Below are 144,179 nucleotides of genomic sequence, written 5' to 3'. Positions count from 1 at the left end.
TTATCAACCTTCTGCTTTTCCTTTTCCCAAGATAAAGAATCCCATAGGCCCTCCAGTGGATGAACATGTGTCTACCATTCGGGAAGGCCATAAATCTGCTCTTGTACAGCTTCAGAGAACACAGGAACAAGTCAAATGCTATGAATACCAACATCGTTCTCAACAACCTTCCTATGCCAATCGGAGACAAAGTGTTGTTGTCAACAAAATACCTTCCACGAAGGCTGAAACCTTCCAAATTCTCCTCACTATATGTGGGGCCATTCTGCCTTGTCAAGGTCATTAACCCTTCGCCTATAAGTTTCTTCCACAGTCATGGCAAATAATTCATCCTGTTTTCCACTCTTCACTTCTGAAACCATATCTCCCCACCAAGACGGATCAAGGTAGAGCCAAACTACCACCTGTCTTGTTCGGAGGTGCGCCTGAATACGTGGACCGCAGGATCTGCGATTTCCAATATTTCAGAAGAAAACTCCAATACTTGGTCGATTGGGAAGGTTACGATTCATCAACATTTTCATGGGAACCAGCCGGCCACACACATGCACCCAGACTGGTGAAAAGGTTCCATCTGTCACACAAAATTCAGGTGGGACTCTGCCCAGTTTTTTCTTTTTTGTAGGCAGGAGGGTTTAGGACCTATACAACTTAGAGTCCCAATGTGTAGAGACATATAACAAATACCAACGCCTAATAGTATTTAGAAATATTTAACAATTCAAATTTTACTAAACAAAATACACAAGATGATTCAAAATCCAATTCAGTAAATATCCGTAGTGTAATCCCAATTCATTATACATAATTCATAAAAACAGTGCTTTAACATGCAATATAAAACACCTTAAAAACATATAAAAGTGACTCCACACTTTTATCTAGGTCAAAAGATATGGCGGGGGGAAGGTTAAATCAATAAGTTGTCCTTCCTCTTTTCATGCTCAACATATTTCAGTTCTTAAATTCTTTGTGATGAACTTTCTTCAAGAGCTTTTCATGTTGTCACTTCTCAACAAGCTATATTGACTTGTGTTCATTTGGAGCCTCCTCCTCATTTACTACATAAGAAGAAACGAGATACTCATTAGCATTGAATGCTAGTCTCATTTTAAGCAGTGGCTGCACTTTACCCTGCCACTCACTTCCCTCCCCTTACTGGTGTAATTACCTGTGGGGGGTCTCTGGCAAACACTGGTGGGGTGGGCATCCACAACTATGTATGGGCTCTCACTGCTAGTCCACCTACAATAAAAACCATAAGTAATTGTATGGTCTGTAAATAGGGGTAACATCATATCAATATGTCTACTCTTTACTCTCTCTTTATTCATAAAAGCACCCTGCCCGCCTCCAGCGATGTACCTCTATAGTTAGACAGAGTGCGGACACTCTTCAGCTCATTCTGATTTTCATAAATGTCTGGTGTAGTTCTTACGTGTGGCGTGCCCCTTCCTCTGTTGTCCGTGGTCCTCCTTTTTTCATCTAGAAGCGGAGGATGCGTGTAAATATTTACACTGCTGTAGGTATGTCTAAGCCGCACATTAGTGTTACCCTCTAAGACTCTGATACTTGCCTTGATATTTTATTGGAGTGTTATTCCGCTGACTTTCCGCTCTATCAGACGCACCCCATGATGGTGCTCCTCGCGTTCTCTTGTCCCCGGGGTTGCAGTTTAAACAACACAATGGGCCTCATTACATGGTAGGTGGGAAGGGTGAACGGTCACCGGTAAGGGTACCGGTGACCGTTAACCCTTACCGCCTTATTACGAGGTCCCTTTGCGGGTTCGTACTTTAACGCCTGCTTTTAGCAATTTGCGGTACCGTAATTAGCACCTTCCCCATTCCCATTATGCCCTATGGGGAAGGGCCTTGGTGAATGGGGAATTACCGCCCCCGCTCACCTTGGAGTAGGGCGGTAATTCCGCCATCCACCAAGGCGGACACGGTAAAATACCGGCGGCAACCATGGCGCTAATAGCGCATGGTTACCGCCTAGCGTGTAATGAGGCCCAATGTGTGTCTATACATGTAACTTCTCTATGGTCTTGCAGCTTTCTGACACGGCCATCTTAGTAGCGGTAAAAGGGCGTGCTACGAATGGAGGAACACTCTATGGTATGGTTTGTTGCTGTTTATCGGGCCAGTTGGGAGTGTTAGATAACAATGTTTTTCGCTCCCAAGTGGCTCTCTTATTCTCTACGACCTTTTGGTCTTGCAACCTTCTGACGCAGCGATCTTATCAGGGGTAAAATAGCGTGCCACGCACTGAGGTACACACAATGGTCTGGTTTGTTGCTCTTTATTGTGGCCATATTGGGAGGGCAAGATAACAATGTATTTCTCTATCAAGTGGCCTCAAGTTTAATCTCTGCAACCTACAGTCTGTTATCTCTTAAATTATGTTTAGCCTTACATTTGTCCTTCAAATTGGGGCACAAAAAGCATTGTAAGATTTGATTTAGATTTTTATAGACTGAAAAAACATATTTCAGCTGTCTTGTGGATCACACCTATTGGTTTGGCACATTATGACATATCTCATAGTGGTATTCCCAAATACCACCTATTCAGGGCAATCTCCATCCACCTTGCTGACCTATTGTGTAGACCTAGTGAGGCTTGCTCCTTGTTAGCTAATATGGTTCCCAAAAGCGCCCCTCTTTTTCAGAAGCTGAATTTAGATTTTATGCCACTCAACCTCCTCATTGAGGCCTTTGCTGTCAGTTTTTGTCATAAAGATTCATTCTTGTTCCCTGCGGATCAAGATCTTTTCTTTTGCTCTTACATTTGATCAATGAAACACCGAAGTTGTACGAAAAATAAAATGGAGGTGGCACTTATGATCAAATACTTCATGATGAAAAAGCATAACTGGGATGATTTTTCATGGACCATCTTGCAACAAATTCATGGATCAAATGTAATAGAAAAAGAAAAGATTTTGTAATACATCGTACACTACAAGCGGAGACAGTAGTGAGACAAGATCCAGGTGAGGGGACATCCAATGTCCGAACTCCTTTGAATACAGGTTGGGGACACTAGAACACACAAAGAGGTGGTGGAAATAGGAGGAATGGGAATCGCTCTTTTTTTCAACTGGGCCCCAAACGAGACCAATGGACGGACAAGAGGGTGACCCGAAGCGGGGCACTCTCGTAGTCAATATATCATAGTATGTCCTAGATAGTACAGAACAAGAAGTACTAAATAAAGGTTTAGGATTTGTCCTTACTAAAGTACATGACCCTTTTGAATTCTGGTATGAATTCATGAAATTCATGAGAAAATACACCTCAGGGAGTTTTTAGCCAGGAATGAATGCAAATTAGCAGACAACGGGACTGGACTAAAAAATCCCTCGATTTTCACGCCTCCTGTACACACTCACTCCCCTGAATCCAAAGTTTTTGAAAAGAAGGTGCTTGCAGAGATAGAAAAACTAGAAATGAAGGCCATTTGGTTGTTCCATGATCACAGCACACAAGAACTAAAAGCAGCAAAGTCCCTGGAGAAAAAAATGAATCCATTATAATAAAAAGGGCAGATAAAGGGGGAGGCATCGTCATATAAAACAAGTGTGACTATGTCAATGAATGCCATAGACAATTGGTAGATACTAATAGTTACCAAGAGCTAGCTAGTGACCTCACAGGGGGCTTGAAGAGAAATATAGAAATGAAAGTAATCAGAGCATTAGAATGCAGATGGATTGGAAAACAAGAGCCAGCATTCCTATGTAAAAAAGAGCCAGGGGTCCCGACTTTTTATTGCCTCCCTAAAATTAATAAAACATTAAGTAATCCACCTGGATGTCCCATTGTCTCAGGGATAGATCTGGTCCTAGAACCTTTATCACTATTTGTGGACCATTACCTTAAAGGCTTTGTGATTCAAATGAGATCGTACTTAGGGGACACAACCAGTGCAATTAAAAGATTTGAACATTTGAATTTGACTCCATCAAACATTTGTTGATTGGACTGGATATGGTGTCACTATATACTAACATTCCTCAAAGAGCAACTCTAGAGGTTATAGAGGAGGTCCTGTGGCGCAGGACAGACCAAGATCCAGTACCTAACTCGTTTTTGGTGTGGTGTGCTGAACCAGCACTAACCAAAAATTATTTTGAGTTTGAAGACAGAATGTTCCAGCAAATCGAGGGGACAGCGATGGGAGCCACAATGGCACCCAGCCGTGCCAATTTATATGTGGATAGTTTTGAGAAAGCAATTATCTACGCAGATACCAACACATTTAGGGATCACATAAGAGAATGGGCCAGATACATTGATGACATAATGATGGTATGGGAAGGGTCCTCAAAAAAAGCAAATTTATTTTTTGAATGATTAAACGCGAAAAACCCTCATTTGAAATTCACCATGGCACCGAGCAACAAGGAGATCAACATTTTGGATGTTACGATCTATCAAGAAGAAGGGGGACTATTGATCAACTCGTACCATAAACCGATTGATAAAAACTCCTTGTTACAGTACACAAGCCATCAAATAAAACATCTACGTGACAATATGCCTTTTCGCCAGTTTCTGCATCTAAAATGTAATAGCAGCATGAAGGCATTCTCTGAACAGGAGGCGGGGACTCTTTCAAATAAATTAAGAGAGAGAGGATGCTGTCATGATCCCTGCTTCCAAGGGGTCAGGACTTGCCCCACGACCTTGGAAGCAGGCCCGTAACTCTGATCCCAGGAACCAGCCAGTCCCTATTGGGACCTTTTGGACCTTGTCCTGGCGCCAGTGGCGCCAGGCTCATGAAGGTGACTGGTTCCGGCACAGGAAGCGCCGGGCTCATATTAGATAAGAGTGCTTGGTGGACCTACCTGTAGCAGACCATGCTGCTTACTTACCAGCTAGCTGGTCTCCTGATCCTTCTCTGCCTGGGACTACTTTTTCTGTCTGGGTGGAGCAGGAGCCACTCCCTGGAAGCAGAACACAGGAACTCCTCTAGAAATCTGGAACTCTTTTTCTTACCTGGGTGAGGCCGTGGAAGAAGACGCCTAAGCACTACAGAAGGCTATTTAAACCACACCCGATTGGTTTCACGTGCTTCGCGTTATTCTGCATCTGCAGCAGGACGCTCACCGTGTCAGCTCCAGGAAACCTCCAGCTCCAGATCCTGTGAACACGAAATCACCTGCTGGGATCCAACCTTCAGTCTTCAGCAGCTCCTGCAAAACAAAGGCACAGGTTAGGCTAAAGCAAAGGCAGCGCATCTACTTACCTAATCCAACGGCAGCATCCAAGGCGCTTTTTTCAGTCTTTCTCTTCCGGCATCCGACATCTGCAAAGAGAAAGAACATCGGTCAGTAATATTTAACTACAAAGTCTGCTTACCTGTGTTACGCCTCTTCCAACTCAGCTCGCGCTGCATTCCGGCACCTGCAAGACAAGATACATCGGTTAGTAACGCTTAGTTACAAGACTGCTTACCTGTGTTACGTTCGCTTCCAATCTGTTCGCGCTGCACCTCGGCACCTGCAAAGACAAAAGAGACATTACGGTGCATTCTACAGCGCTAGTGCAGTCTTTCTACTTACGTGCCATTAGAAGGATAATCTTCACCGCCACAGCATCTGAAAAGGAAAAGACATAGACTTTAAAGACTTAAGACTTTTGAAAGAGAAGAGGTTCCGGAAGCACCTCAAAACCTTCCTCTTCGCTTCTGCCTTCTCTCTCCCTCTCCCCTGCTAAACCTGCTTAACTCCCCACTGAATTCTGCACTAAACCTGCATCTGAGCCACTCTCAGCGACCTCGGTCCAGGTCCCAGCCACTCTCCACTTGCACTGCCTCCCTGGCTCCCCCTGCACTGTGGGACTGTCACTGCATCCCTACAGCCCCCTTCCCAGCACTTGCTCTGCACTTACCTCGCACTTGCCACCAGCTGGCCCTTTTATTTATTACTTATTATTTATTTATTTTTTACGCTACTTACCTTGTACCGCACTTCCCCCCCACCTCCTCCCCCTGCACTTTCTCCTTTTCCCCTTACCTCTGCACTTGCGCGATCTGAATGACACCTGGCCTAGTAGGATCGTTTGTCTGTCTTCCCCTTGTTTCCCTCCCTCCCTGCCTCGTCGCGCCTTGAAACACTTGTGTATAGGCGCGTTACAAATATCATATCATATCATATCATAACAATCTAAAAGGAACTTAAATACTTACAAGGCACGCTTGTGCACTAACGGCGTCTTCGCTCTCAGCTAACCCTCTGCTATCAAGAGGCAGAGCTCGCATCCAGTGAAGCAACTGGACCCAGCGCCCCTGCACAAGACGCAGGATGGAGAGCCCGGCATTTACCTATCTAAGGTAAGTGCAATTATCAACCCAGTTCCACGGGGAAAGAAAGGGCGAGAGGGGCTAGGAACTTTTCCAACCTTCCAATCACTAATACCTTGGTTTACCCTTGCAGACACCTCACTCTTCAGCTTGAAGGTGGCCCTGTCCGGGAGCAAAACAAACCCTGCGCCTAACACTGAAGACGGTATCCCCACCAGATCAAGGCCTGCGCCTCCGAGGGAACCAGGTGAGCGTTACAGAACGTGAAGCCTTACCACATAATTCCCGCCCAGGCGCAATGGAAACCTCAGACACAGACCAATTGGCCCATTTACTCGGGGAGTTGAGGGCGGAAGTACACGCCGCACGTCAGGAAACAAATGCCCTAAGGAGGGAGTTAGTGGTCTCCAAGGAGCGAACAGACGATTTGGCTAGGCAATTGCTGCAAGCCCAAGCTGGACAAACCCCTCTACCCACCCCTAGTGGGGGCCACGCTCCTACAGCTTCCTCAAATCCGGTGCAAATCAATCTACCAGGAAATATACCTTTGGCTCCGCCCGAACGCTTTTCAGGTGATCCGAAAAGGTTTGCTGTGTTCATCAATCAATGTCGCTTGCACTTTTTATGCAGACCCGCCGCTTTTCCAACGGACCAGGCTAAAGTGGCCTTCGTGCTCTCTTATCTCAGTGGCAGTGCCGCAGATTGGTCTGTTCCTTTAGTGTCTCAAGATGACCCCATTCTCCATAACTTCCAGGACTTCCAAGCCAGTATGGAGAAACTGTTCAGGGACAGGCCTTGGACAATGAACTTCTTTCACTACGACAGGGCAATCAAGATCTTCTGACTTATATTGCATCATTTAACAGACTAGTGGTGGAAACCGGATGGCCGCAGGATAAGAGGATCACACTGTTTTACAGAGGTCTGCGTGGGGAATTAAAAGACGTTCTGGCTCAAGTGGTAAATCCTCCACAAGACTGTTCCGAATATATCGATCTGGTAGTGCAATTGGATCATCGACTACAGGATCGGAAAGCCGATCGATCCAGATTTGAAACCCGACTTTTTCCAAGGCCACAAAGTTCCACGAAAGGAACTGATTCTGTGGAACCCATGCAAATAGGGGTTGTTAAAGGGCCTTTAACCCAAAAGGAGAGGGAAAGGAGGAGACAACTGCAATTATGCCTCTATTGCGTAAACTCGGGGCACTTTCTTCGAGATTGTCCAGTGAAGCCCAAGAAGAAGATAGTAGGGGCGTCTGATAAAGGTACCGAGAATTCTGAGCCGGGAAACGACCTCGCCCGGCAAGTGTAGAGGTCCGCTTGCCGAGCGTTAAAACCAGTTCTTTGACCTCGCATTTCATCATGCCCATGGTCCTCGTGAGTCCAGAGCAACCTAATCGTATGCATGCCATTAAAGCATACATTGATATTGGCGCAATCGGGAATTACTTGGACTGTGAACTGGCCGCCAGGATGAATCTATCTCTTTGTCCAAAGACGGTGAAAGACGTCATCACCACCGTGGATGGGACGGAAATAGCTTCCGGACCCGTAACTCACACCACCATGGAAGTAACGTTAGTAAGCCAAGATGGGCATCAAGAGAAGATCGTGTTTGATGTGATCAAGGCCCCGCAGTTTCAAGTCATCTTGGGAGTTCCTTGGTTGGAGAAACACAATCCTCAAATTGATTGGCGAGCAAAGACAATCCGGTTTCCAGAATGCGCTTCTACCTTTTACCCTCAGCCCTCCACCAAACTAGCTGCAACTGTTTCTGAGAGTCCACAACTGCCTCCTGAATACCAGGAATTCCAAGATGTCTTTCGGAAAGACCAAGCTAATTCTTTGCCTCCCCACACATCATACAACTGTCAGATAGACCTGATTCCCGGATCCACTCCTCCGTGCAGTCGGATTTATGCCCTCACTGAACCTGAAAATCTCCACCTAAGGCAATATTTGGACCAGTACCTGGCTAATGGATTCATCCGTCCTTCGAAGTCCCCGGCCTCCTCCGCTCTGTTCTTTGTGCCAAAAAAGGAGGGAGACTTAAGAACGTGTATAGACTACCGTGCCCTGAACCAGATTACAATTAAGAACAGGTATCCATTGCCATTGATCCCAGAACTACTTGACCAAGTCAAAAACGCCTGTATATACACTAAGTTGGACCTCAGAGGAGCCTACCATTTGGTGTGAATAAAGGAGGGCGATGAATGGAAGACGGCCTTTCGTACCAAGTATGGACTGTTCGAGTATCAAGTGATGCCCTTCGGGTTGTGTAACGCACCGGCCGCGTTCCAGTTCTTTATGAATGACGTGCTCCGTGAACTCATTGATGTGTGTGTAGTTGTTTATATTGACGATATTCTGGTTTATTCGTCCTCTGAGGCAGAACACCGAAAACACGTCACCGCGGTACTGGAGAGGCTCCGAAAACACAAACTTTTTGCAAAATTAGAGAAGTGCGTCTTTCATGTCACTGAGGTCGAATTTTTGGGATTTATTTTGTCGCCTGACGGAGTTCACATGGACTCGAGGAAAGTAGACGCAATCATCAAGTGGCCCTCACCAACGTCTGTAAAAGGGGTTCAAAGTATGTTGGGCTTCGCCAACTTCTATCGTAGGTTTATTCCAGACTTCTCTCGGGTAGTCCAACCCATTACAGCTCTCCTCAGAAAAAACAAACGTTTTGAATGGTCTACCGAGGCAGAACAAGCCTTTGAGGAGCTAAAGACTAAATTTACCTCAGCCCCGATTTTAAAACATCCCCGCCCGGAACTACCTTACATCGTCGAGACCGATGCCTCCAGCCTCGCTATGGGAGCAGTGCTTTCACAAAGAGATCCAGAAACCAACCAGTTACACCCCGTGGCGTTTTGGTCTCGCAAATTCTCGGCCCCAGAAATCAACTACACCATTACTGATAAGGAACTTTTGGCTATTAAGTCCGCCTTTAAGGCCTGGCGGCATTATCTCCTAGGAGCCCGACACACTGTCACCGTCATTACTGACCATCGTAACCTACAGTATCTTAAATCAGCCAAAGCCCAATCCTCCAGACAACTTCGCTGGGCATTATTTTTTGCCGAATTTGATTTTATAATCACCTACCGACCAGGCAATAAGAATGGTAAAGCGGATGCCCTCTCTCGAATTGGAGTAGATGAACACATGGTTAACCCTGAGCCCGTACCTATTATTCCTGAACAAAGAATCCTGGGTCTGATCGGCATGCAATCCATTGAAGAAATTGAAGCCCAGGTTAAACAACTTGTAACTCCAGCAGACATACAAAAATGGCATCTTCAGGGGGAAGACTTCACAGTAAAGAACGACTTATTGTACTTCAAGGAATGACTTTATCTACCCTGTACTAGCTTACAAAATCAAGTCATCTCTTGTTATCACGACTCCTTAATGGAAGGACACCCGGGTATGGCCAAGACCTCGGAAAAGGTCAAGCGTCACTTCTGGTGGCCATCTTGGAGAAAGGACATCAGAAACTTTGTCATGTCCTGTGGAGTGTGCGCCCAAAACAAGAGTCCTAAGGAGAAACCAGCAGGCCTCTTACAACCAATTGACATCCCACCTCGTCCCTGGCATACCCTCTCCATGGACTTTATCACCGACTTACCTCCCTGTTCCGGATACAATACAATCCTGGTAATCGTAGACTTATTCTCAAAAATGGCACATTTCATCCCACTAAAGGGTTTACCGTCAGCAGCAATCCTGGCTCGAGAATTTCTTGAAAACATCGTTCGGTTGCACGGCTTTCCTTCAATTTTAATCTCGGACAGAGGAAGTCAATTCATCTCCCACTTCTGGCGGAGTTGCTGTCGGTTGGCTCAAATTGATGTGAGACTTTCAACCAGTCACCACCCACAAACCGACGGTCAGACCGAAAGGACCAATCAGACTTTGGAACAGTACCTACGCTGCATGCTGCAACAGACAGAAGGAACTTGGAAGGACATCCTTTGGATAGCCGAGTACGCTTACAATAACTCAGTCCACTCTGGAACCGGAAAGACCCCGTTTTTTCTTTTGTATGGTAACCATCCTCGAACCTCTAACCTGGATCCACCTCAGGATCTTGGAACACCAGCAGTTGACCACCTACATTCAACCATCACCCAAGCCTTCAAGGAAGCTACTACCCACCTTCAAAGGGCCAAGGAACAATACAAGAAAGGAGCAGATCAACATCGGAAGGAAGCCCCTCAATACCAAATAGGAGATCAAGTCTGGTTATCCACCAAACATTTACCCTTAAAGGGATCACGCACCTTTAACCCAAGATACCTGGGACCATACTCTATCACTGCCATAATAAATTCAGTAGCGGTCAAGTTGGATTTACCCCCTCGTATGAAAATGCACCCAGTCTTTCATGTTTCACTACTAAAACCTGTTCAACCAGAAACCCGATTGACTAAATCTCCTGAACCTATCCTAGTTGACGGAGAACTCGAGTTTGAAATCAAAAATATCCTGGATTCCAAGATCTCCAAATCAAAACTACACTACCTGATTGACTGGAAAGGCCCCCAAGAAAGATCTTGGGAACCTGCAGAACATGTACACGCACCTCGACTAATCAAGAAATTTCATCGGACATTTCCTAACAAACCAAGACCTCCGGAGAAGTCAACCTTGGGAGGGGCCTTAAGGGGGGGTGCTGTCATGATCCCTGCTTCCAAGGGGTCAGGACTTGCCCCACGACCTTGGAAGCAGGCCCGTAACTCTGATCCCAGGAACCAGCCAGTCCCTATTGGGACCTTTTGGACCTTGTCCTGGCGCCAGTGGCGCCAGGCTCATGAAGGTGACTGGTCCCGGCACAGGAAGCGCCGGGCTCATATTAGATAAGAGTGCTTGGTGGACCTACCTGTAGCAGACCATGCTGCTTACTTACCAGCTAGCTGGTCTCCTGATCCTTCTCTGCCTGGGACTACTTTTTCTGTCTGGGTGGAGCAGGAGCCACTCCCTGGAAGCAGAACACAGGAACTCTTCTAGAAATCTGGAACTCTTTTTCTTACCTGGGTGAGGCCGTGGAAGAAGACGCCTAAGCACTAGAGAAGGCTATTTAAACCACACCCGATTGGTTTCACGTGCTTCGCGTTATTCTGCATCTGCAGCAGGACGCTCACCGTGTCAGCTCCAGGAAACCTCCAGCTCCAGATCCTGTGAACACGAAATCACCTGCTGGGATCCAACCTTCAGTCTTCTTCAGTCTTCAGCAGCTCCTGCAAAACAAAGGCACAGGTTAGGCTAAAGCAAAGGCAGCGCATCTACTTACCTAATCCAACAGCAGCATCCAAGGCGCCTTTTTCAGCCTTTCTCTTCCGGCATCCGACATCTGCAATGAGGAAGAACATCGGTCAGTAATATTTGACTACAAAGTCTGCTTACCTGTGTTACGCCCGTTCCAACTCAGCTCGCGCTGCATTCCGGCACCTGCAAGACAAGATGCATCGGTTAGTAACGCTTAGTTACAAGACTGCTTACCTGTGTTACGTTCGCTTCCAATCTGTTCGCGCTGCACCTCGGCACCTGCAAAGACAAAAGAGACATTACGGTGCATTCTACAGCGCTAGTGCAGTCTTTCTACTTACGTGCCATTAGAAGGATAATCTTCACCGCCACAGCATCTGAAAAGGAAAAGACATAGACTTTAAAGACTTAAGACTTTTGAAAGAGAAGAGAACAATCTAAAAGGAACTTAAATACTTACAAGGCACGCTTGTGCACTAACGGCGTCTTCGCTCTCAGCTAACCCTCTGCTATCAAGAGGCAGAGCTTGCATCCAGTGAAGCAACTGGACCCAGCGCCCCTGCACAAGACGCAGGATGGAGAGCCCGGCATTTACCTATCTAAGGTAAGCGCAATTATCAACCCTTGCAGACACCTCACTCTTCAGCTTAAACTTTCGGTGAGAAGGTGGCCCTGTCCGGGAGCAAAACAAACCCTGCGCCTAACACTGAAGACGGTATCCCCTCCAGATCAAGGCCTGCGCCTCCGAGGGAACCAGGTGAGCGTTACAAATACCCCAAGAAGCTAGTGAAAAAGGCAGCGAAGCGGGACTATAACAACCATTGCGAGGCCCTATTGGAAAAACTGAAAGACTTCCCATGGAGAATAAATTGATATATGTTTCTACATACACTAACTTAAGTTTTAAGATACAGAACATAATGCATAAACACTGCGAGTGTTTGACAAAAAGGGAATGAAAGAAGAACAACCTCTCTTCCCCTATCGAAAAAGTACCTCAATTGGAAACCTAGTGAGCAAAAGCAGGTTAGGAAATGCAGAAGAAAATGGTAACACCATACAGAGGGCCTGGGGGATGGACCCAATTAAAGGTAATTTCCCATGTGGGATGTTTGGCACATGCAAACATACAAAATAATCCAAAACAGTGGAGATTGGATTGACCCAACCCTGGGTACAAAATGGTTTTACAAATTGTAACTTTGACTATGTGGTCTATATGATCATCTGCCCATGTGGACTCCATTAAATAGGGAAGACCAATAGACATGTAAAAGTAAGAATTATGGAACACAAAAGTTGTTTGAAAAATATAGTGGTGGCACCTATGGTCAAACACTTCATGATGAAAAAACACAACTGGGATGATTTTTTCGTGGACCAACTTGCAACAAATTCATGGATCAAATATAAGAGCAAAATAAAAGATCTTGATCCGCAGGGAACAAGAATTAATCTTTATGACAAAAAGTGACAGCAGAGGCCTCAATGAGGAGGTTGAGTGGCATACAATCTAAATTCACCTTCTGAAAAAGAGGGGAGCTTTTGGGACCCACATTAGCTATCAAGGAGTGAGCCTCATAAGGGTCTACACAATCGATCAACAGCGTGGATGGAGATTGCCCTGAATAGGTGGTACTAGGGAATATCACTATGAGACGTGCCATAATCTGCCAAACCAATAGGTTTGATCCATGAGACCGCTGAAATATGGTTTTTCAGTCTATAAAAATCTTAATCAAATCTTACATTGCTTATTGTGCCCCAATTTGAAGGACAAATGTAAGGCTAAGCATAACTTAAGAGATGACAGACGGTAGGTCGCAGAGATTAACCTTGTGGCCACTTGATACTGAAATACATTGTGATCTTGCCCCCCCAGTATAGCCGCGATAAAGAGTAACAAACCATACCATAGAGTGTACCTTTGTGCATGGCACGCTATTTTACCCCTACTAAGATGGCCCCGTCAGAAGGCTGCAAGACCAAATAGTCATAGAGAATAAACACTCGGGCCACCTGGGAGCGAAAGACATTGTTATCTAGCCCTCCCAACTGGCCATGATAAACAGCAACAAACCATACCATAGAGCGTTCCTCCATGCGTGGCATGCCCTTTTACCCCGACTAAGATGACCGCGTCAGAAGGCTGCAAGACCATAGAGCAGTTACACTTATAGACACACATCGTGTTGTTTAAACTGCAACCCCGGGGACCAGGGAACGCGAGGAGGATCATCACGGGGGGCGTCTGATAGAGCGGAAAGTCAGCGGAATAACACACCAATAAAATATCAAGGCAAGTATCAGAGCCTTAGAGGGTAACACTAATGTGCGCTCTAGACGTAACTACGGCATTGTAAATATTGACATGTGTCCTCCGCTTCTAGATGAAAAAAAGAGGACCAGGGACAACAGAGGAAGGGGCATGCCACATGTAAGAACTATGCCAGACGTTTATGAAAATCAGAATAAGCTGAAGAGTATCCGCACTCCGTCTAACTATAGAGTTACTTCCCTGAAGCGGGCAGGGAGCTTTTGTGAATAAAGAGAGAGTAAAGAGTGGACATATTGATATGATGTTACCCCTATTTACAGACCATACAATTAATTATGGTTTTTATTGTAGGTGGACTAGCAGTGAGAGCCCATACAGAGTTGTGGATGCCCAACCCACCAGTGTTTGCCAGAGACCCCCCACGGGTAATTACACCAATGAAGGGAGTGAAGTGAGTGGCAGGATAAGGTCCAGCCACTCCTAAAAATTAGACTAGCATTTAGTGCTAATGGGTATCCCATTTCTTGTTTTGTAGCAAATGAGGAGGAGGCTCCAAATGAACACAAGTCAATTTAGCTTGTTGATAAGTGCAAAAATGTTTTTTTTATGAATTAGGTATAATGAATTGGAATTACACTAGGGGTATTTACTGAATTGGATTTTGAATACTAGTAGGCGTTGGTAGTTGTTATATGTATCTACACATTGGCACTTTAAGTTGTATAGGTCCTAAACCCTCCTGTCTACAAAAAAGAAAAAATGGAGTAGAGTTCTACCTGAGTTTTTGTGTAACAGACAGAACCTCTTCACCAGTCTGGGTGCATGTACGTAGCTGGCTGGTTCGCATGAAAGTTCTGACAAATTGTAATCTTCCCAATCAACCAAGTATTGGAGTCTTCCTCTGAAATATCAGGAATCGCAGATCCTGCGGACCACATATTCGGGCAGACCGCCGACCAAGACAGGTGGTGGTTTGGCTTTACATTGATCCGTCTTGGGAAGAACATATGGTTTCAGAAGTGAAGAGTGGAAAACAGGTGAATTCTTTGCCTTGACTGTGGTAGAAGCAACTTATAGGCAGCAGGATTAATTACCTTGATAATCCGGAATGGCCCCACATATAGTGAGAAGAATTTGGAAGATTTCAGCCTTTGTGGAAGGTATTTTGTTGACAACCACACTTTGTCTCCGATGACGTAGGGAGGTTGTTGAGAACAATGTTGGTCTGCATAGCGTTTGACTTGTTCTTTTGTTCTCTGAAGTTGTACAAGAGCGGATTTATGGGCTTCCTTAATGGTAGAAACATGTTGATCCACTGAGGGCAGATGAGAAACTGTTATCTTGGGAAGTGGAAAAGTGGAAGGGCGATAACCTTAGGCACAAAAAAAGGTGAGGTGCATAGAGACGTATGGAGCAAGTTATTATATGCAAATTCTGTAGTGGGTAACAGGGAAACCCAATTGTCCTGGAATGAGGCAGAGAAACAACGGAAATACTGCTCCATAGTCTGATTTGTCCTTTTAGTAGATCCGTTTCTTTGAGGGTGAAAACCTGAAGACGGAGCTCTATGAATTCCAAGACCAGAACAAACAAGGGACCAAAAACGTGAAGTGTGTGCTGTTCCTCTGTTGGATATTATGGTGGTAGGTAATCCATGCAGACGAAATATATCTTGAAGAAATACACGTGCCATTTCACACGCGTTAGATAGTTTGGTTAGAGGAGCAAAGTGAGTTTGTTTAATGAATGTGTCTACCTTAACCATAATGGCAGTGTCTCCTTGAGAAACAGGAAGGTCTATCACAAAATCTGTGGAGATGATTTCCGAGGGTCTAGTTGGAAGCGGTGGTTGTTGTAGTTTACTGACCAGAGCCTTTGTTAGTAGTTTGTTTTGAGCACAAATGGGGTAAGTGGATATGTAATGGTTGATGTCAGACCGCACGGTAGGCCACCAAAAGTACTGTAGAACTAGAGCTTGAATAGTTTTTACACCTCGATGTCCAGCACTTTTGGTGTTGTGGCAGAGACCTATGACCTGTTGTAGCGTGGCTGGCAGCAGGCACAAATAACCGGTGCTCCTTCATAATTAGGCCATCGGATAGATGACATGATGCATCCATAGTGTGCAATCCTTGATGTCCTGGAGAAAGGGGTTTACATGAATAATAACAGTACTGGGATCAAACATGGTATCTCTAGAGCAGACTCGATGTTCAGTATTCCTGCGAGACAAAGCATCAGCTAGAATATTCATGGATCCCGGGAGGTAGGTGATAAAAAAAACAATATTGTGCAAAAAAGTATGCCCAATGTGTCTGTCGGCTGATTTTACACTCCATGTTTTGCAGGACCTTTAGGTTTTTGTGGTCTGTTGTCACTTCCACCGGGTGTTGTGCTCCAAGTAAGAGAAGTCTCCATTCTTCGAATGCCGTTTTGGTGTCAAATAACTCTTTTCCAAGTACAGTTTAATTCCTCTCACTGTCTGATAGAGTATGTTAAAGATAAGCAACGGGCTGATCGAGTTGATCCGTTTGTTTTTGTAACAGTACTGAACTCAAGGCTTCATCCGAGGCGTCAGCCTCCACAAGAAAAGGCTTTTGGACGTCAGGTTGGCATAAGATGGGAGCTGAAGTAAAGGACTGCTTCAGAGTCCGAAAGCTGTGTTTTGTTGATCTTCCCATTGAAAATTAATATCTTTTTTTCAGGAGGCGAGTGGTACGGAAGACCAAAGTAGCATAATGAGCAATGAATCTTCTGTAGAAATTGCACAGACCAAGAAACCATTGTACTTCTTTAATGCACTGAGGAATAAGCCACTCGAGAATAGCCTTAATTTTCTTTTGTTCCATTTGTATCCCACTTGAGGATAAAACATAACCCATGAGATCCACCAGGGGGCGCTGAGATGTTCTAAAGCATCTCCGCTCGTCTCCCCAGCAGGGCGCTAATCGAGGGACCTGAGCCCCCCCGACACCCCCGGAGCGGGACATACACCCCCCCCCAGTACGAAGGTGCAGAGCACCCCCAGCGCAAGCCCGAGCCTCGGGGGTGCAACGGAGCCGGAGTTACAGCCCCGCAAATCTAGAGGGCGCGAAGCCTCTCCCCCCTGCGGCTCTGTGGCTCGCGGTTCGCAGCGTCGAGCCCGGGCCCAGGGAAGGCCTACAGAGACCCAGGCGACCGAGGCCGCGGACACCCGCCTCGGCCTGACGACTGTCGGCGGAGGCGCAACGGCCCGAGAGGAGGTCCCAGGAGCCGGAGAAGGAGGCACTGCAGCAGATCTTGGAGCACTCCCAACGGGGAGGCAAGAACGAAACAGCACCCCAGGAGTGCGCGGACTCCTACGAGCCAGTGCGGGGCGCACAAACAAGACCCTACCCCAGGTCGATTGACGCGGGAGAGGCCCCCAGAGGTAAGGAGGCCCAACCCGGGGCTGGGCACCCGCCGGTGGAAACAAGACTCACTGGGGGGAAGAAGGAGAGAAACCAGGTGTAGCCCACACAAGCCCCGGAAGCACCCCGAGTCGGAGTGGTGCGCTGGGCCCAACTGAGAGCACCTACCCCCCGCAAGCGCTGCATAAAGACGGTCCGAGGGGCCCGGGATCCCTTCCCCGCCCCCTCCCCGGCTAGCTACACCACCCCAGGCCACGGCCCCAACTGCAGTGAACTACAAGGGGAAAATCTGAGAAGGGGAGACTCCCACCCACACTAAGGGACTTGATAGCGGCGCTGATCCCCCCATAACCGAACCCCCGCCCTCGGCCCCAGGCCAACCAGGGGCCCCCGCCTCCCCCAGGATGCAAAGGGGCTAACCAGGCCCCGCTGGCCACGAACTCCCGGTGGCGGCCCCCGGGGAGCAAGTGGGCCCAAAGAAGGCCTATGAACTGGAGGGAATCGCTACAGAGGTTCCGGCGCCCGCTCCCAGAGTCCCCCACAGCCCCTGGAATGGCGGCCCAAACGCAACAAGAAGCAACAGATGCAAACATGGTCTCCAGGGGAATGGCGGCCCTTCTTGATGAAATTAGAGGATTCCGCGCAGATATTACCCATAGGCTGGCCACCCTAGACAAAAAGGTGGACAATCTAGATGACAGGGTGCAGGCATTGGAGAATAATAATACCTCGAATGGCATCTTCGAGACGCAATTTGACATGCGCCTATCGGAACTGGAGAGAAGAGAAGAGAAATGTTCTCTAAAAATGGATGATTTGAAAAATAGGGAACGGCGCTGCAACCTACGCTTCTTAGGCTTCCCAGAACAAGATGGCGAAACCCAGGCAGACATTGTCAAGGCCGTTAACGCGGTTGTGAGAGTGCTCTTTGACGGGGCTAATACCAACGAGCCCACTATTGACAGGGCCCACAGAGCGGGGGCAGCCTCCAGAGGCCCCAGGTCCGTCTTAGTCCGCTTCCACTACTTCTCAGAGAAAAGCAGGATCCTCGAGCTTGCTCGCAAGAAGGGCCCGGTGGAATGGGAGGGGGCCCAGATCTCGGTATATCAAGACTTATCGGCCTTCACCCTGATGAGACGCCGCCTTTGTTCCCCTCTGACAAAAATGCTCCAAGCCAAGGGAGTTCGATACAGGTGGGATATCCTTTTTCACTTTCTTTTGAGTTCGAGGGATATAAATATGCCCTGGTCACCGAGGATGACATCCATAGAGTGAAGGGTGAACTCCTAGATGGCTCGGGTTTGGAACCAGGGGACCACGATCGGGAGCGCACCCCGAAGGGCCCAAAAGGGAACAAGGCTCCGAAGGAGAGGCGCAGAGTACGAGGCCAAAGGAAATTCAGGAGAGTGGCCCCAACGTCGCCGGACCTTCAGAATGGCTGAAACGAACCATTGGTGTCCGACGAATAATTCATTCAAGAACGTTGCAAGGGGGGGCGTTGTTATGATTCACATTTTGTATTGTTCCCGAAGAAGGGGGGGGCTCATAAGGGTGTTTATGAAGAGGTAACGAGCCCGGAGGAGGGAGACATGGTTGGCCGGTTGTGTGACTTTGGGACGATGCCTCGACACAACCAGGCGATCTGGGGGGAGGGGGGTGGGGGGAGAGAAGAGGGGAAGTTGGGTAGTTGGGGAAATAGCTATAGTACGCCAAGGCTCGGGGACTTGACCACTCAATTTGAGAACTACGACACTTGCGTCCTTGAAATTGGAGCTATGAGCTTCAAAACGCGTCCCAATGGATGATTCACTCCAATCCTTGTCAGTGGGGTCTTTAAATGTATGGGGGCTCAACTCACCCACCAAGAGGTCGCTACTTATGCGTGAATTCAAGAGGATGAGTCTACAATTCCTCTTTGTGCAGGAGACCCACTGGGTTCGGGGGAAGGAGCCCAAACTCAAGGCCAAAAACATAGAACAGGTGTTCTCTGCCTCTACCCAGACTAAGAAGAGGGGAGTGGCTCTACTGGTGTCCCCCGGGGCTCACTTTGGGTTTAAAGCGTCTAAGGCTGACCCTGAGGGCCGGTACCTCATGTTAAAGGGGGACGTGCGGGGACGTTTGTTCACCTTGGTCTGCATATACGCCCCAAACGAGTCGCAGGACACTTTCTGGGAAAGTATGAAGGCGACAATAGTGGCTTTTGCGGAAGGCACCCTCCTGGTGGGTGGGGATTTTAATATGGTGCTGTGCCCCGAGAGGGATAGGAAATCCGTGCACCCTTGCCCTAACTCCCGTCTTCACAAAAAAATGGCATCAACCTTTCAGAAAGTGAATGAGGAATTGGGGTTGTGCGACACGAGTATACCCAAGGAAGGTCTAAATTCCGGCTTCACTTTTTACTCAAAGCCCCACGATGTTTTCTCGCGAATAGATTACATTCTGGTGGACTCATCCATGCAGGGGGAGGTCGCCGGTGCAGGGGTGGAAACCGTCCCCTGGACGGACCATGATATGGTTAAGATTAGGATTGGACTCCCCCCTGCCCCCGCGGTCGGTTCCCGTTGGAGTTGTAACGACCTCCTCCTGCATGACAAGGAGACACGCCGAACCCTCCTGACAGCCATAGAAGACTATTTCTCCCTCAACGACAACGGGGAGGTGGGCACCATGGGAGTGTGGGAGGCGTTTAAGGCAACTATCAGAGGTACCCTGATTGGCATTGGTGCGGGAAAAAAAAGGGAGAGGGAACGGGAAGAGAAAGATCTGAAAACCAAGATAGAGGCCATACAACCGGGTGGTAAACTGAAAACAAAGATGTTTCCCGGGCAGTGGGAGGAACTGCAGAGGCTGCGCACCAGGCTGGCCGACCTGCAAGTAGGGCAAATGGAAAGGAAGCTCTCCTTTTTGAAACAAAAATATATGGAAAAAGGGGAAAAGGCCGATAAGATTCTGGCCTGGAGACTCCGCGAACTTAGGAATAGCAGGAGAGTGAACTCAATCCGCTCCGCGGATGGTAATTCTACTGCAAGGGATTCCAAGATAGCGGAACAATTTAGGCTTTATTATGAAAAATTATATTGCTCAGAATACAAGGGAGATGGGTTGGACATTGATAGGTTTCTAGATTCCCTCCCTGTCCCGGGCCTGCTACCAGACACAGCCGACACCCTGGAAACCCCCATTACCCCGGAAGAAGTAATCGACGCAATCACCTCCTTAAAGAGTGGCACTGCCCCTGGAGATGACGGCTTCTCAGTTAAATTTTATAAGACCTGTAGATCCACGCTCGCCCCCTTTCTGGCCAAGATGTTCAACTTTGCACTTAGCCACGGGTCTCTCCCACCCACGATGATGTCGGCCCTAATAGTGGTCTTACCTAAAGAGGGCAAAGACCCAGCCCTATGCCAATCATATCGCCCCATTTCGCTCCTAAACACTGATGTTAAAATACTGGCCAAACGTCTGGCGAACAGATTGGCAAAACTCCTTCCTACCCTGGTACAAGGGGATCAAGTGGGTTTCATCCCGGGGCGTCAAGGGTCAGATAACATAAGAAAAACCCTCGACCTTATGCACGAGGCATCCGAACAGGGAGTGGAGGGATACCTCCTCTCACTCGACTCAGAAAAAGCCTTCGACCGCGTCGAATGGCCTTACATGATCAAGGTTCTTCGGAAGATGGGATTGGGAGTTAATTTTTGCGGGTGGGTCGCAGCACTGTACAACTCGCCCTCGGCGAGAGTACTGGTTAACGGGGGTACATCTGAGCCTTTTTCCCTTTCCAGGGGCACCCGGCAAGGATGTCCCCTGTCGCCCCTCTTATATGCCCTGGCCATGGAACCCCTCGCCATTGCGGTTAGGAACGACCCGGAAGTCATGGGAATACGGTGTGGTGAGTGTGAATTTAAGCTCTCCCTATTCGCAGACGACATACTTGGTTACCTGACCAACATTCAACAATCCCTACCGAGACTGGTTGATCTCATACACTCTTTTGGCTCCTTTTCGGGGCTGAGAATAAACACATCCAAATCGAGCATCATGCCCATGGGCCCGGGGGAACAAGATATCGGGAACAACTCCGACCTTCAGGGGGTTAGAATCGAGCGAGAATCCACAAGATATTTGGGCACCACCATCCCCAGAGACCTGTCAAAACTATACCAGTGCAATTTCCCTGGAATCCTCGCCCAGGTCAGTAGCGATCTCAAAAGATGGGCTCCCCTTACACTCTCCTGGCTCGGACGCATGGTTACGGTTAAGATGAATATCCTACCACACCTCCTTTATCTCTTTTCTGCACTCCCCATTGTGGTTCCCAAGGCCTTTTTTGAGGTGCTCCAATCCCGTGTCCTACACTTCATCTGGAATGGCAAAAGACCCAGGATCAAAGCGTCCACCCTGACTCTCCCAAAATCCCATGGTGGCTTTGGACTCCCCGATTTTAGGCTTTACTACAAAGCAGCCCAGCTTAGGGTGTTGATGGAGCACATGCGGGACGACATGCGTACGTACTGGGCGTATGTCGAAGATACCCACGCTCACCCAAAAAAGGTCAGAGACTACCTCTGGGCCTCCCCCAGGTCTCTCCCCCTACAGCTCAGAACACATCCCACTTTAGCTCTCCTTTGGGCGCTGTGGAAACCCAGTAAAGCCAACAAAATGTTATCTACATGGCCTTCTCCGCTGTCATCGCTCTGGGGCCCGCCCATCGACTTGGACATGAGGGGCTTCCGGGACACCCAGGCCTGGTCCGACATGGGCCTGGAAATAGTCTCCCAGCTTTTACGAGAAGAGGGCTTCATTGAACACGCCAACCTAGCGGAGGCTCTGGTGGATAGGCCCCCCTCAGTTTTCGAATTCCTGCGGTTGAAAGGGATACTTACCCAACCACTGTGGTCCGGGCTGCTCAGTCGCCCCCTTACCCCATTCGAACTTACTTTGGCCAAAAGTACATCACGTAAGGGCTCGCTGTCTAGGTTCTACAATGTACTAATTACATTGGACCTGGAGGGCAGACAACCCTTCAAGCACATATGGGAAGAGAGGATGGGAATGTCACTGGATGATCACACCTGGAGGGCGGTCTTTGGGTGCATCTTCACGGGCTCCCTATACACAGCAGCTATGGAACATAACTTTAAAATCCTTCACTCATGGCATCGCCCCCCGGCTTTGTTGTCTAAAATGTTCCGCGACGTCTCCCCTTTCTGCCCTAGAGGGTGCCCCCAACGGGGAACTTGGTTTCATATGTGGTGGAGCTGCCCGCCCATACAAGTTTACTGGACGGAACTACTTAGCTGGATCAAAGATATAGAGGGTTATGGTCCATCATTGCACCCGCTGGAAATTCTATTGGGCTCCCCCTTGCCCGAGTCTGAGGCGAATGCCTTCCCCAAGGTCATTGGCGCCATGTTGCGGGCAGGAAGGTCGGCGCTCGCGCAAAAATGGAAGAGTGCCCTGGCTCCCTATAAAGAGGAATGGCTCTGCAAACTCAGGGTGGTTTTCAGCTACGATAAACTCACCGCAATGGCAAATGATACTATGTCTGATTTTATCCAAGATTGGACAGCAGTGCTGCTGCACGATGACTGTATTTCAATGCGATTATAATGGGGCAATTGAATAAATGTTTGCATTGCATAGGCCCCCACACTCCTCAGAGGTTTGGTCTTACCTTGGCCTAACCGCTCCGTGGTTTTACCCCACTGTTTCAAGGATCACTTTATACTAATGTGTGCTATGCAGGTGCTTCTCCCTTAAGCTTAAAGTATTAGCATCGTCTCTGAACCTGGCAGGTTAATTGTTGGGGGGGAGGGGTCGGGAAGGGGTAAGAGGGGTTGGGAGTTTGGGTAGCGGGGGGGGAAAACTTTTCAGAAAATGTTACTGACAATATGATTTTCATCTTGTTCTACTTCTTTTTGCTACTTGGATAGGCCATATGGCCCTCCCTGTTGTGTATGTTGTCAATAAACAAAAAGTTCAAAAAAAAAAAAAAAACATAACCCATGTAGGAAATCTCGGATCCAGAGAAAAGGCATTTTTCTGGCTTGACCAATAGGCTATGTTTCCGTAGCTGATAGAGGACGTCCTTGACATGATGCGTATGTTGGTCGGAGGAAGATGAATAAATGAGAATGTCATCCAAATAGATGATAACGGTCCGAAAAAGGAGATCAGCAAAGATGTGATCAATGAATCGTTGAAACACTGATGGAGCGTTTATTAGGCCAAATGGCGTGACAGTATATTCATAATGAACAAAAAGAGTCCTGAATGCGGTTTTCCACTCATTACCGCTGCGTATTCTTATCAAGTGATAGGCTTCACGAAGATCCAATTTTGTGATAACAACCACGTTCCACGCTGCCTCAAGAATGTCATAGATTAGATGTAAGGAGTATTTATCTTTAATAGTAACTGCATTCAGTCCCCTGTATTCAAGACATGGGTGTAACTCTTTACAGTCCTTCTTTGGGACGAAGAACAGGGAGGCCCTGCAAGGTGCCTTGGATTCCCGTATAAGGCCGCTGTGTACGTTCTTTTGAAGGTAATCTTTTAAGGAATCTTTCTAAGTCTCAGACAAAACAAACATTCTGCAGAAAGGGATCGTGGCTTCAGGTAGGAGGTCAATAGCACATTCGTAGGCCCAATGAGGTGGAAGTGTCTGTACGGCTTATTTGCTAAAGATATCGGCAAATTCATGGTATTCGGGCGGTACCAAGGCAATGTTTCCAATAGTGAAGGTGGGCAATTCTTTCATAATGGGGCATTTTTCCCCTGCAGCGTTGTCTGGGATGGTTTGGTACTAATGTTTAGAGCAGTAAGTAGAACTTAAGTGAACTATTTGGGCAGTCCAGTCTATAGCTGGATTGTCATTGAAGCCATGGAATATCCAAAACCAGAGGAAAGTGAATTGCCTTTATGACACCAAATGCAACTGTTTCTGTGTGGTTGTTGATCTTCATAGTCAAGGTTTTAGTCTGGGTCGTAATGGGACCAGAGGCAAACGGTTTACCGTCAATGCCTTGAATGGGTGGTACCACAGTCTTTGTTTTCCAGCGAATGGAATGTTTCTGTACCCATTCTTTGTCCATGAACACCCCTGCTGCCCCAAAATCAATGAGGGCGGCTGTTTTGATGGAGGTAGAGGGAAGTTCAATACAGACACGTAGAACCAGAAAAAGAAGCATTGGTGTCATGAGTAATGCAAAGGGGTTTGTAGGGATGTTGGAGAGGTATTTACTGACCCAAGTCCCTATCTTGCGTGGGACCTCTTGTTTCCCTGATGCCTGGGGGTTACAATTGGGCATTCTCTAAGATGTGTAGCTGAAGCACAATATAGACATAAAACCTTGTCCCTTCTTCATTTTCGTTCTTCATCTGAAAGGGGACACCGCGCGGTTCCGAGTTGCATAGGTTCAGGCTCCTGGCTTCAACTTTCCCCACTGGGAGAACGAGGGCCCGCTCCCCGTGTTTTTCTTCTCTCTGTTCTTGTTTCCATTAAATGATAATCCATCTGGAGAACCAAAGCTATGAATTCAGATAAGGTATCAGGGCGTGGAACTCTCACCAGTTCATCCTTTAGGTTGTCATTTATGCCCCTCTGCAATAGTGTGAATTGTGCCGACACTGGCCATCCGGATTCATTGGCTAGCTGTTTAAACTAAGTCACATATGACATGATGTCTGAAGAACCTTGTGCAGTATAAATTAGTTCAGGCCTTCCAGACATATTTCGGAAAGAATGAAGAAAGGAATTATAATCCTGCAGTATGGGATTATCCATAGTGACAAGGTTAAAGGTCCAAGCTAGAGCCCCTTTAGACAAATTGGATACCAGAAACCGAATCTTTGCTCTTTCCAAAGAAAAGGACAAAGGACGAAAAGAGATATGAACACTGAACAGGCATTTAGAAAGTCTTGCATGTTCTTTGGATTGCCATCAAATGTTTCCATGTTTATAGTTGCTGTGGGCTGCTTGAACCCTAGCGTTTCCTGGACTACCATTATTTGGCGTAAGGTGGCATTCTCCGCCTTTACCTCCTGTACTTCTTAAGATAAAGGCTTCATGGCATTAACAAGGTCTTACATTTGGGCCATGATAGATTTATGTCTTTTTTAAGGCGTCTCAAAATGTGAGATCTTACCGCCTGTTTCACGTCTTGAGTAGCTGTTGAGTGGAATTTGGAATGCAGCGCCTCACGCCTGATGTGCAGCGGGAGGGTAACTCGCCAGACCTCAGAACGATCGGCACTGCAACCAGAGGGAAAAAGGCTGAGCCGGAAAAACCCCTCGGTAGATGAGGTGTGCAGATTCCAGAAGTAGCAGCAATAGTTGAAGAAGGAAATCAGAAGCCAGATCCAGGAGGCACAGCCAGTGCATGAAACTCCGGGCAAGGATGGAACGACCCAAGAGTGGCGCCGAAGCGAGAGAGAACACCAATGATTCAGCATTGAAAAACACAGAAGAGGGAATGGAATTAGTGGAAGGGGCAAAGCAAACAGGAACAGTTAGGAATTAAGGGTGAGGGACGAAGGGAGGAAGCAAGGATGGAGCAAAAGGAGGAAAACTAGCATTGGTACTCACTGGAGATGAGTCGCAAGGTCTCTGCGTTCCTCTGCCCGTATTGTAGGAGGCGCGATTGGTTGCGGGCACCATTTTGAAAATAAGCTGGATCGCTGAAGAAACAGCGCAATGGAACGACGCGTCGGGGTAAAGACCTGCGTCGCCATAGCAACCAATGTTGCGATCTAACACACATATAGTGCGCGAGTCGTACTGCCAGGCTCTTACCAAGTAGGTCCAGGAGATCACCAGCACTTCAATGCTGAGTGCCGGTTGCAGCTTTGCTGGTATTCTAGAAGACCGGTCGCCCCACTGTTGAGCCAGTGTGAGCGGGAGGCCTGCCTCCTGCGGAAGTGCCACACAGCCGGCCTAGTCCTCATGAGAGGAACCACTGAGCGCAACGGAGATCCCGCTCCCCACAGCACCAGGCTGGTCCAGGTGCGTCAGCCCTCAGGGGAACCCAGTGCTCTCGCCATATCCAGCAAATTTCTCCAGGCATGCGCCCAGCTCAATGCAGTATAGTCCCTGCTGCCTCACTGCAACATCCACCAGCGGTCGCTAGGTGTCCCCCCTGCCAAGCTTGTCAATCCTGTTCCTGCAGTTATGTGGGGCAGGTCCAGTAGGATCACCCTTCCAGGTCCCTCCACGTGTCCCGCTATGTGTTTGGCATGTCAGCCAGCGCAGCCACCATCTTGAGACTCGCAAGGGTGCCGGGGAAACCTTGGTCTTTCTTTGCCCTCTGTGCAGTGATCCATTTCAGACAAACATTGCCAGGGTGGCTGGAGTTGATAGTTAGCTCGTAGCCAGGAATTCAGATCAAATATAGGACGATCAGTGAGAGGATCAAGGGGAGAACTCATGCCAGACACGCCCAGATTGCATGGACTCTGGCCACACCCCCTATTAGGCCTCTAGTGTGCTTCAATGCCACTGCGCTGGCCACACTGCTCCCCCCACGAGCCACCGCTTTTAGCACATCCTGCTCAATAGCCTCTGCGACAATCTTGGTGTTACTGATCAGGCCCTGGCCTGGTGGACCTCCTTTCTCACCGACCGACCCTCTCGGGTCCAACTAGGGTCTTTCCTCTCTTCTCTCTCTCTCTACTTGTGGTGTTCCCCAGGGGTCTAACCTCTCTCCCTGGCTCTTCAACCTCTACCTGGCACCTCTTGCCCACCGCATCGATATTTTGTGCTCCAATTTTCAATGTTATGCGGATGACACTCAGCTCTCTTTCAGGCTCCCATCAGCCACCTCTGTTTCTTCTCGCATACCAAAAAGGCTGCAATTGAGGAATGGTGTGTTGCCAATGATCTCTGCCTTAATGCCAGTAAGACTGAGAACACATCATATCATATCCCACCTCTTGCTGTCACTGGTGTCCCCCTTATGGTTATCTCTCAGGAAGTCCTGTATGGTACCCTTCAGTTCCTCCAAACAAGTTGGATCCCGCAGGACACCCGGGGGCATCCTCCACTGACTTATCCACCAAAACCTTCCCCAGTCCTATAAATGTATCACTGCCATGTCATGGGTTCAACATTCAAGGCTGCAGCCGAGCGTGCCAGCCCTGTGGAAATAAACATATCATCTTTACGTGATGCAGAGGTGTGTACGTGGGATTTATAGGTAAAGGGCGTGTCAGTGGGCTGGTGGGTGCACCATATATCGATGAGGTCACAGGCAGCTATGCAGGCCCGTAGCAATTTTAAGGCCTCTCCAGTGAAGGCATGGGTAAAGCGACCCAACCTATACAAGGCCAATTTCATGTCCGGAGCCACTATCAGTTCGCCCCTATCCCTAAATTCTAGTTTATCCAGGACTTTCTGCATACAAAAACTCTTGGCCTGTGTTAGGTGTGTAAAGGATGGCAGGGGCACTCTTAGCAGCTACCCCGATTACTAACAAGAGGGTACTTGGGCCCCATCAAAATCCCTGCCGCAAGAACAGAAGACTCAACCATAGGGCAAAGTTTACTGTCTTTATTATCAATCAGAATGACAGGGATCACACTAGAACAGCATCTCGTTCCAGAGGTTATCGTCCTCCAAACGCTAGTGATGTCATAAAACAAGTTACGTCCCAAAAAACCTACCAGGGCAGGGAATTGGTCAGTTTAGGAAAACTATATATGTAATACACGGGGGTTAGTCTGGTTATTGGATCGTCATATCTGGTGGCTCCTCCTAGGACCACCCCTAAATTTTGCAATTACAAAGTTGCAGGTTTACAGGGAAATGATTGGCCCTGCAACATAGTGTGCTTAACGTGAAAGGTAGCTAAGGATTGGACAGAATGGGTCTTCTCAGCCTTGGGATCTTGGACAACTACCAGGCTGAGTGAAACTGTTCAAGGCAATGGGAATGATCACAAAGGTGCTATGTGTTCGCAATAAGTTGCCATCTCTGATCGCCTAAACCCTGAGAGCGTACATCCAGCTTTGAACCTGTGTAGCAATTGTATCTTGCCACCTCTGGTTCGATGGGAACAGCTTTCCTCCATCTGCCTCGAATGAATAGGCACTGTCCTAGTCTTCCAGGTCACGTGTGTGTGGACCACGAAATGGAGTTCTCCTGCTTGTTATTATGAGGATTTTCGGCTATATTCCTTGCAGGTGTCTTATCACATTGGTAAACTACAAACCTTCCGTCTCTGCTCATCCTTGGCTAGGATGTGCCCTGTGTCTGTGCTGGATGCGCTGTCTGTCTGCCTTTCGATGAATCAGGATGTCAGTCCCTCCATGTAGTCGAAGTCTGTCTTGCTTTCCCCATTTACTTAAACGCACCTATGGCTTCCATCTTTGTTCGTATGGTCGTCAATGTTAGTCGCAAATAAGCATGTGCAAGCTAAATGTACGTATTCCTGGTGCCTCATTAAGAGTTTGGAGGCAGCCATGCCCTTAACAAGGGCATGGCTGCCTCCAAACTCGGGTCGGGGTCCAGGTTGCCTGAATGGGGAAATACCGGGCCCTCCAAGGTCGGAATGGCCCGGACCATCCCATTCCCATTCGAGCCCCCATAGGGCTCAATGGGAGTGGGGAGGGAGTTAACAACGTTTGTTAGCTCCCTGGTCCCCTCGCGGGACCCGCAAAGGATGTCTAGTCTGACCAGACGTCCAGAGCGGGTCCCGCAAGGGAACCTCGTAATAAATCGGTATGGGTTTAACAGCGCCAGCACCTTTAACGATGCCGATAAACCCATACCGCCAGGGTCCTAATGAAGCCCTTGGTGTCTTGCTGTTTCCGCTTAGCAAGGAATATATATGCAGGTGTGAGTCATAAGCATTTGTTTTGTGTCTAGCAGCAATAAACTAGAATGTCTTTGTAGCTTCATGCATGGGTGCCTATATGCTTCATGTCTAATGCATCTATGTCGTGATGTCAGTAGTGATGTCATCAGCTTTCCGAGGTTATAGTCAGTCAACTTGTTCAATCAATGACAACTGTATCTCTTCCATATTGTCAGTCGGGCCCGGTTTGAATGGCTGTCTGAGCGAATAGCATTTCTCACATCTGCAATACATCACCGAGGCGATGAAGGGCCCAGGAGTGATGTACATCTCTCATTTCTCTGCCTTTGGGCTGCAAGTCGAGTGGGGGTCACAAGGGCCAATTTTGGATCTTCTACTTCAATCCCCCCTCTGGTCGACAAGTCGACCACACTCCCCCAAGCAACCTTCTCGATTCACATACAGTTTCTGGATCCAGACCTTTGTTACTCCTCTTAGATGTCCATGATACTTTGCATGGTCGTCCAAACTCCAGGTCATATAGCTGCAGGCTCCACCAGGGTTGCACCATATCCATTTTCCCCAACAGTCGCATGAGTAGAAAGGAAAGTCGAACACTGTGCCTGGTGGGAACAGAGGACACTGCGTCAGTTGGGACTTCAGCGCATTATGAGTCTTTGTTTCTTCTTCCTCTTCTGTCTCTACATCCAGTAATACCTTCATCCCTATAGTCTTCTCAGTAGTCTTCCTGCATTGTAATATTGCTACTCTGATGACATAAAAGGCCAATAAAACTAGTATCAATGCTGCTATCAGTACTTTCAGTCCATTTGCCATCCATTCTGGTATCCATGAAAAGATGTATGACAACCAGTCATCGTCTGGCCCTATAGCATTAGTCTCTGCCTTCATTTTAGCATGCAGGTCTGATAATTGAGCGATATCCTCTGTTAGGGTCCAAAAAAAGGGGGTAAAGGTGGGCACTACCAATTTATTGGATAATTGTATTCAATATATGCCGTGATTTTTAAAGTAAAATCAATCAAAATTTCTGGAGCAAACAGGTGAAAATCCCTAGCACCAGGGCAAAACAATACAAAAAGAGGATCAGTGAACAACCTTGGTCCGGCCTGTTGCTCACAGTATGTAAGTCGTTAAACTGTCATCATATGTGAGACGCTTTGGTCCATTAGTCAGTCTAACAACATGTTCCTTTACAAGATAACAATAGGTAAAAGCTCAGTAGGTATTTATTTCATCTTTACAAAAAATGCAGTATTCAGTGCAGAAGCCAATGCATTTCGGAGTGGTCTCCGTCTTCAGGGCTAACAACTGATGGTATAGCCAGTGTTCAAACAATACATCAAATAAAACATCAAACCAATATAGTGTGTCACAGATAATTTCTAGCCCCCCAAGAAATTAAATACAATACATGGGCATGAACAATTGATAAATGCAAACACAGAAATAAAGTAAAAAAGAGATGAAAAAAAGGATTGTAATTAGCATCTTTGTTGGTTGGGCCCAATGCATAAAAATGAGTGATATATATAGCGCTTGTTTACCTGCAGTTAAAGAATATTATCACGTGATACTACAAGAATAAAGAAATGACACAAAAGCACATGAAATATCTGTTGTTGCCTAAACCCTCATTTTGATAATTGAAAAAAATATAGTTGCAAACAAACTGTTAGGAATTTTAATTTACCTCAGTCTTGTCATTCCACATAGTGGTGGTTGTTAAAAAGCGCTGTGTTAAATAACCAAAAGAAAGGTGGAAAAAGGGAAGAAGTGACCCAATATGAAACTGGTGCATATAGAGTGTATCTCTGAATAGTCTATCTATAGCTGGTCCATAAGCGAAATAAATTACCTGCCGCTTAGGCTCAATCCTGCCTCTGTGAGGAGTCAGTAAGTAAATGGTACAAACCGTGCACCAGCATAGGCCATATCTTCTTGTCAAATCAAGCGCCGTAAGCCACGTGACGTCACTGGATTGGCGGCATGACGTCATCATGTTGGCATCACTTAATTGCGTGATGTCACTATCCCGGCCCGCCATAGAGTAGCGGCCACAGGAGTAAATATTGCTGGGAATTGTAGTCTTGCCTAAGCAGTGCTGGCACATTGTCCCTAAGGTAGGGAAGATGTTCTGAATGAATTAGTACGATACAAACAAAATGCAATGATAAAAGAACTCTCAACTTCACAACCTAGAAATGCCTAACGAAAATCTTTAAGCAATAGGTTTAAAGAAATAATGGTATTAGAAAAAGAATCATGAATGATAGTTGAAAAGAAATGAATATGAACTGTGGATGTAAATCACAACAGTCCCCCAGGAGCATTTAAACTTTATGAGTGACATCTGGTCTTCACACAAACAATATAATTTGCTTTGGAAATCTGATATGTGATAGGACATACTTACAATACACTAATTGTATTGTAAGTATGTCCTATCACATATCAGATTTCCAAAGCGAATTATATTGTTCATATGAAGACCAGATGTCACTCATAATAGAATTTAAATGCTCCTGGAGGACTGCTCCTGGTGGACTGTTGTGATTTACATCCACAGTTCATATTAATTTCTTTTCATCTCTCATTCATAATTCTTTTGCTAATACTAATATTTCTTTAAAATTATTTTAGGAGCGTATGTGCTTTGCTCCCTACCATTCCCTCTTTCCATCTTTCAGTTGTATATACTTGTCCATATACTAGTAACTGCGGTCTTTCCCAGCATCCTGGCATTCCTCCTATCTCTTTCTGTCCTGCCTTTGGGCATTGTAATTCTCTTTGTGTCACTATTTTGGCCTCTCCTTTGTGTGGGCCATTAGTGATGTACTCTATTGTCGTGTCAGTACTCGTCTATGATCTCTTGAGCCTTGATATAGATGTCTTCCTACAGGAACGTCTTCCGCGACATCCATCTTAATGTAGCCGATCTACCCTGAAATCGGCCTCTGGTCATGCAGAGCGACAAGTGCATGAGGCATTGTGCTTTGGCGGTTGGAATTTCAGTTGCTACGAATGTTCTGGATTTACTCATGGCATAGGGGATGAGAGAGCATACATAACAGCTCTCCTTCATAGATTCTGTCCTCACCTTGGTCATGTGTTTATACCACATGTTTTTGGAAATATGAGCCGAATATGTTATACATGAATTTACCTGTTTAAGGTGTACATCTGCACTACGTTGAAATATTTTTACTTCTTTAGCAGCATTTGTCTTCCGCCCAGATATGGCTTCCGTAAGAACATGGATGGGGGTTGCGTTAGTAGGAGTCAAAGCATGTGCATGCAAAAATAGAATCCTTCGTAGTGCAAAGAGGGTAAAGAGGTAGAGACAACAGAAGGTACAAAACATCAACACAGCAGTTAAAATTACAGTTTCCATTGTTGTGGTACCGAATGTCCTTTGTGTTGTTCTGAAAGTCCATAAGAATCACCTGAAATGCCTCAAAAATGCCTTATTATTGTTTTGAGTGTGTAAATCAAGCTCTCTGTCTGTATTATTGGGCAAGAACTGCAAAATACAACAGCTCCCACACGAAACAGATTCTGGAACTGCTTAATAACGTGATGACAGATGGATCTCCGTGGCTCAGAAGTGGACACGTTTGAGCCACATAAAGAAGAAAGGCATGAAAGAATAATCTAGGCGGTATCATCCGCTCTGTCTCAATTACAAATCTAATAAACTGCTCCTCAAAGGATGTGTGCAGGTACGGTATCATATATTTAAAGCAGGAGAAAAGAGGAAGGGTGGGCTCTAGAATTGAACACTCCTGTGCTGAGCTCGGTATTTAGTTTGTTGGTTGTGGTAGTTCTGTGCAAGGTCACAGGTTGAAAGAGGTGAACCCAACACCTCTAATAAGGGAATAGTGGAAAAGTCCTGGTTACCTTGCAAAAGAGTGGTGAAAGCATACCCGACGGACAGCTGAAGCAGCCATGAATCATAACCAGACCAGACCCTTACTAAACTCGCCAAACAGCGTTTATTGAACATTCTGGGGCAACAAACCATACAGCATCGATATCTAACCAGCTTTGAGAAGGACCCTGCGGGGTCGAAAACACGTGTCTTCTGACCACCTTTTAGACTATCGGCCTCATCACGAGTTTGGTGGTAACCCTTAAATCCGGCGGTCACGCTATAACCGCCGGATTTAAGGGTCCGCCAAATCAGGGCTATGGCGGATTTCTCACCAGCTCTGAGCTGGGGGGAAATCCGCCGAAAATTCACGCTCATACCGCCGGCGGGAAATCCGCCGGCGGTAGGAGCGTGAAAATTTCCCATTGAGCCCAATGGGGAATGGGGCATTTCCGAATGGGCTCAGTGGGGAATGGGGAATTCCATTACCGCAAAACCCGTGATCCGGTGCTAATAGCGCCGGGGGTTTGGTGGTAGGGCAGATAGCGCCAGCGCTATTAGCGCTGGCGTTACCGCCCAACTGGTGATGAGGCCCTATGTGTTTACACTATGGGCAATAAAGAAACACATTTTGAAACACTGCATCCAGCGTGAGAATCTTTTATTTATAAGATTCAACAAAAAAAACTCTCTTTTGCAAGGTAACCAGGACTTTTCCAATATATTTAAAGCAACCCTCCTACTTTCACGATGAACACTTAGTGTAAGGAAAAGATAGTGTGCCTAATCTAGCTCTGCGTTTGATCTTCCCTAACTCCAGCTATCGATCTGGTCAATCTTTCTTGTGGTGCTTCTCCTTTGTCTTGTTCTTCTTCTTGGAGCAAATTGTCTTCGTACTGGTGGAAAGAGGTCTCACCTCTGCAGGGTTTGACATCTCCAATGTAATTCCAGGCTTTCATGCCACTCAATTTCACAGCGCTGTTAGTGGCATGCTCTACAGCAAAGGGTCCCTCAAATCTAGGTGTGTACCAAGGTCTGAGGAGAGTTTGCAGATATACCAAATCCCCTTGATAAAGTGGTGGTTGTTTGAGCAGTTTAAAATTTGTTTCCAATGTGTTACCTTCCTCATTCTTCTTCAACCTCTCCCGCCAGGATTGAATCTGTCAATAGATAAAAGTGGCAATCATGCATTTCATTACCTAAGACAACAGAAGAACTGTGGGTGTCTGTCAGCGCTCTAGTCGGAGGAGCAAGTGTCACCCTGTCACCAACTCATGAGGGGTTAAATGGTGGTCAGATCCAGGTTGATTGTGCAATGCGAACAAAGCTAAGGGCAGGCACTGAAGCTATCCCTTTTCCAATCTGTCTTTGATTTTGACTATTTTCTCTGTCAGTTGGCTATTGAGGCGCTGGTATATTCAATTTGCTTGCAGGTGATAAGCACAGGAAAACTTGTGCTTGATCCCCAGTAAGGCTATTGTGTGGTCAAAAGTCTTGTTTACAAAATGAGGCCCATTGTCAGACCGCAGGACCTCGCACACTCCACATCGTGGGAACATCTCTCTAACAAGGAAATTGGCCTCCCTGAGGGCATCACGGTGTGAACACGGACCAGCTTTGATCCATCGGTAAAAGGGCATACAACTACTGTCATGTAGCCGAAGCCTTGGCAGACTTGGATCATGTCTAAATAATCTACACAGAGATGCTGAAAAGGCTCAATTGGGTGGGCTACTTCTCCTTGCACTAATTGCAAACCGAGGGCCCGCATTATACTTTTTGCAAACACTACAATTTTCCATAAATACCACTCTTCCCCAATGTGTGCGGTAAGTACGTCGCTACTTAAGTGGGTGGGATGATGCAATTGCGTGAGTGCAATTTGCAACAGCGCTAGTGGAATCACTAGCTTGCCTGTGCTCTTCTGTCGCCATAATGTGTCTGTAGGGGATATTGAACAACCCCTCTATACCCATAATTCCTTTACCTCTAATGGTACCTTTCCTTGAAAACTCCATTATTTGTGTGGCAAGTAGTGAGCTATACTCTTCCTTCAATCTTAAGTTGCATACTCGTATGAGTGTGTTAGATGGAGTGTCAAACTCCTTTATTTCTGTGAAATAGGCTGCGTGGTTCGCTTCTGTGTCTGCGGCTTTGTTGCCACAGGAGTGTCATGATCACTGCTTCCAAGGAGCCAGGACCAGCCCAACGTCCTTGGAAGCAGGCCCCTAACCCTAATCCTAGGCACCAGCCGGTCCCCACTGGGACCTTTTGGACCTTGTCCTGGCGCCGGTGGCACCAGGCTCATCAAAACCATCGGTCCCGGCACTGGAAGCGCCGGGCTCATAATATGTGTGAAGATGCTTGGGTGGACTTACCTGCAGCAGACCATGCTGCTTACTTACCAGCCACTTAGAAGTCCTCTGTGAACAGGAACTACTTTCTTACCTGGGTGGGGCAAGCTCCATTCCCTGGATACAGCACTGGAACTCTTCTGGAACTGGAACTCTTTTCTTACCTAGGCGGGGCCGTGGAGGAAAACGCCTCATCACTCCAAGGCTATTTAAACCACACCCGATAGATGAAACGTGCTTCGCGTTATTCTGCATCTGCAGCAGAACGCTCACCGAGTCTGTTCCAGCCTTTCTTCTTTCGATCCTGAACCTGCAAGAATTATACTTACCATTCCTGTATCCAGTCAACAGCAGCACCTGCAAAGACAAGAAACAACAGGTTAGCAAGGCAACCTTTACTCGCAGTGCTTACTCACCTGATCCATCGGCTGCGGCCTTTTCTTCACGCTGCACCTCCGCCTGTGAAGACAAAAGCATTGTTATTACTTACCGGCACTCCGCGAATTCCGGAATTCTTCACGCTGCATCGCCGCCTGTGAAGACAAAAGCATTGTTATTACTTACGGGCATTCCGCGGACTCCGGCGCTGCAAACTCCGGCGCTGCAACCCAACTTCTGAAAGACAAAAGAAGAGACATTAAACAGGTATTTACTTACGCCCATCGCGCTCGTCGCAATAGAACGCCTGCAAATAGTCCGGCGTCTCTTCAGCACGAATTAAGCTGCAAGGGAAAAAGACAGTTAGAGCGCTTGCATTTACTTACGCATTTCCAGGTGCTCACTCCATCTTCCATCTCAAGAGTCCTGCAAGACAAAAGGGAAAAGCATTATACAGAGTCCTGTTCAATATTAACGTGGCACGCACCTAAAGACTATATAGACTAAAAAGGTGTCTGGAAACTCACCGCTCGTGCAGTTAACGACGGTAACGATCCTCTGAGTTCAAGAGGAGTATGTTTCACCAGTGAAGGAACTGGCAACGGCACCCTGCACCAGACGCAGATGGAGAGTCCAGCATTCACCTATCTAAGAAACCTCACCCTACGAGTTCGACACACAGTGCGAAGAGGTTCGACCCCAGAAGCCAATTGAGTCCTGCACATCACTTTCGAGTCACAGACACCTTCCTGTCAAGACCAGCGCCTCCGTGGGAATCAGGTGAGCGTTATAGAACGCGAAGCCCACCGCAAAACTCCTACCCAGGCGCAATGGAAACCTCAGACACTGATCAATTAGCCCAGTTGCTCGGGGAATTAAGAGCATGCAGCTCGTCAGGAAACAAACTCTCTAAGAAGAGAACTGATAATTTCCAAGGAGCGAACAGAGGACCTCGCTAGGCAATTGCTACAAACGCAGGCAGGACAGACACCTCTGCCCGCTCCAGGAGGAAGTTATCCTTCTGCATCATCTTTAAATCCAGTGCAAATCAATCTACCCGGTAATGTGCCCTTGGCTCCGCCCGAACGCTTTTCTGGTGACCCAAAGAAATTTGCAGTGTTCATCAACCAGTGCCGCCTACACTTCTTATGTCGACCAGCTGCATTCCCAACAGACCAGACCAAGGTGGCTTTCGTGCTTTCTTATCTCAGTGGCAGCGCCGCAGATTGGTCGATCCCTTTAGTCACCCAGGATGATCCGGTTTTACATGATTTCCAGGCCTTCCAGTCCAGCATGGAGAAACTGTTCGCAAGACATGCACAAGGGCAGGCCTTGGACAATGAACTTCTTTCATTACGACAGGGTAATCAAGACCTCTTGACTTATATAGCCTCATTCAACAGACTTATAGTGGAAACTCAATGGCCCGAGGATAAGAGAATAACGCTTTTCTACAGAGGCCTGCGTGGAGAGCTCAAGGATGTGTTAGCTCAAGTTGTGAACCCTCCACAAGAATGCTCCGACTATATTGACTTAGTTGTCCAATTGGACCACAGATTACAGAACAGGAAGGCTGATCGTTCTAAATTTGATACCCGAGTGTTTTCTAAACCACAGACCTCTACTAAGGGAGCTGACACTGTGGAACCCATGTAAATAGGGGGCATGAAAGGTCCTTTAACCCAAAAGGAGCGGGAAAGAAGAAGACAGCTGCAATTATGCCTCTATTGCAGGAACTCAGGGCACTTTCTTCAAGACTGTCCAGTGAAACCAGCTAAGAAGGCTGTAGGAGCCGCAGATACCTGTACCACAAGTTCTGAGCAGGGAAACGACCTAGCCCGGCAAGTATAGAGGTCCTCTTGCCGAGCATTACGATCTGTCCCGTGACCTCGCATTTCGTGGTGCCCATGGTCCTCATTAGTCCTGAACGTCCGGATCGTTTGCATGCAATTGAAGCTTACATCGACAGCGGAGCAATCGGTAATTATGTGGACCGTGAAATGGTATCAAGGATGAATCTACCCCTTGTCCCTAAGGCAGTAAAAGACGTCATTACTACAATGGATGGCACAGAGATAGCCTCCGGACAGTAAAGCACGCCACCCAAGAAGTGACGCTAGTGAGCCAAGATGGACACCGGGAGAAAATCGTGTTCGATGTGATCAAGGCTCCTCAGTTCCAGATCATTCTGGGAATCCCTTGGTTAGAGAAGCACAATCCTCAGATCGATTGGCGAGCAAAGACGGTTCAGTTTCCAGAATGTTTTACCACTTGTTATCCTCGGCCTGATGTTTCACTGGCTGCAATCTCTTCTGAGGTTCCCAAATTACCTCCCGAATACCAGGAATTCCAAGATGTCTTTCGGAAGGATCAAGCTAACACCCTGCCTCCTCATAGGTCTTACGACTGTCAAATAGATCTGATACCCGGAACAACTCCTCCTTGCAGTAGGATTTATGCCCTCACCGAGCCAGAGAATCTTCACCTCAGACAATATCTGGACCAATACCTAGCTAACGGGTTTATCCGTCCTTCAAAATCTCCAGCTTCATCGGCTTTGTTCTTCGTTCCGAAAAAGGAAGGAGACCTTAGGACTTGTATAGATTACCGCGCCCTGAATCAAATCACCGTTAAAAACAGATACCCGTTACCTTTGATCCCTGAACTCCTGGACCAAGTCAAAGACGCATGTATATATACAAAGTTGGATCTCAGAGGAGCCTACCACTTGGTACGAATAAAAGAGGGCGATGAATGGAAGACGGCCTTCCGCACCAAGTATGGGCTATTCGAATATCAAGTGATGCCCTTTGGACTTTGTAACGCTCCTGCCGCTTTCCAGTATTTTATGAACGATGTCCTTAGAGAACTCATAGATGTGTGTGTTGTTGTCTACATTGATGACATCCTTGTCTATTCATCATCTGAAGAGGAACATCAGAGACACGTTAAAAAGGTTCTCGAGAGATTGCGTCAACATAACCTTTTTGCTAAGCTTGAAAAAAGCTCTTTCAACGTAACTGAAGTTGAGTTCCTGGGATTCATATTGTCACCTAACGGAGTCCATATGGATTCAAAGAAAGTCGATGCAATCATCAAGTGGCCATCACCAACCTCGGTAAAAGGAGTTCAAAGCATGTTAGGCTTCTCTAACTTTTACCGCAGATTCATTCCTGAATTCTCTCGGATAGTCCAGCCCATCACCGCTCTGTTAAAGAAGAACAAACGTTTTGAGTGGTCTACTGAAGCAGAACAAGCTTTTCAGAACTTAAAAGCTAAATTCATTTCTGCACCTTTTCTAAAACATCCTCGCCCAGAACTCCCCTACATCGTGGAAACGGATGCTTCTAGTCTTGCTATGGGGGCTGTTTTATCACAAAGAGATCCGGTCACACACCAATTACATCCTGTAGCCTTTTTGTCCCGCAAATTCTCGGCTCCCAAGATCAACTATTCAATTATAGACAAGGAACTTTTAGCTATCAGATCGGCCTTTAAAGCCTGGCGGCATTATCTTTTGGGAGCCAGACACACAGTCACCGTAATGACTGATCACCGCAATTTACAATATCTGAAGACGGCCAAAGCTCAGTCTTCCAGACAGCTTCGCTGGGCTCTGTTTCTGGCTGAGTTTGACTTTATAAGTACTTATCGACCAGGCAGTAAAAACGGAAAAGCAGATGCCCTCTCCCGGATGGGAGTAGATGAACATTTGACCAATCCAGAACCAATACCCATAATCCCAGAACAAAGGATTTTGGGTTTGGTCAGCGCTCAATCCTTTGAAGACATCAAGACTACAGTCAAATCACTCCTATCTCCGGCCGATTTGCAGGACTGGCAATTAAAGGGAAAAGAATTCTCAGTGGATCAAGACCTACCAAATTTCCAAGGACGATTGTACTTGCCCTGTGAGAAAATACAAAAACAAGTAATCTCCTGTTATCACGACTCTCTAATGGAGGGTCACCCTGGCATTACCAAAACCATGGAAAAGATCAAAAGACATTTCTGGTGGCCATTATGGAAGAAGGATATTAGAGACTTTGTAATCTCCTGCGGTGTGTGTGCCCAGAATAAAAGTCAGAAGGAGAAACCAGCCGGCCTATTACACCCTCTAGACATTCCTCCCTGTCCATGGCATACCCTGTCCATGGATTTCATCACGGACTTACCTCCATGCTCAGGGTATAATACCATTCTAGTAGTCGTGGATCTATTCTCCAAGATGGCTCACTTCATTCCCCTGGAGGGCCTTCCTTCAGCTTCAGTATTGGCCCGAGAATTCTTAGAAAACATCGTTCGGTTACACGGTTTTCCCTCGGTTTTAGTCTCCGATAGGGGAAGTCAATTCATCTCCCACTTTTGGCGAAGTTGCTGTCGTCTAGCCCAAATTGATGTAAGACTTTCAACCATTCACCATCCCCAAACTGACGGACAAACCGAGAGGACAAATCAGACTCTAGAGCAATATCTATATTGCATGCTCCAACAAACTGAAAACCCTTGGAAGGATATTCTTTGGATCGCTGAATACGCTTACAACAATTCGACTCATTCTGGAACCGGGAAGACTCCCTTCTTCCTATTATACGGACACCATCCTAGAACCTCTAACCTGGATCCTCCCCAAGAATTCGAAACACCTGCTGTGGATCACTTGCACTCGGAGATCACCCGTGCTTTTAAGGAAGCCACTGTCCATCTGCAAAGAGCTAAAGCTCAATTCAAAAAAGGAGCAGATCGACACCGTAAAGAGGCCCCTCACTACGCAGTAGGAGATCAGGTTTGGTTATCCACTAAGTACCTGCCTCTAAAAGGACCCCGCACCTTCATCCAGAGATACCTTGGACCCTATCTCATCTCTACCATAGTTAATCCGGTGGCTGTCAAATTGGAATTACCTGCGCATATGAAAATACATCCAGTATTCCATGTCTCCTTATTAAAACCAGTACAACCAGAAACCCGATTGACTGAACTCCCAGAACCTGTTTTGGTAGATGGAGAACTTGAATTCGAAGTAAAGAACATCCTAGACTCCAAAATCTCCAAATCTATGTTATATTATCTGGTTGATTGGTAAGGATACGGCCCCCAGGAAAGGTCTTGGGAGCCCTCAGAATATGTCCACGCACCTCGTCTGGTCAAGAAATTCCATCTGAATCAACCCGACAAGCCAAAACCCCCGGAGAAGACACTCTTAGGAGGGGCCTTGAGGGGGGGTGCTGTCATGATCACTGCTTCCAAGGAGCCAGGACCAGCCCAACGTCCTTGGAAGCAGGCCCCTAACCCTAATCCTAGGCACCAGCCGGTCCCCACTGGGACCTTTTGGACCCTGTCCTGGCGCCGGTGGCACCAGGCTCATCAAAACCATCGGTCCCGGCACTGGAGGCGCGGGCTCATAATATGTGTGAAGATGCTTGGGTGGACTTACCTGCAGCAGACCATGCTGCTTACTTACCAGCCACTTAGAAGTCCTCTGTGAACAGGAACTACTTTCTTACCTGGGTGGGGCAAGCTCCACTCCCTGGATACAGCACTGGAACTCTTCTGGAACTGGAACTCTTTTCTTACCTAGGCGGGGCAGTGGAGGAAGACGCCTCATCACTCCAAAGCTATTTAAACCACACCCGATAGATGAAACATGCTTCGCGTTATTCTGCATCTGCAGCAGAACGCTCACCGAGTCTGTTCCAGCCTTTCTTCTTTCGATCCTGAACCTGCAAGAATTATACTTACCATTCCTGTATCCAGTCAAAACAGCAGCACCTGCAAAGACAAGAAAAAACAGGTTAGCAAGGCAACCTTTACTCGCAGTGCTTACTCACCTGATCCATCGGCTGCGGCCTTTTCTTCACGCTGCACCTCCGCCTGTGAAGACAAAAGCATTGTTATTACTTACCGGCACTCCGCGAATTCCGGAATTCTTCACGCTGCATCGCCGCCTGTGAGGACAAAAGCATTGTTATTACTTACGGGCATTCCGCGGACTCCGGCGCTGCAAACTCCGGCGCTGCAACCCAACTTCTGAAAGACAAGAGAAGAGACATTAAACAGGTATTTACTTACGCCCATCGCGCTCGTCGCAATAGAACGCCTGCAAATACTCCGGCGTCTCTTCAGCACGAATTAAGCTGCAAGGGAAAAAGACAGTTAGAGCGCTTGCATTTACTTATGCATTTCCAGTTGCTCACTCCATCTTCCATCTCAAGAGTCCTGCAAGACAAAAGGGAAAAGCATTATACAGAGTCCTGTTCAATATTAACGTGCCACGCACCTAAAGACTATAAAGACTAAAAAGGTGTCTAGAAACTCACCGCTCGTGCAGTTAACGACGGTAAAGATCCTCTGAGTTCAAGAGGCGTATGTTTCACCAGTGAAGGAACTGGCAACGGCACCCTGCACCAGACGCAGATGGAGAGTCCAGCATTCACCTATCTAAGAAACCTCACCCTACGAGTTCGACACACAGTGCGAAGAGGTTCGACCCCAGAAGCCAATCGAGTCCTGCACATCACTTTCGAGTCACAGACACCTTCCTGCCAAGACCAGCGCCTCCGTGGGAATCAGGTGAGCGTTACAAGGAGACTAGGTCCTCCCCCTTCGTGTGTGCTTGGCACTTCACGACTGCTATGGCTGATGGGAGTTGTAGCGCGTTATGAGTCTGCCCAATAGGGGCGCGGGCTGCACTGGTGTGCCGTGAGCATGTTGAAAGCCCCTCCTCTGCCATTGTGACAGTCTAGCATGTACTCTAGACGTCGCGTAGGCCGAATCAGAATACACTGTAACCTCCTTGTCTTTGCGCGCTTCTAAAGCCATTATGAGTGCCACTAATTCTGCTACCTGCGCTGAAAAATGTAAAGGCAATCTCGCGCTTGCTACTACTTTGGGTGTCCCGTCTAATTTAATTTTCACCACTGCTGTCCCAGTATGTCTTTCTCCCGTCATTTGGTCTATAGTGGATGACCCGTAAATAAAAAGTATTTATCCCCCCTCAAGGGCATTCTCCCCAACTTTAGGGATGTCGTTATATTGTTCCATGTACATAGTACAATCATGCATATAGTCTCCCTCTTCCATTGGTTCAGCTATAAATGTTGCTGAGTTTACAATTCTGTATCACACTGCCTTTATCGCTGAATTTGAAATTATTACTTCGTATCCATATGCTCTCTGGGCAGCCAGTGTGCTTTTGGGCTTTTCGAGGATCACAAAGAGGGCATGCTCCATGTAAAGTTTGGTGATGCACCCCATTGTGATACTCGCTGACTTTTCTACTGCGAACCTAGCAGCAGCCAAAGCTAGTTTGCATTGGTTTGTGTCTTATGATTGTCTTCTGAGTGAGTACTGCAGTTATCACGACTCCTTTAGAGTGGGAGAACAAGTAGCATTTGTCATTGTAATTGGGAATCCCTAGCACTGGAGCTTAGCATATTGCCTTCTTCAGCACCTCAAATGCTTCAGTCATTTTGTGCGTCCATGATAGGTTGCAGTCACCTCTCTGTGCCTTATGAAACCCGTTTAATAGGGGTCTCGCAAATGTGCTGCAATGGAATACCCAGGCTCTGCAATTATTACAGACGCCCAAGAATTGTTTCATCCCCCTCAACGTTTGTGGCAGTGGCGTTCTAAAGATCGCCTCAGCTCTCTCTGGCGTTACCTTTCGGCCTTCCTGCGATATCAACTGTCCAATGTACAACACTTCTTCTTGGCAATATTGTAGTTTTGACTTGTCTACCTTGTAACCCTTTTCTGCTAGTACAGTCAACAGGTGCACTGAGTCATTTCGACACTGCTCTTCGGACTTGCTGCAAAATGTGAGAAACCAAAGGTGTCTCTTACCTGCTAGTCCCCAGGGATCTCTCCCTCAGGTGGCCAGGGCATGGCCATCGCCTTTGGATCCAGACCCTGGAGGTGGACCAGTGCAGGAGGATCACCTGGCGGAGGGGAGTGGGGCTGGGGCAGCCGTTGGCGAGATGCGGTATTCCTCCCTTTCCCATACCCAGGACCCCTCCTATTTCATAGGATTCTCCGGGGCACCAACTCACCCACATTGCATTGGACATGTCCCGATAATTGTGTCAGGCAGAGTCAGGCACTAACTCTAAGTGCATACATCTGATACCAAGTAGCTCTCTTCACACGGATAAAAGGCAGGACATAGAGACACATTCTGAGCAAGGTGGAACATGAGTAAGAGCAGTACTTCCGGGGCAAAGGCAAACCGACTGGAGCAGAGCAACGGACCGAGGGACGAGAGCTACGGGTGGAGAACCTCAGGAGTTCCCTGCAGGAGGTTGTTGCTTCCAAAAGGCTGAGAAAGACAGGTGGAAAAGGCCAAGTCCCACACAAGAAGGCTGCATTGTGTTTCAAGGATGCCAGCAACCCTCCCGGGTGAACGGCAGAGATGGGGAGTTGGGGAGGTGAGGCCAAGCCTATGGTGCTAACCTCGACTCGTAAAGACAGTAAAGACAAGAAAGAAACACACACAGCCGGTAAGTGGGCAAGCAATGTGAGAGATCGGTGTATGCTAAAGAAAGATTGACGTGGCAACATTATATTGCACAAATGAAGGCTGCACGTGTGTGGATGAGACGCGAAGAAAGGCAGACCTGTGAATGAACTTTGAAGTAACGATAGCTGTAAAGTCAGAAAAACTGAGTAACAGAGTAGTCTGGCGAAAGGAAGTAGCCCACTCGAAAGTCTCAGTGAAAGATGAAAAGTTTGTAGCGATATAGTGAATGAACTGTAAGAGCAAGGTGATTGAAATTGACCCTGAGAAAAGGGGAGAGTAAAAAGGTGAACTTTGAACTTTGGTGCATAATACAGTGAACTACCCAGACCAGGAAGTACTGGGGCAAATAACATAGTAGTGTGAGTTGAAAGCTGGAAAGTTGAAGCGGTCCTGCTGATGTCTGTAGAAAAACGCACATTTGAAAGTCTTCGACACCAGGAAACGGTCCGAGCCTGACTGAGGGAGACCGAAGGTTCAATAAGTTAGGGGAAGCTTGGGGAAGTGAACCCCTGCAAGTGTTTTGTTTTGCTGTGAAAGATCTGAGCCCGACTGAGGGAGACTGATGTGAACATTTGCTTCAAGAGGTCTGAGCCCAACAGAGGGAGACCAATGTGAACTTTTGCTGTGAAAGGTCTGAACCCGACTGAGGGAGAATGATGTGAACTTTTGCTTTAAGAGGTCTGAGCCCGGCAGAGGGGGACCGACGGGAACTTTTTTGGTGAACTGTGTTTTGGAAATTGGAAATTAAGACTTTGACGTGGAAGGCCAGGCGGGCCTTGATCCACGTCTTGAACTGTCTTTTTGTTAAGAGCCTGAGCCAGAGTTTATCATCTTGCCTACAGGGACCGACCTTACTCCATGCTGTCCAACGTGGGGAGGAGAGCTGACTCAGCCACATGTATTCTTTATATTTGAACACTGACTTTCCTTTGCATACATATTCTCCCTTTCACACTTTTTGTACAATATATAGGGCAGACATTAGTTTTTTGTTAGTATAGGCCATTTTTATTTGACGGACTGAACTAGGACTGTTTTATTTATTATTTGATGAGTGAGACTACTCCCATCTTAGCTTCTGGTTTCTATTTTCTATATAGGAAGGAATTCAAGTCCTGTAACTCTTCGTGGAGTGGTAAATAAAAGAAAGTGTTCTTCAAATCTATTACTGAGAAATGGGTAGCTTCCGGCATAATGCTACATAGAATTGTCGCCAGATTGGGAACTAATGGAAATTCTGCTTAAATAATTTATTTCAAAGAATGTAGATCTTGAATAAAACACGATGATCCCCCCTGTTGCCTTCTTCACCGGGTACACGGCTATATTACACTGTGACTCCGAAAGGGACTAAAATGCCTTGCTTTATTAAAGCAGCAATCGTCTCATAAATTCATTTGTCTGCCTTCCTGGATAGAAGATATAGTTCCGCCCCTGGTAAGATAGCCCGTGGCTTGAGCTTTATTTTGACAGTCTGTGCCTTTCTCCTACCACGATTACTGTCATCCATGCTCGTCCTGTGCCGTCAGTCCCATGCAATACTACTCTGCAATACTACTCTCTCGTCCTTTACTAGAACCGCCTCCAGGTTTATTGATATCACCTGCCCTTCCCTCTCATCTAGGGGAACCTCTGGTCTGTATAAGAACTTGTTGGGTATACGTAGCACCTTGCCTTGTATCCCTGGAAGCCATGCTATCAGTTCTTCCACTCCATACTGAAATAGCTCAAGGTTTGCTGACACGCCTCTCTGTACAATCTCCCCGCAATATGCCTGGATGAGTTCCCCCATGTTCACGTAGAAAATTCCTTGGGTTGAACATACTATCCCCTGATCAGTGAATGAGATGGCCATGTTAAGTCGTCTCACCATGTCCCTACCCATTATGTTTACCTGTGCCTGTCGGGAATATGGCATATTCAGTTCATGTTCTCCTATGGAAATCGTAAGTTTGTCAGTGAAAGGAACCAAGTCTGTAGCCCCAGAGAATTGCAGCGCATTCAAGGCAATGCCTGACCTCTGGTATCTCCCCATCCAAATGCATGATTGAGTTGCTGTTACGCTCACCTGGACCCCACAGGGAGGTCGATCGGACCCGGACAGCTGCGGTCTCCGTCAATGTGATGCGTAGTGCAGAGATGACTGTCTGGACTGGCCCGCCTAGTCTTGTCTGCTGGACCCGAAGAAGTATTTTCCTGCAAGTGGAGACACGGATTAGCCACCTGTGGGTTTTAGTGATGGCCTCCCAACTGTTCTCGCTCTCCCCCACTAATCACCTCCGATATCCCCTTAGTAACCTCACCTTATGTTTGTAAAAGATGAGCTCTCCATCCTGTGTGTCTTGCAGGGGCGCGTAGATACCAGTTACTTCACTTGTTTGAAGGCATTGGGAGAGTTCCGGTAAGCATTGACTCTGAAGTCCCAGGCGGGATTGGTAAGTATCAAGTTCAAAGAGTTCAATGTGCCCGATGTTCACTCTTGTCCCCTTCCTTCCTTAAGTTGCAACTGAGTTTGTGAGAAGAAGGTCCTGTAGCTGCTGCTGGCGTTCAGGTAAGAGTCTGTGTTTCCCAACGCTGTCCGGTAACTATTGCATGCGTTAATGTGTTGTTTTTCTCCCTCTTTACAGATGCAGCATATGAAGATATGGAGAATAAAACCGCCGGTGGTAAATCAGGTAAGTCTATGGTGGTAAGAGGTATTTGTTGATTCCCTTGGCTCACCTTGTTATTCTTGTGCCCCTAGGTGCCGGAGTACGGCGAAGAAATGATGGAGACAGTGCCGGATCGAAAGATGCTCTGAGAACTGGTGAGTATGGCACTGTGCTGGAGCTGGCGAAGCGACGCGTGCAGGACTGATGTACTTTCCAGGTCGGGAGATGAAATGGATCCGGAATCAGGTGAGGAATTTGAAATAAGTTTGTTTTCTAACCTTGTCCTTTTCTTCCTCTTTATTCTAGGAGCTCCGGATTCGAGGCGGGCGTGGCAGAAGACTGGATGCTGGCTGCAGGCACGCTGCTGGGTGCAGAATAACACGAAACATGTGCTGCTGTTCAGGCATGGTTTAAATAGCCTCCAAAGTAGTCCCAGGAAAGAAGTTCCCCAGGACCACACCCAAGTAAAAAATAGTCCCTGTAGTAAAATAGTCCCATCTAGGCCTCACGTTGGCTTGGATTTATTTGCAACATGGTCTGCATGAGGTAAGTACTGTCTATGAGCCTGGCTCCTATGGCGCCAGGACTGATTTTTATTATGAGCCTGGTGCCTACGGCGCCAGGACTGAACCCAGACAGCCCCTAGCTGGGGTTTTTGTAAATGTCTGGATGCCTGCTCCCGGGGCTGATGGGCTTGATCCGGATGCCCGGGGGTAGGCATCATGACAGCTGCCCCCATATCCACAGGAAAGGAGAAAGTCTTGTCACCCATTATCACACCTATACTGGGTTCCTCTTTCAGATTGGGTGTAACGGATAGGATGGAACACATCAGGGTCGTCTGTGGGCTTTCTTATTGTGGATACAATGTCATCTGTGTCCTGGTATAAAAGGATTGCCCCCGACTACAGTCACTCCTCCCAGCTTCCGTATGGGAGTCTGCATCGTGGAGTCTGGGTGTGTCATGGCTGCAATCTTCTGCTGCATCGGTGCTTGTTGTACTGGTTGAGGGGGCTGCACATGTTCTTGTGCTTGCTATGCATGTGTTATGGGTTGGTATGGGTGCATTACCATGCTCTGTGTTTACGTGGGTTGTGGCGGTTGTGGCACGTATGTCTGCATGTGCGTGCAATCTTGGTCATAATAGTTGGCTTGCTCTGTCTGGTATGGTGCCTGGTGTGCCATTCCCCCATTCTGTTGTATTCCACCTCCACTCCTGCACATTCACAATATGTGACCCATCCTTCTGCATGTCCAACACTGTGGTGGACCTCCATTGGTCTCGGCTGTCCTCCATTGAAACCATCTGCACCCTGCTGCATCGGGTATACAAACCCTGTTCCTTGGAGCACCCCCCAGTCCCGTTGGCCAGTGGTCTGCATCGCCCCTTCCTACGAAAACTCCTCCAGTAGATTTTGCATATTCTGGGCCACTACTCCCTCTCCCCTCATCAACATCGCATCTTCCATTGTATGTTTCGATAGCTTCTTCTGCACTAAGTTTGCCTCTTCCTGCTTTCTCTCCTCACTTCTTTTTCGCATTCCCCTGCACTAACTGATAATAATGCACTATAGTTAGCTGAATTTCTGATCATGGCTTAGCCTCCATCCCCACTAATTTCTTCAACTGCTTCTTTATGTCTTCTGATAGCCCTTGACATAATATGTGATAAAATAACCCCTGTTTTGTCCCACGTTTCTCTTGTCTCCAGACACCAATGCTATTGAATCTCCTGAATATATTGGAGTGGGTCTTTGTCCTCACTCATTTTGCGTGCTATAATCGCGCTTATGTCAGATGTGTCTGGGTGCTGTACCGTTAGAGCTTGCCATACGGCTGCTCTGCAGTTATTGAACGGTGCACCATCGGGCCGTGTTCTGTGCTGTAACTCCGGGATATCCTGCTCTTTTCCAAACATCATCCGCAACCTCCACAATAATGGCTGAGAGTAGACTCTTCATGTCACCCACTGCCAGTGTTGTTCCTGATGTCAATCTTTCTATCTTATGAATCCATTTCACAGCCCCTGCAGTTAACAAGACTAGCCTACACTTCAAATTATCCTTATCCATCTGTTACCACAGTATATACTGTGGTCGTCCACCACCCTGCTCTAGTAACGGAAACTGTGTCACTCTCATTCCTCCGTCATGTCTCCCCATGTCTTTAGTGACTGTGAATGCCCTTGTCATCTCCACTGGTTTCCATCCTGGCAGGGCTCTGAGCCTCTGCACATATGGAGTAATTTTGTCCGCACTATGCAACCTGTCCCTAGGATGCTGCAGTCATCCCTCGGGTTCTCCCTCATTTCTTCCCCTTCTCCTCACAATGTGTCTCTGTCAGGGCTTACTTCTCTGGAGTGGCGTTGAGGCCTCTCCCTTTTGTCATCGTAATTTTCCTGTCAGTCTTCAGCTGAGCCCATGGTCCCAATACTATTGTCAAAGTCTCCATCTCTTTTGTCCTCAAAGCTGAGCTTCCTTAACATCGGTTTCTCCCATTGTTTCCCCTTCGCGTTATCTGAAGAATCATGTTCTCCCCTCAACGAGGACCCTGTGGTACTCCTACTTGTCTTCGGGGCAACTGAACTGTCTCTTCTGCTCCTATAGAGTTCCCATATTCTTCTTCGGATCCTTCTCCCTCATCGTTATTTAGACATTTCAAGTCTGTTTTAGTGACTGCTGTTTTCTTAGAATATCTCTCTTTCCTTTCATCTTTCTCCTGCTCACGACTCCTACCCTCCTCTTCTTCGCTTGGTCGGCATACTTTAACAAGTCGCTTGATTTCTGACAATCTCTTTTTCCTCTTTATTTTCAATTGTCTCTCCTTTTTTTAAAATATCTTTATTTTAAACCAAGGCAGGACAAATTATCGAAGACATTGCATGAAAACACACCCATAACGTTTCACCTGTGAACCATACCCCACCTCCCCCCTCCCTATCCCGGAGCCCCCCCCCGACCTCCAGCAACTTCCCCAGTCCCTATGTTCCTCGGGGACGGTTGAGGCCCCTGCCGCTCAGGTAGGTTCCCCATCTTTCAGGGTCCATCGTGTGTTAAGCGGTTTAAATGTCAAAGCAGGGAAGCGTTGATCATAGTCCAACACGGGGCCCAGACATTCTGGAAGCGGTGTAGCACCCCCACTCTTGCCGCGGTCACTTTTTCCGCAATTAGGATGTCCCATAGTTTGCCCCACCAGTGGGCTATGCAGGGGCCGTCCGGGGTCTTCCAGAAGCGGGCCAGGACAGTTTTACCTGCCAAGAGGCATTGCGTCATCAGTTTCGCTCCGTTCCCTGAGCGGGGATAGGATCCGGGGGTTGGGACCCCCAAGAGGACCATTTCGGGCTCGAAGGGGAGAGACCGCCCAGTAATTTGCTCAATCCTCTCCAAGCATCGTTCCCAGAATCGCCGGATCTTTGGGCACGACCACCACATGTCAAAAAAGGAGCCCGGCTGAGAGCATCCCCTCCAGCAGGTGGCACTCAGCCACGGATTCATGTGGTGTAGTCTAAGGGGGTCGAAGTACCAGCGCAGCATGAGTTTATATGCACATTCTTTATTGGTGATGCAGGTCGAAGCAAAGTGGGTGCATGTCCAGATATCCACCCAGGTCTGGTCGTCAATCTGGTGGCCCAGATCGGCCTCCCATTGGGCCATGCACCGGGTTTTAGAGATTAAGAAGTCTCTTAGGAAGCGACTATACAGTGAGGAGATCCTGCCGCGGACTGGGAGATCCTTAAGCGTTAGTTCTAAGGCAGTGTGCGGCCGCGTGGCAGCCTGGAGGGTCTGAGGTTGTGAGCACCAGTGGCGGAGCTGGCAATAGGTAAACCTGTCCTCTTCCTGGAGCCGGATGTAACGCTCACCTGATTCCCGTAGAGGCGCCGGTCTTGACTGGGCGTATACCGTATCTTCAAAGGTGATGTGTAACACACGGCTAGCTCTTTGGGCTGGACCTCTGTGCACTGTATGTCTGACTCGAAGGGTAAGATGTCTGCAGATAGAAAATATGGGATTAATGAACTGGGTTATTGAATGTCTCTCTCTTCTTCCCTTTCTCTTCTCCTGTAGAACCCCGAAGGTTAACGCTCTCACCTTAGGTAAGTGAACGCCGTGCTCTCCATCTGCCTCGGGCAGGGTGCTGTAACCAGTTTCTTCACTGGATAAGGGGAGCAGGCCTCTTGACTTCAGAGGACTGCTGTCTGTCGTTTACTGCACGAACGGTAAGTTTCGAGTAATTCTAATGTCTTTAAAGTCTTTAGTAATGATGTCTCTTATTTTGCAGGGTTCCGGCGATGGTGGATGACGGGCTGAAGTGAGTTGAAGATGGAGCCCGTGTGATGAATAGAAGCGCCTGGAAGCACGTAAGTAAGCGCTTGTTGCCTGCTTCACGATGCGCTCTAACTGTCGTTTTATTTTGCAGGTACAAGTTCGGAGCGGCTGCAGGGTGCCGGAATACCCACTGGGTTAGATGTGGAAAGGAGTAATGGCACGTGAGTATTAAAGTTCCCCAATGTCTTTAAACGCACCTTGTTTTGTCTTTCAGATGCGGGATGCAGCGCCGAAGGCCTCCGGAGCGTGCGAAGAGTTGGTAAGCCTTTGTCTTTCAGATGCCGGAATGCAGTGTGAAGACCTCCGGAGCGCACGAAGAGCAGGTAAGCCTTTGTCTTTCAGATGTCGGAATGCAGCGCGAGGCATTGGTGACAGCCGATGGACCAGGTAAGTGAAGAGCTGTCACTGAAGACTGTAATGCTAACCTGTTCTTTCTTGTCTTTATAGGTGTTGCTGAAGACTGGATTCAGGATGGTAAGCCTTTTCCCTTAGGCCCAGGATCAGATGCAGAAGACACGATGAGCGTTCTGCTGCAGAGGATGCAGAATAACGCAAAGCAAGATTCATCCATCGGGTGTGGTTTAAATAGCCTCCTGTAGTGCTTAGGTGTCTCCTTCCACAGCCACGCCTAGGTAAGAAAAGAGTTCCTGCTTTCCAGAAGAGTTCCAGTGTTCTGAACCTAGGGAGTGGCTCCTGCCCCACCCAACAGGAAAAGTAGTTCCAAACAGAAGAGGATCAGAGACTCAACTGGCAGGCAAGTAAGCAGCATGGTCTGCTGCAGGTAAGTCCACCCAAGCATTATGAGCCCGTCGCTTCCAGCGCTGGGACTGGGCATATTTATGAGCCTGGTGCCACTGGCGCCAGGACTGGGTCCAAAAGGTCCCAATTGGGACTGGTTGGCACTCGGAACCTGGGTTATGGATCTGCTTCCAAGGGAGTTGGGAAAACCCTGACCTTTTGGAAGCAGAGATCATGACAGTACCCCCCCTCAAGGCCCCTCCCAAACCGGGCTTCTCCGGGGGTTTTGGCTTGTCAGGAAATGTTTGGTGAAATCTTTTGATTAGGCGAGGAGCATGGACATATTCAGCAGGTTCCCAGGATCTCTCTTGGGGGCCGTAGCCTTTCCAGTCAATTAGGTAAAATAGTTTAGATTTGGAGATCTTGGAGTCCAGAATGCTTTTGACTTCAAACTCGAGTTCTCCATCAACTAGGATAGGTTTTGGAGATTTAGTTAGTCGGGTTTGAGGTTGCACGGGTTTTAATAGAGAGACGTGGAAGACCGGATGTATCTTCAAGTGCGGGGGCAAGTCCAACTTGACCGCTACTGGGTTTACTATGGTAGTGATGGAATAGGGACCAAGGTATCTTGGGTTGAATGTGCGTGGCCCTTTTAGAGGTAGATATTTGGTGGATAACCAGACTTGATCCCCTACTTGATATTGAGGGGCTTCCTTCCGATGTTGATCTGCTCCTTTCTTGTATTGTTCTTTAGCCCTTTGAAGGTGAGAAACAGCTTCCTTAAAGGCTTGGGTGATTGTAGAATGCAGGTAGTCTACTGCTGGTGTTTCAAGATCTTGGAGGGGATCCAACTCCGAGGTTCGAGGGTGACTGTCGTACAAAAGAAAAAACGGGGTTTTCCCAGTTCCCGAATGGACAGAGTTATTGTAGGCATATTCGGCTATCCAAAGGATGTCTTTCCAAGTTTTTTCGGTTTGTTGCAGCCTGCAGCATAAATACTGTTCCAGAGTTTGATTGGTCCTCTCGGTTTGTCCGTCGGTTTGAGGGTGGTGACTGGTCGATAGTCTCACATCAATTTGAGCCGACCGACAGCAACTTCGCCAAAAATGAGAAATAAATTGACTACCTCGATCCGAAATTAGAACCGAAGGAAAACCGTGCAGTCGGACGATGTTTTCGCGAAATTCTCGGGCCAGAGTTGCTGCTGTTGGCAAGCCTTTGAGCGGAATGAAATGCGCCATCTTGGAGAATAAGTCCACGATTACTAGAATCGTATTGTATCCGGAGCATGGAGGTAGATCGGTGATGAAGTCCATAGGAAGCGTATGCCAAGGGCGAGGTGGGATGTCAATAGGGCGTAAGAGGCCTGCTGGTCTTTCCTTTTGACTCTTGTTTTGGGCGCATACTCCACAGGACATTATAAAGTCTCTGATATCTTTTTTCCAAGACGGCCACCAGAAGTAGCGCTTGATCTTTTCTGAGGTCTTGGCTATACCGGGATGTCCTTCCATTAAAGAATCGTGATAACATGAGATTACTTTTTTCTGTAAATCTGTGCTGGGTAGGTATAATCGTTCTTGGAAATACAATAAGTTGTCCTTTACTGCAAAGTCCTTTCCCTGCAGATGCCAATTCTGTATGTCTGTTGGAGTTACAAGTTGCCTGGCTTTATCCTTAACTTCCTCTATGGATTGTGTGGCGATTACACCCAGAATTCTTTGTTCGGGAATGATTGGTACAGGTTTAGGGTTGATCAAGTGTTCTTCCACTCCCATCCGAGAAAGGGCATCAGCTTTACCGTTTTTTGTACCAGGTCGATAGGTAATTATGAAGTCAAACTCGGCAAAGAATAATGCCCAACGGAGTTGTCTAGAGGATTGGGCTTTTGCGGTTTTCAAATATTGCAGGTTTCGGTGATCCGTAATCACAGTAACGGTGTGTCGGGCACCCAGCAGATAATGCCGCCAAGCCTTAAAGGCAGACTTGATAGCCAGAAGTTCCTTGTCCGTAATCGTGTAATTGATTTCAGGAGGCGAGAATTTGCGGGACCAAAATGCCACGGGATGCAACTGATTGGTTACCGGGTCCTTTTGTGATAGAACTGCCCCCATGGCAAGGCTTGAAGCATCAGTTTCCACGATGTAGGGGAGTTCGGGGCGAGGGTGTTTTAAGATTGGTGCAGAGATAAATTTAGTCTTCAAATCCTGGAAATCTTGTTCCGCCTCGGTAGACCATTCAAAACGTTTGTTTTTCTTTAACAAGGCAGTGATGGGCTGGACTATTCGAGAGAATTCGGGGATAAACCTGCGGTAAAAGTTAGCGAAGCCTAACATGCTTTGCACACCTTTTACGGAGGATGGTGATGGCCATTTGAGAACTGCATCGACCTTCTTTGAATCCATACGCACTCCGCCAGGTGATAATATGAATCCCAAGAATTCAACTTCAGTCACGTTGAAAACACATTTTTCCAACTTAGCGAAAAGTTTGTGTTGACGCAATCTTTCGAGGACCATTTTCACGTGTTTCCGATGTTCAGATTCCGATGAAGAATAAACGAGGATGTCGTCAATGTAAACAACAACACACACATCTATGAGCTCTCTGAGGACATCGTTCATAAAATATTGAAAGGCGGCCGGGGCATTGCAAAGTCCGAAGGGCATGACCTGATATTCAAATAGCCCATACTTGGTGCGGAAGGCCGTCTTCCATTCATCGCCCTCTTTTACTCGTACCAAGTGGTAAGCTCCTCTAAGATCCAGCTTTGTATATATGCATGCTTTTCTGACTTGGTCCAGGAGTTCAGGGATCAAAGGTAACGGATATCTATTCTTAACGGTGATCAGGTTCAGGGAGCGATAATCTATACAAGTTCTAAGGTCTCCTTCCTTTTTTGGAACGAAGAACAAAGCTGAAGAAGCAGGGGACTTGGAAGGACGAATAAACCCATTTGCCAGGTATTGATCCAGGTATTGTCGAAGGTGAAGGTTCTCAGGCTCGGTGAGGGCATAAATTCTACTACAAGGAGGAGTAGATCCAGGTATCAGGTCTATCTGGCAGTCATAAGACCTATGAGGAGGTAGAGAGTTAGCCTGATCCTTCCGGAAAACATCTTGGTATTCTAGGTATTCGGGAGGTAACTGGGGAGTCTCTGAAGAAATTGCTGCCAGTGCAACACCAGGTGGAGGGTGACAAGTAGAGACACATTCTGGAAACTGGACCGTTCTTGCTCGCCAATCGATCAGAGGATTGTGTTTCTCTAACCAAGGTATTCCTAGAATAATCTGAAACTGAGGGGCCTTGATCACATCGAACACGATCTTCTCATGGTGTCCATCTTGACTTACTAGCGTCACTTCTTGAGTGGTATGCGTTACTGGCCCGGAGGCTATCTCCGTACCATCCACCGTAGTAATGACGTCCTTTACAGCCTTGGGACAAAGAGTTAGATTCATCCTCAAAACCATTTCATGATCCACATAATTGCCGATGGCACCGCTGTCGACGTAAGCTTCAATTGCATGTAATCGATCCGGATTATCAGGGCTAATGAGGACCATAGGTATCACGAAATGCGAGGTCACGGAACTGGTTTTCACGCTCGGCAAGAGGACCTCTATTCTTGTCGGGCGAGGTCGTTTCCCTGCTCAGAGTTTGTAACTTTGGTAACTGCAGCTCCGACTGCCTTCTTGGCAGGTTTCACCGGACAGTCTCGAAGAAAGTGCCCTGAGTTTCCGCAATAGAGGCATAATTGCAACTGTTTTCTCCTTTCCCGCTCCTTTTGTGTTAGAGGACCTTTCAGACCCCCTATTTGCATGGGTTCCCCGGAGTCTACTCCTTTGGAAGGAGTTGGCGGTTTGGAAAATACTCGAGCCTCAAACTTGGAACGATCGGCCTTCCTGTTCTGCAGTCTGTGATCTATTTGAATGACTAAGTCTATATAGTCCGAACAATCTTGTGGGGGATTCACTACTTGGGCTAACACATCTTTGAGCTCTCCACGTAGACCTCTATAAAACAGCGTAATCCTTTTGTCCTCAGGCCATTGAGTTTCCACTATCAGTCTGTTGAAAGACGCAATATAAGCCAAAAGGTCTTGATTACCTTGTCGCAACGAAAGAAGCTCATTGTCCAAGGCCTGCCCCTGGGAATGTCTTGCGAACAGTTTTTCCATACTGAGCTGAAAAGCTTGAAAATCATGGAGGACCGGATCATCTTGATTTACTAGAGGGATCGACCAGTCTGCCGCATTGCCACTAAGGTACGAGAGCACGAAAGCTACTTTAGCTTGATCAGTTGGAAAGGCTGCTGGCCGGCATAAGAAATGCAACCGGCACTGATTGATAAATACTGCAAACCTCTTTGGGTCACCAGAAAATCGTTCGGGCGGAGCCAGAGGTACATTCCCAGGTAGGTTGATCTGCACTGGATTCATAGAGGATGTAGAAGGAAGATTTCCCCCAGATGCGGGTAACGGGGTCTGTCCGGCTTGTGACTGTAGCAATTATCTAGCGAGATCATCTGTTCGCTCCTTGGAAATAATCAGTTCCCTTCTTAGAGCGTTCGTTTCCTGACGGGCTGCATGCACTTCTGCCCTTAGTTCCCCAAGTAACTGGGCTAGTTGGTCGGTATCCGAGGTTTCCATAGCGCCTGGACGGGAGTTTTGTGGTAGGCTTTGCGTTCTGTAACGCTCACCTGATTCCCGTAGAGGCGCCGGTCTTGACTGGGCGTATACCGTATCTTCAAAGGTGATGTGTAACACACGGCTAGCTCTTTGGGCTGGACCTCTGTGCACTGTATGTCTGACTCGAAGGGTAAGATGTCTGCAGATAGAAAATATGGGATTAATGAACTGGGTTATTGAATGTCTCTCTCTTCTTCCCTTTCTCTTCTCCTGTAGAACCCCGAAGGTTAACGCTCTCACCTTAGGTAAGTGAACGCCGTGCTCTCCATCTGCCTCGGGTCAGGGTGCTGTAACCAGTTTCTTCACTGGATAAGGGGAGCAGGCCTCTTGACTTCAGAGGACTGCTGTCTGTCGTTTACTGCACAAACGGTATGTTTCGAGTAATTCTAATGTCTTTAAAGTCTTTAGTAATGATGTCTCTTATTTTGCAGGGTTCCGGCGATGGTGGATGACGGGCTGAAGTGAGTTGAAGATGGAGCCCGTGTGATGAATAGAAGCGCCTGGAAGCACGTAAGTAAGCGCTTGTTGCCTGCTTCACGATGCGCTCTAACTGTCGTTTTATTTTGCAGGTACAAGTTCGGAGCGGCTGCAGGGTGCCGGAATACCCACTGGGTTAGATGTGGAAAGGAGTAATGGCACGTGAGTATTAAAGTTCCCCAATGTCTTTAAACGCACCTTGTTTTGTCTTTCAGATGCGGGATGCAGCGCCGAAGGCCTCCGGAGCGTGCAAAGAGTTGGTAAGCCTTTGTCTTTCAGATGCCGGAATGCAGTGTGAAGACCTCCGGAGCGCACGAAGAGCAGGTAAGCCTTTGTCTTTCAGATGTCAGAATGCAGCGCGAGGCGTTGGTGGCAGCCGATGGACCAGGTAAGTGAAGAGCTGTCACTGAAGACTGTAATGCTAACCTGTTCTTTCTTGTCTTTATAGGTGTTGCTGAAGACTGGATTCAGGATGGTAAGCCTTTTCCCTTAGGCCCAGGATCAGATGCAGAAGACACGATGAGCGTTCTGCTGCAGAGGATGCAGAATAACGCAAAGCAAGATTCATCCATCGGGTGTGGTTTAAATAGCCTCCTGTAGTGCTTAGGTGTCTCCTTCCACAGCCACGCCTAGGTAAGAAAAGAGTTCCTGCTTTCCAGAAGAGTTCCAGTGTTCTGAACCTAGGGAGTGGCTCCTGCCCCACCCAACAGGAAAAGTAGTTCCAAACAGAAGAGGATCAGAGGCTCAACTGGCAGGCAAGTAAGCAGCATGGTCTGCTGCAGGTAAGTCCACCCAAGCATTATGAGCCCGGCGCTTCCAGCGCTGGGACTGGGCATATTTATGAGCCTGGTGCCACTGGCGCCAGGACTGGGTCCAAAGGGTCCCAATTGGGACTGGTTGGCACTCGAACCTGGGTTATGGATCTGCTTCCAAGGGAGTTGGGAAAACCCTGACCTTTTGGAAGCAGAGATCATGACACCGGAACTTGGCCTTGCATTGTTCAAAGGTGCAGGGGGTGTTCCCCACATATAGTTGCTCTAGGGTTTCGAGGCCGCCTTCTATCCAGTTCCGGAAGTTGAGTGGATGCATCCCTGGCGTAAAATTCGGGTTTTGAAGATCGGGGAGAGGGGGCTTTGGCCTCTGGGGATTCCCTTTTGTTTCAGAGCCCAGTCCCAGGAGGTTAGGGTGTGCTTGGTGGTCAGTAGGAGGTTGGCCCAGTGCTCTCTCTGGGCGGACTGAAAGTGTGGGAGGAATCTGAGGGGGGGCGGAAGCTGCGCTTGCTCCAGTTCTACCCATCTAGGGCGGTCTGAGAGTATCTGCCAGGCCCGAACGTGAGCCAACTGTGCTGCTGCCCTGCAGGCCCGCAGGTCTGGGACCCACATTCCCTCCAGCCTGGAGCTTCCAGTAAGCGTTTTAAGGGGAATTCTGGCTTTCTTACCTTTCCATATAAACTTCAACATTTTCCTCTGGAGATCCTGGAGTGCTGCGTTCGGGATAGCCACTGCAAGGGAGGAATACGCATAGAGGAATCTTGGGAGTAGATTCATCTTGGCGGCTGTAATCCGCCCATTAGCGAGATTTCTTGAGTGGCCCAGCGCTTTAGACCCCCCTCCAGTTCCCGGGACAAGCTGGGGAAGTTGCCCTGGTAAGTGTCTCGCGGGGCTGCTGTGATGTGGACTCCCAAATAGGGAATAGATCGTTTCTTCCAGGCGATTGGGCATAGCCTCGAGAGGGCTTCTCGCTCTTCGCGCTAGAGGCTGACGCCCAGGGCCACCGATTTGGCAAAGTTAACTACGAAGCCGGTAACCTTCCCAAAATTAGCCAATTCGCTCAGGGCTTGTTCTGCCGAAATGATGGGATCTGAGAGCGACAGAAGCACGTCGTCAGCGTACAACGCAATCTTGTGCTGCGATGACTCTACTTGAGAGCCTCTAGTTCTGCCTGATTCTCTGGGCGAAGGGTTCCATAGTCAGTGCAAAGAGAAGGGGTGACAGAGGGCAGCCCTGCCTCGTCCCGCAAGTCATAGAGATTGGAGTGGATAGGGCATCATTGATCCTCAGGAGGGTTTTGGGAGATTTATAGTTGGCCATTATCATAGCTCGGATGGTTGGGCCAAAACCAAAGGCCGCCAAGGTGAGTTCCATAAATGTCCAATCGACTCTGTCAAAAGCTTTAGTGGCATCCAGGGCCATCAATGCCAGGCCCTGGGAGCTCCGGTGGGCTATTTCGACCAGGTTCAGGGTACGCCTGATGTTGTCCCCTGCTGCTCTGTTCCGGATGAAGCCCGTTTGATTAGGGTGGATTATGGTCGGGAGGATGTGTGATAGGCGAATGGCCAGGATTTTCCAGTAGAGGTTGGCATCTATGTTCATCAGGGCGATTGGTCTGTATGAGGCTGGGTCTCTCGGGTCTTTTCCTGGCTTGGGGAGGAGAATTGTCGTAGATTCCTGCATGGATGGGGTCACCGTGCCTGTTTCTTTGAAAGAGTTGAAGAGCGACACCATGGTGGGGATTAAGTGGGGTTTGAAGATCTTGTAAAATCTTGGGGAGAAGCCGTCCGGGCCCGGGGCCCGAGCCTTCAGAGACTTGATAGCTTCATCGACCTCCTCGGCTGTGATTGGGGCCTCTAGGCTCTCTCTCATTGCAGCGGGCAGCTGAGGCAGGGTCGTTCCCCGCAGGTACTCCCGCTGTGCAGCCCGGTTTTGTGGGGGCGCGGTCATTACTTGGGTGATGTGATCCGTGGCCAGTTGTTGTTTCTCCTGTTCAGAGTAGTGCATCCTTCCTTGTGGGTCGCGTAGTCCTGCGATTGTATTGGAGCGCCTTGCTTTGGCCAGTTTGGCTACGGGAAATTTGTTAGCTTTATTGTTTTTGGCGTAGTACAGTTGTCGGGTCTTGGCCATTAGTTGCGCGGTGTGTTCCGCGTAGTGGGCTTCAAGTTCTTTGCTAGCTGTGCGGATTGCCTGCTGTGTTTTGGGAGACCACCCCTTCCTCTTCTGCGTCTCCTCTACTTCATTCAGTTCCTCCTCGAGGGCCAGCCAGGTTTGTCAGCGGTTCCGATGGAAGGCCGCCCCTTGCGCTATCAGGGCCTTCATGACATCTCAGTTGTTGGCGGGGGAAGGTGTCCGTGACTGGGTTTTCCTCCAGGAAGTTTTTGATCGTGGATGCGATTCTGTCCCTGACCAGCATGTCGTTAAGAATCAGATCGTAGAGTGACCATCTGCGTGCGGGGTTGGCTCCGGGGTTTTGGGTGTGAAGTTCCATGATTATTGGTGCATGGTCTGATAGAATTCTCAGGCCGATGGAGACCTCATTAGCATATGCGAGAGTCTGGGGCGAGGTTAAGAGGAGGTCAATCCTTGAGAACGTACGGTGATCGTGGGAGAAAAAGGAAAAATCTCTTTCAGTCGGGTGAAGCACCCACCATGCATCTATCACATCTAGAGTTCTAAACAGACGTAGAAGGCTGAGGGCCAGTGTGAAATCTCCCGTAGTAGGGGGATGGGATTTGTCTTTGGTGGGATCCGGAACCCCATTGAAGTCTCCCCCCAACACTGTTTGGCCCTCTGTGAACCCTGTGAGGGAGGTGCCCAGAGCATCGTAGAAGTCTGCTTGGCCTGAGTTGGGGGCATAGGCCGAAACAAAGGTGAAGAGGTCCCCCATCAGGATGCATTTTACTGCTACGAAGCGGCCTTCCGGGCATGAGATTGAGTCCAAGATCTGAGGGTTTAAGTCTTTCCTAAAGAGAATTGCTGTGCCCCCCCTCTTGGTTCCCCCTGAGGCAAAGAATTGGTGAGGAAATAGACGTGAGCGGAGGTGCCCAAAGTCTGCCGGGAGGAGGTGGGTCTCCTGGAGCAAGGCCACTCCGGCCCCATCGTCTTGTAGGTTTTGTAGAATCGACTTGCGTTTCGGGGGGGCATTCAGCCCATTGACGTTTAGGGAGAGGCATCGCAATGTCTGGTGCTCAGGAGCCTGTGTCCCCTCCGAGGAATGGGCTGGCGGGAGGGGGTGGGGGACAGGCTAACATCCGTCGCCATAGGTGAGGGCTAAAAGTGGGTTGTCCTGCTCTTGGGGTTTTAACAAGGGCCCCCAACGGGGGGCAATTTTATAACTGGCGGGGTAGGCAGCATTGTGTGTGCAGGCAGTCCCCTGGCCAACAGGGCCAATCGAGTCGATCGAATAACTTGGGTTTCCAAGGACATGGAGATGGTGCGAACCTTGGAATGGGCATGAACCGTTGGTGAGGCCCGCCGTGTTGAGAAGCGAGGTTGGCGGCTAAATCGGGCATGATAAGTTGATGATACAGACGTTGGGCACTTGGACCATGGGGGCCTCCCCGGGTCCCGTGGGGGATCCCCGGGGGGTGTCTATCGCCTCTTGTTGCTGTGGGTGTCTCTTGACCCTGAGGCACGTCCCGGCCGCGGGGCCGCCTGGGACATCCGGAGTCCCGCCCGGGTCCGAACTCGCTGAGGCGGCCTCCTCAGGGCTGGTCGGGCACATGATCCTGCTGGCGTCTTCCAGGTGGCTAATCCTACGTAGAGTGCCATTATATGAGAATTGCAAGGCTGTCGGGAAGAGCCACCTGTATCGAACCTGTCGCTCTTGGAGGAAGGTGGCCAGGGGTCGGAGTGCTTTTCTCCTATTGAGAGTTAGGAGTGAGAGGTCTTCATAGATCTAGAGCGACTCGCCCTGGAAGAAGATCTCGTCCTGGGAGCGACTGATGGCTGAGATGGCCTCTTTCGTGGAGAAGAAGTGGACCCTGGTGATAACATCTGGGGGGGGGGTCCGAGGCAACCCCCCGACGTGGGCGCAGCCTGTGGGTGCGTCAAGGAGTAGTAAGGATTTGTCCATCTCTGGAAGGAGGGCTTGGAAGAAGTCCCCTACATATTCCGCTAGCTTTTTGTCCGGGACTGAAGATGGGATTCCCAGTATTTGGAGGTTGTTGCGGAGGGCCCTATTTTCCAAGTCCTTCTGTTTATACTCCAAGACTTCGCACTTATCCTGCAGGGCTCTCACTGCTTGTTGGATCTCCCCCAGCGTGGATGCCTGATCCTGGGAACGGTCTTCGATCTCCCCCAGCCTCTGCTCCACCTCCGTTACTCTGTGGTCGGTTTGCTCCGTTTTGGAGGAGAGTTCAGACATGCAGGATCTAAATTCAGCTTTAATATCCACCATAAAAGCTAGCAAGTCCTTCCTGGTGGCCGGGGGGTCCCCTCCCTCTTGGTGGGTCTGTTCCGGGGGGCCGGAGAGGTCAGGTTTATTTCCTTTATCTGAGGCGGTAAGCATGGTGGCTATGTCCCAGTGTTGGCTAGCCTTTGTTTGCTTAGAAATGGTGGTTGGGCTCGGGGCTGTAGATGATGTTGGGAGGCCTCTAGGTGCGCCTCCACCCAGATGGTACCTAGGGTTCTGGGACGAAGGGTCCAAGGACTTCTGGTGCGGCACCTCCGGGGAAGAGGAATCAGGCTTGGGTGGTGCGGTGGGCAGGGGCGCCCCAGGAATGAGAGGGTCGGGGGACGAGATATCCCCAGATTGGGGGCGAGCCTGGACGTAGAATGCAGGCTCTTCCACCTGAACGCAGGTCTTCTCGAGGGTCCGACAGGTCAGAGTGCAGCAAATGTGATGTGGTGGCCAGGGCCCGCTGAATTGTTGGAGTAGGTTGCTGGCAAAGGGCGGGATAGGGCCTTCTTGTTATAGTTGTGTCAAGGGAGAGGCAAGGCCTCCGCTCCGCTGTCCGGGTAGCGCGAGATCAGTTGGCAGCGCACCCCAGGAGGCAGAGGGGGCAGGCCGCGTGGATCAGCGAGCCCCTCCGGGCTGGATCCGGTGGTGTTGAGGGTCCGGGGAGCAGGTAGTGCCAGATGAGTCTAGGAGGTCCTTTGAGTGGTGGTGATGGCCCAGGCCAGCCCCCGCTTTTTAACTGAAGCGGAGGGAGGCAGGGCCCTTGCCGTGTAGCCTGGAAGCAGGTGCTGGATAATCCCCACTCGAGTCCGGGGAGAGGAGAGAGAGAGTGTCCAAGGCGAGGGAAGCCTCCAGGGACGGCCGGGGAGGCCAGGGGGAGGGGTGGCCAAGGTGTGCACCACACTATCACCTAGCCAAGAGAGTAACAGCCCCCCCTGGGATCCCCCCAGCCAGCCTCACCTGTGAGCGCAGGAAGCGCCATGTCTTCGTTGATGCTGCCGGTGCTTCCCCTCGTCCCGAGGGCCTCGCCGCGAGGAGCCGCTCCACACGGTGCTGATTTTGGGGCCGGCATTAGGCTCCTCCCCCACGGCTCGGGCCCCCGCCTGGGCGCTCGCTGTCAGTGTGCCCCCGGCCCCCGCCGTCCAGGGTGCCCCGCACACAGCCGGCCATATGGGGTCCGCAGGGGGCTAGCAGGGTCCCCCACGTCGGCTCCGGGGATTCCCCTCCCCCGCTGAAAGAGCGTCCGCCATCTTGGACGCCAGGATCGGGCCGGGGACTCGCCGCCTCAAGGTGGATTATCTGGCCCAGCGGGAGTATTAAGCTCCCAGAGTCGAGCTGCAGGTGCCCAAGTTATTCCGATAGCGCCAGGAGTCAGGATGGCCCCGCTCAACGAATTAAAGCCGCATATTTGTACAAAACACGGCAGGCCTCGCACGGGTGGCCTCAAGAGAGCAGCCGCATCGGTGGCGCTCCAAGCCACGACCCCTGTCTCTCCTTCTTTTGCTTGGCCTTCCTCATCACTATCTCCTCTAGCTCCCTCTGCCTTTTCTTTTCTCTCTCTTCTCTTTCCCTTTCTTCTGCTCGCTCTCGTTCTCTTCTCAACCTGTCCTATCCCTCCTTCTCTTCCCTTTCTCTTCTCTGTTCTTCCTCCTCTGCTACCACTTGTAAAGGATCGGCAGGGACACTCCTAGCAGCTACCCCGATCAACAGCAAGATGGTACTTTGGCCCCAACAAAATCCCTGCTGCAAGAACAGAAGACTCAACCATAGAACAAGGTTTACTGTCTCTATTATCAATCAAAATGACAAGGATCACACTAGAACTGCATCTCGTTCCAGAGGTTCTCATCCTCCAAATGTGGCTTACTCCGTTTTAAAGGCTAGTGATGTCACAAAACAAGTTACATCCCAAAAAACCTACCAGGGCAGGGAATTGGTCAGTTTAGAAAACTGTTTTTGTAATACATAGGGGTTATTCTGGTTATTGGATTGCCATATCTGTTGGCTCCTCCTAGGACCACCTGTAAATGTTGCAATTACAAAGTTGCATGTTAACAGGGAAATTATTGGCCCCTGCAACATAGTGTGCTTAACGTGAAAGGTAGCTAAGGATTGGACAGAACAGGTCTTCTCAGCCTTGGGACCTTGGACAGCTACCAGGCTGAGTGAAACTGTTCAAGGCAGTGGGAACGATCACGCAGGTGCTGTGTGTTCCCAATAAGCTGCCATCTCTGATTGCCTAAGCCCTGAGAGCGTACATCCAGCTTTGAACCTGTGTAGCAATTGTATCTTCCACCTCTGTTTCGATGGGAACAGCTTTCCCCCATCTGCCTCAAATTAATATGCACTGGTGTAGTCTTCCGTGTGTTTGGACCACAAAATGGAGCTCTCCTGCTTGTAATTATGAGGATTTTAGGGTACATTCATCGCCTGTGTCTTATCACCTTGGTAAACTGGAACATTTCTGACTCTGCTCGTATTTGGCTAGGATGTGCACTGTGTCTGTGCTGGATGCTCTGTCAGTCTGCCTTTAGCTGAATCAGGCTGTCAGCCCCTCCACGTATTCAAAGTCCGTCTTGCTTTCCCCATTCACTACAATGCACCTATGGCTTCCATCTTTGTTCGTATGGTTGTCCATGTTAGTCGCAAATAAGCATGTGCAAGCTAACTGTACGTATTCTTGGCGTCTTGCTGTATCCACTTAGCAAAAAATATTTGCAGGGGTGTGTATCAGTCCTCTATCTGCATGAGTCATAAGCATTTGTTTTGTGTCTAGCAGTAATAAACTAGAATGTCTTTGTAGCTTTATGCATGGATGCTTATATGCTTCATGTCTTATGCATCTATGTTGCGATATCAGTAGTGATGTCATCAGCTTTCAGAGGTTATAGTAAGTCAACTTGTTCGATAGATGACAACTGTATCCCTTCCATATTGTCAGTTGGATACAGTTTGAAAAGCTGTCTGAGCTAATAACGTTTATCACATCTGCGATACATCACTGATGGCGATGAAGGGCCAAGGATTGATGTACATTCTAATTTCTCTGCCTTCGGGCTGCAAGTCGAGTGGGGGTCATGAGGGCCACATTTGGATCATCTACTTCAGGTGCATAGAAAGAGAGTATTGTTACCAGGCACCCATGGATTTCACCCCTAATCATAATATATCTGCCGTCAGTATCCCTTTTAGTATCGGTGTGCTTAAACACCAAATCCCGAAGGGAGAAGCTCTAACGCAGTCCAGCCAGAGCTCCAGGATGGTCAGGGGTGATGTCCCTGTCCTTGAGCATCTGTCTCCCATGTGGGACGATCATTCCAAAGTGCAGCGGCAGTCCCAGGGGACCCCAGCTGGGTCCCCATCCCTTCACAGAGGGAAATTCGGTAACGTAACTCAGCCAGAGCTCCAGGTTGGTTGGGGGGTGATGTCCCTGGGCTTGGGCGACTGTCTCCCATGTGGGTTGAACATCCCCAAGCCCAGCGCTGGTTCCAGGGAGGCCCTGCACAGCCCCTGTCCTTTCTCGGAGGCAGAAGCTATAACGTAGACCAGCCAGAATTCCAGGATGGTCGGGGGTGATGTCGCCAGTCTTTGGCGCCTATCTTGCATGTAGGTCGACCGCCCCCAAGTCCTGCCTGGAACTCTGGCTGGGCTGGGTGCATCTTTTCCCTCCGGGGAGGGATTGTCACACTGCTGCGGCTCTCTGGTGGGGAAAAGCTGTAACAGAGGCCAGCCAGCGCTCCAGGATTGTCGGGGGTGATGTCCCTGGCCTTGGGCAGCTGTCTCCCATGTGGGTTGACCGTCCCTAAGCCCAGCGGCGGTTCCAGGGATCTCCGGCAGGGTCTCCGTCCTTTCCCCAGAGGGAGAAGCTGTAACACAGGCCAGCCAGAGCTCCAGGATGGTCGGGGTCATGTTCCTGGATTGAGTGGCTGTCTCCCATGTGAGTCGACCATCCCCAAGTGCAGCGCAGTCCCAGAGAGCCCCAGCAGGGTCCCCATCCCTTCCTGGAGGGAAATTCTGTAACGCAGCCCAGCCAGAGCTCCAGGATGGTCGGGGATGATGTCCTTGGCCTTGAGCGGCTGACTCCTATGTGGGATAACTGTCCCCAAGCCCAGCAATGGTTCCAGGGAGCCCCGGCAGGTTCCCTGTCCTTTCCCAGAGGGAGAAGCTGTAACACAGACCAGCCGGAGCCCCAGCATGGTCAGAGTCATGTCCCTGACCTTGTGCGGCTGTCTCCCATGTGGGTCGACCATTACGAAAGTGCAGCGGCAGTCCCAGGTATCCCCGGCAGGGTCCCCATCCTTCCCCGGAGGAAATAACTGTAATGCAGCCCAGCTATCTGCAAACATTTCCCTAAGATTGATCTGCAACCAAGTAAGGGAAACTGCAAAATCATGGGAAATGCGGATGAGGGCAATGGCCATATGGAAACCCCTACCACCCAGAACATACTTTTTCCAGATGGCCTAGTGGCCATTGTTGCCTCCCAAGGTGATCAAAATAGTGGCCCAAACCTCCACATTGCCCTTCCAGAGAAACAGCAATGTTCTGCTGGCATGGGGGGCAATTTGTGGCCTGACCCTGCAATTGTGTCCCAGCCCACCAAAATACCACCCCAGAACACCCACTCCCGCCCACACTATCAACAATCCAGCTTCAGTCCCACCTGCCCCACTGACAATGGGCCCTAACTGTAGAATAAACAAAAACTACTTGCATAACAAAGCAGATGCTTCTAGCGTAAAAAAAACCTGTAAACAAAACCAAAAACATTCATAATCTGTGGTCAGCCCAGCAAAAACAAATCCTAACTATCACGCTTCCTATCACTGCCCCCCTTTCAAGCCATCCCTGATGCTCTAGTTACACTCGCCCCCCATAAAAACACATTTGCCCCCTCCTAGGAGCAGATTGGTTTACACTGCCAATCTGCCCTCAGGGAGGGCTAAATTACATGTCCCATCAATTTAGGGCAGGAGAGGGGATGTGTCATGCCTGCTAATCCCAGGGCCGCTACTGCTAAGCTCTGTCCTCCTGTAATGCATGCAGTCAGGTTTACTGACGATTCCCGAGCAAAACCTTCGCCATAGACATACAGAACAGCTGCTAAGCCATTCTACACACAATGGAAATTGCTCGGTCGGTTGCCGTGGCGACTATGCGGCAGCACGATGGTACGTCGCTTGGAAACCACGCTTCCCCATGATCACGTGGTACGGCACACAGTAAATCATATGGCAACTATTTAAACACTAGCGCTACTGCAATCAGGTGCTTCTGATTGTCTTTTCCTACAGAAGCTCCATCGTATCCAGCGTGTCTACACATTACCTGTTTCCTCTCGTGAAGACCTCGGCACTCGAATTTTGGATTTCCTATTTGTCTCCACCCACGGCTTTGTTGCGACTGGATCCCTCTCGACCTCGGATTGTCAAACAGACTGGCTACTCTTGCTGAACTGCTACGTTTACGTACGTACACTGTCAATTGAACCACCCAGTCTTGCTTTCTACCGGGGTTAGTGTTTCTTCACAATTACAGCTTTGCGTTCTATTCTGAGGCTACACCGGGGCTCCCATTCTCTTACGTGGTTGCCGTTGCACAATTCCAGCTTCATATTCCTTTAAGGCTCCAGCTAATGGTTGTGCCTCTTCCGCCAACACAATTAGCCTCTTATCTTTTAAAGGGATATCTGAAGTTGTATGCATTGTTAATTTTACAAACTTCCTGACGCTACATATGTTTCTCAAATCTTATGGTGTACTCCCTTCACTTCCTACATTGCAAATAAGTGCACAGAACTTTCTGCAGTCTTACCCAGTGCACCAACCCGATACTAGAGCGACCCTCATGCCGTACAGGTTTAGTCCCTTACTAACCTTGTTTCCTTCTACGGTGACACCTTGGATTGCTTGAACCACCACCTTCCCATTGGGTAACCCGTTTGCTACGGTAAGAAGACTGTCAGATGGCCAATACTCAGAGACAGGGGGGTAAGGATACCACCTTGTCAGTTTCATTGGTTTTGTTGGCCTTCCTTGCTTTCCTAGGGGGACCTAGAGGGAGTTCCGTACCGCTACCACAGGTGCCTGTGCTCTTACACTTACAGGTTAGTCTGGTTTCATTACAGGCTTATTTAAATACCCTGAAGTATAGTTTCTGATTTATACTTCTTCTTCTAGCCTGGTATACTCCTAGGCTTCGGATCCCGCGCCCTTTCAAATGATGTGCTCATCTAGCTTTTCACATTCATGGTAGCTAGTAGGGTGTATCGTTGGGAAGGTCTGTTATTTGATTTAGAGGTCGCAAATTCCTGGTCTTGTCGTTTCTTCATTTGAAGCAGAAGAGGTAACACCTGATATCACCAGTGTTGGACTTCTCTCTGGTAAGCCATTGTATTGCATAGTATTGGCTTGTGATACTCATGACAGGAAGGTGCTACCACCACCCCTTTCTTACAAGCCAATCCTGGTGGTCTAGTGACCCCCACACCCAAGTAAAACAACATTTGCCCCTTCCTAGGGGCATTGCCAGATTACACTAGCAATCTGCCCCTAGGGAGGGCTAAATGGCATGCCCCATCCATTTGGGGCAGGAGGGGGAGTGGGCCACACCCATTTCATAAAGCCATACCTGGTGGTCTAGTGACCCCACAAACCCCAGGAAAAACAAATGAACCCCTTCCTATGCCAATCTGCCCCCAGGGAGAACCATACAACATGCCCCCCACCATTTAGGGTAGGAGGGGGAGAGGGCCACCCTGGTGGTCTAGTGACCCCTCCACCCCACAGTAACCCTTCAATATTCTTTTTTTGGGGGTTTACCCCTTTCCTAGGGGCAGATTAGTGTGCCCATCTGCCCCCAGGGTGGGCAAACCGTAATGCCCCATGCATTGGGGGCTGGAGGGGTAGAGAGTCGTATAATGAGTGGCCCCCTGAACCCTCCAATTCATCCCTGGTGGTCTAGTGGTGTTGCTGGACGCAGATCGAGCGCTCTGTGCCCAGCAACACTTCAAGGAAGGTGTCATTGGAAAGGGGAGAGCCTCCCCTTTCCAACGACACTTCTCTCGATCAAAATGGCATAAAAATGCCAGAGACCGGGGGAAGGTACGTACCTTCCATTTCCCCGCTGTAGCCACAAGCAGTGCCATTTTCATTCACGCTCACGTCAGCGCGCATTACGCATGCTGATGTGAAACTTAAGAAAATCCAACCCCTGGGTCGTGAGGAGAAACCTCCTCCTCGCATAGCCCAGGGGTTGGATTTCAGGGATGTTTGATCGCTGTGCTGCAGCAATCACACAAACCCAAGTGCTTAAAAGGAGGAGGTATCTCGTCCTCTGCACTGCAAATGTAGTGCTGAGGATGAGTTACCTCATCCTTAGTATGTAAGGGGTTAAATAGGTGTCTATAACCAACAACATGACACCCTTGTCTCAGTCTCCTACATGTAAACCCTAATATATGGTGTGAGAGGTGGGATGTGGCCCAGTTGACACAAGCTGGGGGACTGTAGGGTATTTTGTGGAGATTTGGGGCCTGACGGTATTTTCTTACCGCCGAAATATAACTTAGCAACAATCACTCCTTGTATTCAGATTGGGCCATGTACGACAATAATACAGTGAACATGCATTATTTCAGCACCCAGGCATGCATATTTGGTATGCGTGGGTGGTAGGCGCGGTTGGTGGTATTTTGGTGAGCATAATTCCCTTGTTTTATTTGTGGCCCCAATGTCCAAAATCCCTTATCTTTGCTTAGATTTTTCGTGTAATCACTAGAGAGACCTCAGACCTACATTTTAGGAATACCACATTTTTCAGTGTTAGTGTGCCACCATGGGCGATCTCACTGACTTATTTACGACAGAGAGCTATATATGGTAATCTTGTGGTAATTTCCACTACCTTATATACGGTAGGGAGCTATGTTCAGAGAGTCTCTCTTCCCGTTGACTCATGTACCTCCAACGAGCTATGCTACAGTCACTCACAACTGTTCATACTGAATCTGACATGCACACATCTGTCTTAAAATGACCATTGCACTGTTTAAAATCTCCCCACATCATCAGCATTGTAATGGTAAATAGTAAATACACCACCTGTCTGTTTTCAAATATTTTTCTGTATTATAAAAGTTGCAATTAAACACGATCTCATTCTTTACAGAAATAAATAAAATGGTACAGTAAAAGCATTGTCTATGACACACTGCAAAGAGAGTGGCGGAGAACAGAACTCAAATTGCAACATTAGCATTTGATTAAGGCATGCACAGGAATCCTACACTGACTGCATATTACCGTACACACTCAGCTCCCACACTTCTGTAATTACCTTATCTTTTTAGTTGTTCTCTTTGGCTGTTCTCTTTGTGAATGTGGCTCCCTTGAAGATTAACTCCAGTAAAAAGGAACGCTTGCCTTCTCAAACCGGGGTCATTGCCTGGAATTCTCAGCTTTTGCAGATAGGAACGCCTCAGCCAGTGGAAAGGTCCTTCTTTTAGCTCTCCCCAATCTCGACTGCCTTTCTCCTTTCTCAAAAACCCCCCAGCAAAAGCCTGATCACTCCCTCTAGCATGATACTTGCTTTGACGCTGCTCCAATCAGAATTAATCACGCCATCTCCTCCTTCTCTACACAATGGCTCATTTTTATAGTAATACTTTGTAACCAACTGATTTCCTGTAGTTATGTGGACAGGGCAGCAGAGAGAACAGAAAAAAAAATGGATGTGCGTTTAAAAGTTCGCTTTCAGAATAGGCCTAATTCTGCAGTGGAGACACATTTTTATTAGTGGATTATGTTTCATTAGTCATGTTAGTTGTCAGTAAGGTTAGTTATTATTTTCAAATGTGTCTCTCGCACCATAGGCATTTCAGGTGAAAAATAGTGTGCATTTTTGGGTGTGCACATGTGCTTTTAACTGTAAAAATAGATTTGCATCTTATATGTTAAAATCGTTTTTGACTGAATGGCCTGTCTTTCCTTGTTAACTAGTTTCCACTTCCATTTCATTTGGTATTTGTTCAGCTGCACAGTCATGTAAGTCAGCTAACCCTTGAGCAATTGGGCTCTTTTTATTTTGTCCATATCTCACTTCTACGGGAAAACCTTGTAATGCCAGCGTCCATGAAGTGATTCTGGATTGTGCTAGATTGCCTGATCTAATTCTTTTACTCTCTAAAAATTGCAAAGGTTGATGATTTGTTTCAATAATCACCTTTTCTCCCTGAACAATGGGGCGGAAATGTTGTAGCGCCCACACAGTGGTTAATAGGGCCTTTTCACATTCATTAAATTTCATTTCAACTTGGGAAAATGCCTTACTTGCATATGCAATGGTTTTGTGATTCAAATCGTGTTTTTGTGATAACACTGCTGACATACAATGTTCAGAAAAACCTATTTCTATAAAGAAATCCCTGTCCTTTATGGGGTATGCTAAACATGGTGCCTTTACAAGACATTCCTTTAATTTAGCCACTGCATCAGACTGCCCTCTTTCCCATTTCCAGGGAGTATTCAGTTTAAGCAGTTTAGTCAATGGTTGAGTGATTTCTGCATAATTTTCAATGAACTTTCTGTTATAGCCTGTCATCCCTAATAAACTTTTTACTCCTTTCACATTTTTAGGATCTTTTAATCTTTGTATGGCCTCTATTTTCTTCCTTTGTGGATTTAGCCCATGTTCAGTCACTTCATGCCCTAGAAAGTTCACTTTTTTCTTGCACCATTGTGCTTTTTGCAAAGATACTTTGGCGCCTGCTTTCTGCAATTGGCCAAGTACATGTCTTATTTCATCAAAATGGCTTTTCAGGCTTTCATTTTTTATCAGGACATCATCCACATAAACTATTGTTCCTCTTTCCGCTGCATCCGGCATGGCCTTTCTCAAAAATATGCCAAATTCACTCCCACTATTGATGTACCCGAATGGAGCTCTACGCCAGGCATATTGAGTCCTGTCAAATGTAAATGAAAATAAGTGTTGTATCTCCTCTGCCAATGGCACGCACCAATATCCAGAGGTGAGATCTAATGTGGTAAATACATTTGAACCATGTATCTGAGCTAGGCCCTGATCAATGAATGGCAGTGGCCATCTAGATATTGGTACTCTTTTATTTAACTCTCTTAAGTCTGCACACAGCCGCCATTGACCATTTGGCTTTAACACACCTAAAATAGGCGTATTGAATGTGCTATGACTGGGCCTGATTATTCCCCGTGATTCCAAATTTTTTATAATCTCTGCCAATGATTCTAAACATGCCAGCGGTAGTCTATACTGGCGTACAAACACTGGATTTCTGCTACAACCTTCTGGTAGTGTGGCCACATGTAAATCAGTTAAACCACAATCATAAGCATCTTTTGCAAATACATCCTTAAACTCCATAAATATTTTCCTCAGGTCGTCCCTATCCTTATCGCTGTCACATGCATCCGCTAAGGAGATCTGCTCTTCTACCATTCTGGAAAATTCTGGAAACTCTTCTGGTAAAGGAATCTCAGCGCTTTCCTCTAACTGTGTGGCTGTGTCTTTTTGTAGAGCTGCCACTTTTAAATATTTTGGCATATCAGCTTCCACTTCAATGGGCTGATTTCCTGTTTCATTTTCATTTAAATTAAATACTATGCAATCCTCTTGAATGAAGCACACTGTCTCATTTGAACCATAAGGATACACAGAATGAATTTTAAATATTCCTTTGGGCTGAGAGTCCAGGTGTTCTGGCAACTCGCCCTTGGCATCTACATATTTTTCAGGAATATTCCCAATCACCATGTTATTTAAATCTGCCGTATAATGTGACTTTTGTATGGCCATTCCTAATGGGGAGTTTTCCTCTAAATGAATATCCTGACAACCTTTATTATTTACCATGATTTTTACAGATCCCTCACCAATGTCTACCAATGGAATGTATTCATAATCCAGGCCTTGCTGTTTTATGGATTCATTCAGGCATACAAATGCATCAGAGCCTTTCATCTGCTGTCCATTTTTGCATTTCAGTGTTATTGCAAACTGTTTTGTAAATGCAGGAATAATAGTATTTTTCCTCATTTGTAATTCGACTGCATAAGGAACCAGTTGTGCACAATGATAAGCCCTTCTTTTGTCTTCAAATTCAGGTGCCGGACCACCTAGGCGTGACCATATTTTTTGATTAAGGAAATCTAACACCATACACATTCTGTGCATGATGTCATTGCCCATGTAAAATTCATTTTGTGCTCCACTCACTATCCATACATTATGGTAAATTGTTTTCTGCCCAATGCTAATTTTAAGCATGCATCTGCCTGCAATTCGGTTTTCAAAGTCTGGACTGTCCAACCCAGAAACATATTGGTTTTTAATCCTAAATTTCGGGATTTCTTCCCTCTCCATAATTTTTTGCAACAATTTCTCATTAATGAAACTCCTTTCATGTTCAAGTGCTAAAGTGGCTTTTATTGTTTTAAGATAATCATTTATACCAACATGAACCCATGGTTGCTCATCTTCCATGTGTATTTCTGCCAGAGTGGTAATGTGTTTTTCTGAATCTGTTTTAGGAGCAATATTCTGTTTGCATGTTTTCTCTTTTAAATAGAAACGTAATGTGTGCTCATCTATGGCAGTCTGCCAATCTTTCCTTGGGTCCAAGTATATTTGTACAGGTAGTTTTTCATTGTCGCTCTGCATTTTGTCTTGACACATTAATATAACAGTGGCACTAGGTATGCAGCTATTCTGGAGATATACCTCCACAGCATCATTTGTTTTGGCAACGGTGTGACATTCATTTATATTGCTGTTTTGTGATTTTAGTTTCTTAGGCCTCAATGGTTTTTTGGTTAAGGACCACAGCACTCCATTCACCCCATCTATGAGAGGAGACAATCTTTTCAGGCAATCTGTCCCCATCAGAAATGGAATTTCACAAATAGATGTGATCAATACCTCTTGTTTCATTCTGTGCTTTCCTATTTTTATGTCAATCTCAGTTACACCTATGATGGGCACCTCCTCCCCATTAAAGTTATGCACTGGGCCTTGATTTGCCTTCACTGTGATCTGACTCTGTGGAGGCCTCCCTTCATTGATACTCTTTACCAGCTCCTTGGACATAATTGTGGCCTGTGCGCCAGTGTCAATCATAGCGAAGGTGTGGCATTTTTCTTCTACAGTGATGGGTGCATAATATCTGTCCTCAACTTCCTCTAATACACATAAGAAATGTGAATTCTTACTGATTTCAGGGCTCACCTTTCTCAGGTCTTTTTCACTTTTGGCTAAGCACATTGGTAAATGAAAAGACATTTTTCCCTCCTTTTTACCCATTTCTGTGCGAGATATTTTATTCATTTCTCCATGTTCAGAGGTTTTTTGGAGTGTGGCCACTGTTCGCCCATCCATCTGGGTAACATCAGAGACCACATTACAACCTTCCAACTGAACATGTGTAACAACATCATTCAGCAATTTGTCATTTTTTAATTCTGTGCATTTGTGATCATTTAGTGTAATACCAGCCCTTTCAGCCTCTTCAAAAATATGTGGCTCAAAGAATTCTTCAGGTGATTGACTTGTACCCTCCTTGTGAGTATTTCCTTTTTCTGTCTGTGTTTGGTCATTGTTTTGCTTGCCCAGGGAAGGAGCTATGGCATCCCCACTTACTCCCTGTTCACTGGTATTCCCCATGCATGAGTCATTTTTCTTAAATCTGTTCCTTTGTTCTTTTGGAATTCCTAATGTTTCTTTTTCATTTGTGCAAATCTTTACTGTTTTATTTAGCTCTAAGTTAAACCGTACCTCTTTTTTAGAAGTATTTGCACTTTCTATCACAATTTCATTTACTGGTACTTTCATTTTTAATCCATTAGGCATCTCAGAGTCGTTATGCAAAATTATATCAGAGCAATCTGTCATTTTGGCACTGCAGTTATCATGAGTACTTAGTCACTTTTCGGAAGCCCCCCGGTCATTGCTATGGCCATCAGCCCCCTCTTTGGAAGGTTGTTTTTGCGCTGTATAGAGCTTTCCTATTTGCTCAGCTAACATTTTCACTTGGGCCTCAAGGCACTGGAACCTTTCCATCTCTCTAGGATCCTCTTTCTGTGGCCTAGGTCGATATTGGTTGTTTTCCCCCTGATTGGATCTATTCTGATACCTCTCAGGTGATTGATGTCGGTTGGGATGGTTTCTGAACTCTTGATTCATTTGTGGAGGGGAGCGGGTTGCACCCATTCTTTGATTATAGTCCCCTGGTGGGGAATCATTGTACTGGCGTGGACTGTAGTTCACGTTTTGCCTCATGTCCTGTCTCTCAGATTGTGGGTACTGGCCCCTATGTTGATTTCCATTATCAGTAAATCGATCCACATATCGGGGCCTATCCTGATTACCATATATCATGGTGTTGGGATCAAACCTACTCTGTGTCCCCAATGACTGGTAGGGACCATCATTTCTTTGATCTTGATTTTGTCTCTGGTTATTGTTCATACCTGCCATATCAGGCCGATATCCTACCCGGGGTCTATCCCCTAAATACCTAGGGCTGATGTAGCTCTCTCTATTACTAGGATCATGTGTTTGGAACATTGGTACAGGAAATGGCGATCTTTGTTGATTACCCCTTTGTTCAGGTGTCACATTATTTTTACCTTGACTTTGAGCAGACTCAAGGGACATTTTGGCTGACCTGATTTCCATTACTGTGGCTGAGGGTTCTTTAGATTTAGGCCTAGTATCTTTCATTTTATCACTTTCTCTACCCTGACAATAGAGTACCTCATATAGCTTTGTGCTTTGATGTACAATCCATTCAAGGGACTTGTCACGGTCAAATTCACGGACCAATTGGGATATGATGTCTTTCTGTAGCCCATAGAAGTATGCAGTTTTAAACTCATTGGAATTTGAGTCAAAAGATACATCAAAGCGAGAGAATGCTCTTTTTAAGTCTTGTAAAAATTGACGAGGGGATGTATTAGGTCCAGCAGTAATTGTGTACGCGACTTTCTTTGCCTCCTGCAATGACTGAAAAGGAGAAAAATGACGCCTAATTTCTTTTTCAAACTCCAGCCATGTCATATTCTGCTGTTCATTTAATCCCCTTATGATGCTGGCCGTCGGGGCATCTAAAGTTAAATGAAAATATTGTCTGTACTGTTCCTTAGGTATCTGGAGTGCTTTAAAAATGTCATGCACCGCTTCTAAGTGATCCTCAATGCAGCATTCACCTCCCTTTTTAAATGGTTTGATCAGGGCTTTAATGGATTTCATTATTTTTATGGGGCTACTTGTTGCAATACATGGAATTGCACTATTTTGTGAGTCAATCCTGTTTTCAGGTGTATGAGATTGGTGACTGCCCCCAATGGGAGTATCAAATCCCCCAAGGGCGCTGCAACCAAGTTCAGTCACCGGCCCAGTCACTGGGGCACTAGCTCTTTGGGCAGAGCTAGAATTCACCTCCACTCCATTGAATGTGGTACCCTGCCGCCTCTCCTGGGACCTGGGAATGCACATTTGCTGTTCTAAGTCCTTACACTTTTTAAGGAGTCTGTTGGCTTCATCATGCAAATAATTATTTTCATCACTCATTTTATTAATCACCTCCTGCATTTCGCACATTTGCATTTGGCATTCATTGAACTCTTTATTTCTCTTGTCTCTTTCTTGGATCATTTTAATCATTTCTTGTTCTGCACTCTGGAGATCACCTTCTTTTTCACAATGTTCTTTTTGTAAAATCTGCATTTCTGAAACAACCTCATCTTTATCCTGCCTAATGTGATCCACTAAGGCTTTTAAGTGTGCCAATTCTTGCTCACTATCTTCAAATTGTTTCTTGCTTTTGGATAACTGAGTATCAAAGTCTCTGCATTTTAATTGCATGTCTTTTTGGCATACATCCAATTCTGCTCTCAACATTTCCTGATTTTTACTTGCCCCCTCTAATTCAGTCTTTAACCTGTTAATTAGCTGAGTATCATTCTCTTGCATTCGCAGGGACTTGTTTAAAATAAACCATATTTTGCCGCATAGCCGTATTAAACAGTCTTTCTCTGCACTTTTATCGGCTGCATTCAATAATCTTGTAAGGCAGACCTGAATTATGCTGCCTTCTGCAAAAATATTGTCTAGTTTTTCTTTCTGCACCTCACCCTGAATGCGGTTACTCCATTCTAACGTGCTATTCGAAGACCAATTCCCATGTGCAAATAACTTTGCCTCTAAATATTGCACTAGATCTGAGAATGTGGTTTCCCTTTGTGACATTCTGAAATTCGTTTTTAGTGGCACACTGCTATTATAAAATGGGTTCCCTTTAATGTGCAAATGGCAGTGTGAGACACACTTGCCACGCCCAGTAGGTGCTCTATGATCACTTTCCCGGCCTGCAACGCACCATAAATATGTAGGTTATTTTGTGGAGATTTGGGGCCTGACGGTATTTTCTTACCGCCGAAATATAACTTAGCAACAATCACTCCTTGTATTCAGATTGGGCCATGTACGACAATAATACAGTGAACATGCATTATTTCAGCACCCAGGCATGCATATTGGGTGGTAGGCGCGGTTGGTGGTATTTTGGTGAGCATAATTCCCTTGTTTTATTTGTGGCCCCAATGTCCAAAATCCCTTATCTTTGCTTAGATTTTTCGTGTAATCACTAGAGAGACCTCAGACCTACATTTTAGGAATACCACATTTTTCAGTGTTAGTGTGCCACCATGGGCGATCTCACTGACTTATTTACGACAGAGAGCTATATATGGTAATCTTGTGGTAATTTCCACTACCTTATATACGGTAGGGAGCTATGTTCAGAGAGTCTCTCTTCCCGTTGACTCATGTACCTCCAACGAGCTATGCTACAGTCACTCACAACTGTTCATACTGAATCTGACATGCACACATCTGTCTTAAAATGACCATTGCACTGTTTAAAATCTCCCCACATCATCAGCATTGTAATGGTAAATAGTAAATACACCACCTGTCTGTTTTCAAATATTTTTCTGTATTATAAAAGTTGCAATTAAACACGATCTCATTCTTTACAGAAATAAATAAAATGGTACAGTAAAAGCATTGTCTATGGCACACTGCAAAGAGAGTGGCGAAGAACAGAACTCAAATTGCAACATTAGCATTTGATTAAGGCATGCACAGGAATCCTACACTGACTGCATATTACCGTACACACTCAGCTCCCACACTTCTGTAATTACCTTATCTTTTTAGTTGTTCTCTTTGGCTGTTCTCTTTGTGAATGTGGCTCCCTTGAAGATTAACTCCAGTAAAAAGGAACGCTTGCCTTCTCAAACCGGGGTCATTGCCTGGAATTCTCAGCTTTTGCAGATAGGAACGCCTCAGCCAGTGGAAAGGTCCTTCTTTTAGCTCTCCCCAATCTCGACTGCCTTTCTCCTTTCTCAAAAACCCCCCAGCAAAAGCCTGATCACTCCCTCTAGCATGATACTTGCTATGACGCTGCTCCAATCAGAATTAATCACGCCATCTCCTCCTTCTCTACACAATGGCTCATTTTTATAGTAATACTTTGTAACCAACTGATTTCCTGTAGTTATGTGGACAGGGCAGCAGAGAGAACAGAAAAAAAAATGGATGTGCGTTTAAAAGTTCGCTTTCAGAATAGGCCTAATTCTGCAGTGGAGACACATTTTTATTAGTGGATTATGTTTCATTAGTCATGTTAGTTGTCAGTAAGGTTAGTTATTATTTTCAAATGTGTCTCTCGCACCATAGGCATTTCAGGTGAAAAATAGTGTGCATTTTTGGGTGTGCACATGTGCTTTTAACTGTAAAAATAGATTTGCATCTTATATGTTAAAATCGTTTTTGACTGAATGGCCTGTCTTTCCTTGTTAATCTGGTAACACATATAGCAATGCACCGCACCCTTGTGGTGGTGCTGCAAAAAAAATGTGCTACCTGTTCAGTAGTGCTGTACTCTGTGCTGTTTGCTACCTATGTAGTAGTGCTGTACTCTGTGCTGTTTGCTACCTGTGCAGTAGTGCTGTACTCTGTGCTGTAACATGCCAAATATCCTTACAGGACCCAGAGAAAGTATAACCAAAACCAAACCTTCAAACCATCCCCTACCCCAAAAAACAGTAGAGTTGGACCTCTCCAGTAGTAGGTGGTGCAGTAAAAACTCTGACCCAACTACCAAAGGCCCTGAACAACCTGGGTGTTGGATTCATAGCTACCCCTGCAGAAGCTGCAATAATTTTAGGCTCACCTTCATGGCCCTAACTTCCCAATCCATTTTTCCAGTTAGGAGCGATGTCAAGGGAAATAGTTATGAGCTTTTGAGTCCCTACGACTGCCGAATCCCTAGGAGAAAGAAGCTAATTACCCTCTTTAGGGTATCCATTGATAAAAGAGAATAAAAAAACAGAGAATGAATTTACAACAAAAACATTTACAACTAACAGATATTTCATTAACAAAAATATATATATATATATATATATATATATATATATATACGGAGATGGGGTAAGGGGTTAAAATGGGTGGGGAGGGGGTTGTTGTGGGTTTAAAAACATGGGGAAATGGGGTTAGAGTAGGGACCCCCAAATAAAATACAAACATTACATATTTTGTAGTTATTAAAGTTTTGCTGTAAATTCATTCTCTGTAATTTCATTCGTTAAAATCACATGTAACCCCTCCTTAGACCTTCAGGTTCAGGTCCCTCTTCATCTGGTTACCTATTTAAGCCCTCGGCAGAAAAAAGGGCTGAGACTATTACCCCGCTTATCCTGTGGCAAAACATCGATGTCATAATCTTGAAGTTTTTTTTTAAATATAACTTATTATTGTTTTCAAATGAAACACATAACAAGACAAACAAGTGGTTGCCAAAACTTGGTTACATGGTGTCAAAAACATCACATTAAAATCAAGTACAAGATCACGGTTACACAGGGAGGGGTACTTATCAATTAACAGTTCAGCCTTGCACATGGTGGCTAGAAAACTGTAAACAAAGGAGGTATTGTAACTGTCTCTCATCCCTCCCCAACCCACCCACCCCATACCTTGTGACATTTCTGTGGGCATCCCCTAACATTGTAAATGCGCCATTCTAAGGACGCGCATCTATCAAACGCTGCAGACCAGCGACTTAGTCTTGGTCATTCTGCTAAGCCCCACATTGCAGCGATAAGCCTCTTTGCCAAGCCCAACGTTATAGAGAGGAACATTTTCTTATACCTGGTGAACCCCACCTCCCCCAACTCCCCAATACCACCAGTTTCAGGTACATGGGACCTGGGACACCAGCACCGCAGATAGCCCATGAATACATTTCCCCCAGAAAATCTGGATTAGTTCACAGCTCCATAACATATGGAAAAAGGTGCCCTCTACCCTCCTGCACATCATGCACATGTCAATGACCACTACCCCCACCGTGCCACTGCTTCCCATTAATAATATGCCTTATGCAATATTCTATATTGGATTAAGCGGGGCCTGGCAGCTAGTCCGATGTCCTGTGGGAACATGAGTGTTTCTATCTATTCCTCTGCCTCCAGTGGTCCAACATCCTTCTCCCATCTTTCTTTAAGTCAGGTCAGCTCCTGCGCCCCAAATGCTGTCAATACCTGGTACAATGTGGAGGTGACCTTAGTATCTATTTGTTCTCGGAAGTGATTGGCTTCCAGGGGGAGCACCTTGGAACACCCTCCAAAACGGGAACGGAGAACCTATGACATGTATTAGTTGCAGGTGTCTGTAACGTTTCTTGTTTGGTAACTCAAAGATGTCCTGCAATGTATCAAATGGAATGAGTCGCCCATCCCGAACTAAATCTGCCAGGGCCCGCACTCCTCGCTCCTTCCAACCCGCAAAGTTGCTAATTATTTGTGTTTCAGGAAGATACCTATTGGTCCAGAGGGGTTGTTCCAGCATTGGTTTCCCTCCCAATCCTGTGTGCCTGTGAGCATCTGCCCATATCTGCTGGATGTGTAGTGTCATCAAGGGGAGATCTGTGGTCCCCTTCCCATCTCCAAACAGTACTTGCTTGGGTGATTTCTGTCCCATTCTACTTTTCTCACCTGCAATGTGGGGAAGCCTGGGGTCACCGTGGAGTCAATTATTCACTACCCCCAGTTGCACTGCCCAATAGTACCTGTGAAGGTAGGGCAGATCAGTTGACCCCTGCCATACCAAATGTTGGAGAGTTTTGAGTGCAATCCATGGCTGTATCCCCCCCCCCACAGCAGACCCTGAAGTATGCATTGATGGTTATAAAAAAATGTTTGGGGACCTCTGTAGGACATGAAGAAATCTCAGGAGTGTCAGCATCTCCGCCCTTGCCCAACATCGTCAGTGGGCGAGACTGCCAATGAATTGTGTCTGCAGAGAATCTATCCATCACCGGCTGCAGGTCGCGTCAGACGAAGTCTGTGGGCCCGGGCTTACATGGATGCCTAGATATTTGAGGCAGGAGACTGAAACTGGGTATAGACACAGCCTGGGGATCGCCTCGCCCCCCACACCCTGTAAAGGGAAGAGAACAGATTTTTGACTATTTACCTTAAGTCCTCCAAACCCCAGATACTCTGCTAGTATATTCGTTACCGCGGGACAGGAGATCACTGGCTTACTCATATAAATGAGGAGATCATCAGCGTAAAGTGAAACCCAATCCCCCCACCCCATGGCCATGTGAATCCGGCCCACTCTGGCATGGTTCTACATTTAATGGATAGCGGCTCTATGGCCAACGTAAACAACAGTGGGTAAAGGGGGCAGCCCTGCATGGTCTCCCGTCCCAAGGCAAAGACTCTGGAAGACACGCCATTGACTCGCATCAAGAGCCCCGGGGACTCATACAACAGCCTGACCCATGACATGAAACCCTCCTCAAATCCCATCTGACCCATAATATCCCATAGAGAGGCCCACCCCACCGAGTCAAAGGCCTTCTCAAAGGCCATCGCCATGAGAGATAATGGGTCCGGTTTCACTGAGGCCTGACTGATGGCGAACTGCACTCTGCAAAGGTTCATGCACATGGATCTAGAGGGCATTTACCTGCATTGGTCTGGGTGCATTAGGGAGTTTTATCACCCCCAGCAGACCGTTGGCTCAGACCCGCGCCACCCATTGATCAGTGATATCTGCCTGTACGAGACACAGCGTTCAGGTGGCTTCCCTGGTTTCAGCAGCACCACAGTGCATGCCTTCCTGAGGTCTGCGGGGAGATATCATCTCACTTATATTGCATGAAAAGGCTGTGCATCGGACCAACTATCAAGTCTCCCAGTTACTTCCGAGTTTCTGCCTGGAATCCATTGGGCCCTGGGGTCGTGCCGGATTGTAGCTGAGTGAGCACGCCTGCCACCTCTTCCTCTGTGATCTCTGAGTCATGCCCCAGTGCTTGCTGTTCGTGAGACAGGGAATTGCCACTGAATCAAGGATGCGTGGTGCCTCCACTGGTGGTCCCACCTTTGTGGGACAATACATCTCCTCATACAATGATGCAAATGCTCCGACGATATCCGAGTCCTCTGTTAGCGTCCTCCCCCCGCGGCTTGTATGGCCCTTATGTACCCCTTCCCTCCGTCAAGTCTCTAGAGCCTGGCAAGAATTTTCTCTGCCTTGTCCCCCGAGTCATTCATTTGGCTCTGCACCACCCAGTGTGTCGATTTCACGCTGTCCAGAACCACATTGCGTAGGGCTTCTTGTGCTGTGAGTAGAGCCTCTTGTGAAGGCTGAAACCCTGAGGTCAGAAATTCCTCCTCCACCCTCACCGAAAGCAACTCGGCCTCCTCCATATCCCAGGCATGCTGGCGGCTTCTGGCCGCCACCAGAGAGACTGCCTCCCCTCAGAGCACCGTCTTATTGCCCTCTCATAGCATAACCAGGCCTTCAACTGACCCCTTTTGAAGGAGAAGTATTCCGTCGTCTTTTGGGATAACCCTCTAGTACCTCGGGGATTCCCAGGTAGTATGCGCTGAGGCGCTATTTGACCATGTGTCTTGTCCGCCCACTTTTAAGCTCCATGAGAAGTGACAACCCTATTAAGCTTCAGAGGGTAGGTTTAGTTGGGTATTTCAATTACGAAGTCTCAAGAGAAAGTCCACAAAATGAAATAACCCATCCCATGAGACTAGGAGGCCAGATCTATCCTTCAGAAGGAGAGGCTAAGCTGGACTACATTTTGAGTATGACCAGGCCAAGGGCGAGTCCTCGTGGGAAAATGCCAATCTTTCCAATACTCTGACATCTTTGAAAAGCTCCTTCCTGCTAGAAATAGAAAAGCCTGGAACCCCAGAGGCTATCAGCAGCAATGCTCTTTTGGTGACACATACTGGAGAAAGCTATGGTGGGTAGGGCTTCTCTCACCAATGGCAACATCCTTGAAGGGTCTGTGGGTGACTCATGTAGTGAGCCCGAGCAGGTTGAAAAAAACTATTCCTTAGTGGTCTGTTGGGGTAGATGTTTTAGGTCCCAGCACGGAAAAGAGGTTTACACTACATACATTGTACTAGGCCATGGTGTGGCTGGGTTAGATGCGATGTTGCAAATGTGTGTTCAATGTAGTTAAAATAATTGAAATTAGTATTACTTTGTATTGAACTTGGACACATTTAGATTATACTATGTATTGTGCAATGTACGCTTTGCAGCGTTGAGAAGAATAGTGGGGAGCTTTTTTGCATGCGAGAGAGGAGTTAATTGAAGGGGAAACGAACATCTGAGAATTCAACAATGGTTTAGATTGCAGACACATTTAGGGCACTGGGAAATATGGGGTTCTCTGTGGGAACATGGGGACATTGCAGAATGCAGGTTTTACCCAGATCCTGGATTCGCTGGGATAGTTTTTTGCATGGTTTTGGAGCGCTGGATGACATAGGTCATGAAAGGGGGTAGAAAGCGAACCGCATAACGGGCTGAATGTGAAAACAGAACGGAAAGCCATTTTGTTCGATTTTTATGGCCGCATGGGTTCTTCGATGCAAAGTGTCATTTCCAGTTAAATGCAGGGTCAAATTGAGAGCTGATGGTTTATGGGCTTACAGGGAAATAAGCAGAATGTATGCCGAAAGGCTGTATGACTTTAAATGGCAGTTGCAAATAGGATTACGTGCAAGAACACAGGAAAAATGGAATGGGATGCTTGGAGCATCTAGGAGAATTAGGATTTTTACTGCTGCTTCAAAGGTGTGTTTATTTATTTCTCTCCCTCCCAATGCCTTAACGTGTTTGTGGAAAGCCTTGCACTATCACCATTTGGGTTAATGGATTTCTGTCACATGGACTGAATAGTAAACAGAGTTATTCATGACCGACTACACCCGCGAGGAGCTCATCCCTTCGACCAGCATGATGACTATGTGGACTCGTTCAGCCTCAGCGACAAGACCATCATGTGCTGACTATTTGGTTCCACACACAGCACCCCTTCCAAATGATGTGACATCTGTTACCTGCAGCTTCCTCTTTGTGTGCATCGAGCGCCAAGTGGAGTGTGAGTTTCAGCTTCACACAGCTGATTTAAAATGGTTGTAGCAGCTCTGAAATTGTGTTGTTTATCTGGTTGCTAAGCAACTCAGCGTGGACGCCGCAGAAGGCCCCAAGTATAAGGTCCCTGTCCTGAGTTTGTCAGAGCCGGGAGGAGTGGAGGGCTGCCTGGTGCCCCCTAACCTTCTCGTACAACACTGTAAACCTCTACTGGACATCTCCCGAACATTATGGACCTATGTGTGCTCCAGTTATACCTTGCGGAAAGAGAATTATGAGTATTCTGTATACATAGAACTGTGACCGCTCTCCTCAAACCCTCACTTAGAATAATTTAGCAGGTATAGCGACCTCCAATCTTTTCGCATAAGCCCTGATTCAGGTGCCCAGCAAATATCCCTGCTACACGCCCCACTTATAGCACAGTGCCAGGAACTGGCATAACATCGCCCTGTAACCTCTTCCATCCGCCTCTCTCCAGTGCCTTGATACTGTAGTGTTCTGCAGCATACTTATTATTTAGCAGCAGGCCCCCTTGGTCAGCTGCTTACGGTTGTTATGTGCGCCGCCTGCCGCAGACCAGCACAGCGGCTCTGCGCCACAGCTAAATAACACTACACATCACCTTCAGCATACGTTTGCCACTATTCAACCCCGCCAGCTCCATCCAGTGTAACATCCTCATACGGGAGAGCAGTGGCAAACGTATATTGTACCACTACTGTTGAGCTCAGACTAGCCTAGTAGTTGATCATGTGAACGGAACTGCCTGGTATCATAGGAACTTGTTCTTGCCACACTAGCTCTCTCCCTAATTGAATCGCGTTGTATCCTATGAATTGTTTTGCACAGTAGCTGTACGCTTCCCATGATCTTGTACTAGCACATTACTTCATTACCTGAAATCATTAGTTCTGTATCATATGTAAATGTATTGCACAGCGGCTGTATTCCTGATCTGATTTGCACTGTACCCCTTGACTATGTACTGGCACACTAGCTCAGGAACACAGTGGTTTTGTATCCTATGATCACGTATGACACATGAGCTAGCTGTATATTTGAATTGAATTGCGCGGTTTCATATGAATACCTTTTGTCATAGTAATTTGCTCACTTAAAATACACTGCTCACTATGAGAATATACTAACACTCTATCTACTTACCTGAATTTACTTTGCAGGGTCCCATAGTCCCTTAGTCTCAGGCAGTAGCTTTGCAGCTGCATACTAGTATTACTGCCCTCCCTTCCCTACCTAACCTAACATGGCCACCAGACAACTACCAAAATCGGAGGACATTCCCCCTACCCACTTCCTGCCATCTTTCTCCCAGAAACCACCTGTGTCCAACACACCACGTTGTGGTTCCATCGCGGGCTACAACAACCCCTCAGCCATTAGACTTAACAGCCACACCAAGCCTCTCCAATGCCTCAAGCGCAGAAGATCGACCGGCCCTAGAAACAACCTCCTGGGTCAGCGCTCCCATCATGCTCCAGAAACTAAATATCTTAAACCCACATTACAAAGCTCACACCCCTTGGTGACACCTGCACATGTCTCAGCCAATGCCACAAAGGTCTTTACGACCTCCCAGACATATAAACGCAACACTAGGACAAAGCCAGAGCCCCGTCCCCAGCGCTGATAAATGCAAGATCCCTTCCAGCACATGCGACTGAAATCCATGACCTGATAATCAACATGGACCTTAATGCTTTAGCCATCACTGAAACATGACTTCAAGAAGCTTTGGGTCCTGCCATCTCTTTAGCCCTTTCACCGGGATACACCATCTTCCGACAAGATAGGCCAGCTGCCAAAGGCGGGGGAGTAGCCCTAATAGTCAAAGAGACCCTCACAGCAAGACAAACCACTTCACATCTCAGCGAGAATGTGGACTCCCTAGCAGTCAAGATTACTATCTCTCCGAACATCACCATTGCTATCCACATATCTTACCGCCCACCAGGCCCACTAGCTGACTTCCACGATAACTTAATCCATCTCCTTGGGGGAAATCTAAAAACCTCCACTAAAGCCATTCTCCTAGGGGACTTAAATCTTGGCTTCAATGACCCGAAAGATAAACAAGCCAAAGCCCTAGCCAAAGGACTACAGGAACTCGGCTTCCAGCAAAAAATTGACAACCCCACCCACTGCAAAGGGCGCCCCCTAGAATGGGCAGTAGATCACAACTGTGGTGTGGACACCAGCTCCAATACTCCTTCTCCATGGACCGACCACCACCTTATCCACTTCCTCATCCCTATCAACAGCAATACTCCTAAAACACTCATGCATGTCCCACCTGCCCTAGCCAGATGCTCACGTAACCTAACAAAAGACAGGATCCTTCCCTACTTGGAGATTCCCGCCCTCAAGCCTCCACTTTCCTCAGACCCCCGCTTTTCTGACTGAGCTCTACAGCACCACACTCAAAACAGCAGTTGATGTCATTGCCCCGCTAGATACCAAGAAAGCAGAAAAAAGAAACATGCTAATTCCAGGTTCTCCATCGAGCTCAAAGAATTATGCTCCCTTAAGCGTATAGCCCTGAGCAAATGGCAAAGGACTCCACAGGAATCCACGCTAACAGCCTACAAAACTCTAGCGACTCAATACAAAAAAGCTATCATCCTAGCTAAGTACTCAGCCTACAATGATAGGATCTCCAACACTACCTCAGAATCAAAAGAGCTGTTTGCCATCTTTAAAGAATTTGCTACGCCGGTCACCAACACATAAGAAGTCCTTAAAGACGAATCCTGGTGCACCAAGGTATAAACAGCCATAATTAATAAAATTTAACTCATACAGAAGATGATCAACAACCACCTTAATGACCTTTCCAAAGACCACGTACCTGCGTACCATACGACTAGCACAGTCACCAAAGAGAAAATACTCTTCTGCTTTAGGGAAGTAACCGAGACAGAGGTACTGGATATCATCCGGAAAACCAAACTGTCCAATTGCAAAGGCAATGTCTACCCAGCCAAACTAGTCAAAGAGTGTGCAGACTCCCTAGCCCCTTTCCTGAAAACCTTCATTAATGTTTTCAACACCAACACAGTCCCTGCATGCCTTAAAGAAGCGTGGGTCCGCCCACTACTAAAAAAACGTAGCCTAGAGCCTGAATCACCCAACAATTACAGACCTATCACCACGGTCCCATTTCTGCTGAAAATTCTGGACAAAGTTGCCTATACTCAAATCCAGCAGTTCTTGAAAACTAATAACATACTGGGCAAGAGGCAATCTGGGTTCCGCCCAGGCCATGGGACTGAGTCTGCCGTACTACATCTCAAGATCCAACTAAGTGACATTATGGACAAAGGCAAGCCAGCACTTTTCCTTCTTTTGATCTGTCATCTGCCTTTGATCTTGTTGACCATGATACCCTGTACAAACAACTCATAAATGCTGCCCAAGCATGGATCTCCTCCTTCCTGAAGGGGAGACTTTTGAGGGTCTTCTCGGACCAGGCATGTGCAACACCCACCACCAACCACCATACGCTGTGGTGTCCCGCAAGGTTCCTCCGCCGCACCTACTCTATACAATATCTTTACCCCACCTCTCTTCAACGACTTAGGTGACCACGGCATAGCATACACAAACTATGCCTACTTCCTCTCACCGGCTCTCATGAAGAGGATGCAGCAGTCCTAGCCAACATATACGCAGCTATTGAATCATGGATGGCAACAAATGGCTTATGTCTCAACGGAGATAAAACAGAGATTCTTCTGGTAGGCTCAAAAGACGCACTCAACAAACTAGGCCCTCAATATAAGACCTTCAACATTGACAATACTCCTATTACTGTGGCACCAGCAGTCAAAACTCTAGGATTTTTTTATTGACTCCTCTCTGGCCATGACGCGCCAAGTCAATGCCATTGCCTCCTCTGCAGCACTCACTACAAAAATCATCAACGCTGTCAAACAGTACCTGTCAACCACAAACCGCCTAGCAATAGCCAGAGCTACAGTTGGGGCCAAACTTGACTATTGTAATGCCCTACTGCTGGGAACCTCCTCCAAAAACCTCCACAGGTTACAAGTTACTCAAATCAATGCTCTCAGAGCTGCGCTGAGCATACCTAAAAGGGAACATCTATCACAGGCCAGAAGAGATGTACACTGGCTGCCGGTTAAAGAGCGCATTCTTTTTAAAACCATGGCCATCACACACAAGTGCCTCTCCCACACTGCCCTCCCTGCCTAACAGAAAGGATTACCCCTGTCACATCTGCCAGACCTATATGATCACACCACTCCAACCGGATTTACATTGCCTTCTTCAAAAGAGTCAAAGCGGGAGGTTCCAGCTTCCAGCATCTAGCACCCAAAAACTGGAATGTCTTGCCTACTGCACTCAGAAATGAAGCATCATACACAGTCTTCTGTAAAGCTCTCAAACCAAACTGTTTAACTAATACTCTTGTGATAGACCGTCTGGCACTTCTCTGATAGTAACTGTCTTCAGTTTATCTCCAATTACCGCCTGCGAGGCTGAATCTTCTCCCCGGTAACCAAGGACCCTCCATGCACTACACCATCTGCTGTAATTTTAACTCCCTGTGACCAACTTTTCCCCTATTACATCACACTTTCTTCCCCGCATAACACACCACAATCTAGTTCCACTGTTACCAAGGAACACATTGTAACGTGTAATTCTATTGTTGTTTGTATCTATTATTGTCGTCATTGTCATTTTTTTCTTGCAGCTAAGTAAGCCTACTGTAACAGAACCACGATGCCCAAGAGTCGTTTTTGTGCGCTTTATAAATGTGAATAAATAAAATGAACAATAAATGTATTATGTGGAGTACGTCATAACTGACTATGAAAGAAGATCACATGTCAAAGGGGTTGTGCTTTGTGAATGTATCCAATGGGGTTTTACAGCTAGGGGGATTACATTACCTTGTATTAGATTTAGCCAATGGAGGGTTGGGGGATGACTTTGTAACAAAATATTTGTGATTATGTAAATTGTCTAACTGGGTACATAAACTGTAACTTTGTTGTCATTCAGAGAGAATCAGATTTGTTTTCAGCTCCATGGAACTGACAACACTTGCTTTCCTTGAAAAAGGGCATTTGTTTGTTTGCAGAAGCCGTTCTTTCGCATTGAAATGTTTGAATGGCTTCCTTACATTTGGTGACCGGTGATAGGATGTCCAGGCTTTCTGCTGTTGGTTGTCCTGCTGACCACTGAACTGCTGCTCTTATCTGCAGAGGGGTCTTGTTTTCTGTGCACAGTAAAAGAAATGGTCTGCAGACACCAATTTAATGGAAGACCTATCTGCTCACTCGACTGCTGGAAGTGCTGCAGTCCAGTCGGAAAAGCACAGCTGCGGGAAGCTTCTGAGAACTTGTATTTTTTATGTGAATTTTTTTGGGTGCCAGGAAGTTAATTGAAATTGAATGAAAGTGATAGACTTTGACTTATGGGTATGTTTAATGCGTAATGGTGTCTTGCCCGTCGGATGAGCACTCAGCTGGTGGCGAGATGACTATGCCCACACCTCTCCTTGAACAAGCACGTGCATCGCTCAAGATGTGCTCGCACACGCTTGACCCAAAAGAGGTGGGTGTTTGTGATTATGCGCGATAGCCTCTCTCTGGAATGCTCTGATTACTTACTGGTAATCTTCATTACTCCTACTCTTCCTCGTCACAGTGCTTACTTCATGAGGCACCCGCCTCCGACACAGGACCTTCTTCTATTTCTTTAAATCCCTATAACTCCTCCCCCACATCCACGTCGCTCAGTTTCATATTACCAAGCCACAGCATGGGACCTTCCCCGCAGGGAGGTTGAGGAGGGTTGTCAGTACTGTGACGAGGAAGAGTAGGACTATGAGTAATGAAGATTACCGGTAAGTATTCAGAGCATTACCTCCATGTCCACTCTTCCTCGTCCCAGTACTTACTTCATGAGGTAAACCAAAGCAGCAACGGGGAAAAGGTCCCAATGAGACACAGAGTCAAAAACAGTGCAGCAAAACACACCCACAATAACTCTTAAATCACATCCCCACAGACAAAACTCCAACCACGAAGGAACCAACCCCTGAGTGGGAGCAACTCAACCCATAGCGGTTGATTAAAATGCCTAGACCAGCCAAGGCGGCAGCCATACAAATCTCTTGCAGAGAAAAACCCTCCTTGCAGCGGCCCAGGAAGCTGCCAAACCCCTGGCGGACCGCCCCTGATCGTGCGCAGGCACAGACAGGCCAGAAGCCACATAGGCCCTGGAGATCACAACCCGGAACCACCAGAAAATGGAAACCACAGAAGCGTTATGCCCAGCCCCAGCCGGACCACAAGCAATCAGAAGACTATCAGATTGGTGGAAAAAGCCAACCAAGCCAAATACTCCAACACGTCCCGCCGGACATCAATGTTAAGCCGAGCCACCTCCTCAGGCATTCTTTGATCATGAAAGAAGTCAGGGAGAACCAGACCCTGAGAGGTGTGAAAACCGAGAGACAACTTAGGGGAGAAACATTGGACTACACCCCAGCACCACCGAGTCTGGCAGCACCCTCAGGAAAGGAGCGTGACATAAGAGAGCCCCAATCTCCCCAAGCCTACGGCAGAAGTGAGGGCAATAAGAAAAGCAGATTTCAGTGTGAGATGTTTGATATCAATCTCGGAAATGGGCTCAAAAGGAGGCTTGTGAAGGAACCGTAATACAAGTGGGAGATCCCCAGGGGGAAGCCCTTTATCAGCACAAGGACGGGAAGAAGAAAAACCCTGGATCAATTTCCGCACCAACACCTCCCCATCCAAGTGACCATCAGAGTCCCCCAAAAGGTATTTCATGGAGGCCCACTGAGAGCGAAGCCTGGAAAAACTGCCAGGCCCCTGTCGAAAACCCCTCCTGGAGGAACCGAAGGATAGCAGAGAGGCCAGAACGCAGGGGAGGGATCCCAGACCACCCATACCAGTCTCGGAAATGGCCCCAATGTCTGCCGGACACCTTCAGAGTGAAGGATCTAAGAGCATCCATTATGGACTCAACTACAGGACTGAGAACCCCTGAGATATCAACCTAGACTGAACAATAGCCACACTGCCCATTGCATCCGGTGGACTTCCAACCGCAGATCCCCTTGAAAGGGACACGGCCACCTTGGAACCAGCCAAGGTTCCTAGAACCGAAGCTCCAACAGAGAGGGGAGCCAACTGCGGCGGTACCAGAACAGAGCTAACAACAACACAGTCACCCTGGACACTCTGATGTGACAAACCACCCGGGGCAGAAGGGGAATAGTCGGAAAGGCATAAAGGAAAACCCCAAGGCCACTGTACAGAGAGGATGTCCATCCCCCAATTCCCTCGGCCTGAAACCGAGAGCAGAAGAGGGGAACTTCTGCTGAGGCCGGGGATGCAAACAGGTCTAGAACCAGGGACCCTAATCTGACACAGGTCACTGCAAAGACCTGGGCCAACAGGACCAGTTCCGCAGAGGAGTGAAAACCGGCATCTGAGAAGATCTGCTTGAACATTGTCCACCCTTCTGATACGTGAGGCCACCAGAGACATCAGATGAGCTTCCTCCAAGGTGCCTTTCAGCGCTGCCAGAGCATTCAAGAGCGTCCAGAACCCCTTTTGCAGTTGACATATGCCAAGGCCGTCGTATTGTCCGATCGGACCGAAAACCGCCAACCGTCCAGCAACTCCTCGAAGTACACCAGAGCTTGGACAATGGAACAACTCTTTCCAATTGGATGATCGCCGGCTCTTCCCAGATCTCACAACCCTTGAGCTGAGAGGACCCCCAATGTAGACCCTTTCTGCTGGTGTTGGTAGTAAGAGAGGCCACAGGAGGAAGGACCATGCACACCTCAGCCTGTAGACCTGAAACCGCCCGCCACCAAGCAGGGAGACTCACAGCGATGGGGACACTGAAAACAAAACTACAAAAGCAGAGATGTCGAGAGCCAGTGGGAGAGAGTATAAGACACCAGGGTACGTAACCGAAGACGGGCTCAAGGAACCGGAAAACATGCAAGATGCCACGTGCCCCGTAACTTCAGCAACAGGCGAGCCGAGACATACTGCCTTCTGAGAACCCAGCCCAGAACAGCCAGCAAGCGCCCTCCCCCCTGCACAACATCCAGAGTATGCTCTCCCCAGACGTCCGGACAAGCAGTCCGGACAAGCAAGGGAAGGTTAGCCCATACTGCCAAGTCGAATCAAGATGGCCAAAACAGGAGGAGAGGGGAAAAACATCAAGCCCAGTCCTCCCCTCTCCTTACCTTCCCCCGGGCCGTGCAGGACCCGGGACACAATGCTCACGCTGCGGTCCGGAGCCCAGCAAAGAACCGAGTGAGGCAATCCAGCTCAACCATGTCCCCGAGCCCCGCAGGGGGCCCAGGAGCAGCGCCGCACCTGAGGGAGCCGAGGGCCTCGTCATACAGCCCCCCCAGGGGGCCAGCAATCGGTGCTCCCAGGTGCCCCGCACCGGGAAGAAAAAGCCCAACCTGCCAGAGGCAGGAAAAATTAAACTGAGTGACGTGGATGTGGGGGAGGAGTTATAGGGATTTAAAGAAATAGAAGAAGGTCCTGTGTCGGAGGTGGGTGCCTCATGAAGTAAGTACTGGGACGAGGAAGAGTGGACGTGGAGGTAATGCTATTCTTAAGTTGGCAGCAGTGCAGATGTGTTCTGTAAGAGATGAGGAGGATTTAAATACCATCCAGTAATTGGACCCCCCTCTAAAAAAAAAAAGAAAAGAAAACTGATGATGCATATTTTATTTTATTGTGTTAACTGAATTAACAGTTTTTACAAAAGAAAATCCTATTTCCTCAAAAACGTTTGTATGTTTTCACATTTTGTTTCTTCAAATTTCTTGTCCAGTTGCTTATCGAAGGGCTAAGTCCTTTAAGGTTTTTCTGGTCATTGACAGATAGCGTCCAAGTTCAAACTATGCAGAAAGTTTACAACAGCGATGACTGGTCTTCGATTTAGCCCATTCATCAAGAAAGACCACCAATAGTCCTCGTCCAGTCTTGAAAATTCAGAATAGAGGTGACCTAGGTGGGTTTCCCTGTTGCCAGTGGTACCCGGGCAATGGTGAATCAAGTGTTTTAGGCTCTCCTTTGAGTCCTGATTCAAACAAAAACGGCAAGAGTCAGTCACAGATTTGCCTCGAGTTCTCAAGACCTCGTTTGTTTTTAAAATGTTCAGTCTTGCTCTCAAGAAAGTCAAACGAAAGATCTTGTTCGGGAACTTCAGTAAATAGCTGATAGGCTCATTTATTTTTTGGGAAAAAAGCGGCAGGTGGGTCGCAGATTTGTAATTCAGAGCTTTCAGCTGTGTGTCACACCAGTCAAATTCTTTCAATTTTTTTGCCGTCTTTGTTGGATTAACCAAAAGCTCGTCCTCTGAACTTCCTATTGTTTTTAGGAGAGTTTGGTTTTTATGTATCCAGGTTGTTAGCATTTTGTTTGAGCCTTTCTTGATTTCTTCTTGGATTAGTGTGTAGATTTTCTCCTTAGATTATCTCACTTCCCTGTAGAACATCAAGCTGTTAAGGGATACCGTGCCTTCGAGTGAGATAAGGCCGAGTTCTCTTCTTATAAGAGTTATTGACGTAGAAATAGGCAGTCGGGGACTTTTTTTCCAGAGGAAGCCTTCCAGTTTGAGCCAAATTGAGTCTGGAATACTTGGCATGGCCGCCACACCGTAGGTAAGCGCTGGGACCACTTTCATCCTGTAAAAGTTGATTGCCGCCTTGACTGAGAAGCGACCACATTTTTTGTCCATGATGATCAGTTGATTAGTCAAGGTTTTGTTATAATGGATCAAGAGGTCTAGCATTGGTTGCTCATTCATCTTATTGCTGAACATGGTGCCCAGGTATCTGAAAGATTCCACCTCCTCGAGGCGGACGTTGTTGAAGAACCATGCCTCTAATGCTTTTCGTTTGGCCGCTTTTATCAGGCGCATCACTTTAGTTTTCAGGGCGTTGCTTTCCAGATCTTTGGTTTTCAGATATTCATTCAAATTGTCCGGTTTTCGCTGGAGCCCTATATTCGTTTGGTCAATTCGAATGATATCATCTGCGTAAAGCAGCCTACGGATCTTTTCAGAGCCCAGAGAAGGGGGAAAAGCTTTTAAATTTCTTTCGGCAAGTTGGTAGTCACCAGTGTAGGTGTTGTAAAGTGCCAGTGCCAAGGGACATCCTTGTTTTACCCCTGCAGTTTGTACCAATTGGTGAGGAGAGTAGACCTGTACCATTGAGTCAGACTCTCATAGATGTTTCGGAGTAAAGTTCTTGTATAGGATCCAACAAGGTGGGGGGACAGTTCCAGTTGGTAAGTTTTGTCCATAGCTTCTCTCTGTTTACTTTGTTGAAGGCTTTGGACAAGTCGATAAAAGCCAGGCACAGGGGGGGCACCCCTTCCTGGACTCTGGCCTTGAGAATGATGATAGTAAATATGTTTGCCATGGTGCTTAGGTTTTTCCTAAAGCCAGCTTGGAAATTGACCCACCCTTCTGAAGAAGACACCCAGATCTTGAAGCTGTCAAGTAGGAAGGATCCGAAGAGTTTTCCGATGCAGTCGAGGAGTGCGATGGGGCGATAGTTGTTCGGGTCGCCACTGTCTCCTGATTTGTAAATAGGCACAACGTTTGCTGTCTTCCAGGACGTCGGAATAGATCTAGTTGCCATGCACGATTCAAAGATTTCCGCTATCAGGATAGACCACCTTGCCGGGTTGGATTTTAAGTCCATGTTTGACAGACCGTCAGGGCCGGGTGCTCATGATGATTTTAGTTGCTTGATTTTAGATTCAATGCAAGTTGGGTCAAGTTCGATGTCCCAATGGGTACTTCGATGTTTCAAAGATTCTATCCCCTTCTCGGGTAGGCCGAAGAGAGCTGAAAAGTGGGCAATCCAGGCTTCTTCTGGGACGCTGGATGATAAAGCGTCCTCACTTGATGAGCTTTTTGAAGTAATCAATGACCAGAAAGCCTTTGCTTGCCACTAAGTACTTGCAGCATTTGCTCGGAATCGTCTTGATAAAGCTGGAGTTTGAAGCCTTTTAACTAGTTCTTATAACCATTGATAGCGGTCCGAGCTGCTTCTCTATTAATAGTGGAAGGAAAACGTCTAGCCTTTCTTGTAGCTCGTCTCATTATCAGCCTTTTTTCTCTAAGTATCAAATTGTTATAGTGGTGGGTCTTCACTTTGCTTCGGCTACCAGTTTTTTTAATCTGGTATGGCTGTAATAGGGGACAGTAGTCTGTGAGGCTACCTTCCTCTCTTAAAATGTCCAGTGCTTTTGCTTGACAATAATTTGTGGTTAGTCATTCGCAGCCTTTCAACCTCAGACATGTGAAGTTGGTGTGGGTCTCAATGTTGGCCGATCTCAGGACACACAAGCTCTCATGGACGTGTAGGCGGGAAGCTGACCACGTCATTTTCAAAAGGTTGTGGTTGCTGTTGCGTGTTCTGATAACCTCAAAGCCTGTGACCTGCGTCAGAAGGTTTCTGGAGAGATAGACATAGTCTAGGGTAGCGTGTTTTCCTGATAACTCCCAGGTTGGGAGGACCAGGTGGGATGCTTTGCCCAAGAAGTGGGCGTTGTGAAGAAAGTGTCCATCAAGTTCGCCCATTTCTTTCCTCTTTGTAGGGAGTTTTCTGGCAATGTTAAGATGTTGGCTTTTATTTGTGAATTTTCGACTCTTTTTTGCATGATCTTGACATTTAAATCACCACAGATGATTATACTGTCGATTGAGTTGATTGATAGAGCATCTTTCAAAATGTTTTCGATGTTTGATAAGAAGTTCTCCGTTGCACATTCTTTAGGGTTCCAATACAAGTTTACTAGTAAGTAAGTAGTTTTATTTTGTTTACTTGATCCTTGTTGGGGGTGGCGTGGCCAACTGCCATGTAGGCAAGTCGCATCTCCCTGCAGCTCCGCTCGTTGCGACACCGATATTGCTGAAAAATCAAAATTTAACAAGTTGAGCGCCTGAGAGAACTGCTACTTACGCGTGAGATCACTCGAGACACGGGTAACTGGAACTGCAAGTGCTGCATGTGTCCCGTCGGGGAGGAAGCACCGAGCGAAGACCGATCGGCAGATTTCGCAAAATGGCGCCTGCCCAGTAATCTGTGGTGCGACCTGACCCAGCAGCCCACTGAGATACAAGTGCGGACACCGGAGCCCGCCGTGTGGTGAAAAAGAAGGCACGCAGATGGCCGCGACCCCGGGCATTCGAGGTGAGGTGAGCACAAGCGGCGGCTCCCCTGAGGCGGTGGGGCGCAGGACCGCCCCCCCCCCCCCACAGAAGGCAGCGGGGCCCGGGAAAGCTACTACAGAAGTGCAAGGTGAGGAGACAAAGGGGTGGGGGCGCCATCACACCCTCAAAGACCGTGACCCTCCAGAAGGTGGGACCCGCAGCTCCACTGGGCCCCGGGCTGTGCCTGTACAACACACATCGCAGCCGCAAGCTGCGGCGAGCCCCATGAGACAATGGGCGGTGCCAGATAGCATTGCAGTCCCCGAACCAACACAGAAGCAAACCACCCACACTGTGCCCGGACGCGCCGGGCTGTAACAAGCCTGCCCAGCAAGCAGGCACTCAGCAAAAGACCCGCTGCACTCTGGGCTCCCTTCTGGGGAGGGGTTTGTTCTCCCCTTTCCCCGGACAATTAAGTTAACTGGCAAACAAGTTGTGGGACGCCACCATTGCCCCCTCAGAGAGCACAACAAACTACAGCTGGTCCGTAGAGCACAGAATAAGCCCAGATATCTAATGCATCCAGCGCAGCGTTCAGCCTAGACATTACAACCCCAAGGACAACTGCAAACCAGTGTAACAACCGCATTGCCCACAACATAGACCTAAGCCACCCTCAAGGCGGCCAGTCAAGCGCTGGCAAGCGCCACACCAGCCTTTGAGATGACCACTAAGGGGGCTAAGGGCAGCAAGAAACAAACCACCATGGAATCCTACACTGCAAGCGGCACATCCAAACAAGACCCTGCCACTACTATTGCTGAAACAGAGAGCAGCGAGCCACCTGAGCCAGCAAACTCGCAGCTCTTAGAAGCCATTAGGACACTTCAGAAAACTATGGAGAGCAAAATCGACGCGGTAGCGATTGACATAAATTTGCTGCGCCAGGACGTACGGTCCATTGCGAGCAGGACAGATGCGCTCGAAACCCAAGTGAGCGAGAACTCTAAAGCGAAAGCCCAACTACTGAAAGACGTAGATGCCCTCGAACAGATGGTTAAAAACCTAGAGAACAGAGCTGATGATGCGGAAGGGCGGGCGCGCCGCAACAACATCAGATTAATAGGCTTACCAGAAGGGATCGAGGGGAGCAACCCTACTAACTACGTCGAGGATCTCCTGCTGCAGGAAATAGGAGCCAGTAAACTGTCCCAGGGCTTCACCATAGAAAGGGCACACCGGGCCCTCACCAAGAGGCCTCCGCCGGGAGCCCCACCCAGACCAATAATAGCCAAGGTGCTAAACTATAAGGACAGAGAGACCATCCTCGCTTTTTCGAGATCAGGGGCTCGCATCCAGAGAAGCTCTGCAAAGGTCGCCATCTATCCTGACTATACTTTCCAGGTTCAAATGTGCAGGGCCCAATTCATCCACACCAAAGCTAGATTGAAAAATGCTGGGCTGCGCTACATGCTTCTCTACCCGGCGAGACTAAAAATACTGCACAACGACAAAGCCCACCTATTCGACACACCAGCAGAAGCTACCGAATGGATGGACAGCGTACAGATCCCGGACCTCGAAGAAAACTTGCGGAAACCGCGCCAGGCCGCACGCTGAGGAATCAAACCCAACACAATCGCAGAATAATGCGCCCACTAAACAGCAGATCACATTCGTAAGCAGCAAGATTGATCTGCAAGGAGCGACCAGGGAGACGAACTTTTACATCAACGACAGCAGTTAAAGAAGTATAGCTTCTTCCCCTATTAGTAGTTTGGGTATTTCACCCGCCCGTAGGGCACCAAGAGACCTTAGGGTCAACTGGAGCGGAAACAGGAGAGTCAGAGCGAGGGACCTCGCTAGACCTGTTTGGTTATAGGGGGGTTTAATGTTCAAGAGAATGGGAACCCCCAAGCTGGGAGTAAGGTTGGGATCGCATCTGAATTGGGGGAGTTTACAGTTATTGGGGGGAGGGAAATGGGGTGTTGGTATTGAAGATGGGATTTTGAAACGGGAAACGCCAAGACCACGGAGAAACTTTACACACAACGAGCCATCAGCTAGTCCTCAAATGTCGCTGGGAACCATCGCCATACCGCCTCACGCCCATGGCTGACAAGATTAAGGTAATGACATGGAACGTCAGGGGTATGAACAGCTTCGTTAAACAACGCTCCATCCGCGCATACCTGAAAAGGTGCAAAGTTGGGATAGCTATGCTACAAGAGACACACCTAACCCAGAACAAACTGGAGCGGAAACAGGAGAGTCAGAGCGAGGGATCTCGCTAGACCTGTTTGGTTATAGGGGTGTTTAATGTTCAAGAGAATGGGAACCCCCAAGCTAGGAGTAAGGTTGGGATTGCATCTGAATTGGGGGAGTTTACAGTTATTGGGGGGAAGGAAATGGGGTGTTGGTATTGAAGTTGGGATTTTGAAACGGGAAACGCCAAGACCACGGAGAAACTTTACACACAACGAGCCATCAGCTAGTCCTCAAATGTCGCTGGGAATCATCACCATACCGCCTCACGCCCATGGCTGACAAGATTAAGGTAATGACATGGAACGTCAGGGGTATGAACAGCTTCGTTAAACAACGCTGCATCCGCGCATACCTGAAAAGGTGCAAAGTTGGGATAGCTATGCCACAAGAGACACACCTAACCCAGAACAAACTGGAAACATTGGCCAAGACATGGCGGGGAACCCTGGTTGGATCCTCTTACTCCTCCTATGCCAGGGGGGTCCTGATATGGGTCTATCCGACCATCCCCTTCAGACTGATCAGCACCAAAACAGACGATGAGGGTAGGATGGCGCTCATGCACGGCACCATTGAAAACAGGGAGTTATGCCTAATCAGCACCTATGCACCAAACCACGATGCAACAGCCTTCTTCCATTCCCTGTACCCACGACTGACTCCTTATGGAGATAACATTATGATTTGGGGGGGGAGACCACAACTGCACCCTTGACCCTCTGAAGGACAGATCAGTTAACAAACACACCCGCCCATCCCCCCCGCCACAATACTTTCTAAACTAACTCACCAGCTGCAGCTCCTGGATGTATGGAGGGAATTGCACCCTGAACAACGCGAATACTCCTTCTACTCCCCACCCCACTCCGTTCACACTAGGCTAGATTATCTCTTTGCAAGCCATGAACAACTAGCCATGTTCAGTGACGCCCAATACCTGCCGAGAGTTCTGTCTGACCACTCTCCGCTAATGGCCACCTGGGAGGTGTCCCCACCCAGACCCCCAGTACCTACCTGGAGCCTTAGAACTGAAGCCCCGCTAGACACAGCCTTCCAGGAGCATATACAAGACTGCACGGAGGAATACTGGCAGCGAAACCTGAATAGCGTAGAGCACGTGAGCACAGCATGGGAAGCATACAAGGTGGTTATGAGGGGTGAGATGATTACAGCTATAGGAGGGGCCTGAAGATCCATCGTAACTGCATTAGAATGCACTGAAAGGGAGCTGGGGGAACTAGAGAATAGAGCCGACCCATCCCCAGACCGCCTGGAAAAAATAACTGAGCTGAAGCAAACTTGTCTGTCACACTGGGAATTCCTGGGGAAGCTGAGCTATGCCAAACACTCCGAAAGGACCCATGCCTTGGGTGACAAACCCGGGAAACTCTTAGCCTGGCTTTATAAAAAGAGAGACTCCCCGAACACCTATCTGCCACATACTCAAGCCTGACTGCACCACTGCACACACCCAAGAGGAAATCAACTCAGTCTTCTCTGAGTTTTATCACAACCTTTACTCCGAGACCTCGCCCCCCACTGACACTGAAATCGACGATATCCTAGACGCCATCGACCTACCCAAGCTAGACTCACAATCGGCTGAGGCCCTAGACGAGCCCCTTACTCCGGACGAAGTCAAGGTTGTTATCAGGTCCTTACCATCTGGGAAAACCCCAGGCATGGATGGCCTTCCTGGGGAATTTTACAAGTCATATGAGGAGACCCTAGCCCCCCTGTTGACCCAGGTATTTAACAAGGCTTACGATCGAGGCACCCTGCCTGAGTCCATGAGTGAGGCCGTTATTATCCCCCTACTCAAACCCGGCAAAAACTGAGCCGATTGTGGCTCATACAGGCCTCTCTCCATGCTAAATGTAGACAGTAAGATCTTAACCGCCCTATTAGCAAATAGACTGAGGAGAGTAATCCCCCAATTAATCCACCAAGACCAGACGGGTTACGTCCCGGGGCGCTCTATCACCGAGAACTTGCGCAGGGTACACAACGTCATACATAGTACCGAACTAAGACCTCAAAAATATGCCGTGTCATCATTGGATGCTACTAAAGCCTTTGATTCGGTGCGGTGGAACTGGCTGTATGCCACTATGGGGAAAATGGGGATTGGTCCAGTCTTCTTGAAGTGGACCCAACTAGTGTACACTAACCCAACCGCCAGGGTTTGCACAAATAAGACATACTCCTGCAAATGGTCCCTTCAGAGAGGCACCCGGCAGGGTTGCCCACTATCCCCCATGTTGTACATCATCGTCACCGAACCTGTTGCTGCCTACCTCAGACTGGAATACTCAGATGGAGGTATTGAAATAGACGGTGTGACCCACCTAGTCTCCATGTACGCTGACGACACACTATTGTACCTACATAACCCCGAACACCTTTTGCCTTATACCCTTGAGACCCTGGACGGATTCCATAAATATACGGGAATCCAGATCAACAGAGACAAGTCTTGTCTGTACCCCCTTGCCGCACTACATAACGAGGAATGCAGAGCCCTGCCCCTCTTGGACCTCCAATGGCAAGTGACATCCTTCAGATACCTGGGAATCACTATACACCGAAACCCATACACTGAACATATCCTCAACACAGTTAGGGCTAAAGACTCCCTTGAGAAATCTTTGCAGTTCTGGAGTAGACACCCACTTTCAGTAGCCGGTAGAGCAGGCCTCCTCAAGATGGTGGCACTCCCCCGCCTTCTACACAATTTCACTAACATCCCCTACAACATCCCCCCCTCTTCTTCAAAAACATAAACAAACTTTGCAGGGGATTCCTTTGGCAGAACGGCAGGCATAGAGTAGCGCTAGAAACTCTCCAAAGACCCTATGAGAGAGGCGGACTGAAAGTCCCCAACTTTGAACTGTACTACCTCGCTAGACAACTGAGGCATGTGATACGATGGATGGCCGACGAGAGCACAGTAGACAGCTGACTCTTCCAACCCGCTCTACCCCACCTACTGCTCAGAGATTTACTTTGGGTGGAGGAGAGCACTACATGACACTGCCCATACATGGCCAAGCTAGGGATCCAGTTTTAGAATCGGGCCTGCAAAGCGATTGGTACAACGGACCCATACTCGCCGCAAATCCCCATAGCAGCAATCATGGCGAAACGCGCATGGGGACATTTGGAGGTGCGTACCCAATGAGAACCCTACGGGGTAGCCATGTTGGGAGACTTGGTTCATGAACAAGAGACCCTAATGTTTTCTGAACTCAGCGAGACCACCGGACTACCCACAGGACAATTCTTGCTCCATGGAGCGGTGATGCAAGCCATGAAGAGCAGATGGCCTGAGGCTACCAACCCGGCAATGGAACATGAGACTATTGAAACAATGCTATGCGCTGGTGAGGGAGGCCACGAAACTTCACGACTCCACGAGGCCTTACTGCAAGGCACGACAAGAACTGAGCTTAAATTCAAGGCCAAATGGGAAAGCGAACTGGGCCTGGAATTTGAAGATAAAGAGTGGGAAAAGATAACCTACTATCACAAGAAAAATTCCAGGAATGCCCGCTTGCAACTCATCCAACTATACATCACCAATCGAGCCTACCTCACACCAGAAGCTGTGTCGAGGTTCAGGGGTGCGGGGATCCAGATGTGCCCCAAATGCAACGAGCCTAAGGCTGGAATGACTCACATGTTCTGGAGCTGCCCAGCAATACAAGTCTTCTGGACACAAATAAAAGAAAGATTTGCGATTGCAGACATCGACGTGGAAGTCCATGGGCCTGCAGCTTGTGTATTGGGCAGCTACAGACGCAGCAGAAAAAACAAACCTCTCAATAGACTCAAAGATCTGATATATATCACTGCGAAAAGACGCATAGCCATGAGTTGGAAAAGCCCAAAAAGCCCAAGCGAAGCACAATGGTGGGGAGATCTCAGCAGGTGGATAACTGCTGAGACCGGAGCATGGGAAACTGCTATTCAGGAACAGAGACTAGAGTCTAGCGCAGAACTACAGCGTTGGGTAGCACTGACAGTGCCGTTGCTCCATCCCAAAGTGTCGGACAGCGCCTCAGACAGAAGCAATAGCCCTGGCTCGTAGGCTGATGCGAAGGTCACTGATGAACTACCCGTGGTCTTGGGGAGGGGAGGGATGGGAGGGAGGGAGGGGGGGCAAAAGACACCAGACCTATAACTGAGAATCTTTTATTAAATATTGTTGTGTCTTGTTTCTTTTGTTAAAAACCAATAAAAATTGTTTAAAAAAAAATACTTGATCCTTGTTGGCTGGCGCCTCATTGAATCAGCGCTGCCAAGATGTGCGACTCCTCCTTTATACCTTTAAGAAACTGGAGGTTGGATCCGATGCGCAGAGCAGTCAGTAATCCGGCCCTTGGTCGACCTGTGGCTCCTCTCAGGGCTGCAGAAAAGATGGTTACATAGCCCTCTATAGTTCATTTGTTTTGGAACCATGTATCTTGGAGACTCCAAATGTCAAATGATCCAAAGTTTACATCTGAGGAGTTTTCAGGTGGGTGAAGCCTTGTGTGTTCCAGGAACCCAAGGTTAGGCCGGTAATGGATTCCATGTTTGATGACTGACCAGAGGAATCCTTGTTTATCTGTCTTATGTTTGATTGCTAGTATCGTTGTTTTGTGGCACAGGGCTTTGAGCAGCCAGGCCCAACGGTTTGGATCTTCTTTGAGACTAATTTGGTTCCAGTCGCCAGATGACTTCTCTTTTCCTTTAGTTGAGATGTCTTGTTCAATGGTAATGTTCCAGTTTTTCTGGGTACCTGACGGGACTCTTTCCAATTCTAGAGAGCTTGGATGATGGCCCTCGTTCTGTTTCCGCAGAGCAGACCTTGTGTTATGCCGTTTTGAAGATGATGGAACTCGCTCATACCGGTGAGAAGTCCCTTTGGTACGTTGGTCGTTCGTCTTTCTGTGTCTCGAGCGTCTTTCCAAACAATCTGTTGAATGCTCTTTCTGTTTGTGACCTTCATTGATCGTGTAATCTATGAGATCGTATCCTAAATCTCTTAATTTATTTTTTGCCTTGGTTAAGAGAGACTTTATTGTTTCAGACTGTATGTGTAAGTAAACACTGTCAACTCGCTTTTTGTCTTGAAACTCCACAATCGTAAGATCTTCTGTCGATAGATTTTTTAGTGCTGGAACCAAGTGCAAGATTTTTAGAATGGTTTTCCTGTTCAGAATGAAAGAGGAATCTTCTTTCCAGATGCTTTTCAGGATGAAAGAGCGGGTCTTAGTAGACCTATCAGAACGTCTAATGAGTTCTCTTTTTGCTTGGCGTTGTTTGCTTTTTTTCTCTGGGTGTTGTCACGTTCTTTGTATTTCGGGGCCCTCTGGAATTTGAAGTTCGTTGTTTTCTTGGTGTAAACGAGGGTCTGGCTGCATGATCTGATTTTGGTTGCCTTTTTGTGCTCCAATTTCTTGAAGTTGAATGCTCATCCCTGTGGCGACTTCTATGAACTCTAGAGCGCCAATGAGTCGAATTTTCTGTCGGACGTTCGTATTTTGGTTTTTGAAAATCACCTCTCATTGATAGTTTCCTGTTAGATGAACGGGGCCTGGATCTAGCCCGCACAGGAGACTATTCCATTTTCTTGCCCGGTGGGTATTGAAACATTCTAGTGCCTTTATTTTTTGCCAGGAGGTTTAGTTTCTTCTCCTCCAAAGTTAACACGATTGGACTGGTTTGCTCCGGAGAGAGCATTTATTTTTCTTGTTTTTGTTTTTGGTCAATGTCCTCGGTACTTGACGCAGGAGATTTACTATTCACGTTTCTTTTCCTTTTTTGTGGTGGCTTCCGATCGACCTCGTCCCAGTCCTCCCAGGTTTCTGTCTCATTCAAGGCCGCCTCCATCAACTCACTTTCCGTGATTGACAAGGTGGTATCGTCCGTATCCTGCTTTCCTTTGGTGTAGGTACGTGAAATCTTTGGTTGAGGAAGAAGCGTAGGATCATTAGGTTTGGGCTCAAAAGGTAGGCAGGATTGTTTTAATGAAGATGCCAGACTGTCGTCATCAAGTTTGAGTCTGGCTGAGGGCCTGCTCGTCATCGCCTTGGAGTGCCCACTCAGTTTAGCACCGTCTTTTTGGATGGATTGGTCAGAGGACCAGAATGCACATACATTTTTCAGTTGAGGTTTGGTTACAGTTTTCAGGTTGATTTTCTTCAGGTTAGTTGGAGATGACCGCAAAGTCTTAGTGTTCAAAGATTTGTTTTTTTCTTTTGATTTCAGTGTAGTCGAACTTGCAGGAAGAACTTCAGCTTTTGTCGCTGCCTTCCGGCCAGATGGCTCGCTTATTGCTTGAGTGGTAATGGCTATAGTGGCTTCTTTTGCCGAGTTTCCTGTAAATTGGAAGGTTTGGAAGGTTTTGATGATTGGCTCATCCATTTGAGTGGACTTCGAAAACTTTGTGCCAACGGCAGGATATCCAGGTTGCAGTGAAACTTCTCCCATAGGAGGTTAATTGATTTCCTTTGCTGTAATGTAGCCTTCGATGAAGGAAAGTCGCGTTTGCATGTGGGCCAATAAAGTTACTTGGTCTTTTGCTGAGTCGTTGAGCGCTTCATACAGCTTGGTGAAAGGAGCTAGTGCTATAGTCAGGGATGACATGATGGCAAAGAGGTCTGTTTTTCTTTTTGGAGATTTGGTGGGTGAGCCAGGAGCAGCTCTAGAGTCGGGCGTAGAGTTAGGCTCATTCTTTCCGGTGAGGGTTGACGTAAATTATTGAGCCTCTCACTTGCAGAGTTTTCTTGGGTGGAACTACAAGGAGCAGCATCTCTTTTCCTCACTTCCTGGTCGGCCGAATTTATTAAGTCTTTGCCCGGGAGTTCGATCCGGCATTGACTCTTCGTTGGAATTACAGAACCTCATAGCACAGGATCCTCGACTGTCTTACTTGTGACAGGGGCGCAGTTAATTTGCGCTTGGTCAGTGAAGGGTTTGGTATCCTTTTGTGTCGGTTTGGATTCCGGTGCATTCAAGGTGGTTCTAAGGCCTGTCCTCTCCACTTTGAGGTGCCATCTTTTCAGGAACGCAAGTTTGCGCAAAGAGTCTTTATCGCTTTTGTGGTTCAGGTCTTGATGAGTTCCTTCCAAGAGTTCGGCGTCCGATAACTCAGCTTTGTCTTCCTCCTGCAGGTATTTTTTTTTTGTCGCAAAGAAATCGACTATGGATCCCTTCGTTGGTGTTTTTTTAGCCTTGCAAGGGCGTGATGGTGTTTTGTCTTTCATCAGTGGTTTTTTACTCGGCTGCTGCTTAGTAAACTTGGGAAAAGACGTCGTACATTGTTGTGACTGGCACTTAATGTTGGTTGCTACCATAGGATTCAGGCGACTTGTGAATACTGTTTCAGTCGGCGTGGAGTGTGGCTCAGAGAAATTGAGTCTATGCGGTATGTTTTGTGGCGTCCCCTGATACATCCAAGTCATCTTCAGAGTACTCAATTGTAGAGTACGAGCAGTCCTCAGTGCTCTTGCCAATAGCCCTGTTTTTTGGGGGACTGGGTAGGTCCTCATTTTTGAGTGGTTGATGAATTTAAACTTTGGTTTCATCTTTGTTCTGAAGGTCGGCTAATTTGGCTGACAAGATGGTAATTACCAAAGGAGAGAGGGGCGCCCGCTACCTTTGCAAACCAATTTTCAAGGAACCTGGCATTGGTAACCCTAGGTCTCCTGGGGGCAACCAGACGTGGTCTCCCTCTCACTGTGCTTAGAGAGGCATCAGCTTCACCTCACTGATGATCCCCAACAAGGGTGAAACACGTGTATGGGGTTGCTGGTGGTACTCTCGTTCAGGTTGGAATTGCCATTGCATTTCGGTGCTGGACTGCCCCTGGGCAGGACAAAGACTGATATGCAAATGGATATTTCCCATCTGTGAAAGGCACAGTGAGAAAAAGCAGTGGCCGCAAACTCTCAAGTGGTTAATAACCACTGAACAGGTTATCAAGCCTTGTTCTATCGAGAGAGGGGCGCCCGCTACCTTTGCAAACCAATTTTCAAGGAACCTGGGATTGGTAACCCTAGGTCTCTTGGGGGCAACCAGACGTGGTCTCCCTCTCACTGTGCTTAGAGAGGCATCAGCTTCACCTCACTGATGATCCCCAACAAGGGTGAAACACGTGTATGGGGTTGCTGGTGGTACTCTCGTTCAGGTTGGAATTGCCATTGCATTTCGGTGCTGGACTGCCCCTGGGCAGGACAAAGACTGATATGCAAATGGGTATTTCCCATCTGTGAAAGGCACAGTGAGAAAAAGCAGTGGCTGCGAACTCTCAAGTGGTTAATAACCACTGAACAGGTTATCAAGCCTTGTTCTATCGAGAGAGGGGCGCCCGCTACCTTTGCAAACTAATTACCAAAGGTGTAGGCATACTTGGCACTTTTAGGGGGGTAACAGGTGGTTGGTGGACCCCCGATGTAGGTGGCTCCTTCGTTATCTGGGTCTCCTGATTTTCTGGAGGAGCAGGACCCAGTTTTAGGTTTTCTGGCGAAGTCGGGTTCTGAGGATTACCCCGACCTGACGTTGAAGCGGGCTGAGCCTCTGAGCTTCGCAGTTCATCCGAGTTCCGCAAGGGCTGCATGGTCGGCAGAGTCTCTGAGACTGAGCCGCCACTCCGCCCCGTGTTTTCCAGCTCACTCTCCACCGTTCGCAGCTCGTCGGCGTGAGACTCGTCGCCTCCGCGGCGGGCTCCCAGCCGGCGGCGGCGTTCAGTTCGAGAGGAGAAGGATTTCGGACGGGCGAGACTCGCGGATCCAAGGGGAAGGAACAGTGCGCCTTGTCTGCAATTTCGCCTTCAGAGACTTCCACCTCGGTGACAGCGTAATCGGCAGGGTAAATTGCTGGCTCCTCCGCTTACAGGTCTTGAGGGCTAGTAGAGCCCGATGTACTGTTTTCAGGAGGGGGGGTGGTGGGGTAAGGTCTTGTTGTCAACCAGCGGGGCATTTTTGAAGGCTTCCACCGCCACCGCTGCCATTGCGGGCTGGTCACTCCCCTCCAGGTGACTAGGCCGTTCCGGTAGGGTGTTGAAACTGGAGGAACATCTTCCAAGCTGGTTAAGGCTTTAGTGTAGTCTTCTTGGTGTTTGCTAGAGTCCCGCAGCACCAAAGCTTCAAGTGTTTTGGGGTATTGTTGAGCTGTGCTTGCCTTCGTGGAGGGCGGTTTTCTGGGGCGGCTCACCGGCTTCAAAGGACTTCACCGCTCCAGGCCACTGTCCTCGCTCCGGGTTCGCTGGCTCCGAAGCCAGTGCCCCTCACTGCCCGTTTCACAGACTAGCATCTCTGAGGCAAGCGGACCGCGGAGCGGCCGTGGTCTGCCGTAGACTGCGAGCACCTCAGCGAGCAGCTCTGCGGCCGCTCCGCGGCTCGAATGAGGTTAAGAAGGTTGTGTGGGTCACTCCTCCCACCACAGCAATGGAGAGCAGACTGCAGGGACCAGGAGACTGCCGTAGATACGTAGACTGCGAGCACCTCAGCGAGCAGCTCCGCGGCCGCTCCGCGGCTCGAATGAGGTTAAGAAGGTTGTGTGGGTCACTCCTCCCACCACAGCAATGGAGAGCAGACTGCAGGGAACAGGAGACTGGCGTAGACACGTAGACTGCGAGCACCTCAGCGAGCAGCTCCGCGGCCGCTCCGCGGCTCGAATGAGGTTAAGAAGGCTGTGTGGGTCACTACTCCCACCACAGCAATGGAGAGCAGACTGCAGGGAACAGGAGACTGCCGTAGACACATAGACTGCGAGCACCAGCACAACGGTTTTAGAAAATAGGTCTGGTCGCCCGTCGCCTGTCCCCAGGCACAAGACGCAGGACACACAGCTTTGTGCATTATCAGTAATGATAACCCTCCAGTGTTGGCTCACCATAAGAACAGTTCAATGCTCAGAGAGGGTGCAGATGCAGTTTTCCTCCAGTTACTTCACTGGGTTGTTAAAGACCCAGGCCTGCTATGATCTCCTGCTTGTTGTCGCTTGTCATTGACTTTCACTGTGTATTCATTTCATAGTGTGAAGTTCTGTGTTGTCAACTTGCTATGCCTCTTAAAACTCTTCTTGCAGGATTATGGTTTTATGGCGAGGGAATCAGCAAAAGCAGCAGATTGAGGTTTGCTGACAGGTAGGTGTTCTGTAAGTCTCTTAAGTCTTTTTCTTTCCAGCTAGTCACTGCGTTAGCTTCACAGGTAAACGTGTGTGCCGCGTCCTGCAAGCATGTTGTATTTATGCTTTTCACTAAGCGTGTTATGTTCAGGATGTTGTGCGCGCTATACTCTGCAAGCATGGTGCATTCAAAGGCGTCAGTTATGCTTTTATACTGAGTCTCTGTCCATATATAATGCACCGCATGCAAGCGCGTAATCTTTGCGTGTTTACGATTACCAGAATACGCGCAATATTGATCAGTCTCTTCTTCTTCTTTACTTGCAGGTTACCAGAGCAGCTGGATGATGGAGTCAGTTGACAGAACAGGAGCGGAGATCAAGGATTCAGACCGCGGCAAGCATTAGGCGAGTGCTCAGTGCTTGCAAGAAAACGCAAAGCACGGGCGTGATCCAGGGCAGGGTTTTTATAGTCCTGGGTCCTCTGAAAACTGCCCTACTTTTCGTTCTCATGGCTAGGTCAGTGACCTTTTTGTGTGGTTTAGTTTTCTGAACCCGGTGGACATCTTTTTTTAAAATATTCCTTTTTTTAAATTTTGCACAGAGATAGAAATAAAAGAACAACCCCACCCATGGGAGAACCTTAATATTGCAACACGATTGGATGACACTGCGAATCCGAAGGAAAGCAGTGTCAGAAGACTAATCATCTGGAAACAACACAAAGAGCCCCTTGCATTGTATATTCTCTTCTCCAGGGCCATACAACAGTCCATGTCTTTGGCCCATTTAATCAACCTTGGGTTTTCTGGTGCACCCCACTGTGCTGCAACAGCTTGTTTGATCAGCCCAACAGCCATAGACACAAACAGTTTCTCAAACCTAGTGAAGCCCGTTTCTCCCCACACACCTGTTTGGGGCCTGCTCCGGGTCACCTCAGCGAGCAGCGAGCACCGACATGGCCCGTTATGGTGGCGATCACGCCGCAGACAATGGGGTGGGGGTCACCCCACTCCCTCCAGGTCACTGGAGGCACACACGTGGCTGGGGCACCCAGCACACGTCGTCCCCAGCTCTGGGGGCACCCAGGCCGGGGTCACCACAACAGCCATGGTCACATGGCCTCCATACTCCTTGGGACAGCGTTGCCCTACAGGGGCACCGTCCTTGTGGTGGGCCCAGTCATCGGGCCTACAGCATGCAGTGTGGCGCCAGCATGGCGCAGGACATGAACGACACCGGAGCCTTTTGGTGGTCAGACTGACGAGCCGGAAATAGCTCATACTTTTTATTAACTTGGTCACATGGGGAGCCATGTGACCAAGACACACATACTGGAGATACCATATCCCCCTACAGGGGGTGACATGCAACACTCCTCCTTTTTCATAACAAAACAAATAGAACCCCATGACATAATTCGCACACTAACTCTACAAACCATAACTCCCACACACATGCACCCTTTATTAACCTGGGTGAGTGGGTCTCATATCACTAAACGGCACCAACAAGGGCTCCTGGCACCCCATGACGCATTCCACATATACAGATGTTCACCGCTTTACATTTCCCATTGACTGGGCCATTTTACGCAAGTCCAAAGTCTGCCGGCTCCCAGTCTTACTGGGGACATCTATGGTGTCCATCTTGCGTGCCAGATATTCAGGGGGGGGCTGCACCTTTACCTTTTCATCCCGCTACTGCCGGTATGCGAACCAATGTGTCCCCAACCTTTGTTTCTAATGCCGGACAGGCAGGTGGGTTTGGCCCGGAAGATCCCACTCCATTCAGGTGACACTGGATGGGGTTGTGTGTGCCTTTTTTTTTTTTCTCCTGCTCCACTCTGGAGTACATATCTTCAATATCGGGCACCGGTGGTGAGGGGCCCGCCTCCCAATTGGGGGGGCCACCTCGCTGTTGGGCGGCCCCTGCGCCGCTCTTGGACCGGGACCGTCTCAGCTGTTCGGCGACCCCCACTTCTGCCTCCTGTCCTGCTCCTCGGAGCAGGCACCCCTCGCGGTGCGGGCCCCCCGTCACGGCTGACGCTGTGGTTAAACTCCTCCTCTGGGGGTCAGGCTGTTCTCCTCTCTGCGGCGGATGCCACGTGTAGGCCGCTTCAGTGGGGCAGGGGGGCAGCTTCACTTTGCTGCGGCTAGGGGGCCGCCGTGCATCTCGTTGTGGCTGATGCGCCCTTTGCTTTGTTGCGGCCGAGGTTGCAGGCATTCCTCCCCAATGGTGGGAGAGGGGGCAGCAGCTCACGCGGCCAAACACCGCCAAACACCACCTTCATGTTGTGGCCAACGCCGCAGATCCTCCCTCACACGGGGGCGGGCAGCAGCTCCATCCGTGTTTCCTTTGCGTGCCAAGTTGGAGTTGTGCTTGCATCATTTGTATTTCATGCGGCGATGTTTGCCGCTCTTCGTTTCCGTGGCTTGCAGGTGGGGGAGGGGCAGCACCTCTTCTTTGCGGCCGGCGCCACGGGGCACTCTCGCTCCCCACGGGGGAGGGGAGAACAGCTTCCTCCGTCCTGGTGGTGGTGGGGGGGAAGACTCCCTTCCTCATTCGGCCAACGCGGCACACCTCAATGTACGGCGGCAGCCGATGCTGCCACCAGTCTCTCCACTCTGTTGTTGGGCAGAGGCCTCCTCCATGGTGCGGGAGGGGCGCAGCAACACACACGGCCGAGGCCGCCTTGCATGCGGGGCTCCAGCCCTCGTCGCCATTGTTGGGGGCCAGCTCCGGGTCACCGGGCAGGCCCCATGCACGCGTCGGGCACACCTGACATGGGCTGTTAGGGCGGCGATCACACCGCAGACAATGTGGTGGGGGTCACCCCACTCGCTCCAGGTCACTGGAGGCACACACGTGGCTGGGGGCACCCCGCACACGACGGCCCCGGCTCTGTCGCCACAGCAGCCATGGTCACATGGCCTCCATATTCCTTGGGATGGTGTTGTCCTGCAGGGGCACCATCCTTGTGCTGGGCCCCGTCCTCGGGCCTACAGCATGCGGTGTGGCGCCAGCATGGCGCAGGACATGAACGACACCGGAGCCTTTTGGTGGTCAGACTGACGAGCCGGAAATAGCTCGTACTTTTTATTAACTTGGTCACATGGGGAGCCATGTAACCAAGACACACACACTGGGAGATACCATGTCCCCCTACAGGGGGTGACATGCAACAACGCCCAAGAGTAGTAGTTTCGGATCCCTCCAGTATTACCAGTCCAGAGGATATGAAAAAACGTGCCATCCACCCTCCCCACCCCACATCTAAGACACCCAGCATGGGCTACCTGCCCCCATTTGAATAAGGCAGTGCGAGAGTAATAAATCCTATGCAATATCTTCGGTTGTATCAACCTTATTCGAGCCACAATGCCAATCTCCCTAGGGAACTTTAGGGCCTCCACACAATCCTCTGGTTCCAGTGGGCCCAGATCCCCTTCCCCATGTGTCTTGAGGCCAAACAAATCCTTTGTGGCAAATCCGGTGAGGACCTGGTAAATGGTAGAGACAAGCCTTGAACTCATACGTTCCGGGAGAAGGTTAGCTTCTATCGGTGAACAGGTTGGTAGATCTCGAAGGGACTGAAACTGAGCTTATAGGCCATGCGACAGCTGTGAATAATGGTACCTTTCAGTCTCCGGCAAGCTGAATTTGTCACACAGCTCAGGAAACGGGACCAATGCCCCTTCTCTCACCACATCCCCAACATCCACCGGACTTCTCTCCCAGACCCTGAGTCTACTAATCTTACCCGCTTCCGGGATATAGGCATTGTCCCATATGGGCTGAACGAGGGTAACTCTGTCCCCCAACCTACATGATGTGGCAGTCCCGCCATACCTTCTGAGTGCGCTGCATCATGGGCGGGAGCGACCACCTCTTCCGTCCACTGTAAAGAATGCAGGGTGGAGGGAGACCCATCATTCTTACCTGCTCCAGCACCACTCCACCACAACATGCAACAGTGACCCATCCCCAAGCAGCCAATCATTCACAACTACCAGTTGGCCAGCCCAGTAATAGCAACGCAAATTGGTGAGCCCAATACCCCCTTACCAAACCAAGCGCTGTAGTGTAGCCAGGGCAATACAGGGTTCACCTCCCCCCAGAGAAGTGTCCAGAGAGCGGCATCCGTTCCATCAAATCCATTATTTTGAACAGAGCTGCTTTCCCTGTATGGTGATCATCTTGGAATGATCAGAGCTGCTTTCCCTGTACGGTGGCCATCTTGGAGTGATCAATATGTAACAGACTGGCCCATAAAAATGGGGTAAACATGCTTTTCTGCCCTGAATAGTGATATAACTTTGCATCCTGGTTGGTAGTTATTAAACCCTGGGATGTTGAATCCTGACTAGGCATTGGGTTCCTGGAAGCAGTCATGACAGCACTTCCCCTCAAAGACCCTCCCATTGCAGCATGTCAGGGTTTAGGCTTGCTGGGGGGATTTTTTGTGGAAGCGAGTCACTAGTCCCTGGGCATGGACGTTGGTCGCTGGTTCCCATGATCTGTCTACCGCCCCACAGCCTTTCCAGTCAATGAGATAGTAAAGGGTATCCTTAACCCATTTTGAATCCAGTATCTCTTTGATCTCATATTCAGGTTCTTCCTGATCTACAATAACCGGGGCGGTCTTGCTACTGTGGTACAAGCACCTCAGTGCACTGATTTTAGTAACAAGACATGAAGCGCTGGGTGGATATTTAGTGTCTTGGTTAGGGCTAGATTGACTGCCAAGGGGTTAATAAAAGCGGTGATAGGATAGGGCTCTATGTAGCGAGGGTGGAACTTTCTTGGGCATTTCAACCGGATGTGCCGTGTGGCTCACCAGACCTGATGCCTAAAGTGGTAGGTAGGTGAAGTTTCCCTTTTCGCATTGGCCCTCGTTTTATTTTCAATGTTTTTATTAGCATTTGCATCTTCCATCAGCATCTCACTTTCCAGTGTGTCACCTTTGCACGTAAGATTATAGTACAACAGAAGTTAACTTTCAAACAAAATAAAACAAAACAAATAGTCTTCTCCATTTGTTCTGATCATAGGATACAAATCCATTGGTTTAAGGGAGTCCGGTTATCCCGGGTGACATCTGATTTGTCTGGGCCTAGGGGGAGTCTGGTTTAGTATTCCCATCTCATTATCCCAGCACACAATGGCCCTGGAGCACCTCAGGTGTGAACACAGCTTATTCATGGCGGTTTGTCGTCCAATGGGTGGAACATGTCCCAAACCAATGTCTTCCAGGCCTCATATGCAGGGCCTGCTTCCTCTCCAGCCTTGGCCACCCCGTACCCACATAGTCTTGTTTCTACGCTAGACCAGTGTTCCAGTTCACTATGCTATTTAGTATACTGTGGACCTCCCTTCTTCTTCCATGCCATTGCAATGGACCTTTTGGCCAAAACGCACACCATGGGCCCCATTACGAGTCACTCGGTATGGAAACAACCGTGGCGGTAAACCTGCCCCCACCGTTGTTTCCATACCGGGTGATCTCGAGTCCTGCAGGCGGGAGGTGTCATTCCCGCTAGGTCTGACCTGGCAGGTTTAATACCACCCACCTGCAGGCGGACATGGAAACACCGGCACCATCACGAGATGGTGCCAGTGTTTCCACTTCCCCATTTCCATTGAGTCTTATGGGACTCAATGGGAATGGGTTTTACCAAATTCTGCCTCCGGAATTCCCGGGTCACCAGGGTCATAATGCCCCGGCAATTCCGGGAATCACGGAGGCAGAATGCTAATACGAGTCTGGCGATAACCTGCCGGAATGTCGGTAACCTGCCGGAATGTCAGGCACAATTACCGCCGGACTCGTAATGAGGCCCCATGTCTATAAATGTAACTATATGCCTAAATTTGCTGATTCTTGGGTAGGCTCCAAGGAGGCATTCTTTAGGTGTCCATTCTTATCTAGCCACTCCTGCCTTTCTGCAGGCACTCTCTATTTTGGGCTAGAAGTATTGTGCTTTCGGTCACTCCCAGAACATGTGCATCATTCCCGCTCCATCTGACCCACACCAAGGGAAGCTGGAATCCGTATTTTTACTAAATTTGGCTATTCTGCTCTGGTTCAGGTAGGTCCTGTGTAGGACATTCAATTGGATTAATCGAAATCGGGTGTTTCTTGACACTTCCCGGCGGTTTGCCATTATCCTTTCCTACTGCTTCTCTTTGATGGCATTCCCATGGTCTACCTCCCACCATTTTTTTAGCCTAGCGCTTTTGGGGTTGGGTCTATCTGCCAGTAAATTATAGAGCCTGGACTCAGGCTTCCATCCATCACCCAGGTTATGGAGTAGCGCTAGCAGCGGGTCTCCCTCTGGTTCCCCAGGCCATTCTTTCCAGTACTTTTTTAGCAGCTCTCCTGACTCTCCGGTACCATAGGAACTGGCCGTTAGGTATCCCTTCCCTCCCATTAATGGATTCAAACTCCATGAAAATGCCCTTATCGAACGTGTCTCCCCAAGTGTATATGCCATAGCCCTCCCACTGCCTTACGGTTGTCAGTTCCGCCCTGGTAGTGCAAACTGTGGCTCTGATGGGGGTCTCGGGTGAATAGGGGCATTCCCGTCCTGTCAGTTTCAGGGCCCTCACCCAGATCTTCCGGCCCAGTCGCACAACCATTGGGGTGTTGCCCATATACCCCCGGTGAGATCCACATTATCTCTTTTAGGTGTACCGGCTTTACAAGTTGCCTTATCCGTCTCGTCTCCGAGGTGGCCTCATCTGCAAGCCATTTTGTGACAAAGCTGAGTTGCGCCGCTAGGTAGTACCTCTCTAGGTCCGGTAATTGGACCCTGCCCTCACCGTACGGCAGCGTTAGTGTAGTCAGAGATAACCTATGTCTGGCAGTGCCCCAGAGTAGTTCCCTTATTAGTTTTTCTAGTAGTCTAAAAAAAGAAGCTGGAACGTAGTAGTGTACGTTATGGAATAAGTATAGGAACTGTGGCAGTATTATCATCTTTACTATGGAGACCCTACCCATCACTGATAGTGGGAGCCTAACCCAGAACTTCATGGACCTTCTGAGTCCCTGCACCGTCAATACAGTGTTTGCTTCATGTGTTAATTCAGGCGTGTGCCACACATTCACCCCCAGGTACCTAAACGAGTGCCTCTGCCATCGGATCCCCACTTTCGGGAGGTCACTCTCTGTTTTTTTTGCTAGCCCCGCTAGTGGAAATATGCAAGATCCTTCCTGGCTGAAGGTGATCCCTGACACCCTGGCGCAGTTTTGCAGTACCTCTAATATCGTTGGCACATTATAATGTGGGTCCCGCAGGTACAGGATCACATTGTCTGCTTATAGGGACACAACATGGTAGGCCCCTCCCACTCTAATACCAGCATCAAAACATTGTTTCCTAAGGTATATTGCTATGGGTTCTAAACCCAAAATGTAGAGCATCGGCAACAGCGGACAGCCTTGCCTGGTGCCCCTTTGAATATCCCATGGAGCAGACACTGTTCTACCTGTCTTTACCCTTGCCACCGGTGCTGCATAAAGTATCTCAATCCACCCAATTAAATATTTACCAAGTCCAAACTCCCTCAAGACATCTGTCAACCATTCCCAATATATGGAATCAAACACCTTTATGTCGTCCAGGAAGACTATGGCACACTGCTCCTGCGAGTCTGCCGTTTGTGCAATGATGTGTTGCAGCCTACGTAGATTTGTCACTGTGTTCCTGCCTGGTATTCATTCACTATGGTCCCTATGACTCTCGTCAGCCTTTTAGCTAATATGGTTGTCAATATCTTAATGTCATAGTTTAGCATTGCCAGCGGCCTGTATGAGCCGCATTCATTTGTGGGTTTGTTCGGTTTGGGTATAAGGACCACCAGTGTCACCCTCTTGCTTCTCGGTAGCACCTTTGTTTCATATGCTTCTTTATAAAACTTGTAAAACACCAGAACTAGTTCAGCGCTGTATGCCTTGTAGAACTCAGGAGGTAACACATCGCTCCTTGGGGTCTTACAAGTGGACAGTGCATTGATCGCCTCATGTATATCTTCCACTGAGAGTTCCCCATCCAGTATTTCCCGTTGGGCATCATCCAGTGAGGGTAGGCCTATCTCTTCCAGTGTCCCCAGGATTTCGTCTTGTGGTATTAGCGTGTCGTAGCAGTACAACCGGGAGTAGAATTTGCTGAAAGCGTCATTGATCGATGCCTGTGTCATGTGCACAAAGCATGAATCATCCTTGATTTCTGTGACCAAATGTCTAGGGTTCTCCTTCTTGCACAGCCACAACAGCAACCTACTAGGTGTATCTCCCTCTGAGTGCGCCCTTGTGGTTTTTGCAATGTAATTAAATTTTGATAATCTAAACAAGGCATTTTGACAGTCATTTCTCGCTGTAGCCAGTTCTAATTCGTGATCCCTAGTTTTATGAGCAGTGGCTTCCATCTGTCTGATCTTCCCTTCGCTTATCTCCAGTTCACTTCTCAACAACCATCTGATGCCCCCAGAACAAGCAATGACCTCACCTCTGACCACAACTTTCAGAGCCTCTCAGATCGTGTCCCATCCCTTCACACTCCCCACGTTGTTATCTTTGTACTCTTCTATGCTAGTACGTAGGCCTTCCCTAAAAGCGCCATCAGTCGGTGCATCTGCCGGCATTCGCCATAATGGTATGGGTAGTCTAAGGCCCTGTATCGTCCACTCCATAAGTAACGGTGAGTGGTCCGTGATTGACCTGCCTAAGTACTGCATCGATTCAACTTGGGATAGGTGGGTCCTATCTATTAGCATGTAATCTATCCTAGTATAGAGTCCATGGGGTGACGAGAAATAGGAATACTCTCTGCTGTCTGGGTGGAGCTCTCTCCATACCTCTGCCAACTCTAGATTCCCCATCACCTCATTAAGTGACGACTCGGCCACCCTCGCCCCTTACGCCGGGGGGCTGGATCTGTCCAGGGCAAGATCACAGAAGCAATTGAAATCCCACCCCCCCCCCCCCACAGATGAAAAGGCAGTCTCTGTAGGAAGCTAGCTTTTTTCTCAGTTCGGACAGGTATGCTGAGGTTCTGTGATTAGGAAGGTAGGAATTAACTATACAAACCCCCTGTTGTTTGATGCTGCCTCTAAGTATCAGATACCTCCCCTCTGTATCTACCTCCTTAGATATCAACTGGAAAGACACTGTGTCACTGAACCAGGTGTACACCCCTCGTGCGTATTTAGAGTATGCTGCTCCATAGCCCTGTCCACCACAGTACTCCATTACTTTGCTGTTGCCATCGGTAGGAAGGTGAGTTTCTTGTAATAGAGTCATGGAGATTTGCTTCCTCTTTAGCAAGGATACAATCCTATTCCTGCCTATGTAAATACCCATCCCTCTAATATTCCATGTCAGCACTTTTATGTTGACTGCCATTGTTCCTGTGCTGTGATTTGGTTCCTCCCTCCGCCCATCTTTAGGTAACAGTCGCCCGGCTCCCCACCTCCATATCCCCCTCTGTCCCCCTTTATAAGAATTCTGTATCCCATCATGCCAATTAAGGTGAAGACTTTGCAACAATACATACAATAAATGAGAACATCTCCAACAGTAAACCAAACTTAAATAACTGCTCCCAGTAGCTTCTCTTGCGCAGCAGCGTTCAGGCACCCTCGCACCTTCTCGGCCCGTCCGGGTCATCTTGTGCGAGGAGTATTGTGCCAGCAACAGGCCGACACTAGTCAATGCGCAGGGTGGGCCTGCTGTCCCGGGTCTTAACGCCTGGAACGCCCCCGCCCTACATTAATACTTTAGTTGCGATTGCATTAAGAACAATTTCCATGCAGTACTCTCATGCAGCCACGTTGAATATTATACTCGCTCATTTCAAGGTCTGCCTGCTGGTGTAACGTCATTCATGTGGTTACTTCTTCGCCCTCCGCCAGATTATAATGTTCCATCCACATGGTGGCCGCAGCAGGAGCCTCAAGGAAGAGTGGTCATCCTTTATATATCACTTTTAGTCTGGAGGGGTACATCAGAATATATTTAAGATTTACCTGCCTGAGTCTAGCCTTAATTGGTACAAAAGAGTTGCACGCCCTCTGAAAAATCAGCGTATAATCCGGTTACATAGTTATGTTGGAATTATCTCATCGGATCTCTCTGCCTTCCCTTGAGTATTTCAGAATGAACTCCCTATCCCAAAAATTCAGGATTTTCGCTATCATTGGCAGGGGATGCATGCCAGGTGGAGGCCACTTCTGCAAGGATCTGTGGGCCCTCTCCATCACAAAGCATTATGAGAGCTTAGTCACACTCACTTCCTTTATCAGCAGATTTTCCACGAAGTCTGTGGGGTTCGGGCCTTCCATTCCCTCTGTAATACCCAGCAGTCGGACATTATTTCTTCGGGCACGTCCTTCTGCATCCTCTGCTCGAGCTTCCAGGGCTGTGTTTCTTTTTTCTAGTTCCAACAGCCTTTTTCCCAGATCTTTAGTGGTCTCTATTGTTTCCGCCAGGTCAGTTTCTGTGGTTGTCACTCGCTCAGTTAGGTTGCGGATGTCTTGCTGCATCAACTGCATATCCACCTTAACTTCCTCGATTTTGGTGTCTATGAACGTTCTCAGCGCAGCTATTGCTTTCAGTACTTGATTCTCCTTTGCTTCATTTTCCGGGGCCGCTTGTTCTTTTTTTGCCGTAGTGTTGCTCTGCAATTGTTCCTGTGATTTGGACGCATTGAAGGCGTCCATGATTGTGGGGTCTTTCTTGCCCTTAGTTGAAGGCATTGCAGTGTTGCTGCCCTCTGGGTGTGTACTAGTGGGTGCCGTTCACTAGGCAGCTGCGTGGTTGCTGCTCAGTTGTTCTGTTGCCCCGGGAGCATGCCCCCATAGGTGGGAAGTGTATAGCACTCCTGCCTCTGCCCAGTTGTTTACTTCTGTGTTTATAGCCTAGTCGCAGTTCAGGTTTACGTTCCCTTTTATGTTCTTAGCATTCACCACACTGTGTCCTCGTTGCGATGCACGTGTGTTAGCACCAGAAGTGGGTGCCCCTTTGCTATGGTGGACTGAAGAGACTCTATTGTGATGTTAGCCAGCACTCAGATCTTGTTGGTTACCTGCCGCTCCCTTGCTCCAGTAGCTCTTTTGGCAGACCAGTAGTTCCTTATAGACGGCTATGTCCCAATTGTGCGTTTTGTCTAGTTCTATGTTTGGGCCCCCAGTTGACCTTGCGCAGTTGGGAGTATGGCCCCCGATTAGTTTTAGCTGTTATTCCTCCGTCCTCGGGGGAAGAGGCCCGCTGATGTCACTACGGTCTGCAGGTAGTGCTGGGGCTAGTATTGCCAGCAAGCCTCTCTCTGTGTTTCGGTGTGCTGCAATAATTATGTGCCGACTGTAAGCTTGTGTTGCAAGAGATCCCCAGTGTTAGTCAGTGTTATCCAGCTAGGCACTTTGGGGAAGTTATGGGCTCGCAAGAGAGGGTTCGCTCCTGCACCACCCACCCTATGTGATGGTGCCGGGATTGTTTGTGCTAGTGGAAAGTGTTGTCTACTAATGCCCTTGCTTCTTCACTCACCAGCTTTGCCCGGCGTAGCTTGCTCTTCTGCTGCCTCTCTTGTTTCAGGTCGCTCGTTGGGGCTGGTCTCCCTGGTGCTCTCGCTGTGCTGTGCCAGGTGGTTGATTCAATTCAGGTCACCAGTGCTTCATCCGCGAGCTGGCCTCTTCGAGCTCAAGGTGGAACGTGCTCAAGTCGGTATGACAACGCTGCTATATATATGTCTGGGAGAACGTTGCTGGCTGTCCACCCGCTCATGCCCAACACTGTCTATTCGGTGCATGTGGGCACCTCCTTCATAGTGTCAGGACTCACCGTCTCCTCGCGGCCCCCGACCCTCACTCTGGCTGTTTCTGTCTTTGCATGCCGCAGCCGGCCCCGAGAAGCAGTGTGACCGCTGGTCCCGCTGCACCACAGACAGCCCTGCACCGCTCTCGTCACCCTCTGCATGTCTAGGATGCAGTTGGGAACCAGGCCTCACCTGACACAGTTCTCCCTAGCCTGCGTGTTCACCTCTCAGGCAGTTTCCGTTGCAGCAGTGTGGTGAGGATCGGGCTTCGCTCTCCGTGGTTCTTGTTCTACGCCCATCTATCGTCTAAGCCACGCTTTCGGTCACCATCTTGTCAGCCCTTAGGCGCCGCTCTCCTGTCCTCCTTTGCTGTGCTTCCGATTAGGATTTTCTTTATTCCCAGCTTCTGGGCAGATATGGGCCCCTCAGGGAGGCTGCGTTGGCTGCTCCCCGCGCTAGCAGAATCCAAGGCAAGGGTGCAGGTACCAGTTCTAATCAAGCCTCACTGTTCGGCTTTCCACCCTTATGTTCACCCATTGTGGGCCCCTCGGCCGTGGGTCTCACGCCACAGTTATTACCTCCACACTTGCATTATGTGCTAGGCTCATCCTAGGGAGCATGGGATGTCCATTTGTGGGCGACCGTCCCCAGACAGAAAACGTTCTCTCTGTGTGTGCGCGCCCATAGCGGCAGGGTCTGCCAGCCTCCTCCCGGCACCCTGCCCGTGATCGGGTTGTTCTGCTTACTCTCAGCCTTCAATGCGGGATCTGGGAGCCGCCTTCTCTGTCTACGTTATGTTCTGCTGTCTTCCTTTACAGTCAGGTCCCGAAGCATCCTCACGCCTGGTCCATCGCCTCCCGCCCGTACCACCCAGTCCAGCGTAGGTCCGGTAAGGCGCAGCAGCCCACTCCTCCTCAGCATAGCGCGCTCCAGTCGATCCACCTCCCTGTCTCAGCTTCACCTCCGCCTCACTGCGGGGCTGATGTCGCGGCCGCCATTTGTATGCCCTGCGGGTTGTCCTTTGCGGTCTCAGATCTCCCCTTGTGTCTCTCCCATTTTGTCCGCAGCACACAGCAAAGTCGTGAGAGTCGCTTCACACAGGCAATTGTAGGTTTCTTAAGGCAAATTTTCAATGGCAACCATTAGTTTACAGGATCTTTATAGAATCATGGCTCACGCCAGAGACCTCCTCACACCATGGGCTCAGACCACGCCCCCTTTGGCCCTTGTATTATACTTGTGCTTAGCTTGTTGCAGGTGGGTTCTCGCCTGTTGTAGCATGTGTTGTATGTTTCTATGTAGGTTTTTTACAGCGGACATTTCAAAAGCCTCAGGGGGGTCATGTACTAAAGTGTGTGGATGCTTGCCATGTAGTAAATAGTGTGTTGTGAATCCCGTGGAGCTATGAGTGGTATTGTTGTAGGCATATTTCACCACCCACAAGAGATCTACCCATTCTTGATCTGTGTAGGGTAAGATGCAACGTAAGTATTTCTCCAGGGTCTGGTTGGTCCGCTCAGTTTGTCCGTCTGTCTGTGGGTGATGACTTGTGGACATGCAGACATCAATTTGTGCCAAGGCACAACATCTCTTCCAGAACCGGGAAATTAACTGTCTCGCCAATCTGATACAACTCCTTGGAGGAAACCATGTAGTCAGACAATCCGATGTAAAAGTGCCTGAGCTAGTGCAGTGGCCTTTGATATACCTTTCAGTGCAATCAAATGGGCCATTTTATAAAGTAAATCTACCACAACAAGAACAGTGTTCTACCCTTGGCTTGTGTATAAGTCAATTATAAAAATCAAGAGATATTATGTGCCACGGAGCCAGTGGTGTAGGCATGGGTCGTTGTAGGCCCTGGTGCACAAACATCACAGGTATTCACATGGACATTCTATCGCAGTATAGGCTACCAATATTGTATCTTGATTTTATTGTATGTCTTGGTGATTCATGGATGGGCCTCTAATAACGTGTCATGATAACTATGAAGTAATCTACTAGGAGCTGCCATAGTCGGAATAAAGAGATGTCTTTGGTGGTAGGGCAAACCCTGTATGTTCTGTCGTTTGCATTTCGTGCAATGTCGTTCTGCATTTTCTTCAACCCAAGCATGTAGTTCCTCAGGGGTCAAGGCAGCCTTAACTTCTTCCCGTGGTAGCGTAGTAGCGTACATTGAGAGTTCCAACAGTTTTCTGAGGTGGAATAATGGCCATGGGTTCTGGGGATGTGAAAGCTTGGTCTTCTTTATCTTTCTCACATCTTAGGCTTGATAAGTCATCTGCCTTTCCATTCTGTGTTCCTGGCCGGTAAGAGATAACAAAACCGTATTTGGTGAAGAAAAGCACCCAACTTAGTTGTCAAGCCAATTGTGCCTGTTCAGATATCAGGTACTGAAGATTTTGGTAATCAGTGAAGACTGTGACTTGTTGTTTGGCTGTCAGGAGGTAGTGCCTCCATTCCTTGAATGCTGCTTTAATTTCCAGGAGCTCTTTATCCATCCGGCTAAGATATTGTCCAGATGAAGGCTGCGCAAAGAAGATTCTACACAGGAACGCCAGAAGCAAGTGCAGGACTCCTGGGCGTTCGCCGGTGGAAAGAAGCAGCAAGCCACTTAACAGAGACCCGCGAGGAGAACAGAAGCCCAATCGGAACCATGGAAAGCAGGGAAGTCAAAAGCCGAGTGGTGCGAGGATGAGAGTATTCAGTGGCTATCATCGGCGGGCTGCAAGCATACCTGGAAACACCACGAAGAGACGGTGAGTCCACGCTGGGACGAAGGGGACACGCCGTATGTTCAAAGTTGAACAACCCAAAATGGATAAAGAAAGGAAGCCATTTGTTAGCACCAAAAGTGAGAAAGTAAAAGTACATTTTGCTAAAGGGAATATTTGAAGCTTGCCCCTATTTACAGAGGATAAGTAACAGTGACAAGTTAGTATTTATCGGACAATGTGAATTAGCTAATAATGCTAGGGTGGTGAATTGCCAAGAGTGAAAGTGTAAACAAAACACTAATGATGCAAGATACTATGGACAAAAGGAATTAGCCAAAAGGACTAATGTGGTGAATTATCAAAAGTGGAGTTGCAGAGACAGACAATTACAAGTGTGCAAATACAAGAAACCCTGGCAGGAGAGTATACCAGGCAATTATAAGTGTGTGAATGCAAGATGCTCTGGCAGGGGAATACACCAAGGTATTACAAGTGTTTGAATACAACAAGCCCTGGCAGGAGAGTGTACCAGGCAATCACAAGTATGGGAATATAGGGAAACAGAAAATCCCTGGCAGGAGAGTATACTAGGTTTCCTGGCAACCCGAAGGCCAAAGATAATTATACATGACTTTGGTATTGATCAAGAAGAAAGACAGGAACTGTTATTTTCAAGAAACCACAAATAAGAATGCAGGGAAAGGGAGACACCCTCTGGATTTAGGCCGACGCCATTATCCTTTTCACCTCAAGATTGATTTCCTTAGAATGTGAGGGTCAGAATAGTACTTTAAACACAGGACGGTTTTGTCTTGGACATTCTGACACTGACAGATCCTTAGTTTTGAGTCCAGATAGGGAAACACCTCTAGCGCAGGCACAGTGAGGCATTTTCCCAACCCCTTTTATTTATCAATTAAAGTCTTTAGCCAAAACCATGTCTAACTTGTGTCCAAATTTCATTCCTGACATCTCACAACAACATACTCCTCCAGTGCTTGAACAGCGATTTGTTGATAAGGAACCATGGTATTCTGTTTTATTATTGATAATATGCTGTTTTATGTGTAACAATGATTTATGTGGATTATTGACAAGTTTTTATGGTGTGAGTGAGCAAGAGGTGAGTGACATTTTGAGGGTTTTTTTAAGAATTTGGGGGGAAGATTGGCTTTTTGTTTGGGAATTTCTTGCATTTTTTGGCAAAATACTGGTTTGGTTTTGTGTTTGAATTCTTGTTTTTGATTAGTTAAAGGATTGTAAGGGAGTATGGAGACTCTGATTGATCATCTGTACCAGTCGCTTCCAAGATTCAAAGAAATCTTTTTAAAATATCACAGCGAATGGGGAAAATAAACTAAGGGTAGACTGTTTAGATCTTGGCCCGAAAAAGGTACTGTTAGGCCTGCAGCACGCATATGACTTGTGCGTGCGGCACACCCTCCTTTACCAGCAGTGTCCTGGCAGGCTTACCAGCAGTGATGGCTCCCCCCGCAGTGGTCCGCCATGACCAAAGCACGACCTGAAGGCGGCCATGGGGGGAGGCACCAAATGCCACGCATCTAATTTGCCATGTTGGTTTCTTTGTGGCAAGGCGGAGGCCCCCCTTGGCTACATAGGACTTCTCTCAGCATCTTGGGTTGCCAGAACAATGTGTCTTGCGCTATGGCATGATACTTCAGTATAGAAGGCAGAGAAGGACTGGAAGTCATTGCGTCTTTACGCTCCTTGCCAGGCCTGTCCCTGTGTTAGTTCTGGCCACATCTACTTGTTGCTACCTTCCCATTCCTGCTTCCTGTTCTCTGTTCCTTTTCTCCTGCCTGTCCTGGCCTCTTTTTGTCCAGTCCTCCCTGATGGTCCCTGTGATTATTTTCCCTTTGTTCTGTGCTATTCTGGTTCCCTGATTGCCTGCTCCTTGCTCTGAGCCATTCAATGGGGGTTTCTTCCCCTCACGTCTGCACCAGTTACCAGCCCTTTCGATCCTGTTTCTACATTACTGGAGCTTTGCCCATGGGATCAATTTGCAGCTCTCCATAGTACTTTGGCTGACTATTTCACCTGCATTAAGATCTAAGGCGACCCTGACAATGTTCCTCACTGTTCCTGTGCCACGTAAATACAGTGGTGCTACACCGCGTGGCATAGGAAGCTTGTCCAAAAGGTCTCTGAGTTCCTATATCTCCAGAGCCTAATGGGCGAGTCTTCTGTGTCACATACACTACACGTCCACCACGGCTGCTCCTTGGAGACTACGAGATCCAAGAAAGACTTCAGGACCTCCACAAAAACATGAGTTATTCCTTTTTTTTGTAATACTTTATTTTTCATTTTGCAACAACAACCAAAACAAACAAGGAGTCTGACCCAGCCCGCAACCCACCTTGAGCATGACACAATGTATATCAGCAATGCACATTACACAAATATCAGTTACGGTTCTACACATCGCACTTGTTTGTCCGCTGTAATAAACTATGGTACATACAGTGCCCACACCTCTGGTGGTCGGGCATGTAGCGGCAAAGTCCGAATAAATGATGTGTCCATGTTGTGGAAGTATGCCACATCTTGCAGCCACCCCTGCACACTGGGCGAATGGCACTTCACCTATGCCATGGCCAGCCTTTTCCGAGACACCACCAGTAGCAGGCCCACCAGGCGTCTACTCACCAGTGGCAGGGACCGTGTGCATCTCAGGAGCGCCACCACAGGATCTGGCTCCAAGACTTTTGCCAGGACATCCATCCAGAACCGGGAAACCTGTGTGCAGTCCCAGGCCAAATGAAGAAACCCATTCGGGCCAACCCCACAAGGACGCAAGAGTCTGGCATGGAGGGAAAATGCCTTTGGAGCCTGGCTGGAGCATGGTAGACCTGGTGTAGGAAGTTAAAGTGTATTAGTTTAAATCTGGAATTCAGGGACACTTTCTGGGTTTGAGCCAACACATATTTCCAATCCTCATCTGAAATTCCCCTGCCAAGAACCCTTTCCCATCTCTGTCTCAGCGTCTCCCCCGGAATATCTGCCATGAGACTGCTATATATTCAGGATACCAGGTGGCCCTCGCCTGCAACTGAATCACCCCCTGAAAAAGTGTCCACGTAGGAGATTGACAAGGAAATGAGAGGAACAGTGCATTGAGCGCGTACAGTACCCAAAAGTATATAAAGATGTCCACGGCAGTACCTGCACCTCTGTCTTTAGCCTGTTGTAGAGAATAGAACACGCCATCACTGAAGAAGTCCCCAAAGGTGGTAATACCTAGCTTTTCCACCCACTGCAGGTAGGTGCTTTCTGCCATTATGGCTAGCCCTGCCACGTCTCGGACTGGAAGGAGGGGTGAATACAGGGTGATGACGCCCATCTTACCTGCGATCTTCCTCCAAATTGCGCAGGTGATCTTAACAATGTTTAGGGAACTGGGCGTCACCCCCGATGCCCCAAGAATCACAGAGCGCAGCAGGTCAGGGACGGCAAGTGCTCTCTCCACCTGCACATGAGGCAGAACAAAGTGGGGGGTGTACCATTGCGCTAAGAAATGCACCTGTGCCGCCCAATAATAGCGTTCCAGATCCAACAGGGCCAGTCCCCCCCTCTCAAACGACAGTGTCAGCGTGGCATACACCACCCTCGCTGGCTTCCCGGCCCAGAGTAAGTCAAGAATGAGCCTCCAAAGCTGTAAGAAAAATCCCCCAGAGGGGAACAGTGGGAAGTTAAGGAACAAGTGTAGGAGTTTGGGGAGCACAATCATTTGTACGATTGCAATTCGACCCAGCAGTGTAAGCGTAAGCTTCCTCCACCTTGCCACCGCATCCTGAAGAGACGCTACCATCTGACCATAGTTGTCCTGGAACAACTCCACGTAGCTGCGCAACACCTACACCCAAGGTACTGGACCCCCGAGTATTCCCACTTGTGGCGTAACTCATCCTCCCATCTTTTAGAGGAAAGACCGCCAACTTGCTGTGGTTGATCCTCAAACCAGAGAACTCCCCAAACCTGATCACCTCTCGCATCACTGGAGCCAGGTTGTGCACTGGGTCGCTGAGGAAGAGGGCAGCGTTGTCCGTGTGCAGGGAGATGATCGACCTATGCAGCCCCTGTTGTAGCCCCTGCTGGGTGTGCCTTTCTCTCAGGGTTGCCGTCAGTGGCTCCATCAGAGCAAAGAGGAATGGGCAGAGCGGACATTCCTGCCATGCCCCCTACCCATATCGAAACTTTCAGGCCTTGTACACCCTACCATAATCCTTGCCGTCGGTTAAGTAAGGCCATTCGATAGAGTCAAATGCCTTTTTGGCATCCCAAAAACCTGTGGCAGCTTTTGTTTCCGGCTCTAGCAGCACAAAAACCCCAAAAAGGCGGTCCAGCCCATACAAAGTATTCCTCCCAGGAACAAATCCAGCCTGACCCGCCAGCATCAATGGAAGCAGCCGATTGGCCAGCACCTTGGCAAAGATCTTATTGTCTACGTTGATTAAAGAAATTGTGCGGTAGGATGCACAGTCCTCAAGTGGCTTCCCCTTCTTGTGTAGAAGAGTGATGTTCACCTCCCGAAGTGAAGGGGCAAGCGTCCCCATAGTGAGTGATTCCACATACACACGTAACAAGACGGGGAGCAAGATGGAGGCATATGCCTTATAAAACACCGTCCGGACCCAAGGACCTGGACCCTGGTAGCTCCTTAATCATTGCAATGACCTCTTCCAGGGAGATCTCTCGATTAAGAGCCTCGCAGAGTTGGGGTTCCAACCCAGTACAACTCCATCTCCTCTAAATACTGCTGCAGGCTCTCAGAGTTTTGCGAATATCTCTACCCGTATAAGCGCTTATAAAAAGCACATCTTCCTCTGCAGACTGGGGGCTTCCCTGGTGGTCCCTGATGCATTCCACCTGCGGAGGTCTCTTATCAGCTGCCAGCAGCTGGCCAACAAGGCCCCAGGCTTTTGCCCTTCCCCGTACTGTCACACCTGATGGACGCAGCCAAGAAACCGAATCTCCCGATCTGCGTTCGCCCTAAACCCATTTAGCTCCCACCAGAACTCGGCCAGGACCTTGGGGTCCGCCGTGGCCATGTATTCGTATTCCAGCCGCTTTAGGCGCACCTCGCCTGCCTCGAGATCCCCCCATATCAGTTGGAGGATACCTTTTTCTTTGGCCACACATACCTCTTGAATAAAACACTTGAAGCACTCCGAGAGGCGACAGAGCCCTCATTGTGTTAAAAATAGGCTGTGATCTTGTCCTGCAGTTCCCGGCAGAACACTGCATCTTGCAGCACAGCGGATTTAAAGCGCCAAGAATCGGCCCCTTGCCTCCCCCTCCCAATAGGCCTTCCAGGACTACCGGTGAATTGTATGACAAGGTCCAAGCAAAGATCTGCCAATTGGCCTACGTGAACTGCTCATCGCGGGACTCCAACAGACACTCAAGCCTAGAGCCAGACCCGGGAACCCAGAAGTGAAAGGTGTAGTCAAGCAAGCCTCTGTGCTGCCTTCTCCAAGGGTCCACCAGCTTATATGTCCTACATATTTCTTGCACCTGTAGACTTGCCCTGAACACCGGGCCTTGGCTACCGCTGGATCTATCCAGCAGGGGGTCCACCACCATATTTATATCCCCATTCCATAATATAGTGGCATCCCGACACCTAGCCATCTGGACCATCACCCAACCCAATCAAAGGCATTAGCATTGTCAACATTTGCCCGAATGAGTTCACTAGCGCTACGTTCACCCCTTTCAGGACACTGCAGACCAACTAGGTCCTCCCTTCGTCATCCCTTGGCACCGAGATCAGTCTAAACTTGACCCCTTTACCTATCAGGATAGCCACCCCCCCTTGCATAGGACGAGTATGATGAGAAGTATCTGTGGCACTCCGAATGCAAGCCCCACCTATGTCCCGAGGGGTGGGGGGTAAGATCGGTCTCATGAATAAAGGCCACCTCCACCCGTTACCTATGGAGATACTGTGCTAACTTCTGAACCTTTGAGGAGTGGTTCCCCCCACTGATGTTCCAAGTACCTACACTAAGGGCCATTCCCATACATCAACACCAGACGTGTGGAACCTGGTTCCCCCAGGCCAATCGCGCAGCCTTAGCTGATGGTTGCCGACCAGTGGTCATTGCGCAATGGTCCAGACTCCAGACAAACACAATACAAGCCCTCCCCAACTATACTTCCGCACACCACCCCTCCTGCCCCGGCCACCCCCCAACTCTACCTCCAGACCCCCAACCCCACAGTCAACCCCCAACCCACCCGAAGAACCCACCCATACACCCAAACATAAACCAGAAACAATGTTCCGCTCAGGGCGCTAGTACCCATTCAGGCAGGTGTCGGCTCAGCCACCCAAGGGTAGTGATACCACAATACTGAGGCAGCTCAAGCCACCGGATAAGAACACTGGTAGACTGCAGTCAGTTGTTAAACAGCCAGTCTGCTCTCCCCTGCCCTACCACACCTGTGGCCCGACTTCAGGGGTCCTCCTGGCCCCCCAGCCTTGTTTTCTGGCCCCATTCTGGGGTCTCGGATGGTTAGGATAATGTGACCTGCCAAGCTCATCCAGGAAGGAGCTCGCCGACTCCGGTGACACAAAGAACTGCGTTTTCCCCTCGTATTGAATACGTAGCTTTCCCGGGAACAACATGGAATTCTGAGTCATTGTTACTGTCTCTGAGTCAGCACTTAACTCCTGTGAAGGACCTCCTCGATGCCTGCACTGCCACCAAAAAGTCTGTGAAAACCAGGAATTTGTCACCGTCATATTGGAGTTCCTCCTTCTGCATAGCCAAACGGAGGATCGTGTCCCTGTAATTCAAGAGGCAAGGTATGATGGGGCATGGGGCTGCCCCGGGTACAGGCGTGCCGCCGGGATACGCTGTGCTCTCTCAATCACAAACGGGGGAAAGCTCTGTGTCAATAAAAACTTCTCTGCAAAGGGCTTCAATGACATCCTTTATCCTGGTCTGCCCTGGTGCTCCCTGATCCCGACCAGCCTGATGTTATTTCTGTGGGCCCGACCCTCCAAGTCCTCATTCTTGGCGGACACCAACTTGAGCTGCACCTCCAGGGCTGACACCCGACACACAAGCGACACCGATCCATCCTCTAAGCCAGACACCCTGTGCTCCACCTCATCCAGCTGATCCCAATGCTTGCCCAACTGATGTTGCAGCATGTCCACCTTAGAGGAGTGCGAATCCAGCTTGGAGTCCAGCCCACCAATGCCCGCCTTGATGTGCAGAAGTAATGTCCACCTCTGGCACTGGGGCGGCTCCTCTAGGAGCTTGCTCCATGGACTCTGATGCCTCAGCCTGGGACTGGACGTGGGGGGTCCTTGAAGAAGGGCCTCCCTCAAATGTGAGCTTCCTCTGGAGCTTGTCCGTCTTTCCCATGGTGAAATCCTACGCAAACCTGTGCACTGCCAAAAGATGGGCCAAGAGAGGAAGAAAGCGTGGACACAGGGGGCACAGATGGTCGGCAAAGAGATACAATTGGGGGGGCGGCCACAGGCTCCAACCTCCCCTCTCCAACATGCCCCCGGTGGGCCACACCACTCAGGCGCCAGCCCCTCCAACAATCCAACAATGCAGGATTGAGCAGCCCTTAAGGCCGCACTGCGCCTCTCCATTCAGCACTACAGTCCACTGGATCTTCCACGCCCAGGGCCGGCTCCAGACAACGCGCCCACCGCCTGCACACACAGCAGGAGAGACACCAGTCCATCCAGCTCAGGCCAACTCTGCTGCACTGTTAAGGGCCCTCAGGATCCAGTCACCCCAGTGAAGACCCCACACCCACTGCCCCCCTCAGCAGGCTGCTTCAGGACTCACCCGTCACTGGTATGCTCTTAGCTTCACAGTGGGGTACTCTCTCCCCCAACAGCCGGCCGGGGCCCCCACAGCTCTGCTGCACATCAGCTCCTGCCGGAGCACCACAGACCTCAATAGGTCTGCCACACCAGCCAAGGGACATTAAAATATTTGGCAGGGCCCCATTACAGCCACCAGTGCAGGCCGGGTCAGGATCCTCCTTTCTCCCCCTGCAGGCCACAAAGGCTGTTGGGTGGCTCCAGACTGCCTCTGACTCCCAGCTTCCGTGGCTCCAGCTGCTTGTGTTTTGCCACAGAGGTCACGCACCCCTGCTCCCTGACAGGTCTTCCGCTCCGGGCCTCCTCACAGCTCCAGCCTGTGCCCGGGACCTCGCCTCTCTCGCTCTCTGTCACCTCCGGCACCAACCGGATGGACAGCCCGCTCCCAGCAGGCAGACTCAGCACAATGCCAACTAGTGATACTGTGCCAAATGAAGCCAGCACAGGACCCATGCACCCTCGGGAAGGTCACAGCACCAAGGCCGCAACTTCCCTCCATAACCCCGACCCAGCTGGACAGCATGGCTCTGCCAGATCGTAAATGTGCTCAGCACAGGCAGACCACTTCCTGGCCCCCGAAAATGCTCATAGAACACGACGGGCCACCCTTCAACTGCACTTTCACAGGGTATTAATGAGCCGACACTAGGAGCTCACGGGGAGTCCACCAATCCTGGACAGGCTCTTTAGCGCCACCCTCTAACATGAGTTACTCCTTGATAGATTTAAGACACCTTTCTCCCGAAATGGATCCCGTTACCGAATTACGAGAAGAACTCCAGGCTCTGCGTACGGAAGTGACTACCCTGAAGCAGGAAAATGTTGTTCTATGGCAGACTGTAGCCCAACGTGCCACGCCTGGTTATACAGAGAGTGCAGTAGCCCATTCAACTGCCACCAAATTTGATGGGGATCCTCGGAAAACTGACTGAATTTTGTAATCATTGCAAGATCCACTTCCTATTCCATCCTACATGTTTCTAGCACGACAAAGCTAAGATCGGATACATTCTTAGTAATGTTATGGGCAGTGCCTTGGCATGGGGTGCACCATATGTATCAATAAACAGTCCAATTCTGAACTATTTCAACGTCTTTGAGAGGACTTTTTTGGAAACCTTCCGATCTCCTTATCTGTTGTCCAGTGCACAAAATCTATTTGTTGATATTAAACAAGATTTGATATCATACATCAGTTGTTTCTGACAGTTGGCCAATGATGCACAATGGCCTGAAATCACACAAAAGACTCTCTTCCGCAGAGGACTGAGTGAGGAATATAAGGACAAGTTGGTACACGTCACAGAGCCCAACACGTTACAAGCTTTGATGGATCAAGTCCTGCGCATTGAACATCGTTTGGGGGAGCAGCGAGGTGAACGTAGACAGGAAGGCTTTACCTATTGGGCCAAGACAGTTATCAGGAACTCATTTCACCATGGAACCAATCCTAGAAGCAATGCAATTGGGTGCGATCCGGGGGTCCCTTGTCTGAAGCAGAAAATAAAAGGCGTTGTGCTAACCGTCTCTGTCTGTACTGCGGAAGTGCCAATCACCTCTTAAGCACGTGTCCTGTAAAACCACCCAAGCCGTCGGGAAACTGACTGGCTTGTCGTCTGATGAGAAGGCAGTGACAAGCCTTGAGGACCATGCAGTCCTTACCCATACATTGACAACTGCTTTGACAATTGCTACCCATGTATTGAAACCAAAGGCACCTAGTGTACTATTAGTAGTCTCAGCCCAGCTTTGGTAGAATGCTCAGTCCTGCACTACTCTGGCATTGATTTATTTTGGTGCTTCTGGCAACTATTTGGATGCTTCTTTTGGTCATTCCATCTCTTTGCCATTATTAAGAAAGGACACTCCTGCGAAGGTTGAAGTAATTGATGGGACTCCATTAGCTTCAGGACCAGTTACTCTACATACCATCCCTACACGATTGTCCATCAATGCCCATCAGGAAGAAGTATTGTTTGATGTAATTCAAGCACCAGCTTTTCTGGTAGTTCTGGGTTTACCATGGCTACAGTTCCAGAACCTCTACATTAATTGGGCTACTCAGACTATGTTGTTCTCTTTGGACAGATTCACACAAGTTTGTTGTCCTCACGACACAATCAAGACCTTCAGAGAAAAAGCAAGACCATTAATGCAGCTGATGATTGGAATACTGCAAGAGGTGCCTTTTCAGTACCATGACTTTGAAGAGGTGTTTTCAGATCCTTCCAACATACCTTTGCCACCCCATTGTAGATACAACTGTGCCATCACCCTGAATCCATATGCCGTAATCCCTCATGGCAAGATATGTTTAATGAATCCTCAAAAAAAACTGGAATTGCGCAAGTATCTAGATGAGTGTCTAAGCAAAAGTTATATTGCTCATTCTGACTCACCAGCAGGTGCACCTCTATTTTTTATACCAAAGAAAGAAGGTACTCTCAGGCACTGTGCAGATTATCGCGATCTGAATGAAATAACCGTGAAAGATCGATATCCTTTGCCACTGATACGTGATATACTGGAATCACTCAAAGATGCCTGTATCTTCACCAAGTTGGATTTTAAGTCTGCTTATCACTTAGTATGCATGAAAGGTACAGCACATCCAAGCTGGTCCCGTGCCTTCGGCTGATACATTGAACTCTCAAGTACAATCTACACAAAGGTTGGCGATCCAAACTTTGCGTGTAGCATCGGATCGGAGAAAGGCACAGGCTGACAAGAAACACATCCCTGATCCAGGGTTCCAAGTGGTCCAACGGGATGTAGCTGTCCTCGAAGAACCTACCTTTGCAGAATTTGCCCTTGAAAGTGGCCCCTCGCTTCCTTCGTCCTTTCCGCATTTCTCATTGTTTTTCCCCAGTGGCTTTCCATTTACAATTACCCAATTCTTGGTGCATTCACCCAGAATTTCCATGTCTCCCTTTTGTAACCAAACCCTCTGGTCACCCTGCGACTGCGCCACCTCCCGTTTTTTGTGACGGTCGACCTGAATATGAGGTTCAGGAGATATGTTATTCACGTTGGCACAGGGGGCGGTTGTCGTTTTTGGTGGATTGGGTGGGCTATGCCCCATGTGACCGGTCTTGAGAACCTGCATCTCATGTCCATGACCCCCGTTTGGTTCTGAGTTTTTTTTAGGCATTTCCCTTGGAAACCTGGGGGAGTGGTTTTAGGTCTGCTGCGCGCATACTACTTGTGCGTGTGGCATGCCCTCACATACCAGCAGAGTCCTGGTGGCTTACCAGCGGTGGTGGCTCCTCCTGCGGTGGTCCGCCATGACCATAGCACAACCTGGATGCCACTTGCGGGGGCACCGAACGCCACACATTGGCGCTGCCATGTTGGTTTGTTTGCAGTGAGGCAGAGGCCCCGCCCTTTGGCTACCCAGGACTTCCCTCAGTGTCCGGGGTTGCCAGGACATGTCTTGCTTTATGACGCAAGACTACAGTATAAAGGGCAGAGAAGGACTGGAAGTTATTGTGTCTTAACGCTCCTTGCCAGTTCTGCCCCTGTGTTAGTTCTGGCCACATCTACGTGTTGCTACCTGCCCGTTTCTGCTTCCCGTTCTCTGTTCCTTTTCTCCTGCTTATCCTGGCCTCTTTTTGTCCAGTTCTCCTTGCTGGTCCCTGTGATTATTTTCCCTTTGTTCTATGCTATTGTGGTTCCCGATTGCCTACTCCTTGCTCCGAGCTAGTCACTGGGGGTTTCTTTCCCTCTGCACCAGTTGCCTGCCCCGTGGATCCTGTTTCTACATTACTGGAGTTTCGACCCACAGGATCAACTTGCAGCGTTCCACAGTACGTTGGCGGACTATTTCACCTGCTTTAAGATCTAAGGCACGCCTGACAGTGTTCCTCACAGTTCCTGTGCACCATAAATACAGGGGTGCTGCACTGTGGCATAGGAAGCTTGTCCAAGAGGCCTGTGAGTTCCTATGCCTCCAGAGCCTTCCGGGTGAGTCTCCTGTGTCACCTACACTACACGTCTGTCATGGCTGCTCCCTTGAGACCACAAGATCCAAGAAAGACTTCAGGACCTCCAAAAAAACATAAGTTACTCCTTGACATGTGCACATGAAGCAGGGATGTTGTAGAATATGTATATCTTCTTATCAGCAAGGTATAAGGGAAAGAAATTAGAAAAAAGGCAGCGCATTTTGGAATTGTGGAGGATGTTCGAGGAGACAGGAAAGGCCCAGGAAAGTAAGGTTGGGGAAGTAGGGTAGATACAGGAGGGCTCAGAGAACCTTACTGCCTGCCATATGGGCGCCTTTGCTTATCACCCGGTGCAGGATATATTAATCCCTAGTATTTGCCTTCAGTGTCTCAATCCTCCACCCCTGTACATGTGAGGAGGAAGCGAACAACGCCTCCAGCGGCTAGGATAGAAGAACAATTAAGAATGGAAGTTGAGAGCAAAGCACGTAGAAGCTTGGAGGAAGCACTGCAGCAGGAGAAGGAACAGTTGGCAAAAGTAAGGTGGCAAGGAAGAGAGGAGCGGGGAGAAGGCGACAGGCGGGCAGCAAAAAATAGGATTGGATCAGTGGAGGTCAGGACGGTTCCTTTCTAAATTAGTGCGGTTATAACAGACCTTAACGTGGATTTCGCCCAGGGCGTTATGTCCTTAAAAGGGGAACTTGAGACATTAGTCCCAGAAATAGTGCACTATGGTAGCATGGGCTATGATTTTCTGCGGTTAGAAGAAGTAAGGAATGTAGTGGAGGAAGATGAAGAGGAATAGGAAATAGATGGAAAACAGGGAGAACAGGATGCTTCAGCACCTGAGGTAGCTGTTATGGAAATTACACCATGGGGTCTTAGGATGCGCTGTGGTGGTCGTGTGGCATTGATGAAGTGCAAAGCGTAATAGGGAAAACCCCAACAAAGGTACGCAGAACACAGTTTCCGTTACTACAGAAAGGGATGGGTAGAGCACAATATGTCCCTTGGATGCATATGGACAGGAAATAATCTACAGCAGTGACTACCCTCACTGAATGGGATGGAAAGTGAATTTATGCATTGGAAAAACAGACAGCAGACATTATATTGGCCATGGGAGATATGAAACATTTGCTTGCTTGCTGCCCTTGTAGGAGAGCAAGCAGATGAAATGTGGAGGAAAGCAGGATATCCAGGGGTAAAGCTAGACACAAAGAACCATGATGGTTCACCCTATAATAATTGCTGGGCAAACGTGTGGGCAGCTTTAAGAGCTATGTATCCTGATACAACAGACATTAATTCGATCATGGCTAGGGCCATGAATGTGGATGATGATCCTGCTCCATATTTACAACAGATCCAAGAGATGTGTAGAGCAGAGACAGGTGTGAGGGTCAGAAATGCCAGGCCGACAACATAGTAAAGGTTTTTCACAAGTAGCCATTTTATCAACTCAAAAGGGTGTGATAAACACCTCACTGTCCCTAACCTTAAGATGATTTCCCTGCATATAAAACCAAAACTAAAGGAATTTGTGAGATGCGTGCTTGGTTTATGGTGGACTGGATGTCTCTGGCTGCCTGTATGTGCGTTTCCAAATGGACACAGCTCCTGCAGTCTAAGTTCAAGGTATATATTGTTTGTTGGGATTGGAAACCTTCTTATATGTTGGCGCTGGATTGGGTGATAACCCGTTTTCTATTGGCAGTATGTTAGTTTCTTCTTCAAATGAAATTGTAGGCCTTTTAGATTTTGAGAAGATATTGAGTTTTATTCGGTCAGTTTTTTCACACACGTTTGTTGGTTACATTAGCTGTCACTTGTGTGACATACATCCTGATGCGTACATTGTTCTCAAGTCATGAAGCTATGTGCTTAGGATTTTGAAGTGCCGATTTGGGGTGAGGGGGTGCATTTGGTGGGTTTAGAGGAATGAGTCCTAGGTTCAGTGGAGTCTAGTGTTGGTCCTGCTGGAGAATGGGACATTTGTCATGGGATTGTAGGTGTAGGCCATCATATTTGTATGACTTGCTCACTAATCCCAATGGACCAGCAGGTAGGTTTGCTGGTTATCCTTCTCCACAGATGCAGACCATGACTATGCTGTGTGCCCCAGGATCTGTGCAGCCACAGCAAGCACGCATAGGACAGAACCTGGAGTTTGAGGCTGCACAGACCTATGTTCCACAGTCAGTTGTACCAGCACACACACCGGTACAGTCATGGGAAAGGAATCCTTTGCCTCACGGTACTATTACACATTACACAGAAGCTCGTGTTTTGGGGGGAGTCCCTTTCTGCCCCCGGGTACAAGTTTATACCCAGACTAGGACAGCCCACAGAGTTCTCTGGCATGTCCAGTCCTGTCTGTTACTGCCAATCCGGAAGAGGAACCCCAGGTAGGTGCAACAATAGGTGATTGAACATTTTCATTCATGGTTGATACAGGAACATCTAAATCTTGCATCAAGGAAGGTAAGTTTCCCCTTTGAGGAAAAAGGCTGGACACACATGGATTCTCTGGGGCTATTCTGTCATCTGTGGCTATTCTGTCGGTTCCCAACACAAAGGATTTACCTATTAAGGTAAGTACTCAGGAATTATCAGCTCCTTTCTTATACTGTACAGACACCCCAGTGAATCTCTTGGGCAGAGACTTGTTAAGTAAACTGAAAATGATCTCATTCACAGAACAAAGTATAGTGTGCTCAACCCCCAGGTTTGTATCATGCAAGAACTATGGTGCTTTTGCAAGCATGTTTTGGTGACAGCGCGATAAGGGGTGATGCCTGTACATTCAGATTTGTTTCTCTACGTAGCAATGGTAGTGCTGGGGTGGATTCAAGATAGAGCATTACGGATGTCAGCAGAGTTTAATTACATTTTTTTACATTTTTTTATTGAATTTTGAGTATTTCATTGCTGTCACTCAATTACAACAATGTATTTTGTGTCGTCATACTTTTTTACATTTAGATGCACGTGTCTGCATGACAACACACAGACCATAATTAAACCTTGTAACATTTCCCCAACTCCCACGACCCCAACTCCAGTACCCTCCCTTCCCAGGTTGCCTGTAGTGTTGACCTTTGGCCTGTTTATATGTCGTTTACTGAGATTGGTTAGTGTGTATTGACGGCAGCAGAGTGTCCAACAATTCAGAGCAGTCGGCTTCTGGTGCAAATAGTGAGTGTATGAGAAACGTCCAAAGTGTAATGTCTTCACTGGTGTCCGAGGAGCTCAAATGTAATGCTCGCTTCCAAGCTACAGTTTCCGCTGCTGACAATTTTTTAAGGTCTCGCCAGAAGTCTGCTATATTAGGGCCATGTGGAGATTTCCATGACATAGCTTTCCTTCGTTTGGCTAGTATGTATGCTAAGTCTTTCATTTTAGATGAAATGTAGTTTTAGGCCGCGTGAAGCATCCTAGTGGATGGCGTTAGTGCATTTGTAATAAGGCCTGTTGTACTCACTCTAGACAACACTTCTCCCCAGTATCTCCCTGCAGTTGGACATGACCAAAACAGTCTAGCAACCCAGCATCTGAGGCATCGCATCTAGAGCAGTGGTGTGTGGCAGCCCCTGGGAAACACGATATTGTAAGGGGCGTCAAATATGTGCTGTGAGTAATGAACAGCTGAATTAGTTGCAGTCTGGCATTGCAAAATACTTTCTTGTGGTACATCAATATCTCTGCCCAGTCTGTGTCACTGAGCGGGGCGCCTAGGTCCTCTTCCCACTTGCTCATAATCCCCAAATTCGCAGAGGGCCCGCTTGTCAGTAGAAAGTCATATATCCTGGATATTGCGTGGCCACTTTCTGCTATGTCGTACAATGTGTTAATTACCAAGTGTGTTTCCATTGTTTGCTATATGTTGGCCATCTACATGTTATTATATTCTGGAGAGTGCGGTGCAACAAATACTGACCGTGGTGTATGCCATTGTTGTTTGCTAGCTCACCGAAGGGTATAAAGGAAGTGCTGTTCATCAGGTCCACCATAGTAGCGACACCATGGGGTTCCCAATGCGTGCGTATGCCCAACCAAGCTTGGGCTGCAGTGGGAACAAGTGAGGCTAGGGGAATCTGTACTGAGAATGGATCCACCAGACCTATCAATTTTAGTGCCCTGTCCCACATTAGGATGCCTAACGATAAGAGGTGTGGGTACCCAGTAGGCTGAGGATTTCTGTACCATAATAGGTCTTTGAGAAAGTAAGTAGGTGTGGGGGGCTGAAGGAGCGCTATGTCTGCAGTAGGCTCATCTGCCAGCAACCCCACCATGAACTGCAGTTGTCCTGCCATGTAGTATGACTGAAAGTGTGGGGCCTTGATGTCGCCTTGCTTATGGGGCCTTTGTAAGGAGGTTAGTGCTATTCTGCATCTTCCGTTGCACCTTAGGAACTCTCTGCATAGGGAATTTAGTGTTTAAAAAAAGTTTTTGGATTATATGGAACATTCACAAAATGATGTCTTAGTCTAGGGAGTACTACCATTTTCAACAGGGCAACGCTGCCCATTAATGAGAGGGGTAGTTTGACCCAGAACTTTATCGAGTTTATTATGTCGTCTAGGGCTTTGAGGGTGTTGTTGGCATGTTCTAACGCTGGGTCATGATATATGTTGATTCCTAGGTATCTGAATATGTCAGTACTCCCTTGCAAAGCCAGGACAGGTAGGCGGAGGTAATGGAGTCAAATGCTTTTATGGCGTCTAACGAGGTTATCGCACAGAGGGCATCCAATGTTGCGGTGCACTCTATTATGTGATGCAAGCGCCTTAAATTCGAGGATATATGTCTACCTGGCACGTATCCAGTTTGATCGGGGTGTATCAAGGAATGTATCACCCTTTTCAGCCTGTTGGCAAGTAAGGCTGTCAGGACTTTGCTGTCCTGGTTTGGCATTGACAGGGGTCTGTCTGAGCCACACTCTAGTGGTGATTTATGCGGCTTGAGGAGGGGTATGATTATTGATTCCCTTAGGCTTTGCAGAAAGGGGCCTATTTCGAATGCCTCCGTTAGTGTATTCAGTAGGTGGGGTGCAAGATCTGCAGTGATTTCTTTCTAGAACTTTATAGAACATCCTGTGCACATGTGGACGTGTGTTCGTTGCTGTATAAATTACGGTACAATTCATGAAAAACTACGCTAATGCCTTCTTGTGTAGAACAAGTGGTGCCTTGTGGTGTGTGTATCAAGTAAATAGGTGCTTGCTGTTCCTCTTTTTTGTATAACCAGGCTAGGAGACGGCCTGGTTTGTCCCATTCAATGTGCTGTCTTTCAATATATTTATTGTAATTGTACATGCCCAACCTCTCCCAGCACTCCGTACATTTTTGTCGTAATGTTGCGTTATTGGGGCCATTGGCCTGTTTGCTCTGTCCCGCTTGTGCAAGCTTTTGTAGTGCTTTTTCTATGGAAGTAAGTTCTTTGCATAGTGAGGCTTGTATGATGTTGATGAATGATGATTGGCTATTTATAACACGCTTAATACCCAGATGTTTCTAAGCGGGGACCCGGGGCGACCATGTTGCCCCTGAGCTATCCTCCCGTGATTTGGCAATGGCTGTGCCTCTGAAGACCACTTTCATCGCCTCCAAAGCGTGCTGGCTCCAGTGACACTGCCAGAGCTACGTATAAAGTATTCTTTAATACTGTCTTCAATATGGTCTCGAAAGGGGGGTCTTGCAGTGCCTTAGTTCTGAATCTCCAAGTCGGGATTGGAGGTCTGGGAGGTGCGTTTCGGCACTTTAGTAAGAGGGGGGCATGGTTCGATAAGGCCAAGCTCTTATATTTAGTGTCTATAAGTTCAGGAGCCGGGTCTCGTCCAACAAAAAAATAGTCCAGTCTGGTGTGAACAGCATGGAGTGCTGAGAAGTGCGAATAGTGTCTTGAATCCGGGTGGAGTGTTTGCCATATGACTAAGGGATCAAGGGATGACAGAAATTATATCAGAGACCTGGCTGGCGGGGCAGGTCTATGAAATTTGGTATCAGACCTATCCATTAGCCGGCTTATAACGCAATTAAAGTCACCTCCCCATATAATCTTACCCTCCTGGTATGGCCCCAGCAGTGTATACAGTGTTTGAAAAAAGGCAGCTGTGTCATGATTGTGGGCGTAAGTGTTAATTAAACAGGTATCCACATTTTGCAGGAATCCCTGTACAACCACCATCCTGCCTCCATCATCTGTTTTATATTGGCTAATTTTAAAAGGTACTGTAGGAGCTATCCAGATTAAGACCCTGCAGGCATACGCTGAAAATGGGGAGCCCACAGATCGCCTGCCCCACTTTCTGGCAATTAATGCCCGTTTGTCTGCAGTGAGGTGGGTCTCTTGTAGGAGGGCAATGTCTGCGTAGGTATGCATAGACTTGGTTCCTTTTCACAAAGCTATTCAGGCCTCGGACGTTCAAAGTGAGCAGGTTCTGGTCGTTGGCCGTATCAAGTTATTTGATTTGGCAGGATCCAGGGTGTTGGACCATGCACCTTCGTTCTGTCTTCTCGTTGGAAAGGTTGTGTATAGTCGATGTTCCATGCGTATCTCCCAGGTTCTGTGTCTCGGGCCAGTAGTTCCTTTTCTTATAGTACGTTTAAAGCGGTGGGCCAGAAGTACTGTATGGCTTATTAGTGTATTCAATGATGCAAATGTTTCATGACATCTTGGTGCAGTAATCCCACGTCGATCATGACCGCGTCTATTTTTGAGTAAAGTGAGGCTTTTAGTTCCGCAATCGCCTGCAGGATTTCATTGTCCGGCCCTTCAGCCCCTTTAGGTTTTTTCTGTGCAGCCGCCATCTGCGCAGTTGGTGTCTGTGTCTGAGATCTAGTGTAGCTGTCGGTCGTTGTTTGGCTGCCTTTTGTTTTGGGCGCTTTAGGAGGCATTCAGCCCTCGGTGTGTAATGTTTATACAGTGCTGTTTATTGTGCACAAAGCGTGGGTGCGCTTTCTTTGCTTCAGCCAGAAGCGGGTGTTGGCTGGGCATAAGTGAGTGTCATTTCGTTCCTGCTTGCCGTTCACATTTGATAACCCTAGATGTTGTCAAGGCAGGGAGAGGGAAGTCTCTCAGAGCTCAGGGTCGTCTGCAGTCTGCATTTATTTGGATTTTTCCTTTAGTTTTCACTTTTTGTTTCCAGTTGAATTTACTTCTTTTTATTATTGGCAAGCCTCCAAGCTATTGAACCAGCACCCAGAGCCCTAGAACTAGTTGTTCTGATCTTGGTGGTCAGCCTTGATGGTCGTGCAGCTATAAACTACCTCCGTCCCCAAGTACCGCTCGAGCAGGTATAGAATACTGCCCTAGCAATCTTTGAGGCCACAGGTGTGGAGTGGCGCCGTCAGTCTGATACCGGGAACACCGGAAGGACCCCCGAGTGCTGTAAAGCAAAGGTTAGGATCAGGTAAACTTTGAAAGGAATGGCAGTGCAAGCAAACAAGGAAAAATGACAAAGCTTACCCCGTGGATGGTAGAACTGGTGGGAAACCTGAATGGGCAGCAAGGGAAGACAAACAGCAGGCTGGGATGTACTGCAGTTCCTCCAACCCACACCTGCAGCAAGAACGTGACCAGTTAGTGAGCCAATCCAAGGTCCAGGTAGTGAGCACAATAGTTAGTGAACCCCAAGTGGTTCAGGAGGCAAAAGCGTGATAAACAGGAATTGTGTGGTTCGTAGTTCGCCTAGACAAAAGGGTAATCCAGAGCAGTACCAGGGCCAGAAAGGGAGGTCAAGAGTTCCAAGGGTCCAGAAGATACGTTGAGTCCTGAGGAAAATCCAATACAAGTCCAAAGCAACGTTCCGTGGTCGAGTTCCAAACTGTAGCAAGAAGAAATGAGTAACGCCGAACAGGTCTGTGGTAGAAACAGCTGTGAAGCGCTGAGCGTTTCCTCTCGGCTCCTTTTGTGATGGAAATTGAGGTCACGTGACAGGGCACGTGACCGCACAGGAGCGTCACGTGAGGCCGGACGCCAGCAGTGATTGGTGTTGCCCAGTGTGTGGACGCCGGCGTCGTCGGCAGACGAAGAACCCGTGACTAATCACGTGATCGCCTGAGCGAGACGCGATCGGGTTCTCCAGTGCGCGGGAGCTGGAGCCGACGGCCCCGAAGCCGTCGGGCATGGATGAGACGCCAGGGCATGCGCCAACACGGAAATGGGCGGAAGGAGGTGGTCCTGCCCCCTCTGCAGTGTCTTCACCGTTGGTGTGGGTGGTGGGTATGGGAACGGATGGTGTCGGGTAAATGTCGGAAGGAGGGCGAGATTGAGGACGTGACACTAGTGCTCTGGTCTGCAGGTGTGCTGACGTCTTGTGTGGTCTAAGGGGCCGCTGCACGACAGTGTAGCAATGGGGTACTCAATCTGCAGCTGGTGCTGTGGGCTTCTGACATGCAGAGAAGGGATCCCTCCAGTGGTTGGTGGCCGTACTGGGGTTATGTATAGGCAGCG

Source organism: Ambystoma mexicanum, chromosome 14, assembly GCF_040938575.1.
Source record: "Ambystoma mexicanum isolate Mex_15411 chromosome 14, UKY_AmexF1_1, whole genome shotgun sequence".
Classification (NCBI taxonomy): domain Eukaryota; kingdom Metazoa; phylum Chordata; class Amphibia; order Caudata; family Ambystomatidae; genus Ambystoma; species Ambystoma mexicanum.
Note: the sequence above shows the minus strand (reverse complement) of the source record.